The 121,896-nt window shown below is 41.8% G+C and overlaps 2 protein-coding genes across 4 annotated transcripts; both read left to right on the forward strand.

Annotated features, from left to right (window-relative positions):
- The first annotated feature begins 31,302 nt into the window (after positions 1 to 31,302).
- LOC121147578 (serine/threonine kinase receptor associated protein) lies at positions 31,303 to 48,733 on the forward strand. 2 transcript variants are annotated; one of them, XM_040967522.1, is made up of 10 exons: positions 31,303 to 31,692; positions 32,377 to 32,512; positions 36,802 to 36,883; positions 37,686 to 37,758; positions 39,641 to 39,737; positions 41,811 to 41,948; positions 44,301 to 44,437; positions 46,367 to 46,516; positions 46,916 to 46,978; positions 48,182 to 48,733. In XM_040967522.1, the coding sequence occupies exons 1-10, from the start codon at positions 31,581 to 31,583 to the stop codon at positions 48,241 to 48,243; spliced, it is 1,050 nt and encodes a 349-aa protein (XP_040823456.1). In that variant the 5' UTR covers positions 31,303 to 31,580; the 3' UTR covers positions 48,244 to 48,733. The 2 variants fall into 2 exon arrangements, with proteins under 2 accessions (XP_040823456.1, XP_040823447.1); XM_040967513.1 differs by having other exon boundaries at positions 31,305 to 31,692; positions 46,913 to 46,978.
- Positions 48,734 to 50,850: 2,117 nt separating this feature from the next.
- Positions 50,851 to 121,680, forward strand: DERA (deoxyribose-phosphate aldolase). Of its 2 annotated transcripts, none has more exons than XM_040967546.1 (9): positions 50,851 to 50,990; positions 76,167 to 76,264; positions 77,366 to 77,513; positions 78,906 to 79,001; positions 83,527 to 83,661; positions 92,018 to 92,146; positions 115,907 to 116,019; positions 120,672 to 120,821; positions 121,461 to 121,680. In XM_040967546.1, the coding sequence occupies exons 1-9, from the start codon at positions 50,960 to 50,962 to the stop codon at positions 121,515 to 121,517; spliced, it is 957 nt and encodes a 318-aa protein (XP_040823480.1). In that variant the 5' UTR covers positions 50,851 to 50,959; the 3' UTR covers positions 121,518 to 121,680. The 2 variants fall into 2 exon arrangements, with proteins under 2 accessions (XP_040823480.1, XP_040823470.1); XM_040967536.1 differs by lacking the exon at positions 50,851 to 50,990 and adding an exon at positions 51,079 to 51,166.
- Positions 121,681 to 121,896: the final 216 nt, after the last annotated feature.

Here is a 121,896-nt window from a genome sequence, read left to right on the forward strand (position 1 = left end):
TGTTAGAATAGTGGCTAACGTGCTTGCCTTACATATGCTGGGATCCCATATAGGCACCAGTTCGTGTCCTGGCTGCTTCACTTCCCTTCTAGTTCCCTGCTTGTGACCTGGGAAAGCAGTCAAGGACAGCCCAATGCCTTGGGACCTGCACCTGTGTGGGAGACCTGGAAGAAGCTCATAGTTCCTGGCTTCAAATCAGCTCAGTTCTGAGTATTACAGCTACTTGGGGCGTGATGAAAGATCTTCCTCTCTGTCTTCCCTTCTGTCTGTAAATCTCACTTTCCAATAAAAATAAATAAATCTTTTTAAAAAGGAAAAAATATCTGAATTTTAAAAATAGATATTGATTTTATTTTAGACAGTGTGTGAGAAAGAAAGAAGGAGAGGTGGGGGGAATCTTCCATCCACTGGCTCACTTCCCAAATGGCTACAACTGGGGTTGGGACTAACTGAAGCCAGGAGCCTGGGACTTCATGTGGCTTTCCCACATGGATAATAGGGACCCAAGTACATCTTCTGCACTTTTCCAGGCATCTAGAATGGAAGTAGGTAGATATCTGGAATGGGAGCCCAGCACTGCATGTGGTGGCTCAACCAATTGCACTACAATGCCAGCCCCTAAACATATGACTTAAGGTTTGCTACTCTAGATAAAGCTTTGTGTACCTATATAGCAGAGCCTAAGAAGTTAAAGTATTGACCCTGTTGTTAAAGACCATCATATCTGCCATTCTAAGTGTTTAAAGTCTACTTCTTTAAAGTGTTTATGCCTTCTCTGTGTGGTCTGGCATCTTTCCATCCATTTTGTTGTTGAGACTGTTTCTGCCACCTGTCCTACATTAATAATTTATTACTTTCATCTGCTGTGACTTTAAGAACTAGATGAGTTTAAAATAAAGTCATCTACTAAACTGGAATAAGCTTTACTTTAGGAGCTTAAAAGTTATTTATGACATGGTAAATAAGTTTCACTCACATTTGTGGTAATATCTGCTTCCATGATTTACAGATTTTGCTTGCTTGCTAGTAATTCTCAACTGTATCCATTACTTTTGAGATTGTTAACCTCAGAAAATAATTCTAACCTGCTCTAGAAGAGAGAGAAAAATAAATTGGCTCATTTTATAGATGTACTTTCAGGGGCTGACGTATTGCAAAACCATGTCATTCTGATACATGCATTCAATGAAATTATGGGCCATATGAAAATAAGCTAAGATATAGAGCACATTCATTCTTGAACAAAAACATAAACAATGACAATAAATGGCAAAATGTTTATGAAACCTTAAAAATACTTCATAGTGACATTGCTAAATAATCAAATAGTTGTCAATACTTTTCCCTTCTGCTAAGCTTATAAATCCATCTATACTCTGACCTCACACTATGCAGTTAAACTCATTTATTGCTCACAGCATGAGCCCCTACAAAGCTGTACTATATGGAGCCCTTTAGGAATATTGCCCCCACACCACAATTATTAGTCCACACACAAGAAATCTAGGGAGGAATAGAGAACAATGATTGAACATCAACTCCTCAATGCCCATTATTCAAGATGCCAGGAAAAAAGTAGTAACATCTGATAAGACATCAAAATGAAGTGGAAAGAGGCTAAGATGATGCAAGTAACAGATAAAGCAACCACCTTCAGCTCCAGCATCCCACATGGATGGCTGGTTAGTGTCCCAGCTATTCCAGTTTTGATTCAGCTCCTTATTAATTGCGTGGGAAAAGCAGCAGAGGATGGCCCACGTCCTTGGGCTCCTGCACCCACATTGGAGACTCAGATAAAGGTCCTGGCTCCTGGCTTCAGCTGGGCCCAGACCTGGCTATTACAGCTGTCTAGGGTGTGAACCAGCAGATGGTAAGATGATAGAGCTCTTTCTCTCTCCCTTTACCTATGTAACTCTGACTTTCAAATAAATAACTTAATCTTAAAAACACACACACACACACCTCAAGAAAGTACTTAAGAAACCCAATCAGGTGACTGCAACATAAGAAAGCACATCTAGGGCTTCTAACTCAACTCACCCATTCAGCAGATTCAAACAAGTATAGAGATGGCCATGGGATACAAAAAAAAGCCAAATAACCTCTTCTCTGAGGACTTACAATATGCACAATTAGACATAGCCAATAACAATAACTATATGCCATGTTGTAATAGTGCTGTAAGATACCAGGCACTATTTGAACAAAAAAGAGACAGATAATGCCTGATTCTGTGATACAGAATTGGAAGTGGCATCACAGAAACTATCTTTTCTGCCTCTGCTGAACGCCAGATAGCCACAATAGCCAGGGCTGTGCCAGGCCAAAGCCAGGAGCCACAAGCTGCATCCTGATCTCTCATGGGGGTAACAGGGGCCTCAAACATGTAGGTCATCTTCTGCTGGTGTTCCCAGGCCTCAGCAGGAAGCTTGAATGGAAATGGAGCAATCAGAACACATATAGGATGCTGGTGTTGCAGGTAGCAGCGTTACATGCTATATCACAATTGTGGTCCTAGGATAGGTGTACTCCTCTCCTGCATGCACACACACACATTTTCATTACCTTACCTTTTTATTTCAAGACACTTACCACAATCTAAACATCCTACTCAATTATTTACTGTCATCTTGCCTCATATAAATTCTGTGGGCATGGGGAATTTATCATTTCTATTTATTGCTATATCTCCAAATGCTAGACAGAACTAAATGAATGGATGAAAGGATACTTGAGCTGAGTTATGAAAAACACATAGCAGTTTGTCAACAGAAAGGGCAGGGGCACAGAATATTCACAGACACAGGGATAACAAAAGGAGCCAAGGAATCTTTGAAGGAATTTAAAGAGAGAAAGGAAATGAATTGTGTGTGGCACACAGTGGCTTTACATTAAATGCTATGAAGTAAATCAGAAAACAAATAAACAACTGAATTATCAGACTGGTATTTTAGGAAGTGTATGCAGATGGGTTGCTGGAATAGAAGATAGAAGTGGAGACAACTTTGAAGGTTGACTTCTTCTAGAAGGAGTAAAATAATGAAGGTCTGGGCTAAGAATATGGACACTGAGAAGAGAGAGCATATTTGAGAAGCAAATGGAATTGTCAAAATGTGGAAGCAGCAATGAGAAAAGAAAAAGCAGATATGGACGGCTGGACAAGTGCCATCAACTACAAGGTTGGTGAAAGGAGACTACACAAGATCAAGTAATCCATTCCAAGTGCGATGTGTTGGGATCAAAGTTCTCCTGTACCAGGTGGAAACAGTTAAAATGTAGCTGAAAACAGAGACCTCACAGTAATGCTAAGATATGAGATAGACTTAGAATGGCCTGGATCTTCAGAGTGATGTATTGGAACAAGAAGATGAAAGATAAGAACCATTAAAGAGACTGAGGAAATTGCCACACACACACACTCTAAGTGAGAGACAGCTAACAGAATAAGAGAAAATTTACGAGTATGAAGCCCATAGGAACACTTCTACTAATGTGTTATCTTGTTCACTGTGGTGGTCCCAATGTCCTGGCACCTGGTAGACTCACATTTGTGAAACAAAGGAACTAGAAAAAGGAACACAAGGAGGGACAGGTCAAGGGAAACCTGGATGGAAGACACTGGTTGATAGTAGTGCTACAAAGATATCAAGAACAATGTTGGTAGCTAAACATTCAAAATGCATCCTGTAAAAAATTAGAACATGCCAGGCAATGTTTTAAGCAGTTTCTAGGGTATAATTTATTCAATTCTCCCAACCATTTTCTGAGGGATTTTTATTCATTTCTCCACTTTATCAATGAGAAAATGAGGCCCAGAGAGGTGAATTTTTCCCAAGTTATACAAATACCAAGATCCAAATGCCCACACTGGCACACATGCACAAGTGTGATTTGTGAGATTACCGAAGCCAGGGCTGTTCCAGTGGAATGGCATGTCTGAGACCTGGGAAGGTTAAGGAAGTTGAGGAGGTGCCAGGGACAAATGCAGATGCCTAGATGCTTAGCTAAGAGTAGAGAAGGATGGAATAGTGGCTGGGAGGGAACAAAGAAGTACCAGAAGCTGTTCTGAATGTGTCAGCATATGGGCTCAGTAGATTCTGTTTACAATCACACGCCAGAATTGCTAAGGAAAAATGAGGGGGTGGCAACAAAAAAACACATAGGTTCTTTCCAGTTCTGATGCTACTATTCCACAGCTTGCAGAGTCTTACTCAGGCAAGCCAGATGGAAGATTTCACTGGATAAAACTAGTTGGAAAATCATTTACTACACATTTAAAGAGGCCTTTGAATAGAAACTCATGGGCCTGTCTATTCCAATTTCTTTATAATTCATGTGCTTTTAATGCTTCCCCATCATGGTCCATGACATTTGTTGTCCTTAAAAGGAACACGAAGTTTTTTGTTGCTGGATTTGGCCCAATGACACATTTCTACTTTCTTTTCAAAGGTTAGGAAAACAGGAACCGAGGTCATCTGATTAATATTCATTTTCTTCATTGCCTCCTCCCTTTTGTATTCTGCCTCTGCTTCCACAGGGAGAAATATTAACTGCAGCAATTATAAAAAAAAAAAAGCCTTACTATTCCTTTCACAATGTGTCCCAAATGAACATAATCACTAGTGTTGTTTCCTGCAATTCTCACCCCTTAGCTTTAGTCTTAACATGCTATCTTCCAGTTAGGCTAAACTTCCTTTTATCTTTGCCCTCCCATGAGCAATTGCAGTGGTCACGTATCAGCCCAGAAATTACATCACTGTTGCACAAAGCACTTTCTCAGCACGCATCCTTCCATGTAGCATACTCCTACTTCTTTGTGTCTTCCTGCACTTTTCCTACCTCCAGTTGCTCCTTTTCCTATCTGTAAATTTCAGTTTTCAATTATTCCCCCAGTAGCATTGTAAAGTAGCGAGGAATTGATGACAAAAAAAAAATACAAAATTCAATTTTTTAAATCTGGCTTTGAAATGTGTTTTAATGCTCAAAAAAATTTGTATAGACACAGGCTTGGAAAGTCACAACATCTCAAACAAAGTACAGTTGTGCTTGGACGATACATTTCAAGTGGAATTAGAAAGCTATCTAGTTAGCAAATCTTTGCTCCTTGCTTATTTCTATTCTGAGCACTCCTCCATGCAATGGATGAATAGCATTATGTCTTGGACGGATGCAAATCATTGTCACTGAGAGATTCTTATTTTCTTCTCTAAAATAAGGTATCTTTCTGAGTTCCCCAGAGCAAGGTGATAATTAAAGTGTTTCAGGTTCAAAGGCATTCACTGTAAAATTCCCAATGAGCCAGCTTCTGACAAGAATGAGAGTAAACAGAGGTGGTGATGATATCATAAGTGGATCAGGTTACAATGTTAACAAGAAGTTTAAAATAAGATGTGTCTGCTAATATCAATCATTGACTCTGTTCACATTTTCCCTGAAACATGTGAAACCAAACCCCAGTGTGCATAATAGTAGTTATTTTGGCAGGCGTACATAGCAAGCTGAGATGAACAGAGCACAAATAAAGATTCTCAGTCAGGACTACAGCCTATACCATGATAGCGCCTCATTATAAAGAGACCTAAAATATTTTGTCACAGCAGGCAGCTCTTCTCTAGAAATAGCAAAAGCCTAAATGTCTCTGGATCCAACTAATGATCTGCTCCCTTTATCTTTACACGATGTACTGTCGAAACTATAAACTATTTTTAAATGCGCAGCAGTGATCTGAGGAAGTTCTCGGTTCAGTGGAGCAATTTTTTTCAGACAGCCACGATGATTCTAAACCAACTTAATCAGCCAATTCCAAGAAGCGGGCCTTCTGTTTCAGCTTGATAGAAATTATTTGACAATACCTGGTACAACTAAGACAGGTATTGTAAGATCACACTTAAATGTGGAATCTTGAAAACAAAAACAAAGGGGATCTCATAGAGATAAGAGTATAATGGTGATGAGCAGAGGCTGGAAGGGAAGAGGAAACTAAAGGAATGGGAAAGAGTTGATTGCTGGATACTAGGGCATAAATAGAACACGTTCTGGGGTTCTGTTGCATGACAGGATGACTGTGTATAATATTAATATATATTACATATTTTAGCGTAAAAAAGAAAGTTGTTTTGCAACAAAGGAATGTCAAAGGATTGAAGAGATACATGTATATAAGCATGCACTAAACTATCGCATGGTACCCCATAAGTATGTGCAATTTGTGTGTCTATTAAGTGTTTTAAAAACTTTAATGAAAATAGTCTGGAAATAAATCATTGTTTTGTTCTGTTTTTCCCAATGTCATATGTTTTCTTGGGTAAAGCAATGCTGAAAACATTGTTTTTGAACCAAGAAATTGTTTCATTGGAAGTTTCTAAATTCCAGGAAATTGGTTCCATTGAATACAAAAAAATTTAGCTTAAAGCAATAAGTTGGAAAATGAACAATACAATTTCTATTAAAATTGTCTTACTTTTATTACAAATGCTTAAAAAACATAGAATATTTGATTTATGACATCTATTACTTAAATTCATTTAGTTTGAGAATGTGAGGTTCATAAAGGAAAATTGATAAAAGGAAAATTTTTTCCTGTTGACTCTCAGAAGTCCTGCCCAACATCACCAATTAGATTTTAATTAGATTTGATTTTTCTTTATTTGAAAAACGGGGGAAAAAAAGACAAACATCCACACAAATAGATTGTTCATCTGTTGGCTCATACTCTCAAGTGTCTGGAACACTCAGCAATGGGCCAGGCCTCAACCAGGAATGCAGACTCAAACTGAGTGCTTCGTATATGTAACAGGATCCAAGCGCCTGGGTCATAATCTTCTTCCAGGAACATTAGCAGGAAGCTCAGTAGGAAAGGGTGCAACCTGAACTCAACTGGGATGCCACTGTTGGGAGTAGGACTTGAACACAGGCCCTGTGGTGTGGGATATGGGCATCGCAGGGGGCGCCTTTACTATCTCAGCAAATGTTTACCCCCAACTCTAACGTTTTTAGCTGAAGACTTAGAAAAGCAGCTTAGACTTTTAAGTCTTTTCTTTCTTGTTTTATGAAACACAAGATTAAAAGACTATTATAAAATTTTGGCTTTCCTATACTAAAAGGGCTTGGCCATGCTTATATTGCCGAAGTCCACAAGAGTACTGTGGTCCCAAGGTCCTCGAGGAAGTGGTTGTCATTTGTGAAATCTGGATCATATGCAGTACATATAATAAACTTGTGTTTTCCCACCACACTGGAAAACATCTGTTTTGCTAATGGATTTGACTCTACTTGCCAGAATAACTTTCCAGATTTTTTTTAAAGCTCTAAACAACTGCATTCTTTCTAATCTGCCCTGGCTCAAAAATTCTTTTCACTAATAAGGTACATAGGGCTGTAACATAAATGAAAACAGCAATATTTATCTTAACCAAGGCCTTGAATTGGTGCTATTCTAGAGTTTCTCTTTCTTTCTAAAACATACATGCAGGCATGTAAGCCTATAATCTTTTGGAGGGGAATATAGTCCAAATAGAAAATTATTTTACATCTTAGTAACTACTACTACTGGTAGATTCTTTATGTTGTTGAATTATTTACCTAGGGGAATGCTAATCCTGTGGTTATAAAATGGATTGAAAGTATGTCACGGTGGGCCCGGCGGCGTGGCTTAGTGGCTAAAGTCCTCACCTTGAACATGCCAGGATCCCATATGGGCTCCCGTTCTAATCCCGGCAACTCCACTGCCCATCCAGCTCCCTGCCTGTGGCCTGGGAAAGCAGTTGAGGATGGCCCAAAGTCTTTGGGACCCTGCACCCCTGTGGGAGACCTGGAAGAAGTTCCTGGATCCTGGCTTTGGATCAGCATAGCATCGGCCGTTGCTCTCACTTGGGGAGTGAATCATCGGACAGAAGATCTTCCTCTCTGTCTCTCCTCCTCTCTGTAAATCTAACTTTCCAATAAATAAATAAATCTTAAAAAAAAAAACTCTTAAAAACTCGAATCTCAAAATGTCAATTTCACTTATATACGTTGTATTGTTTGATTATCTGCTTATTTGGAGCCGTCAAATATGGCCTTAAGACTAGCTTCACACAATCACAGTAGCTTGTTAGAATGTGCAGGTAAAATGTGCCAATGAACTTTCTTTCATAGTAGCTTACATAGGCATCTTTTTTCTAATAAAATCTTCAATCATTTCTTCATTGTGCAGACATACTGGAGGTCACCTCCACCTGTGTTCCTGTGTCTAGAATTACAAAATTATTGTTTATCCTCCTGTCCCCCCCCAAAAAATAAGAACAACACAAGCAAATTCAAAGGAGGTAAAGTTTTAACTGACCTGGTACTACTTGTATTACCATTTCTCCATCTACGGCTATGCCTAGTCTCCTCAGGTGTAAGCTCTTAGTAACAGGGCTATTTCTTTTGATCTTTCTTCTCTTTCTTTTGTTCTTCATCATTTAGAAAAAAAAAAGATCATTTAATTGATGAGTTCATCAATCTCGTTCTTATTAGAAGTGTACTGAACTTAGTATATGTTAACCAAATAATGCTCAGTGCTAGACCACGTAGATTCTTACCTAATCTCCCTCATTTTTTGGTATGTGCCAAATATGACTCATAGTTCTCTTATTCACCCTTCTTGAATTTCTCTCTGGTTTCTGGGAAAGCATTCCTCCACTCTAGGATCCAAAGACTTGTTCATTGTAAGCGGTACAGTCAGGGCCATATGGTCATGTTGTCAGCCTTAGCCAATGGGCCAAGGGAGTGACCTTGAAGGAATCCAAGAGATGACCTGTTTTCTAAAAAGAAGGGAAATTTCCTCAGAAGCTTGGCAGCTATGGATCTTTCCAAAGAAAGTTTTTAGGTTTCCTTCATTTAGTTAACTTGTAATAGTGCCTAGTCATGCATTTGCTTGAAACTTCCAAATCCAAACTATCCATTCAGTCAATATTTGCAGTTCTCACTACAGCATCATCATTTTGCCTTGGAAACCAGGACATCTGTGGAGCTTGTTGACATGACTAGGTTTTGGAAACCAGCAGTCAAGCTATCACCATGGAAGAAGCCCTTGGCCCCAGCCTGGGACAGTGATTTTAATGCAAAGTCAACCTGAGGACTTGGTAAAATTGCAGCCACTGTGTCAGCCCAGAAGCCTGGAGCCAGGAGCTTCTTCTGGGTCTCCCACATGGATGTAGGGTTCCAAGGCACTGGGCCATATTCCACTGCTTTCCCAGGCTATAAGTAGGAAGCTGGATAGGTAGTGGAGTAGCCAACACAAATTGGCACTCATATGGAATGTTTGTGCTTTGAGGTGGAGGATTAGCCATTTGAGCCAAAGTGCTGGCCTCAACATGAAATCTGTTTCTGTTATACACAAAAATGAAGTGGAATGAAGTAAAACACATTATGGTTAATTCTCTCACTCGAGTCTATACTTAAACAAAAAGTAACTGATTAGTGATATTTATGTGTTGAGAAGCAGAATAGTTTACACCACTCAGTGGACTGTGTACTTTCACATAGTGATGCATAATCTCTTAGGAACACAGGGCGGGTGTTTAGCCTGTAACCGGTTCATTGTGTTTCTCTCAATATGTCACAATCCTGTTTGCATGCGGGCTCCATGCCTGTCTCAATAAATAGTAGTTTATGGGCTAGGCAACATTTTTTTTTCCTGCTAGTTCCTGGTTAGAGGTTGAAGAAAAAGTCTCCTATGCAGATTTTATTTCCTTTAGATATATTCCCAGAAGTGAGATAGCTGGATCATATGGCAGGTCAATTTTCACTTCTTGTAGGACTCTCCATACTGACTTCCATAGTGGTTGTCTCTATTTGGTCTATTGGTCTCTATTTGGTTTATTGGCTCCCTTATTTTGGTTATTTTCGTTTTCCTGCTAATCTTGGAATTGCTTTGCTGCTGTTTTTCTAGCTCCTTAAAACATATAGTTACCTCATTTACTTGTTGCCTTTCTGATTTCTTAACATTAACATTGATTGACATGAGCTTTTCTCTTGATACTGACTTGATTGTGTCCTGTAAGTTTTGATATATTGTGTTGATGTCTGCATTTGTTTCAAGTGATTTTTTCACTTCCTCTTTGATTTCGTCTTTAACCCATTGTTCATTTAGCAGTATATTATTCAATCTCCAAGTATTTTCATGTCCTTTAGGATATTTTGTTCTCTTGGTCTCCAGTTTTACTACTTGATGGTCTGAGAAGATGCATGCCATAATTTCAGGTTTTTTTTTTTAATTTGAGGCTTTTTTGTAGCCCATAACATGGTCAATCCTGGAGAAAGTTCCATGTATTGATGCAAAAAATGTATTCTCTATCTGTAGGATGAAAGATGCTGTAGATATCAATTAAGTCCATTGGCTCTAGTGTCTGGGTGAGTTCTATTGTTTCTTCAGACTGGCCCAATTCTGAGCGTCATGACCATTTGAGGAGTGAACCAGTGCATGGGGATCACTTTCTCTCTGTATCTCTCTGTGTGTCTCATCCCACCTTTGTACTTCTGCATTTCAAATAAATATTAAAAATTTAAAAACATATATGTGAGGAAAAAGTAAAATATAATATTACATGAAATGCTTTCAGGAAGATTTAGCACTTAACATAAACATTAAAGGGTACATTTGATTTGAAGTCAAGACAATGTCAGCTTATGGAATTACAAAGTGTGTTTGTAAGCAAGCAATAGAACTCTTTAGTTGCTTGTAATGATTCCTGTAAGGGATTCATGACATCATGTTTTATCATAGAGGGTAAATTTTTTGTTGTCATGAGAGAACTGGAAAATCAACATAAACAGCAGCCATTTATACAGCTGGGATGTTTTGTCATTTATTCCCTATTGAAGGGACAGAATTTTCTTCTTAGAGTCTTCACACAGAGAAAGGAAGGAACCTTTTAACTAGACAGAATGAAGTGACTTATCATAGTGATTCTAGAGTCCCTGGCACAGTGAATACATTTGCTTTGGAAGTTAGCAGAGTGTCATTTAGTAGAAACAGAGTTCGTCATCAATATACATTCTTCAGAATAAGAAAAAGATAGTACTTTGGTAGAGACATAGTTCTGTCAAGATATTACCTGATAAGCCACATGTGATCTGAAAAAGGCAAACCCGATTTCCATTAATCAGGTGCCTCACCTGATAACCAGGAAGCCCTCAGGTTTAAAAACTAACTTTAAAGTAAAGATGAAATGCCTCATCCCTGCCTCCTGTCTGACAATACAGAATAGAGGTTTCAAACAATTAGTCTGTTTTCTGGTGCAATGAGATATAAGTCTGGATTCTCTACTCCCATGCTTATTCTGCCCCCCCCCCCCATGTTTCCTTGAGATTACCTTACTTGCAGCCTTGAGTATTAAAAAGAGAACATCAAGCCCATTTATTTTAATGTCACTATCAATATTGATCTCAGGGCTATCTACAGAATTGGTTCCCTGTAGGAGGTGCGTACACAGCTTTCAGGAGTTCAGGGAAAATTTACGAGTTCAATTCTTTCTTCAGTTAGAAAGGACACAGACTCCAGATGCACTAAAATAACTGAAAAAAAGTTACTGTCCTGTTTTATGAATGCAAGACAAACTTACTTTTACTAGATGAAGACCTTATAGCTCTGAGAAGTAGATTTCGGATTATAAAAATTTCTTTCCTTCGGGAGCCAGAGGAGCTGGCCTGCGGGGTGGTAGCTCCCAAGCAGCAGGGCTAGGATCTGGTGGCTCGGGCGGCCATGTACTACTCCCGGGAGCGGGGTCCCAGGAGTCAGAGCTTGTGTCTGGAAGAGCTTGTGCCTGGGGAAGCCGCGGGCCACCTGGCGGAGGGGGAAACGCAAGGACTTTTAAGGGTCACAACCCTCAAAACACACTGCACAATGGGGACCCTGGGATGACATCAGGTACTGGGGAGGCTTGCCGTGGTCTTTCCCATTGTATCCTTCCCTCCCCCGATACAGGAAGAGAAAGAAAATGTGTAAACAATGGTCTTGCCCACTTTCCCCTGATCCTTGACCCTGTCCACCTGATCAAGTCTGTAAACATCATCAAAAATAAAATTAAAAATTAAAATAAAATAATTTCTTTCAACTCACTGCAACAGCTCACTGTAGAAAATCAGTTCATGGCTCTGAAAAAAATGTTAAAGTCATAAGCATTTGTAGTATAATATTCAATCATTAGGTTTTCGTAACTAACAAAACTGCTGTATGTTCTAAAACATTGTATAAATAGCTATTGAAAATGCATTCGCTTCTTGTAACTTTAAAGAGGTTATTACAATGGAAAGTACCTATTTACAAACTATCCTTTCTAGTCAGACTTGTAGAAATTAAATTGTGGACTCAACAGTACTTTTTTTAGTGTAGAAATAAGACAAGGTCAAGCATTTTATATACATTGTCAAGCATTTCATTCACTCATATTTTAATTAGATTGGAAATATCCTCTTTTTGCCTCTGATACTCATTTGTGATTGCATGTTAAAATGAGCCACAATTTTTTTTTTAAAAAAAAAGCTGTGAAATATTGAAAGTAGAAAGCTAGGTCCTGTGTTAACCCCTATGGTAGAACATTGATCACCTTTTGTTTTGTTTTCCACTTTATTGAAATGGATTTTTTTAAATCCTCATTATTTGTGAGCTTTTGAACAAAACCAGTACAATGACAACGTTTGCAGTAAATCCTTGGCTACCCTTTCCCTGACATGAGACCTCCATTTTCCTCTCTTTGATGACTTGTGACAGGCTAGGATCACTTCTAAAATCAAGATTTTATTAAAACATTTCCCACCCTTGAATGTCTCCTTCATTGTTCTGTTTTTTCCACCACATAGCCTATCTATAATCCCACTCTGTCCCAAACCTCTCAGCAGTCTGTCCTCCCTCCTTTCAGCTCCGACACCTCTTACACCCTTGTACTCATTTAACTAATTTTGATGCAATTCTATGCCATCTTATATTATGTCTAAAGTGTAAAAGCCTTGTTTCCCTAGCAACAATGTAAGGCACAGAATAGGAAATGAGGCTTATCTCATTTTTGTTGTTTTGTACAGAGCTTGGTGTAGAGCTGAGCATGGAATTTGTGCTACTCAATTTAACTTCATACATACAGGCTGTGAGTTCCCAGGAGGCTGTTCTTCTACCACTGTAAACCATCTATATGAGAGTATAGACATTGATTTTAACCCCCACCATGCACCAGATTTTATTACCCTAAAGAGCAAGACACATATATTTAAAATACAGTAAAGGAAATTTAATAAAGATTCATTTCCCTCAACTGGCTTATTAATAACCTGGAAATCAATGGTGTTGGGAAAAGTATGGTCAGTATTGTGATATTGAAACATAGAATAAACTGCTTCATCGGGCCCCTGGAAAGCAATAAGATGGTTTTAAAGTTGAAAAGACTAGATTGGCTACACCAAATTCCTCACAAAAGAAAGGAGCATAAAGAACATGTAGGTATTTAACCTAGCAATTTTTTTTAAGATTTTTTAAAATTTATTTTTATTACAAAGTCAGATACATGGAGAGGAGGGGAAACAGAAAGGAAGATCTTCCATCCAATGATTCACTCCCCAAGTGAGTGCAAAGCTGCTGTGCCAATCTGAAGCCAGGAGCCAGGAACCTCCTCCAAATCTCCCACACGGGCACAGGATACCAAAGCATTGGACCGTCCTCCACTGCCTTCCCAGGCCACAAGCAGGGAGCTGGATGGGAAGTGGAGCTGCCAGGACTAGAACTGGCGCACATATGGGATCCTGGCATGTTCAAGGTGTGGACTTTAGCCAGTTGGCCACGCCGCCAGGCCCTTAACTACCAATTAAAAACATTCATGTTTCGCATCACCGTCTTCTCACCTAATCAGGCTTGTTTCCTAGCTCTGGTGTCTGACCAGCTTCCTGCCAGTGCAGACACTTAGAGGAAAAGAGTTATGGTTTAAATAATTGGATTTTTGCCATCATGTGAGAGACCTGGAAGGAGTTCCCAGCCTCCAGGGCTGGTCTGGTCCAGCCCTGGTTGCTTTGGCTGTTTGGAATCTGAACCAGTAGATGGATGGGAGCTCTATATCTGTGGTATAAGTCAGCAGAGAACAGCTCTGTTTCTCTCTCTCTTTCTCTTAAATAAATTCTGTCTTAAATTTAAAGAAAAATTTAAAAAATTGAAGTACATAACCTATAGGACATCATGTTGAAATGATGTGAAATGATCCTGTCACAAGTGGGCCAATACATGATTTTACTTATATAAAGCTTCTAAAATAGTCAGAAGCAGAAAATAGTATGATGGTCATCAGAGTCTGAAGGAAGGAGACATGGAGAATTGATGCTCACGGGTATGAAGTTTCAGTTGTGAAGAATAAATAAGTTCTAGAAATTTCCAGTAGAACATTGTATTTATAATTAATACTATAATATTATAGGGGCCGGTGTAATAGTTCAGCTGGCTAATCCTTTATCTGCAAGCACCGGCGTCCTGTGTGAGTACTCGTTCATATCCTGGCTGCACCACTTTCCATGCAGCTGTTTGCTTGTGGCCTGGGAAAAGCAGAGGAAGATGGCTCAGTGCCTTGGGATCCTGCACCCATGTGGGAGACCCAGAAGAGGCTCCTGACTCCTGGCTCCTGGCTTCCTCTTGGCCCGGCTCCAACCATTGCAGCCATTTGAAGGGTGGACCCGTGGATGAAAGACTTTTCTGTCTCTTCTTCTTTCTGTAAATCTGCCTTTCCAATAAGAATAAATGAATCTTTTAAAAAGATATATGGTATTGTATACTTCAGATGATTAAAATACTAGATTTTTTTGTTAAATATGTTCACCACAGAGACACAGACACAAAGCAACTTTTGGAGGTGGAGACCATCTTTTATTTTGTTATCACAGATAGGTGCAGGTGTCCAGACTCATCCAATTGCATGCATTAAGCATGTACAGGTTTTTCATGCCTCAATAGTGACACACACACACACACACACACACCAGAAATCAAAACAGAATACAAATCAACAAACATTTCCAAGACACCTGAGAATTAGAACTGAAAGGTTGAATGTTAGCTTGAATGTTCCTCAAAAGACTATGAGTCAAAAGTTTGGTGCATAACATGATGCCATCAGGAAGTGGTGGAACCACGAGGAGATTAGGCATAGTAAGGCATTGCTAGGTCACTGGGAATGTGCCCTTGGGAACTCATTCTCATGTAACCTCTTGAGTTCTCAAGAGAGGGCTGTTATTCAAGCCTGAGTTTGAGCTCATCATTCTTCTTCCTAGCATGCTCTGGGGTTCTTTCTCTTCACATGCCTCACCAGACACCAAATTAGTGGAGATACCTGACCTTGACCTTGAAACCCAAAACTGTGAACTAAATAAACTTCTTTTTCCTTCTTAAGTGGTTTGCTTCAGGTACTTCATTGCAGAAATGAAAAGTTGGCTAACACAGCATTCAAGTTACTATTCTGATTCTTAAAAGCTGGACATTTAAGATTTTATAAGTTGTGGCTGCTATCATGGTATAGCAGGTTATGCTACAGCTTGGAATGCTGTCACCCCATATAGATTCCAGCCCCAGCCACTGTGTTTCTCATCCAGCTTCCCGCTAACGAGCTGGGGAAGAGAAGGGAAGACGTACAACTAGTTGGGCTCTTGATATCCATTTTGGGAGGCCAGGTTGTGGTTTTTGGCTCCTGATTTTGGCTGGGCCCAGATACACCTGTTGTGACCATTTGGCTAGTGAATCAGCAGATGAAAGTCCTCTCTCTCTCTCTTCCACTCTCTCTCTCTTTGACCTTAAAATAAATCACTTTTAAATGATCTTATATTTTTATTAATCTATATTATTGCTAGGTTTTTTTTGTCTAATTTCCTGGTCTTTTACTTATTAAAGTCCAGGGAGACTGAGATCATGGGAAATGGTTCAACAAATTGTCTCACGACTGACTCACTGTACTTGGCAGCTGTGAATTTGTTTGTCACGTATAGAAGATGATCTCTGTGTTGAGAATTCAAATGCTTAAATTCTGGCCCAAGTATCCTAGATAATTTGAGTCTCAGTTCCAAGGTTTTGGGATGCATTCCAAAGTAAGTGCGTTGTCTGAAATTTAGAAACTCTCCTCTATTTTGAAGCATCTGCTTTTGTGCTTGAAGAATCCATGCATCGTGCTGGTACAATGTGAAATCTGTTCACATGACCCCAGAGGCTTCACATCATTGTGAAAATAAATGATTCTTGTGGATATATATTTTTTTGGCCATTAGTTCTTGGTTTTCAGAAATTATAAGTGCTCTTAGCCATTTCAGGATTCCAGCTATTATGGCTGAAATGTACATTTAAATTTTCTCTGACAGTTCAGAATATTCAGCCACAGGCTGATTGCTGCACCGTTACTACTGACACTTGAGCATTACAGAAAGAGAACTGTAAAGCAGCTACCTATTTCCTCAAGATTCTTCCAAGGTTCATGAACATATATTATTGGAGTCGATATTTAACCTAGATGTTGAGATGCTGTGTCTCTCATCAAAGTTCCTGGGTTGAATTCTAGACTCCAGCTGCTTGACAATGCAGACCTTTGGAAGCAAAGATGGTAACTTAGGTAACTGGATTCCTGGAATCCATGAGGCACACCTAGGCTGCACTTCTGGCTCTTGGCTTCAGATCCAGTCCAACCCCAAATGTTGGTGTGAGCATTTGGGGAAAGAACACTTAAATGAGAGCTCTTCCTATTTGCCTCTTCTACCCTTTTATCTCTCTGTCAAATAAAATTTTAAATGGCTATTATGAGAAAGTTATGCATGGATTGCATTTTGCAAATCAGAATAAATTTATCTTTTCATTGCATTTTATATTAACTTTTTGAAGTACCCTCATGCAGCAGATCAAGCTCTCTTTATCAGTTGGGAAAAAAAGATCATGTGGGGAAGTTTCCTTCACATGTATTTTGAAGAGTAATATTCTGAAAGCTTGGAACAACAACACAACAAAAAGACTGGAAGAGGAAAATGCTTCCTCCTACTATGGCAAGGGTGAACACAAAGCCTGAGCACAACAGTGTCAGTCTCCTGCCTCCACCCCTTTCTCTCTCAATTCTCTAATTATTTTCCACATCAAATTTCTCCTAGTTGCTTTGTGAGTCTCATTATAGTCCCACTTCTCATGGCCTGAACCAGATTTCCTCATCTTTCATGAACCTCACTCTCATGTACTGTGCTTCAGCTATCTCAGAGAGATCCTGGACCCCTGTCTCACAGTCCCAGGAGAGTCACTCACCAACTCTGTTGCTAAGAACTTCCAGATGTTCACTGGGCCCCTCCCCCTTTACTTCACTCTCATTGCTTTGGCTTTGGGACAAGCCCTGCTCGCCTTGGAGACACTGAGGAGCCTCCTCCTAATTGGTCTGCCTACCTCCACTACCACAGTATCTGTGCTCCGCACAGTGCTGGCCAACTTCTGCTCTCCCACATGACCTGAGATGCAAGTCTTATCTTTTCATTTCTTACTGAGTGATTTTTCATTGCACAAAACAAAATCCAAACTCTCTTAAATGACATGAGAGGTCTTTCTGATTTGGCTTCTATTGGCTCAACTAGTTTCTTTCTTAAATTTCTCCATGTACAAGACATACTTCTCACACTTTGATGCTGTTCCCAGCCCACAATATGTCTACTCTCTTGTATGTTGGATCAACCTTGACCTTGCCTTCTCTTCAACTCTGTTTCTTTTCATTCATTGATGTGCAAACAGCTGTCAAGATACAAAACTGCAGAGACATACGGTCTACCCTCAGGAATCCTGTAGTCAGGGATGGGCACTTAGTCTAGGGTTTAAGATGTGCCTAAGTCTGATCATTTGCCTGCTCCTAGCTCCAGCTTCTTGCTCAAGCAAACCATCAAAGGCAAAGAATATGGCCCAGTGACTGGGTTCCAGCCACCAACCTGGAAACCTGTATACAGGTGGAGAAGGATTTGCAACCCCACACACATACACACACAAACTGATGCAGATGTTTGAACCCCAAAAATGTTATATTAAAGGTTAATGGATTAATGTCAATAGATAATAAATTAAGGGTGGAGACTTGATGTAATTGTGATGTCTAATTATATTGTACTCTGTGTTATGAATGTACTACTATATGTAAAATTTATTTCTTAACTATACGTGGTATCTTTTCAGAGGTGGGTATATATGCTGTGTTCCTATATCCCTCATTTGTAAAAATCAATTTGATTTTGTCTTGATTCTACTAATGTATGTTATCTATGCAACATTTCTTATTTTTAACTCATTTCTCACAAAAAAATATGATCAACCCGGACGGATATCTCATGCTTAAATTCATCCTTTCCCATGCATTCTTAAGCACTACAAGCTCAGCTCATCTGCTGCTTCCCAGTTTCTTCCATGCCAGCTTTGCTGACTTCTCTACACATCTTCAAATGCCAGGGTTCCTTGGAGATTTGTCCCTAAGTCTGCTTTTCTTGCAGCTTCCTCTGATTTTAGCTCATCTGTCTCTTGCTTCTATTATCTTGTACCCAAATGTGGGAACTTTATGATAAGGAAGAAAATTCTGTAACATTTCTAAGTGTTAAAATAGTGAAATTCCAATCATATTACAGGTGTAGGAAATGATTGATTTCTTGATATTCGCTGGCTATCACTTTCAGGGACTAAAGAAAGAACTCTCAGTTAATGTTACATTCTGGAAGTCAGGGCAGTGGTGTAGGGAGTGAAACCACTGCCAGGGAATATTGGCTTCCCATTTGGATTCTGGCTGCTACGTTCCTGATCCAGCTCCCTGGGAAAACAGCAGATTGTCACATTCTGTTGTAACTTTCCTATCATTATATCAGATATCTCTTGCTTCATAACAAGCCGTGCCATAACATCAGGGCTGGAAATACCAAATAATGACTTTGCTCAGAAATCTGCAATCTGGGTAAAGCTCATCCCGGGTGGCACTGCTGGAGGCTGGAAGGAAATTCCATCTTCAAGGTAGCTCACTCATACAGTTAGCCAGTACGCTGGCTAACCCCGTATCCTCCACTGGCATTCTGAGCATCTTTGCCTCGTGGTCATCCCAAGACAACAAGCTGATGTGCGTGCCGTGTTTATGATCCACCATTCTATAGAATTCCACTATTTGGGGTATAGGAAAGCATGTGAATAGGAGATGCCGCTACAGTTGCCTTTTTAAAAATCAAAGTCAGCTCCAGGAGCTAAAGCAGCAAGTCTCTCTCTGTAGGTTAATTCTGGATCATCCACATAATCTGACTGACAGCCCATATGCCTCTCCAGTTCTAATCATGCAACTTTCTGTCTCTACCCAGATGTTTAAGGATTGTAGGGAATTTCTTTCATTTCCCTCATTATAATACAAAATCTAATATGTGTCTGAATACAATTATATATTTAGTATGTTTTTTAAAGGAGTTAAATTCCTTTTTTTTTTTAATTTAATGGTCCAATTCCAAAGGGTCCGGGATTCCTCCCCCACCCCACCAAATTTCCACCCCCTGGCTGATTTTTCCTATATGATTACAGTAGTATGGTCCTTCATACGGAGTCCTAATTCCATCAGTCTGCTATCTGTGTCCCAACATTGATGGTACAGACAATGTCAGACCATTGTCTAGATATGATCAACAGTTTCATTGGGAGTCCATCTTTAATTTAGAAGTCGGATACATATTGCATAGTATCTTTATATCTGAATATGATAGTCTCTATTACGCCATCACTATACATTCCCTTAAATGAGAAGCCACAAAACAAAGTCAACAACAGGTATGAAGTTAAAGCAAACAAACAAAATTTACAGTAGCAAGTCAGCCATCATGCAAATTGTAAGATCAATAACCCTTTCCATACTGCTTTTGCTGCATCCCATGTGTTTTGATGTGCTTGATTTAATTTTCTTTTCTGCTAAATAGTTTCTTTTCTCTTGTCAAATTCATCGCTGGCTCATGGATTGCATGGTGGTATCATGTTACCCAAGAGGCTTTTGTGTTTTCTTTTTGTCATCCATGTGTTGGTTACTCAGTGGTGTGTTTTTTCGACTCCATGGTGCTATAGTTAGTATGTTTATATATGAAATATATAAATATGTACATACATATTCCTGCATGTACTCATGTGTTATTGTGGGAGTAACAGTAAGCAGAGACTATGGTACTTAAGAATTCAAGCAAGGAGAGTAATTGGAGGATGAAGTTTCTGAGTTGATCATATTTCATTTGCTTGGAAGTGTTGATTAAAAGTAGATGTTATGGGTCCAGCGCGGTGGCGCAGTGGTTAAGGTCCTTGCCTTGCATGCCCAGGATCCCATATGGGTGCTGGTTCTATCCCGGCAGCCCGCTTCCCATCCAGCTCCCTGCCTGTGGCCTGGGAAAGCAATTGAGGACGGCCCAAAGTCTTTGGGACCCTGCACCCGCGTGGGAGACCCGGAAGAGGCTCCTGGCTTCGGATCGGCATAGCATCGGCCGTTGCGCTCACTTGGGGAGTGAATCATTGGACGGAAGATCTTCCTCTCTGTCTCTCCTCTCTGTATATCCACCTTTCCAACAAAAAAATAAGATAAAATAAATCTTTAAAAAAAAAAGTAGATGTTATATGGATGATGCTATATATTATGAAATATATGCATTATATGTGGTAGGTAATATATTAATGATATAGATAGTAGATTATATATTACTAGGATAAAGATAAAATGAAATGATTTTATATGTGAGGGAAATAATACATAGATTATGAATTTATGTATGTATGTCTGCCTGCTAAAATATTACAGAAATATTTGAGAAATAAATTTTATTCATGATGGCACAATCATACTAATAAGGGAAATCCATGCCCAGTGCAGTATTAAATCAAATGTAAGCACATTAAATGTATTTCATACACACCCCTTACACACACACACACATTCCCATAGCAGTATTTAGGTTAAGTATTTGTTGACAGGCAAATCCATATCCATATTAGTCAGGCCACATGTTATCTCCTCAGAGCCCTCTGCTCATTTTTTAGGGAAAAAAAAGCAAAGCAAACAAATTCTCTCCAACACAGACTTTGAAAAAATTAATCTGACATCAGTGAGCTAGCTGAATAATAATATTATTCAGTTTCTCTCCTTTCTGCTGAGATGGCCAATTTCCAGAAATAGGCCCCAATGTCCTGGAATATGAAGTGTGTGTTCCTCAATTCACTTCTGTTAAAACACAAACGTTAAAAGACTACAAAGAATCACAATCAGTCTCTAAGGAAACCTTGGAATCAACAATCGGGATCACCCTTCCAAAAGGCCGTGTGGCTTTGCCTTTCACTCACAGTTGCAGCAGGCCACCGTGGGAGTCATCTGGCTGGGGCAGAAAATGACAATTAAGTCAACACGGGACCTGCTCCCATCTCCAGGGTCATCAAAGAGAACTGATCTGCAAGACAAAAGACAGAAAAAATATTATTGCGTTATTTCCCTCCAAATATAAATTATGCAAAATATCCCCTTATGTTCCGAAGGAAGCATTTTCCTAAATCTAAAATTCATGTGGTAGGTTCCCAACAAGTGTCTCCTGGCCACAAGCACCTGTCCACGTTGGGGTGCTTTGGCTGCTCTACAAAGCTGAGATTTGTCCATTTGCTCTTCTTTGCTTGATGGTCTAGAGAAGCAGTTGAACACTTTCTGTCTCTATTTATAAATGCACATATTTATTCTGTGATAACACTTTCAGATGGAATAAATAAAATGCTCAAAACAGCAAACTGAGATAAATGCAATCCACTTTATCCTAAACACTTGCACATTCTAAAATTTGATGAGCTATGAGATTCCTCTCCTCGTCCTACGATGTTTTTATTATGTGCATATATTTTGGGAATGATGCTGTAAGTAAGATGAATGTGCTGAGAGTTGATTAGATTATCTACCGTACCTAAAGGATGAAATGAAAAGAGGGCCCGGCGCCATGGCCTAGCAGCTAAAGTCCTCGCCTTGCACGCGCCAGGATCCCATATGGGTGCTGGTTCTAATCCCGGCAGCTCTACTTGCCATCCAGCTCCCTGCTTGTGGCCTGGAAAAGCAGTCGAGGACGGTCTTTGGGACCCTGCACCCATGTGGGATACCCGGAAGAGGTTCCTGGTTCCCGGCTTCGGATCAGCGCAGCACCGGCCGTTGCGCTCACTTGGGGAGTGAATCATCGGATGGAAGATCTTCCTCTCTATCTCTCCTCCTCTCTATATATCTGACCTTGTAATAAAAATAAATAAATCTTTTTAAAAAAACGAAAAGAGAAAGGCACAGCTAATACGATGGTTGTCTTTTCAGGTGCACACCTTATGCGTGTGTTCTGTAGTTGGCTGAACTGAGCTCAAGTTCCAGCTCACCTGTTCACTCTTTCAGGATCGGATGGAAGATTCCCTTTCCTTAACATGGTGGCTGGAATACACAGGCGTTGATGCCAGTGATGTAGACAGAGCTTGATGACTAAGTGCCCTTATTCTTAACGCCGAGCTCTGCCGCCACCTGCACTTTGAAGCCGATCCTCCAAGCCTTCCCCCACGCTTTCAGGAAAGCCACGCTCTGTGTCTCTCTGACTGTAACATTTCATTTACACCCCACGTGCACTGGTCGTGCTGTGAATTTTAGTTGTTACTACACACGTCTCTCTTTGTCCTTGGAGATGCGGTGCCGGGCCATGTCTTCATCATGTTTTCCTGCACGTTCCTGGCCCCAGGTTTACCGACACCACACGGAATTCAGAGGACTGTTGGCTGAGTTAGGGCCACAGGCTCTTTCTTGTGTTTTGAGTCTCATGTCGCATATACCTTTTTTGTTAACCCTAACTAAACCTTGTCCCACCACAACGCATGCCCCCTCCGGTCAGCTCCATCACAGACTCCTGTTTCATTTCTGCCACAGGCCTTTTACATTTGAAAATCATTATTTAAAAACTCTGCTGGGTTTGTTTTTTTTTTAAATCGTGTATCTCCAGACAGAATATCGGAATCCTTGAATCCACAGCCCAGGATGGGAACTATACATTTTAACATTCAGAGGTTTTTGACATTAAAAAAAAAAAGTTTATTCTTTTATTTGATAGGGAGACTTACAGAGAGAGGAAAGGAGAGACAGACTTTCCTTCTGCTGAGACTTGTCTCTAAATGGCCTCCGTCGCTAGGGCTCCGTCAGTCTCCCAGGTGGGGGAGGAACCCAAGGCCTGCCTCTGCTGCTTTCCTAGGTCCGTTAGCAGGGATCTGGATCAGAAGTGGAGCAGCCAGGACTCAAAGCAGTGCCCGTCTGGGATGCCAGCACCACAGCTGGTGGCTTCACGCGTTTGGAACAAATGACAGAAGTGGAAGTGATGTGTGTCCTAGTTCCAAGAAAGAAGAAAGTTTGCACTGAACGATTGGCTTTGGTCATTTGGGGATTATGGATTCACTGTGTGTCTGTCCCCAGCAAAACAGAAGCTCTGTGATATTATAGAGTTATGTGCATTTAGCGACTCTTGTTAAGTATTTTCAAATATATTGCAACTGTGGGTTTCTCTGACCCTTCAGCAGAATCCAAGTACAAGCTGTTAGCCATCGATCTTCTCACTCGAGAAATGTTCTTTGAACGGACTAATAGGAAATCCTGAGAGAAGCAATTTTTGCTTGCTTATGCTTTATCAAGATGCATGTAACATTCACACCTACTAGCAATCAATAACAGGTGGTGTCATTTTAGAGTGAGGAAGCGAGGAAAACAGTTAAAAATCACGCAACAGGGCCCACCACAGTAGCCTAGTAGTTAAAAGTTTTCTCCTTGCACATATCAGGATCCCATATGGGTGCTGGTTCGTGTCCCAGCGACCCTGCTTCCCAACCAGCTCCCTACTTGTGGCCTGGGAAAGTAGTCAAGGACGGCCCAAAACCTTGGGATCCTGCACCGGTGCGGGAGACCCAGAAGCTCTTGGCTTCTGCCATCTGATTGGCTCAGCTCCAGCCATTGCTGCCACTTAAGGAGTGAATTAGTGGACAGAAGATCTTCCTCTCTGTCTCTACTCCTCTCTGTATATCTGGCTTTCCAATAACAAATGAATAAATCTTTCTCAAAGAAAAAATCAAACAACACTCATATTAAACACTGACTTCTAATCTTCTGATTTCAAAATTAAAATTATGCTCTGAAGACTGGGATACTTAGTTCTCTTGACATTGAACCCACGTGTCTTAGCTTGATGCAAATTTGAGGTGTCTCCATCTCGTATTTTCATTCCATTTTTGCCCACTTCTGCACACAGAGCATAAAGAGAAACATTCATCGGCAGTCCACGGGCAGCACGCAGACGCGAGGAGGGCTGCGGGTAAGAGGATTAGACACACAAAGAAGATAATTAACTTGCTAGGGCCGCACAGAATCCTGTCAGCTCGCAGGAATGGCGTTTCGAATTGCTGCTATCCTGAGAAAGACTGAATCAGTCAAACAGGTGTATGTCCAAGCTACAGGGTTCATTTATGGCGGTCCTGTGAAGTTAACCTATATTAAGAAAATATTTAACCCTAGGAGAATAAAAATGTTAAGAAGGGACTCGCCCTTCAGTGCTAGCTGCCACCTAGTTTGGAAACAGAATACAGTGTATGGTTTGTTTTTGTCACTATCTCTGATAACGATCCTCAGTAGCAATAGAACCACAGATACAACTTCATCACGGAAAATGATTACAGAGCTGTCCAACTCACCTGTCTGAGGCGTACATGTTCCTAATGCGCTTTACAGCCGGTGTGTGGGGGAAATACATTAGGAGTGACTTTAAGCCTTTTTCTTTGAGCTTTTAAAGTGCTCCAAAAGTTTTATAAAGCACACGCATTTGGCCATCAGAATAACTGTAAAAATTACGATGTATTTATTAACACCCTGCTTGCATGTGCAGTCATGCCCCTTGAACGTAACACGCAGCCCCTAAACAGTCAGACGTTCGACACGCATCGCACGTGTGCGAAGGCAAGAGGCCCAGCTGACCTGGCAGGAAAGCAGCCCTGGGGCTACCACACTGCGTTCTTTACCGAGCACTGGAAGCGTAATGCCAGGCAGACGTGCCAGCATCCAGCTAACGTGAAGCCTAAAAAAGTACAATCACTTAAAAATCTTTATTTATTTGGAATGGAGAAAGAAGGAGGGTCTGAGATGTAAGACAGGAGTCAGGGAGAGCAAGACAGGAAGCTACCATAGGCAGTTTCACTCCCCAGATGCGCGTGACCCCTGATGCCTCCCTCCCCCAAACCTGGGCTGGGTCTGGCAGAAGCCAGGGGGAAGAAACCCAGTGAAGGTCTCCCACGTGAGTGGCGGGGACTCAGCTGCTCCGAGTCAGCACTGCTGGCTTGGGCTGGTGGGAAGCTGGAATTAGAGGCCGGAGCCAGGATTCAAACCCGGGTACCCTGAGGTGAGAGGCGGGAGTCTCACAGTCAAGGGCAGTGCACTAGCTCCTGAGGAGTCATCCGTGACCAGCAAACAGACTCTGGAAAGAGAGAGAGAGAGAGAGAGAGAGAGAGAGAGAGAGAGAGAGAGAGAGAGAGCAATTTTGGAGAGGAGTACAGATGTCGACCACGCCTATGTATTGTGCATGCAAACGGTGGGAATGGTGAGTCATCATTTGTAAAACCCTCCTGAAGCATCTCCTATGTTCTAAACTCTCAGGTGCCTTCATTAACATCTCCGATGCATTAGTTCACGTGAGATTCAGAGTTGCTCTGATTCAGACAGGCGCCTCCAGGAGTTTCTCACGGAAGACTCCTCCTCTGCCCTCTAACCTTGAGAAAAAAGCATGGTTCAGTTTGACTCCGCCTTGAATGCCTCTTCTTGGGTCTCTGCCAGTGCGCAGTTGATATAAATATGAGGGTACGTGGGCTATCGCTGGTTACACTAATTCCCTTAGCGTGCTGCCCTGCCACCCCTGTAGGAGAGCTGGACTGAGTTCCCAGCGCTTAGCTTTGACCTGGCCCAGTTCTGATGGTTGTAAGCATTTGGGGAATGGAAAATGTAGGGAAGCTATCAGGACATTTGATACATCTATAAAAAAATTGATTTACATTTTAGATTAGAAAAAAACAACATTTCCAGCAGGTGCTGAAATATTTTATGAATGTAAAAACATTGTAAGTTGCTGATTGAAAAACTGAAACATTTTGCAATTTAGGCAAAATCTTCACAAAACTAGTTCAGGATTATAACTGGTGCGATGTGTGAGACAATACTGCCACCTTGTGGCCAAATAGAAAATTTATTATGTGCATGTAAAAAGAGTAAGTTTTTTTCCCCACTATTTTATTAAAAAAGGTTTAATCTTAACTCAGGAATGAAGCAAATTCAGACATAGAGGTATACGTGGTTACAATTTCAAATAAGTAAATAATTTTTCCAGTGAGTTATATTATTTTTCTGCTTAGAGATGCTTGTATACACAATCATCAAAAATATATACACTACAGAAAAGTATAGAGAATAAAAGATCTATATAATTCCACCATCTAGAGACAATCACAGGTACCTTTTAAAATAAATTTCCTTTAGATCTTTTTTTCCATTTGAAAGGCACAGTTACAGGGGAAAAAAGGAAAGATAAAGTGAAAGAGAGAGGAAGAGAGAGATCTTTATCCATTGTTCTATTCCCTGTTATGGCCACAATGATCAGAACCAGTACTCACATGATATGCTGGCACTCAACTTTTTTGTTGTTGTTGTGTTTTGGGGGGTGTTGTTGTTAAAGAAAGAACTTAATGAATGTATTTTAAAACGCTGACTGGCTCTCCGTGGGTAGGACAATAAATGAGACTCAGAAAACAGAAACACACCAAAGAATGTGCAAAAATGAGCACCGGGCTTAAAAAAAAACAACACTGCAGAAGGTATCTGGACAGCAACAGCACTAATATGGGCGCTGGATGGTGAAGTTGCCTCCTTGTTTCCACATTCGATCTTAACCAAAAGGCCAAGAAAAGACAGCCCTTGATCTCTTTCTTCTTCCTCTTTTTTGCATAGTGTCTATTTTTATTCATAATTATTATTTTCCAGGATACGGTTTTGAAACTACCGAGAAAGCCACGGAGACGGATGCTACGCTGCGTGGAATCAGGTGGAAACGCAGTGCGCCTCACACGAAGAGGTGGTAGCGCTGACTCCGGTTGATCACAAGGTGCGGGAAGGTAAGCACCGGGCAGTCCTGATTTCCAAATGGAACACTACATCTTTCAAAGGCATTTACTTCATAAATCTCAGGAGGATCTGGGGAAGACTTCTACTGGTGGCTCCTGCCATTGCTGCTACTGAAAACCCTGCTGGTGGCTCTTCCAGGAACATCCGCCAGAGGGCGTGCTGGAGTTTGCTGCTGCCCCTGCAGCTTTATTCGTGGAACCTGCACTAACCAGATCCAGGCCACCTCCTCAGAGCTGCATCTTCTTGTAGTGATTGATGGCAGAGAGGACCACCAGATGCAACTTCTGGGAGCCTGCCTACGATGGCTCTGTGCGGCACAGACTCTGCACAATGCAGACAAAGCCATCCCATGAAACAACAAGAACGTCCAACTCAGCAGGTCTGGCGCGGTGGAAGTTGGCCAGGGAGATTCTACACATGGGTGGTACCATCTCCTGTGAACTTTTGACTTCCAAGATGATGAAATGTTTCATATTTTATCTAGTGTGTGGTTTGAGGTCAACATCTCATTTCACTTACTTTCAAAAAATATATAATCTGTTTGTCAGCACTATTTGTTGAAATACTTCTTTGCCAATAATCTGTGTAACTTTGACACTTGTTAGATTTCTCTGCAGATGGACTGTTTATTCTGCCTCTTTTTGCTATTTTTGCTTTTATTCCAGGCTATTGCCAAAATGCTTATCATAGCTTTGGAATGTGCTATATATCTAATTAGAGAAGTCTTCTCTGTTGCTACTCTTCTGGGCTAAGCTATTCTTGACCTTTGCTCTTTTACTTAAAGGGAACATGAAAAACCCTATTTAAATAAACAACTGGGGCTTTTGTTTAACATTGTAGTGAGGCCATAAGCCGATTTGGCATTTTATTAATTAACAAAATGTCACACCCATATGGGGTGCTGGTGCTTGGAAGTGGTGGATCATTAGCTAGCTGAGCCAATGTGGTGACCTTGGGTGGAAAAAAAACTTTAAAAAAATTTTATTTTCATAAACTTGAAAAGTAGAGTGACCAAGAGGGAGATTTTCCATCCAGTGGTCCAGTCCCCGAATGACCGCAGCGGTCAGGGCTATGCCACATGGAAGTCAGAAGCCAGGAATTCCACCCGGGGTCCCAAGTGAGTGGCAAGGGGCACGCAGAGTTGGGCCAGGGTCTGCTGCTTTTGCAAGCACATTACCAAGGAGCTGGATCCCAGTGAAGCAGCTAGGAATTGAGCCAGTGTTCCCCTGTGAGGATCCAGCAGGCACGGGTTTCCGGGGTCTCTCTCCTCGCCCGATGGACAGCACCCTCTCCTGACCACTCACCCTACACTGTCTATGTCTTAGTTTTCCTCTCCTGGGACAACTGTCATCTTGGATTGTGACTTCATTTTAATCATTTTTAAAAAACGATATCAAGGTTGTGTTAGACTCTCAGGGAGCACGCTCTGAGTGCTTCAGCTGTGAATTTGGCGTTGGGTACAATTCAGTCGGTAAAAAAAGAAACACCAACTCTTCAAATCCATGAATATGCTCCATAAGGGCATTCCAAGGAGCTTCTGGAACATGGAATTAAGTGGCAAATTTATTTTGATGCAAAAATTACTTAAATCCATCCATGTGAAGAGGAGGGGGCTACACAATTTTGTGGAAAGGACTAAATATGAACTGTGCTTTAACGCCTTCCCGCAGAATATGCTAGAAGGGTGATGCTTATGGACTTCATGAAGGACACCCTTTGTCTTCTGGTCTGCGTAATTCTGATCACTGGAAAGCAGAGAAGGAGGCCTAGGCAGGACTAAATTTCCTATTTTTAAAAAACTATTTTTTTTAAATTGGAAAATCAGATATATAGAAAGGAGGAGAGACAGAGAGGAAGATCTTCCATCTGCTGATTCACTCCCCAAGTGGCCACAACGGCTGGAGCTGAGCCGATCCGAAGACAGGAGCCTGGAGCCTCTTCCGGGTCTCCCACGTGCGGGTGCAGGGTACCAAGGCCATCCTCGACTGCTTTCCCAGGCCACAAGCAGGGAGCTGAATATAAAGTGGGGCCAATAGGATTAGAACCGGCATCCATATGGGATCCCAGTGCATGTAAGGCTAGAACTTGAGCTGTTAGGCTACCGTGCTGGGCCCAATTCTCCTTTTTTTTTTTTTTTTTGTCCATCCCAGGCCTGATGGTGACCGATGGCACTGGTGGACCTTCACCAACTGTTGCGGTGCTGGTTCAGTAGCTTTCTCCAGCTACAGCTCTTTCTGCAAATTCAGGTTAAGATGTTTGCTCCCCTTCGGGAAAGAGCAGCACCATGAGATGTAGGCATTGAGGACAGTTTGACAAAGGGCTCATTTCAGTGTGCCAATTTATCTTCCTCCTGGGAGACATAACTTGTCAGACTCCACTTCCATGAGCTTCGTTAACTGCTGATGCTAATCTCTATGGCACATTTCAGCATTTTATTACAGAAAAGCTTTTATGATACTTTTGGAAAATCTGGCACACTTGCTCAACTCTACAAATAATCAGATTTCAACCGTCTCTCCAACAGTCGTGTGTGTCAGGGATGTCTGAACACCCAGCACTGCTTCTGCAGTCATGCGCATCCCAACCCAGGCTAACTGGGAAGGCTCCTGGGGCACCTTCAGTAGAGTTGTGGTGTTTCTTTTTTCCCTATAGATCCTATCAGGTTCAAGAAATTCCCTTCTGGGGCCAGTACGATGGCTCAAATAGTTGATCCTCTTCCTGAAAGTGCCAGCATCCCATATGAGCACTGGTTTGTGTCTCGGCTGCTCCATTTTCATCTAAGTCTCTGCTTATGGCCTGGGAAAGCAGTGGAGGATTCCTGCACTAACATGGGAGACCTGGAAGAAGCTCCTGGCTCCTGGCTTTGGATCAGCTCAGTTCCAGCTGTTGCAGCCATTTTGAGAGTGACCCTAGTAAATGTAGTAGATCTTTTTGTCGCTCCTCTCTGTAAATTCCAATCAAAATAAATCTTTAAATATTTTTTTCTATTGCTGATCAAGAACGAACACCTATATCAAAAGCCACACATCTCTTTTTCTTTCCATATGGTTATTTATATTCACTGTATTTATGTCTTCTGATATTATAGTGACCTGGAAACACACACAATTGGTCGTGGCCGCAATATTGCACATGTGAACAGGGGTGCATATATGAGACATTCTTTACAAAGGAGATGTTATCATTAGCTAGTGTTACCTGCAGTGAGCAATGAATAAATACTGTCAACTATTTCACTTAGTAGTCTGTTGAGTCTTTTTACTTACTTACCTGCAGCAATAGTGTAGCAATTATTTAACTAGTAAAGGATCCTTTGCTGAACATTGACTAAATGTCACTCAGAGTGTGGCACTCAAGTCAAATGGCAAACTCATAACCCTGGCACTGAACTACTCAGTGGGCCACCTGCTGGAGGATAAAGCCAGCATTTCCATTTATATGTAATTTTACGGAATATCCTAATATTTCTATTTTTGCTTGTTTTATGTGAATGTGTGTAAGTTTCAAATTATCCATCTACTGGCAGCGCAGACTCAAACTTTATCAATGGAAAATATTTTATTAAAAATACTGGGGGCGTGGGCAGAAAAGAACTTGAATGTAAGTGCTTATTGCAGCCACATAGCATTCATTTCTAAAATCCAGCAATAAAGGAAAGCTACACAGCAGAGGGGCTGGCTGCAGATGCTACTTTAAGGGTCTTACTTGGAAACGATCCCGGGGCGAGATAAACCTATGGACGCTTGAAAAAGAAAAATGAAAAAACCAACAAAAACAAAAACAGATTGTGAAAGGTCTCAGCCGGCTTTGGGCCACCCCTGGGAGCGGCTCGGGTTTCTGTGGACGTGTTCACAACATGAACCAATAAGACGACTCCCTGGGGATCCCGAGGACCTGAAGAGGCCCGGCCAGCGCGGCCGGGATGTTAGAACGGGGCACCGACATCACCCGACCCCGGCCCCCGGTCCCCCAGCACCCCTCGCTCCCAGCGCCCAAACGCCGGCATCACGTGAACAAGGTGCAGCGCGCCCGCGCCTGCGCACCCCGACCCTCCGCGCTCCTGCGCAAGGCGACGTCACGTCCGGCGGGACGCCCTGCGTCCTTGGCGTCGTCACTTCCTGCCCGCACCGGGGTGGACGGTGCGGATCGCGGCGGCGTCGGCGGGGCCGGCTGTCCGGTCCTTCCCCCGGGCCCTGCTCTCCTCCCTCCGTCCCTGTCCCGGCCTCGGCAGCCGTCGCAGGCTTTCCGATCTCTCCCTCACCCCTTCCTGACCGCGGTGCCTCATTCCCGTTCCCCGGCCCCCGGCCTCCGTGTGTCGGGGCGAGCGAGGGGGTGCCTTGCGGAGCCGGACAAGACAAGGACGACCCTCCAGCCCAGCCCCGCGACCCCGCCGCCGCCATGGCCATGAGGCAGACGCCGCTCACCTGCTCGGGCCACACGCGGCCCGTGGTGGATCTGGCCTTCAGCGGCATCACGCCTTATGGCTATTTCTTAATCAGCGCTTGCAAAGGTGAGCGGGGCCGATTAGATGGGGTCGGGGCAGGATGAGAAGGGAGTGTGTGTGTGTGGTGTGTGTCGGGGGTCTCCCTGCACCCGGTACCCTGCACCCTGCCCGGGCACCTCCCGAGCGATCGGCGGTGCTGGGGGATGGCAAGGCCCCACCGTGGCCTGGGCGGGCAGAGGAGGAGCGTTGGGGACGGCATCTCTGGAGGTGGCACAGTGCTCACCCTTCCTCCCGCACCCCCCTCCCCGACCCCGGAGAAGCTAGGGTGCACCTGCCAGGACAACAACGCCGAAAGATTTCAGGGAACGGAGAAATGAGGCCAGTTCGAGTCCGAGTCACCGCTTGGTCGTTTTGGCCCCATTTTGTTTCCCCACTCTTCCCCCCCCCCCCCCCCCCCCCCCGCCCCAAGCAGGAACCTCAAGGATAGGTTCAGAAGTTTGTCCAGAGGTAAGCCTCGCTTCTGGATTCTTTGGCTGGAAATGGGTATTCCCACCCATTCACACGAGCTTCCTGAGCTTAAGATATCCGAGTCAGCTCTCCCTGTTACTCTATTTGTGATTGTTTTCATGGTGGCCCCAGGAAGTGTTTGGCCAACAACAAAAACAGTTTTCCACTTTGCCAGTCAGCAGAAACACTCTTTAAGTAACTTGAACTAATAAAAATCCCGTGTGCTTGACAATATTTTTCTAGATGGTAAACCTATGCTACGCCAAGGAGATACCGGAGACTGGATTGGAACATTTTTGGGTCACAAAGGTGCTGTCTGGGGTGCAACGTTGAATAAGGATGCCACCAAAGCAGCCACAGCCGCTGCGGATTTCACAGCGTAAGTGTGTAGCCCAAATCCAGCCGACCTGGGCCCCGCACCGGGGGTTCTGACATAGTGCAACATTTGAGCCTCAGGTCCTCCCGGAGTTCTTATGCAGAACACGTGGTGGTTGATGTCCTCAGGAGTCTGTCACAGACCTGTGTACCCTGTCTTCAGGGTTCTCATGGTGAGGAGACACTCAGGGGACTTACCCCTTCCATCTGGATTGTGACCCGACAGGTACTCCACCTAGGGTGGCGTCTCCTTTACTGACACTGTTGCATCTGCGTTCCTTGAAAACTCCCAGCGTTTTATCTCCTCCTCAGTTTCTGTTAAATTCACTTCAGGTGATTTAAAACTCTTTCTGTTCCAGGTATTCTGTGTTTTCTGAGATTTTTTTTCTTAATAGTTCAAATCATTCTTGATTTTTTTTTGTTTTTAATCGTTGGATCCACGTTTTGGCCTTTCCTGACTACCAGCCCAACGTCCCGTGATTACGGTGTTCCTCTGTGTATCTTGCTTTGACTCAGGATCTTCATTTCCCCTAACACCCCGGTCTCTTCCCACTTGAGAAGCAGGGTTCATCATGTCGCTTCTCCACATGCTGACCCATGTGTCTTTGCCATTCACAGTCATGGGTTTATTTTAAAATAAGTGGAGAGTTTAAAGAAATTCCCACATGTGAGTGATGTGAAGATTGCTGCTTGGTTGCTTCGGGGATGGAGTCCCAGAGTTTTCCTTTGCTAATGTCTGTCTCAGTGTTGAAACTAGTGGGGACAGTGCCAGGTGCTGCCCTGTGTACTTACGCTTTATTAGTCTTAAGAGAGCGATCCTTGAGGTAGGTTTTTTTTTTTTTTTTTTAAGAGTTTTATGCTTAGGAACAATTCTCAAAAATATATTGTCAAGGTTACTATGAACAAATGAAACTGACTTATCTATAGTTGTAGATACATCTATGGCTTGCACTTTTTCAAACTCACATTGTATGTCATTGAATGAATAAATTTTTATATATACTTTAAAAGATGTTTTTGGTTTTATTGAAAAGGAAGATTTACCAGGAAGAAGAGGCAGAGAGCCATCTGCTGGTTCACTCCCCAAATGGCTGCAATGGCCAGAGCTGAGCCCATCCAAAGCCAGGAGCATCTTCTGGCTCTCCCACGTCGCTGCAGGGTCCCAAGACTTTGGGTCATCCTTTGCTGCTTTCCCTGGCCACAAGCAGGGAACTGGGTGGGAAATGGAGTGGCTGTAACAGGAACCAGCACTCACATGGGATTCTGGTGCTTGGGAGAGGAGGAGTAGCCAATCAAGCCATTATGCTACATGAGACTAAATTTGGGGTGCTAAAAGATCAGTAAGAACAAATGTGATAAGCAGATTTCAGAAATTTTGCTATGATCATTAGATCCAAGTTTGTGAAGAGTTAATAGTTAAATGATATTTTGAATGAAATATGATTAAGTTATAAATGGATTACAGTGCTGCTCACAACAGTATGGATATGAGTGTTAAAAAAAAACAGGGTGATAGTCAGACCCACCAGGTACATCAGCAGGAAACTACAATTGGGAGCTGGAATGCAAGCCTTTGGTGTGGAATTGTGGGTAGCCCAAGGTTTGTCTTAAGCACCAGGCTGAGTGCCTGTCTTAAGTGTGTTTTTAGAATTAATTTAAGTCTGTTGTCCTCCAGCCCTAGCAGTGCTCGTTACGTCTCCTCTGGGTTGGTAAAATCGTAACCTTGCTCCACAGAACTCTGCAGCTGTTGGGAAGGAGTCAGGTCTGGATGCAGAGTGTGAACTCTTACATCGTACACTTGCCCAGATTGTGCTGTTAACCTTGGGAAAGAAGGAAAGGAGCACTGTGCAGAGATTTCTGTTTCTATGATGGTTAACTTTGAAACAGTAACAGAGGAGAGTGTGAGAAAATTCATCGCTTCAAATATGTAACCAAATCTTCAGAATAGTCTTCATTTTTGTGCTGAAGCCTGGCATGATTCAGTGGCTAAATCCTTGCATTGCAAGCACTGAGATCCTATGTGGGTGCTGGTTCATGTCCTGGCTGCTCCACTTCCAGCTCCCTGCTTATGTCCTGGAAAAGTGGTAGAGCGTGGCCCAAAGCCTTGGGACCCTTCACCCGTGTGGGAGACCTGAAAGAACCTTTTGGGTATTGGCTTCAGATTGGCTCAGCTCCAGCTGTTGTGACCAGTTGGGGAGTAAACCAACGGATAGAAATTTTTTTCTCTGTAAATTTTCCTTTCCAATAAAAATAAACAAATCTTTAATAAAAACGTGTTTTGAAAGAATTATATGGAAAGATAGGGGGAGAGATCTTCCAACTGCTGATTCACTCCCCAGATGGCTACACCAGCCAGAGTGGGCCCATCCAAAGCCTGGAGCTTTGTCTGCCTCTCTGGCAAGGTTGCAGGTGCGCAAGCACCTGGACCATCTTCTGTTTTCCCAGGCCATTAGCAGAGAGCTGGGTTGGAAGTGGAGCATCTGGGTCATGAACCAGAGTCCCTATAGGATACTGGTCCCATGTGTGGTAGCCTTACCCACCTGTGCCACAAAACTGGCCCTTTAAGGCGTTAAACAATCCTCTTCTCCTATAAAATATTTACCTGGCTTCACATGATCCTTTCCTAGGTTTCTCTACTTTGTTGTCACCGTGCTCATCTTGGAGAGTGAGTGTGTAGATCAGGACTTGGGCCTAGATGTCAGTGGGTGACTCTTAGTGTTGAATACAGTTTATCCCCGTCAGAACTCATGTTGAAGCCTGAATCCCAGTGAAATGTTCTGGAAACCTTCAGGAATAATATGGTCCAGATTGGATGAGCTTTTGTGGGGATCATTCCCTGTGTGGAGACTGGGCTGCTGCACAGCAAGCTTGGCACTTCCCTGGGTCTGTTCTGTGCCCGTGTCGCTTCTTTGCTGTGCTAGGACACAGCACAAGGCCCAGAAGGTGAGCCGGATTTGGCACTTGTAGACTTCCAGACCTGGAGCCAGAATAAACCCCAACCAAAGCTGTGGGTTAGGGCAATAATTAAAGTATATTTCTTGTAAGAGCCAATATAAAGAAATCTGAGTCTTCCTGAATACGAGCTTTAATAAATCTTAGATGGCATTGAGTCCTCTAAGGTACTTAGGCAGTTTTTTCCCCATCTGATAGCTTAATTGTCTTATCAAAGCTTAAATAAGTAAATTAAACTTCCCTTTTGAGACTTGGGGAAGTCTGTTTTCAGCTTATAAAAGGAATAGAGTAGGCAGCATTGACTATTATATGTGAAAAACAGACACATTATACAGAAAGTACGTGCTGCAGGATTAAGTTCTGCCAGTGGGCTTCGCTGTCCTCAGTTGAACCCTGTGGCCAGCTAGTTTATGTCAGCTGCTTGCCTCGAGGTGAAAATAATGCAACAGAAGCATTTGCATTTTGATTTTAAGGCTCAGCCCTCTCTAGGATCTTCCTGGGAGTAATGAACTATGCTCGAGTTGGGACAGCTGTCTAGAGTGTGCTCCGTCAGAATGCTGTGCCTCTGCTTGAGTTTTGTTTCTAGATGCGATGAAACACTGTTCTCTGCCTCGTATTTCTTTGTCATACTGATTTTTTCTTTCAACAGTGAGTAGGGAGTTTCAAAAAAAGTGGAGCATCTGTGGCATGAAGCAGCACCCATATGGGATGCTGGGATCACAAGGGGTGGCTTAGCAATTCCAGCCCCAACTCTACTGTAGTTATCAATACAAATAAATATCACTTCTGTTGAAATTTTGGTGATAGGTAATTTCTTTGCTCTTTTCTTTTCTTTGTAATTTTCTCATTTTTCATTAACCTTTTTTCCTTTACACTTATTTAGGAAATCCTTTGAAGCACTTTTATGAAGTATTTAACTGTAACTTCCCTAATATGCAATGCATAATGAAAAACTGATAGATTTCTTGTGACTTGTAACAAGCTCTTTCATTCTGTAATCTTTTTTAATGATTTTTTAGTATGCATGTGAGTACAGAATAGAGAAAATTGACATCATAAAATCAAATTAGTAGTATACAGTGTCACTAAAAGGGATAGTGTGGCTGTAGGCAAAAGTAAGTGGGTTGGTTGAGTCGTATCAACTGGAAATATTTTATCAAATTAAGTCTAACAGTGGAGGGATGTTAGAAACAAAAGATAATGCATTTGTGTGAAATTTCATATATAATTTTGTTATATAAAAAATTTTGATATCAAAGCTATTGAGTGTGTGTATATATATTACATATACACATATATATATGAGTAGCAGTAGTCACTTCTGTTTGTTTTTACTTTCAGCAAAGTGTGGGATGCTGTTTCAGGAGATGAATTGGTGACCCTGGCACATAAACACATTGTCAAGACTGTGGATTTCACACAGGTATCAGAAAATGAAGTTTGCTTTATTTACTTTTTAAAAAGATTTATTTATTTATTTATTTGAAAGGCAAACTGACAGCTCTTCCCCTTGCTGGTCGACTGTCCAAGTGAGTGGAAGTTCAAGGTCCTCCGTGTGGGTGGCTGGGGCGCAGCAGCATTGTCTGCTGTTCTCCTGGGTGTAGCGGAAGACTGGGTTGGAAGCAGGACAGTTGGGACTCTGAACTGGCACTCCCCATGGGATGCCATGGGATGCCAGCATCACAGATTACAGCTTAACCCACGTGGGCCGCAGTGTCCCCCTGGGACACTGTGTGTGTGTGTGTGTGTGGTTAAGCTGCTATTACAATATTTTATTTTATTGATTGATTTTGGTGGGATGATTTGTGTATATTGGTTCTTATTTGAAGTCACACAAACTTACTTTTGAGTTAGTCCTGTCTGGCGTTAAAGATTTCCCTGAACACTGGTTCTGTTCCTTAAATCAGCAAATACCTAGAAAGCATGAATAGTGTTTCCCAACTGCCTTCTAAGCGAAAAGGTACGTTTGAAATCCCTGCAAAAGGCTGTTTAGGAGGGACAGAGTGAAGGAATTCAGGTGGAAGGTGGTTTAATGTAAACCATTTGGGCTGGGAAGCCTAAGGGGTTGGACAGGCTCAAGAACGGCAGCTGTTGTGCAGTGTTGTCTCAGGAGTCACTGCTGGTGTGTCGCATCTCTTGTTGATGTCTGTTGTGAGCTCTCTGACTTTGTTTGGCATTGAGGAACTTTCAGGTAAATGTTCTTAAATGGGTCATTTGCTTTTCAGGATAGTAATTATTTGTTAACTGGTGGACAGGATAAACTGTTACGCATATATGATTTGAACAAACCTGAAGCAGGTAAGCATAATTATGTATAAGTTTGTAGTTTTATTCCTTTTAATGTAAATGACTTTGATTTAAAAACTAAAATTTGGATAATAGTCAAAAGAAACAAAACTTATTCTGTAGTCCAATTTCAATCACTATTCGTAGTTTTCTTTCCATTTATTTTAAGGCAGATTTATAGAGAGTAGATACAGAGAAGTACCTTCCATCTGCTGGTTTATTTCCCACATGGCTGCAATGGCTGGAGCTGAGCCGATCAAAGCTTGGTCTTTCACTTGAGTACAGGGGCCCATGAACTTAGACCATTTTCTGCTGGTTCCCAGGTCATTAACAGAAGTGGGGCAACCGAAGCACAAGTCGACGTCCATAGGTGGTGCTGGCATCACAGGCAGAGGCTGGGTCCGCGGCATTGGTCTCCAAGATAGGCTTTTGTTCTCTCAAACAGAAATACTTATTTGTGGAGCCCTGTAGTGGTGCAGCAAGCTGATAGGTGCTGATTTGTGTTCTGACTTCTCCAGTCCAGCTTCCTGCTTATGGCCTGGGAAAGGATCGGAGGATGGCCCAAGTTGTTGGGATCCTGTGCTGATGAGGGAGACCGGGCAGAAATGCCTGGCTTCTGACGTCAGCTCAGCTCAGCTCCAGCTCTTGTGGCCATTTGGGGAGTGAACCAGCGGGTGGATGACCTTCCCTCTCTCTCTCCCTATCTGTAAAAGTTAATATTTATATAAAAATAAGTGTAAAGAAAACAGAAGGTGTGTTAATTTGAAATTCAGTGAGATCGAGGGAAGGAGAGAAATCTATTTGCTGGCTCACTTCCCCTGTGGGTACTGAAGCCAGGAGCTCGGAGCTGCATCTTGATGTCCCACACGGTTACTGGGGCCATCTGAAACTGCTTTCCCAGGCACAGTAGTAGCACGCTGGGTTAGAAACAACAGCTCAGTGCTCATGATGTCCTGGTCTATCTGGCGGTGGCTTAGCACACCACACCATACCACGGTGCCAGTCCTTTTTTTGCCCTTAAGATTTGTTTGAGGCCAGCATCAACATCCAGATGGCCGCTGGTTTGTGTTTCAGCTGCTTTACTTCTGATTGAGCTTCCTGCTTATCGCCTGGGAAAGCAGCAGAGGCTCTCAGAGCCCTGGGCTCCGGCACCCACGTGGGAGGCCTGGAGGAAGCTCCTGGCTCTGCTCGGTCCAGCTCCAGCAGTTGTGGCCATTTGGAGAGTGAACCAGCAGATGAAAGATCGGTTGTTTCTTTTTTGTTTTTGGGTTTTTTTGTTTGTTTGTTTGTTTTTTAGGATTTGTTTGCAGAACAGTTATAGAGAGAGGGAAAGAGCTCTAACTGGCTTTTGAAGGTTCTGTGTTGCATCCTAGTTAGTCATTTGGTTTTAAATTTCAATAAGAAAGTTTGGTATATGAATAGGCGTGCACAGTTTTTAAATTTTGGCGACAGGAGCTATCATGTCCTCCATGAATTCCGTGTGGGAGTCACCTCCATTGTTGTTAAATGATTTCCCAGCCATAAGTACGAGTGTAGTTTAAGGTTACCAAGACATAATAAATGGAATTTTGCCTTGCCTGTTATATAGTAGTTGATATATTAAATTTTTCTAACTGGAGCATCTGGGACAGGAACTGGCCCCTCTGTAGGATGCTGGTGCTTAGCCTGTTGTGCCGCTTTGCCAGCCCTGCATTGTTGTTTTTGGATTCTTTGTTGTACAGGTGAATTTGTTGCAATGTTGAACCACTATAGAAAAGCTAAATTAATTTCTTATGGCCTTGGTTTTGAAAAGTTGTAGTCTGACAATAAAAATGCATTTCTTTTTTATTATTACCTAAATTGGCTTGGTTTTAAAAATCCAGTACTAACAAATGTTTTACATTTTTTTCATAAGAACCTAAGGAAATCAGTGGTCACACTTCTGGTATTAAAAAGGCTTTGTGGTGCAGTGAGGATAAACAGATTCTTTCAGCTGATGATAAAACTGTTCGGTAAGTAGGATATGTATATATATATATATAAGATTTATGTATTTTTATTGGAAAGGCAGACATACAGAGAGAGATCTTCTGTATACCAACTCACTCCCCAAGCAGCCGCAACAACCGGAGCTGAGCCGATATGAAGGCAGGAGCCAGAAGCCTCTTCTGGGTCTCCCACGTAGGTGCAGGGTCCCAAGACCTTGGGCCGTCCTTGACTGCTTTCCCAGGCCACACGCAGGGAGCTGGTTGGAAAGTGGAGCAGCCAGGATTAAAACCTGTGCCCATATAGGAGCCTGGTGTGTGTGAGACGAGGACTTTAGCCATTAGGCTACCATGCCAGGCCCAAATCCATCCTTTTTTCCCTCCTCCCCAGGAAGTTCAGCTCTTTATTTCACTGCTCTGTGTAAATTTTTCTATTTCAGTTTTTTTAATTTAATCTCTAATTTTTATTCTCTCCTTTTAATTTAGAGTGTTTCAGATTTTTTGATGTAGACACTGATTGTTCCAAACTTCTTCCTTCCAACCCTGCTTGCTGTATTCTGTAACTTTTGAATATGTTGTATTGCTACCTTCATTATTTCTGGCAATTTTTAACTTTCTCTTATGGTTACTTTTTGTGAGCCGCTGCTCATTTAGGAACATGCTTTTCAGTCATCACATGTCTGTGTATTTTCTGGAATTTTAAAAATTGTTAATTTCCAGCTTCATTCCATATGATCTGAAAAAGAATGAGGATGATTTTAACTTTTTTTTTTTTAATTTGTTGACACTTGTTTGTGGCTTAGCATATGGTTTATCCTTAACGGTGGTCCAGGCACCAGGCACTGATGAAAAGACTGTGTATTCTGCAGCTGTGGGGTGAACTATTCTCCAGATACGAGTTAGATCTGTGTGGCCAATAGTGTGGGTTGGCTGGGTCATGTCTTTATTTTATGTATTTATTTATTTACTTTTTATGTCCAGATGATCTGTCCATTGTTGAAATTGGAGTGTTGAAGCTCCCCATTATGACTGTGTTGCCTCCCTTTAGATCCAGTATCATAGTTTTTTTATATTATATTATATTATGTTATATTTTGAATTTTATGGTACAATTCCATGGGGCCTGGGATTCCTCTCGTCTACCCCCAAGTAGGCTTTGTAAAGTTTGAAAATATTAGCACATAGATGATGTGTGTATATTTTAGATATTTATTTATTTTTTGCTTGAAAAGGAGATTTTATAGAGAGAGAGGAGAGAGGGGTCTCTTCCTTCAGCTGTTTTGCTCTCTGAATGGCCACAATGGCCAAGCTGAACTGATCTGAAGCCAGGAGCCAGAAGTCTCCTGTAGGCCTCCCATGTGGATGTGCCTTCTCAATCCGTAAGCAGGAAGCTGAATTGGACATGAACTAGTGCCTGTATTGGATGCTGACACCATAGGGTGGAGGACTAGCCTGTTGAGCCATGGTGCCATCCCCAGAGCTTATATTTTTATTTTTATTTATTTTGGCTTTGGGGTTTCTTCTTTTTCTTTTTTTTCTTCCTCCCTTTTTTTTACGGGCTTATATATTTTGAATGCCATTTATAACTTCTATAGGTTAAATTATTTGAACTTTAAATTTCACATAGGTCGTGTTTATTTGAAACTGCCAATTTATCATTGCATAGCTAGAGCAGAATTCAGAAGAACTTTAATTAAAACTATTGAAAGCTTTACCAGCAGAGTTTTTAATCTGCATCTATAAGACATGTTAGCTCCAGGCCAGTGAGGAGGGGAGTCGGTGAAGCCACTGAGATTGAATGCCAAATGTGAGCAGACTCGCTCCTGTGTTTTGCTGTGGGAAGGGAAGTGGCTGCCATCAGTCACAAGAGCAGCGTGGAGGTCAGTGTCGGGGCTGAGTAGGTGATATGTGGACTTCAGTCTATGAATGACATAGTTGTGTCAAGTTGTTTGCTGTTAAATAGTTCGGTGCCCATCGCAAGCTCCCAGTTAATCTGAGTTTGTATAGGATAATTCTTTCCTTGGTCTATCTGCAGGTGTAATTAAAACTGAAGCTTTTTTATGTGAATAAGTAACACCATATTGTATTTTCCTTTTGCAGCCTTTGGGATCATGCTACTATGACAGAAGTGAAATCTCTAAATTTTAATATGTCTGTTAGTAGTATGGAGTATATTCCTGAAGGAGAGATCTTGGTTATAACTTATGGACGATCTATTGCTTTTCATAGTGCAGTAAGGTAAGTCCAAGGACACCTTGAGTGATGAGGGTAACAAAATTCAGCAACGTTTAAGTAGTTTTCCTTAAAAGAACCACTGGATTGATGCTGGTAATACTTTTAAAACTACGGTAATCTTTGTTAGGGAAATAGTGATTTTTCTGCCTGTATTCCCAAATATACACAGGCCTCTTTTAAAAAAACAGAATCTGGGCCAGTGTGCAGGCATAAAATCCCATACAGCTGCTGGTTTGTGTCCTGACTCCCTGCTAATGCTCCTGGAAAGCCAATGGAAGATGGCCCAGGCCTCGATCACCCTCACCCATGTAGATGACCCAGGTGAGGCTCTTGGCTCTGGCCTGTCCTGGCCTGGCCCAGCACTGGGACCAAATGAGGAGTGAGCCAGAAGATAGAAAAATCTGTCTGTCTGTAACTGTGCCTTTCAAATAAATAAATATTTTTTCAGAAGAACAAAACCCAGACTTTATGAATAGAAACACAGTAAATGTTCTTGTAGAGAGATTTATTTATTTTTATTGGAAAGGTATACACAGAGAGGGAGACTGCAGTTTGATGTTTTTCACTGCAGTGACATTTGTAGTGCTAAGTTTCACTTAATAGAAGAAAGGGGAAAAAAATAGAAGAAAACTAGCTCACAGCATAAAGGAGAGTATGCGCTCACTAAGAAGTGATGGCGGTAGTGCTGGCCCGGCCAGTCGGACTGTATATTGTTCTCTGCTTGAGGGTGTTGTTCCGGATCCCGTTTTAGTGGTAGAGGTTTGCTGACCTGTTGCATAGCTTTTTTTCTTTTAGCTCAGTTATTTTCTTTTCTTTGTAAGGCAGAACAAGAACACAAGAGAAAGACACAGACATCCTTGGTCTGCTGATTCCTTCCTCAAATACTCAAGATAACCGGAGCTGGGCCAGGCTGATCCTGGGAGTCCATTGTTCAATCTGGATCTCCCACAAGGGTGGCAGGGGCCCAATCATTCAGGCTGTCTCTTAGTGCCTCCTGGAGTGCATTAGCAGGAAGCTGGATTGGCAGTGGGGATGCCAGGGTAGGAAATGGGGCTGACGAGTGGGTTATGGACAGGTAATATAACCCGTGCTTTAACCCTTGCTCCGCAACACGCACTCCCTATTCAGTAACTTAACAATTGAACAAGCAAGTGACAGTTGACCTGAAAAAGGGCCAGTGTCCAAATTGTAATTGATTTTTCCGCTGCCGCTGTTGCCACACATTGATTTTGTTTTTTTATTAAATGACAGTAGTCTTAAATTTTAGTCATTCTTTCATGACCTAATAATACAGCTGCTTTTCACAGGATCCTTTGTATATTTTTCTTGTTGTAGTAACCTGAACCATCACAGTTGACAATAACCTAACTATGTTAGAAGTCACGTGTGCCTGTTGTGGAAAAGTCAAGCAGTGCAGTGAAATAGCAGAGAGCCTCATTTGCAGGATGGCATCACCTGCACAGGTGTGGCTGTCCTCTGAGATGTCTTCCTGCCGAGATGAACTCCAGTTTGGCACGGGAGCCTTCTGAACCTCTCTTTTCCTAATAATACGAAGACTTTTGGTTTATTTATTTGAAAGGTAGAGGGGGGGTTGTGGCAGAGTGATAGAGGTCTCGGCCGCAGCAGCATTGCTGGGCCAGCCTGAAGTTTGCAGCCAGGAGCTCCATCCCGGTCACGCCCAGCAGCAGGCCCCAGTGCTCAGGAGTGCACCAGATGATCTTATCACTGCAGGTGGATTGGCAGGAAGCCGGAGCAGAGCAGCTGGGACTAGCCTGCGTGGCAGTGAAGAAAGCCTTCGCAAGCGGTGGCCTGACCCACTGTGCCGTAGTGCCAGGCCCTGGTTAGTGGGTGTTCTTCCCTTTTTTTTTCCCCATAACGTTACTGTGGTGTTTTTTGTTTGTTTGCTTGGTTTATTAAGATTTATGTTTATTGGAAAGGCACATATACAGAGAGGAGGAGAGACAAAGAGGAAGATCCTCTGTCCTATGATTCACCCCTTAAGTGGCCACAACGGCTGCAGCTGCATTGATCCAAATCCAGGAGCCTTGAGCCTCTTCCGGGTCTCCCACACAGGTACAGGGTTCCAAGGCTTTGGGCCATCTTCTACAGCTTTCCCAGGCCACAGGCAGAGAGCTAGATGGCAAGCAGGGCCACTGGCACAGGAACCAGCCTCCAAATGGTTGCGAGCAAGGCGAGGACTTTAACTGCTAGGCTATTGCACTGTGCCCACTTTACTGTGTTTTAGTATTTACTTGATCCTTGGGTTTCAGAATTTAGAAACTGTTTAGATGTACTTATATCTTCGTGTTACTTATATAGAATATTTGTAAATATTATTTGAATATATTTTTCTAGTTTGGACCCAATTAAATCCTTCGAAGCTCCTGCAACTATCAATTCTGCATCTCTTCATCGTGAGAAAGAATTTCTTGTTGCAGGTGGTGAAGATTTTAAACTTTATAAGTATGATTATAATAGTGGAGAAGAGTTAGGTAAGTTACCCTCCCTTTTCCACTCCACTTTGTCACCTGTTCTAATAATACCTCATTTGTGTACAGACCATGTTGTATGTTTTTCAGCCAACTAAAGCTTGACGCTTACAAGTGAAATTTATTTTTCCATTTTGGATAGGAATTTTTATAGACCTATAAACAAAAACATGCTGAGTTGAAGGTTTTTCTTTTAACTGAAAGGCAGCCGCGTGCTGTTCTCTGGAGTTGGGCAGTCTGACATCACAGTCATGTGTTTAACAGATGCAAGGAAAGCTGTTCTAAGTTTGGGACGGCTGTAATCCCAGCAATCCTCCTCTGCTCTTTTTGCCAGCTTGTAATCCCTAAGATTCTGTAGAGTACAGTGGAGAGGGTGCTGCATAGCATGCTATAGGGATGCCTTTAAGAATCTGAATTGGAAAGTTTTGTTCTTGGAGGCCTTTAAAAAGATTAATTTAAAGGCAGAATTACAGGGAGAGGAGGGGACACTCTGGGTCACTGCAGCCGTCAGGGCTGGGCCCTTCTGGAGCCAAGACCCAAGAGACTGTTTCAGGGTTCCCATGCAAGGGTCCATGACGCGGGCTGTCCTGCACTGCCTTCCCAGGCCATTAGCAGGGAGCTGGATGGGACGTGGAGAGCTGGGCTGTGAGCCAGTGCTCATTCAGCATGTGCACACTGCTGGTGGCTGTTCTCCCTGCAGTCACCACAGCGCCAGCCCAGCAGGGGAAGGTTTGTGACTACTCTTACAGTGGTTCTTAACGTGGAAATGTCTGCGGAAGGATTAACATGAAGCTAGTGTATATCCTAGCTTTACGTTTATCTGATGGAAATTATGGTTCTCAGTATCCAGTTTTTCGACTTGTTTTTGCTTGTAGTTTAGAAAGTGTAAGTTTCATAATTTTTTGGTATGTAAGCTGCAGCTTTTTTGTTCTTCTGCTTCTAGCTGTTTCACTTTACCTCCTAAATAATTAAGCTTGCTAATTTATATCCAAAGAAGAGAATTTTACCTTTTGTTTGGGAAAGCTGGTGGATTTCATTTGTACAAGGAGCTTTGGGAAATGGAGCATGTGGAATCTTTTCAAATTGCTTATGATTCATCCTTTATTGCTTAAATGTCAATGAACTTTAAGAGATTCTTTTCCATTTTCTAACATAGTGGCAATTTTCAGTTTTTAGAATCTTGCAGTCGTGTGTTTCATTGCTTTTCAAGATGAAAGAACTCAGTTATTTGAGAATGGAGGTCATAGTTAGCAAATATTGGACCTTGGACCCAACCATTGTCTTTTTGTATCCCCGTGTTCTGTTACTGTAGCTCTTCTGCTCTCTGGTTGAACAGTGTGGAGCAAGGGCGTTTACCGAGTGAATGAGAATGGTTCCTAAGTAAGGGTGGGACTCATAGAATAGTATTTCTAATCTCCATTGTTTTTACATTGGGTTCTGCAGATTAAAATGTTTAAGGATAAGTGTGATCCTATATCAGTATTTTGTGTGACAAAATGATTATTGGTCTGTAGAAAGCAAGTTAGGAAGGAAATTAGAGGGACCGTGTGTAAAAGAGCTCCATCTGGTGGTCTCTGTGCTTAGAATGAACTTGATTCCCTGGTTAGTGGGTGGTGAGTTTAAGATATGGAAGTTGAGATTTAATGGTTCTGAAGCTCCATTTTTTCTTTGTTTTAAGAGGTTTTGGGACTTTGGTTTCCCTTCTTTTTATCCTTAATGGAGTATGAAGACCCATTTTCTGTTTTAGAGATACATTCTGAAACTATGATGTGTGCTAGATTTGGCACAGGGCGATCCTGGGGAGAATGGTAGGCATCGTGTATGCTTTGTGATGGGGTTTGTTTCTAAATAGGTGAAATTCTTAGCATTTGGCCTTAAGATTTTTGCATCTCTCACATAATACTATTTAATTGCCTTTCTGTTCTTTCTCAGAATCCTACAAAGGACACTTTGGTCCTATTCACTGTGTGAGATTTAGTCCTGATGGAGAGCTTTATGCCAGTGGCTCTGAAGATGGAACACTGAGGCTGTGGCAAACTGTAGTAGGAAAAACATACGGCCTTTGGAAATGTGTGCTTCCTGGTAAGAATTTTCATTCAGTTGTCAGTGCTTTTGTGGTGATTTTCATCACTCATTCTATTTAAATGTTTCTCATTTTTATGAATTTTAAATTATACAGTATGCGTTAAGCAAAGAGAAGTCCATCATTATAAATTGAAAATTGTTCTTTTGTTTACTTAAAATTTTTTGTTGTACAGTCTCTTGTTCCTTAATTCTTTACACCAGCTTATTTGGTGAATAGAATGAATAATGTCTAAATAATCTTTGAGAAAAGATATATACTATTGTAGAATCAGTTATTTAAAAAGGAGTTGTTCCTGTCGTATTTTGTAACTCATTGCTTGCTTATTAAATACTGGAAATGACTTGAGATACTGTGCTTTGCGTTGTCGGTCATCGTTGCTTTTCTTCCCATAGAAGACGACGGTGGAGAGTTGGCCAAGCCCAAGATCAATTTCCCAGAGACAGCGGAAGAGGAGCTAGGTAAACACTGATGTTAGAACTGACCACTGTCACGGTTAATCATGTTATGTTCTCAGTGGAAAAAGAAATGCTAAATCCAAATAGAGAAGTATTTATTGATGGAAGGTTTATATGTTGTATTTACATATTTATAAACTGAAGTTTTAAATTCCTATTGCATAGTAGTAGGCACTGAGGTACAGTGTGAGCATTACCGATGCGGTTACTCTTCCAGAACTTACGAGTCTAACCTGGGGGGCAGTAGGAGGAAGCGTCCAGGAACATTTCAGTGGAGTCCTGAGGAAGAGCAAGAGTGACTGAACAAATGACCCAAGTGTGAGCCAGATGGTGGGGCGTGAAAGGAAACAAACGCTGGGAAGTAGAAGGGGACACTGCAGGAGGAGCTAGCAGAACCTCAGTGTCCGCAGCCTGAGAGCAGGGCCGCAGTGAGCCGCCATCCCTCAGGGCCTCAGCTGCCGGGTTCAAGAGTTTTACACTTAACAGTGAGCATCCTTAGGTTTTAAGAGTAATGATGATTAGTGCGCTGAGGTTTAGCTTTTGAAAGATTATTTGACTGAAAGTATGGAGAAAGAATGGGACTGATGACGAGTAATGATAAGGCCAGATAGATATGATTGTAGTCTCTGGTTTAGAAAAGGGGACCAACCTGAAAACAGGAAAAGGTTTATGACTGGAGAGTCTGTTAGAATTGATTGAATTTGTTAAGTTCATTAGATACACAATGAAAATAAGGGAGGTTAGAGATTGGCATGACTACATGGGTGTGGTGATTGATGGGGAGCTGGGAAGGGGCTTAGCATTTACCAAGAATTTTTCTTCGTTACTCAGCATCTTTTTGTAACAACTTAAAGTTTGATGTTGAATAGCATTAACTGTTGAGGTTTAAATCGATATAGGAAAGAGCCGTCTCTTTTAAACATGATGTTACTCGGGTGTTGATTGGATATCTGAAGTAATTGAAACTTTAGTCCAAAAAGAGGCCTCTTAGGAGTTAGAATGTAGAAGAGGCTACTGGATAAAAAATGTGAGCCTGTTCTTCCTTGGTCTTGCAGTGGTGTGAGTCTAGTTGTTAATGGCATGTGTAGTCGCTCGCTGATCTCCTTCCTCCCCATAGTTGTTACTCTAAAACTCCTCATTGTTTTATGACACGAAAGTGTAGAGTTGCTTATTAAACTGACTGATGTGATATGTTTTTAATTGTAGAAGAAATTACCACAGAGAATTCAGATGCCATCTATTCTTCAACTCCTGAAGTTAAGGCCTGAGCATGAAGCATTTACCACAGATAATAAACAATGTATGGACTATGAAGAGCAAGCAGAAAAAAGTGTCTGCCTTCCAGAGTTACTCTGTTTAGGACAAACACAGCAGTAAATAATGGGGAATACGAATGCTGAAACAAGTAACTTGGTGTTACCTGTGAGTGGAAACTCAAGAGTAGCTGATGGAGGCAGGTGGAGTTATACTCTTATCATACAACAGCCTGTTGTCTTTTTAATGAATATGTGCAAGCCAACATACCATTTCTCTTATTACAATTAGATTTCCTGTAGCTGTTTATGTTATTATGAAAAAGACAAATATATTGGCCTATTTTTCTGACTTTTCCCTTAAAACGAAACGCTTTTGTTTTTTCTTGTTTACTTGTAAAGAGGAGGGAATACAGGATAAAAGTAACTGGTTTGATTTCCTTGTACCTGCTTTGGAACATCTAATTGTTTTTAGTTGTCTAAATAAAATGGCTCTAAAACAAAACAGTGTTTGTTTCTTTGGGGAAAAACTAATATATTTGAGCTTTATAAACAAATAGCTTAAAAGTTGTTGCACATTTTTATGAAGCCATAGCAAGAGACAGTTTGAAGAGTCTAGTAAACATTGCTTTCTCAATTTGAAATTCAGTTACTTATTCTGAGTTTTTGAAATTTGCATGTCTTGTTGGAGCTGCACTTCCTTTTCAAGGTGGGATAAAGAATTTGCACTTGCTTTTTTAATGACTATTTAAATGATGCGTGCAAGTGTTAAGGAGGGAAAAATTAGAAGCTAGGAGGAATAGCACTAAAATCTATCTTTCCCCCAGGAACCTATTAAAATTCTTAGGAAAATGCACTAATTGGAAATCTTCAGTGTTTCAACAAAATTTACTTCACCTCATCTTTTCATTTCTAGTTGTATTCAAAAAGATTTTTTTGTCAGCTTTCTAATAAATTGGATCAACTAAATGTAAACCTGTAATTTATTTTTCTAAATGTGGAGGAGATATTAAGCTAGTGATTTACAGAGATTCCTATTTAATGAGTAATAATTTTGCTAGTTCTTTCTCTGCTGTTTGACCTTGTCAGTGATCTTGGGTAATTTTTCTTAAAAGTAAGATGAGCAGGGCCTGGCACAATATCCTACTGGGAAAATCCTCACCTTGCATGTGCTGCAGTTCTGTGTGGGCACCACTTTGAGTCCCGGCTGCTCCACTTCCCATCCACCTCCCTGCTTGTGTCCTGGGAAAATAGTCAAGGACGGCCCAAAGCCTTGGGACCCTGCACCCGTGTGGGAGACCTGAAAGATGCTCCTGGATTTATTATTTGTATTGGAAAGTCAGATTTATGGAGAGAGAATGAGAGACAGATCTTGCATCTTCAGGTTGGCTCAGTTCTGGCCATTGCAGTCAGTTATTTGTGGAGTGAACCAGCGGATGGAAGATCTGTCTCTCATTCTCTCCATAAATCTGACTTTGCAATACAAATAATAAGATCTATTTAAAAAAATAAAAATAAAAAAATGTCTCCTGAACCATCACGCGCTGCTGCTTTGTGCACAGTAGCAAGTTGGAATTGGGAGCAGAGCCTGGACTCCCAGCCACCATTGCAGTATGGAATATGAGAGACTTAACTGTTGGAGCTAGAAGAAGCTCCTGGTTCCTGGCTTCTGGCTTCGGATTAGCTCAGCTCTAGCAATTGCGGCCCCTTGGGGAGTGAACCATCGGATGGAAGAGCTTCCTCTCTGTCTCCTCCTCTCTGTATATCTGCCTTTTCAATTAAAAACAAACAAACAAACAAAACTATCCCAATAAAATGGGTAGCTCAGCCAAATCGGAAAAGTAGTTTACAGCCACATGCACAGGGAGCCCAGAAGTCAATTACAAATGCCAATCATGAGCATCTTGGCGATAGCACCACTCTTTGCCCCTCCAATTTTAGCGATTAAAAGCCCCAAACCAGAAAGAATCTGCTCCTCTCCTGGTCCAGTCTCTCCTGATGAGCTTTTTAAATTGCCCTGTGCTTTGCCTGCAGGGGGCCCCTTTCCTCCCACAGAACTTTCAGAGTGCTCTAGTATCCCAACTTTCACCTCTGAAGTGAAATTCCTTACTTCCTGAGCAAAAAAGAACTAAGGCAAGCCAGTCACCACCAGTGACCCCTTGCTTCTCCTGCCCCGATCCAGTGCACTGTAGGGTAGGCCCTGGCTTTAGAATTTGAAAACTGCCCTGTTTCCTGTCTAAGTTCCTGTATCAGGGCTCCGGATCCCCACAACATAAGTTAGGGAGCCCTATTCCCATAGAAAAGGACAATTGGCAAGTTAACTGACAAAGACTTCCAGCCCTCTGGTTGATTATCTGAATGTACTCAACGGGAATGGCAGTCCAAAGCCAGGAGCTGGAACTCAATCCCGCGTGGGTGACAGGGACCCAAGCGCTTGGCGCCATCACGGGCCACGGTGCGGGGAGCTGGCGGTCTGGAGCGGAGTCGGGGCTGGGACCCAAGAATTCCTAAATAAGACGTGGGTGCCAGCAGTGCTTTGAGTACAGGAGGAGCTGGGCAGGTGGAAGGTGCCCCAGCCGCAGGGAAGACCTGGCAGTAGCTGGACGGCGGGTTCCCTCGGATTCCCTCGCAGCGCGGGGTGACCGGGGGCGGGGCGAGCGGCGACGCGGGGCGGGCAGGAAAGAGGAAGCGCGTGGCGCCCTCCAGCTGCAGCTCCGGAACGGCCCGCGCCATGTCCGCGCACAACCAGGGCGTTGAGCTGGGTAAGGGCTCCCGCGGGTGGATCGTCCGCTCTCCATCGCGTCCCGCACCGCGGGGGCTAGCGCGGGGCGAGCGGCTGTCCCTGGGCCTGGGGCTCCTGAGGGGATGTCGCCGGGGCGGGAAGCGGTGGCGTCCGATGGGCATTCGCCTCACGCTGGAGGCCGACCCTGGAGTGCAGGTCAGCGCCGCGGGCCTGGGCACTCAAGGCTTGTTTCTGAAAGCCGTTTGCAGAGGAAGAGATTAGAATTACACCCCTTTCCTCTCTTCTTTCTAGCTTGCTGGCTGGAAAACCAAGAGACGAAACCATGCCCAAACAAGCTAAATGGGATAAAAACCTTCCCTTCGTGCCGTGCCTGTGTGATTTCATTTCGCATTCCCATAGATACTTTGACCACAACTGGAACCCGAATTCCTAGGGCTGATCCCCGCCCTTGGTGCATGCATTTTGTTAGCTATCCAGAGCTTGTCAGAAGCACGTGTGGTACTTTGCCATGGTTAATGTTTCTGAGATTAGCTCAAGTATTTACGGGCACGAAAACTTAGTTCAGATTCTTGAAAATGTGGAAATTCGGTATACCAGACAGCAAAACCAAGATGCAGCCGCAGGTGAGCAGCTTGCTCCAGCTTGCCTGGCTCTTGGAATTGTACCTGCAGCTTCTTAGCTGTGTGGCTGTGGTGTTGCTTAACCTCAGAAGGTGGTTGGAGATTCATGGAAAGGAACCATGATACATTTTTGGTGCATTGTGGATATCTAGTAGATGTTAGGTAAATTATAGTGTTCTTGTGTAGAAAGAATTTTGGGAGAAATCACTCTTCTAAAAACAATATTTGAAAGACAGAGACAGAAGAGGGAGAAGTATTTTCCATTCACTGCTTCACTCCCCAGCTGACAGATTCAGGTCCTGCCAGCTGGAGACCAGGAACCTGGAACTCCATCCATGGGGCCCTGGGCCCTTGTGGAAGGGGCTGAGCAGGTGCCTGTCTTCCACTTGTGTTCCTGCAAGCATTAACAGGAGCCCACAGGGTCACCATGCAAACCAGGTTACTTTATTATTATTATTTTCTGTAAAAGTGACTGTTTTCCTTCTCTCTTTAACCAGTAAGACATATTTGGAGTTTCTGTTGCATGGCAAAGAAAGCTGATGTTTCATCCTGCAGTTTCTTCTAGTGTCACTGCTCTCCCGCAGGTGTTGGGACCTTTGATTCTGTCTGTAGATGTGCACTGTTGTTGGAAAGGCCTGTCCTCTAGGGTGCACACATGGCATTGTGGTGATGTACACACACACAAAGAGCCACTTTCACAAAACTGACAAAAAAGGTTTTCCTTCAAGATACACAATTCAATCACTTTTCTCGGGTAAGGTCCAGAAGGTGAGGTTCGACAATCTCAGTTTGCGTGTCCTAGTTGGTGGCAGTGGAGGCAAGTAGAAGACGCCTGGGCAAATGTTGGTCCCAGAGCTGCTGGCTGCTCTGGGGGACCCCTGGCAGGCAGGGCACTAGCGATGGCGTCTGCCGTGTATAGGACCTGCCATGTATCCTTCTCTTTTTCTCCTTTTCAGTGCTTGAGCCAGATCTTGATGGTTTCAGACAATACCTGGTCAGATTAGTTGAAAAGGAGAGTGGATTCTGATAGGGAGAAGGAGTTGTCAACAGAGGAGCTGTTGACTTATTGCAAGAACGGTGGTTTTGGACAAGAGTATGGAAAGGATTGTGCAGATACGTTAGGGTGCTCCATGAGTCCATGAAATTTAACAAGGCACTTTTGGTTATTTTTTTCATAAGCTTGGCTTAGGGAATAGGGTTTGAAGGGCTTGCACATAAGGGGAAATCAGACCCCTTGTAAATACTGTAATAGAAGGGGTCGAACTAGAAGATGGTACAATAGCTAAGAGTTCCATTTGGGGGCCATGTCTCCTATTACAACAGTGTATATAAGGTGGATCAGACAAACATTACAATGGGTAACTAGACGCTTCTTTTTCAAATTCTGGGAATTAAACTGATTGCAGTTTAGGATGCACCCTGGGATAAATTGTGAATGATGGGAGTCAGTTTTCCAATTTTTGGAAGAAAGTAGCCCTACCAAGGCTCAATCTTCCAAAACCTTCCTGGGGAATCCCACCAGAAAGGGAAGACTAAGTTGAAATGGGTGTCTCCTTGGATGGAGGCATCCTGCCCCCTGAATGGGGAGTCAGTGGCACTTCTTTGGCTAGCATGCCCAATGCTTCCTTTAGAAGGAAAAGTCTGACTCGGGGTAGCTGGTCCTGGTTTAGAGGAAAGGGGCACACCCTGGCTGACACTGAATCACACCCAAGCTAAAGTGATGGGATGAATTTAGAACTTTTTCTTACTTGAGGTGGTGGCACATTTACCTGGGCCCCTATGCAAGGACAAGCGCTATGGAAAACTGCACCTTCTTTCCTTTCTGAATATCGTTCAGATTCTCTTGGGTTAGTTTTGTCTTTTAAGATACCCCAAGAGGCACGAGAAAGATGTTGACAGCATGGCACACTTTCAAATGTGATTATCTTTGAACGTATCAGAGAACTGGGGGTGCGGGATGAGGTGACTTCTAATGGTATCCTTGCTCAGTGTCTGTCTGTGTAACTGTAAACGCCTGTGTACAAATAGGCACATTTCAAAGATATCTGAAAGACAGCAGAAAAGAAGTAAGTGAAAACTGATCTCTAATTGGAAGGGAATGGAGAGAATTCTGTGGATTTCTCATGCTGAGTTAATAAGAGATTGCTCAGACATGTCTGCACAGCGCGAGTCCCCAGGGACCGGCGTTCCTGGGGAATGTAAAGACTGTTTTGCTCACTGGATGATGGACTTTTTTGTAATTCATGTGAGAACAGAAAGGGCAGCTTATTTGTTTAAAACCTGGGTGTAGGGATGGGCCTTGTTTCACAGTGGGTTAAACAACTGCTTTGGAGGCCTGCTGCATCCCTGTAACAGTGCCTGGAGTGAAGTCCTCACTCAGTGGCTTCCCACTACTGCCCTCCTTGGGTGCCAGCCGATCATGACTGAGTGCTTGAGTCTGCCTCCTGCATGGGTGACCTGGATGAAATTCCTGGCTCTTCACTGTGATCTGACTCAGTCCCAGCTGTGAGCATTTGGACAGCCAATTAGCAACTAGAAGATATTTAGCCAGCTAGGTATCTAGTCTGCCAACAGCTAGAAGATAGCTCTCTTTCTCTCTCTTTCAAGTATAATAAAATGAAATGAAAAGAAAATCAGCTGTTAGCTAGAGAGCCAAGACCGACCCATGATTGCATTTTCCGTTTAAAAACACTTAAAATCAAGGCCAGTGCTATGGTGCTATGGCATAGTAAGTTAAACTTTTGCCTTTGGCACCAGCATTCCATATAGGCGCCGGTTCGAGTCCCAGCTGCTCCACTTCCAATCCAGCTCCTTGTTTGTGGCCTGGGAAAGCAGTGGAGGATGACCTAAAGCCTTAGGACCCTGCACCCACATGGGAGACCCAGAAGAGCCTCTTGGCTTCTGGCTTTGGGTTGATTCAGTTCTGGCTGTTGTGACCACTTGGGCAGTGAATCATTGGACTGAAGGTCTTCCTCTCTGTATATCTGACTTTCCAATAAAAATAAATAAAAATCTTAAAAAAAAAATAGTGGTTGACGCAGAGCCCAGTTGGATGTGAATCACTATGTTGTGTGCTTTTCTGCATGATCTTGTGCAGACCTCAAACAGGCATATTTTGATTTTTGTCGTGTAGATGAGTAAAAAGGAGTACCGAGTGTTTTAAGTTCTTGCCAAAAGCCAAGACAAGTATGGCCACCTCGACAGAGCAGGGATCCAGACCCAAGTGGTCTGCTGCTGATGCTGTTGCTTACAGTAGCATCCTATCACTGGTGACTTCTTGGGTAATTCCTGTGGTATCTTCTTTTAGTTTTGTAACTATTGTAACCCATGTTAACCACCGCAGTTTTCTCCAGCAGAGTTGCAGTACTATCCTGCAGGGGAATGAGCAGTCTGAACTTGGGTGGAAGGCGAGGGAGTTGGTGTTTCCAAGTGAGGCCTTCCTGTGGTTGTGCCTGTCCCTGTGCCCCTGGCTGTCCCCTGGTGGTGCCCAGGGTATGCTCCTGATCAGAAGGAGTTCTTACTTTGTGTTGGTCTCTTGCATTCCCTCCTCCATGTTTCAGGCTTACCTTAAGTTCGATGGTAGAAAAATCAGTTCTCTCTCTTGACGTTCTTTGAGTAAGTGATTAAGTGGAAATCTTGAAATGTTCCGTAATTCTGTTGATTTGGAATGACTTTGTTTTGCCCTGCGTCTCAGCCTGGGGCTTCTGGGTGTTTCCCAAGAAGCATTGTTGGGATTCCTCCAGATAAAAGGCCTTTGTGGGATCAACATTGTTTTGTTTTTGTTGTTGAGATAAAGGGCTTTAAAGCTTATCTTTGAGTCAGAAAAGTCAATCCCACATACATAAAACTGGAAAGTAAGGGGGCATTTTTAAAAAGAGATGATATGAGGAAGTTTGACTCTAACTCTTAGCTCAGACATTAGGATAAATTAAATAATTGTGGGGCCTGAATTGAGACATAGTGGGTTAAGCTGCCCTTGGTGATGCTGAAATTTTATATTGATGCTGGTCCATTTCCCTGGCTGCTCCACTTCTGATCCAGCTCTTTGCTAATGTTTCTGAGAAAGCAATAGAAGATGGTGCAAGAGCTTGAATCTCTGTCACTCACTTGGGAAACTGATGGAATTCTTAACTCCTGGTTTGGGCCTGGCCTGGTCCTGGCTTTTGTGACCACGGGACAATGTACCAATGTGTAGAAGATTTTTTTTTCTCTCCCTCTTTGTGTAACACTGCCTTTCAAATAAATACATAAAGTTCAAACTTCTTAAGACTTGTAAGCAGAGTTGAGTCGATCCAAAGCTGTGAGCCAGGGGCTTCCTCTGGGTCTCCCACGTGGGTACAGAGGCCCAAGGACTGCTGCTTTCTCAGGCCACAAGCAGGGAGCTGGATGGAAAGTGGAGCAGCTGAGACACAAACTGGCACCACAGGGCAGAAGATCAGCTTGCTGTGCCGCATGCCAGCCTCCAATTTAAAGAATTTTAGATCTCTCCTGAAGATTTTCAGGGGTGGTAATTTGATTTTTTTTTTTTTTTTTTAAGATTTAGTCATTTAGCTTGAAAGAGTTACAGAGAGAGGGGATGATAGTTTAGAGATTATATGTTACCTTTAGGCTGTTTGGTTTTATTTGAAATAATCAGTTATTCAGACTTTCATTGACTTGGGGCATCTTTATGTTGAAGCATGCAGAGCAAACATTTTGTGGACTGTCCCCTGTGTCTCTTTGCTAGTGTTCTTTCAGTTTACATGTAGGTCACACACCTGTAGCAGCATAGCACAGTATGCTTTGCTGTGTTCTCGTTGCATCCTATCGGTAGCACATGATTGGTGTATCTTATTGTTGGTGACATGTTGAGTATGGGTTAAGGTGATAGTTAGCTATTTTCGCCACAAACCCAACAAGTGAGTCCTTTATTCCCGGTGGGGGAGGTAGCTGTAGGGCAGAGGGAAAGTGAGAGCAGAGAGAGACAGAGAGACTGTGAGAGGAGCAGAGGAGAGAGAGAGAGAAAGAGAACAAAGGGGAAAGGCTCCTTGATAGCCTAGAAATGCGTATGGGGAGCTGCAGGTCAGGGTTGGCAGATGTGGCTGCAGGTGGCCACCAGGAATATATGCCTCAGGGCATTGGTGGAACAGGGTTGTCTGGTACGGGGGTCTTGAAGTGCAGAGTTTGACAGAGAGCACAATTCAAACCTAAAGGTCATGAAGCTTACTTAGGCAAGTGGACTTTAAAGGGACCAAGACCTAGGGGATTTACAGTAGCACTGAGTAAGCAGGTATTCAAGGTACTCTAGGTGGCACTCGGTCCTGGATGGAAGGGTCAGGGGTCAGTCTTCCTGGAGCTGTTGGAGTCACTCCTTAGAGTTATGCCTGCTAAGCCTATTCACCACAAAGTTACTCTTTAACCTTGGTAATTAATATGTGTGTTATAAAAAGGAACTTTGAAACTATTTGAATATTTTTTGTTTCATAAATCTTTAATTGACATATGTTTTTGAGATTTCCTGTTTTCCCGTTGGACTATTATTATTATTATTATTTACTTAAATGTTCAGGTTTTTAAAAAATTGCTTAGGATATCCCTTTCAAGCTGGCTTCTCTTTGTTTTTTTTTTTTCTTAAAGATTTATTTATTTTTATTAGAAAGACAGATCAGATAAATTTGTGGGAGGAAGGAATGACAGAGAGAAAGATATTGCATCCACTGGTTCACTTCCCAAATGACTGCAATGGTTGGAGCTGAGCTGATCCAAAGCCAGGAACTAGGAGCTTCTTTCAGGTGTTGCACCAAGGTCCCAAGGCTTTGCGCCAACCTTTACTGCTTTCCCAGGCCATAAGCAGGGAGTTGGATGGGAAGTGGAGCAGCTGGGACATGAGCTGATGCCCGTATAGGATCCTGGTGGTTACGAGGTAAGGATTCAGCCACTGAGCCATCGTCAGGGCTCTGGCTTTCCTTTCTTTTATAACATGGTCCTTGCGTGCCCTGCCCCCGTATTATTGTTTAAAACTATTTCCTCACTTCTAGCTCTACAAGGTGCTTCTGATTTACCTTGTATTTTCTGTGCCCCAGCTGTGGAGTCAGTTTTCCAAGGAGAGCTGTTTTTAGTCAGTAGGGAGATTTAGAAGCCACGATCCGAGGATTTGGTGCGCTCGGGTAAACTGTGAGTTTCTGTATTCAAATGGCAAAGCTGAAACCTGTAGGTCTCACACACACACACACACACACCTTTGTGCCTGTTATCTATCTGTATCTCTCTTCACACTCACATAATTCAATCCCATTGAATTTCTCTACTTTCTCCACTTGCATGTCCTTCCCCTCTGCCTGGGGGGCATCTTGACTTTCTCTGGTTCCGCACCTGTGCTGGACAGCGCCTTCCGTGAGGATGCTTTCCTTCTCCTTGCACCCCACCTCCTGGCTGCAGCCTGCTGCCCTCAGGGCTGTGGGCCTTGGAGTTGGTTCAGGGTCCTGTGCCTGCTGCCTCCCCACGTGGACATCTTGCTGTCTCCGTGTGTGCTTTCCTCTCTCTGTGGCTTCCTGTGTGAAGGTTCCTGCTTGGTTTTCATTGCCCTCTGGGATCCCCTTCGCCTGCTTGCCTTCCGCTCCCCTACTCCCTGCCTGGCTCGTTGGCCTGCCTTGCTTACGCCTTCTTTCTTCCCCATCCCAGGGCTTTAGGGCTGTTGTGCAGGAAGGGAAGGGACAGGGAGCTGTTATTCCTCTCTAGAAAATTCAAAACGTGATGTGGAGTTCCTGCTGCTGGTGGTCCTTGTTGCGTGGTTGCTTATGGCAGCAGGAGCTCCATCCCCAGGTAAGCCACAGCTGCATGCTGCACTTTGGCCTTGAGGTCGCTGTCGGCTAGGGAAGGCCCTCACGGAAATCCTTAGGCGGAGTGTGCAGACTCTGACAGCCGAGTCAGTGGGACTGGGACGAGAAAGCCCAGTTCACAGCGATTCAGGGCAGGCATTCTAACGAAGGATGCTTCAGAGAGGGACTGCCGAGGCACCGAGCAAGCACAGCCTGCCATCATGTTTCATTAAACATGGGAATCCACTTTTCAGATTCCTGGCACTGTCTTCTCATTATAGTAGAATCATTAAGAGTAATATGTTAATGAAGAAAAACTCTTCCTCTGTACGGGAAATACAGAGTCCGTGTAATGATTCTGTACACTTCTAGATTTTAAGTGGGGCATTCTTTTATGAATGCTTTGATTTCGTCTTAATAGTCTGTCGCTTTTTCACTTATAAGCGCAAGCGACAAGGGTGCTTTTTATTACCCTGATACTGTTTTTGATAAATAGGGAAACTATAAAGTAATAATTTGGGTTTGTTGTATAATTAAATAATTAAACATCCTCCACGGTGCCTGCTAAATTAAAAGACTTTTTTGTCTTAATGCATCTAAGCCCTGTGGATTTTAATTATTAGGAAGGAAGACAAACTTCAAGCGCTCATTTAAACTGGGATGCCTCGGCCAGGAAAGAAAAGACTCGTAAATGAGACCGCAGACAGAACCCTGGAGGATGCGATTTAAACATGTCACCAGAAATTGTTTAAGTGGAGAGCTCTGGCCTTTTTAAAGCACTCTCTGTCACTTGAGGATTGGGTCACCTTGAAATGTGTTCATCTTTGAGTTAAAGGCATAAAAAGGCACTTTGAAATGTTTGCGTTAACTTTGGTGTGTGTTGTGCGCGCGTCTGCGGATGTTCCTCTTCTCCGCCCGCCTCCGCCGTAGCAGTCAGTTCCCTGGAAACCAAAGTGGTTGCAAGAGAAGGATAAATGATAAATGTTTAATCTCAGCTCCAGCAAACCATACAGGATTTTTTCTTTTTTTTTTTTTTTGAATGTTGAGACACTCTGGCTGTAACTTCACACTGTCTTTGAATACGCAGGCCTTCCTCCCACAAAGCAATGCTTCAGATAAGAGGAGCTACTGGTAATTGGTTCCCACGAAGGTGCTGCTTGGAGTGGGTGTTTAACGTAGCGGTCATGACACCTGCTCCGCCTCAGAGTGCCCGGGCTTCATTCCTCAGGGCAGGTGCTGTCCTGGCGAGGCAGTGGTCACGGCCGAAGTGGTTGGGTACCTGCTGTTCACGTAGCAGAGTCGGGTTGAGTTTCCGCCTTCTAACTCTGGCTGTGGCACAGCTGCAGCCTTTGGGGAACGCACTGGTAGAGGGAAGCTTGCGCTATCAAATTGGGATGGGGAAGAAAGGTGCCACAGACTTGGTGCCAGGGGTACCGGATTACCTGCTCTTGTACTCCTGATGCAGATCAGTGGAGCATCCTGGCCCCTCAGCTCAAAAGTGTGTGTGTGTGTGTGTGTGTGTGTGTGTGTGCGCGCGCGCGCGCGTGCGTGTTCCCCTTCTTTCCTCAACAAATCCATAAAACTTTTTGGAAATGCAGATTTCTGCCCCCTACAGCGCTTTCAATTGTTTGCCTTTAGGGGAGAAGCCCAGACCCCTGCTATGTCACAAGCTCCCAAGTGGTTTTTGCAAATGCTGCCTATTCTAAACCCTGTAGGAGGCACTCAAAAGACCCAGATTGGTTAGAGAGCCAGAATCTTTTTTTTTTTTCTTTTTAAGCTTTTAAAAAAGATTTTTATTACAAAGTCAGATATACAGAGAAGAGGAGAGATAGAGAGAAATATCCTCTGTCCGATGATTCACTCTCCACGTGAGCGCAACGGCTGGTGCTGTGCCGATCCAAAGCCAGGAGCTCAGAGCCTCTTCTAGGTCTCCCACGCGGGTGCAGGGTCCCAAGGCTTTGGGCCGTCCTCAACTGCTTTCCCAGGCCACAAGCTGGATGGAAGTGGAATTGCCGGGATTAGAACTGGCGCCCATATGGGATCCTGGTGTGTTCAAGGCAAGGGCTTTAGCCGCTAGGCCATGCCGCCGGGCCCACCGTGACATACTTTCAATATATATATATATTGCTAAATTCTGTCCCCTTTGCCTTTTTATTAATATCTACATGTAATTTTTGAAGTTTTTGTTTGTTTTTTTGTTTTTGTTTTTTTTTTTGTTTTTTTTTTTTTGCCAGGCAAATGAGGGGAGGAGCTACCATTCTGAAAAAATATATTGAAATAGAAATATGATGGCATATCAGAAAATTAGGGGAGGCACTTGAGCACATGTGCATGTCCAAAAGTTACACAGTGTCTGAAATGCACCATGACATATTCAGAGGATGTTAGTGACTGATGGAAATATATCATTGGTGTTCCCTGTGGTCAACTCTTTAGCAGATCTCCCACTCGCTGAGGGTGTGCGAGAAAGACTAATTGAGTTAATTTTCTGGGTGAGAAAATGTATTCATTGTTTTGTTGAAGATTATGTATCAAGTTTGCATTGCAGGCTCGGGGAGGAAGGTAGCTCCATCCATGGGACCATGATTGACCATGATTAAAACCGTGGAAAGCAAAAACACAAATAAGGGCCGTGCTGTGGGAAATCTCTTGAGCTAGCCAACAGACTTTTTTGAAGTTTTGTGAACAGTTCTGTAACTGTCTCCAGGAAAAAAAAAAAAAGTCAGCATTTCTATCTGCAGATGAATCGAGTTTGAGTCTGCAGTATCACACCAGTGATGTTGTAACATGGAGAGTAGCGATGCCGCTGTGTGGACTCCAGGAAATCAACATTGATGCTGACAGTGCTCAAGAGAATCTGAAAGAAAGGACAGCCATTGTGGTGCTTGATGACAGTTAGTTTTGCAGGCCAGATTGAAACTAAGCATCTTATAGACGGAATAGAAAGGGAAAAAAAAAATCACTGCTTGGCCTTTGGCTGAGTGTGAATCAGGGAATGTGTACTTGGCCTGTGTATTTCACTGATTGTATTGTGGTTGGGCCAGACATGGTAATTCTGGTGATGTCTGACTGTTAACCCACCTCCCTCTGCTTACACACACACACACACACACACACACACACACACACACACACACACACACACTCACACTCACACACGGCTGCAGGTTCACCTGGGTCACGGAGCGGGCTGTGAGAGGCTTGTGTTCCATGGAACAGCCAGGGAGCATGCCATTGAGTTATTGTCAAATTCAGACGAACTTCTGAGTGGGCACAGCTAATGACTTCTTTGTTCAAAGCGGGATGGTGCTTTCAAGGTTTTCATGACTTGTCACTGAAAGCCCTGGGAAAGCCAGGCGCCTTGTCAAAGCCTGTGCCACAAAAGAACGTCTTCCCGAGGAGAAATTGCCGGCAGATCAGGTGCCTTGGGGGAGCGGTGTTTTGAATCAGCACCCAGCAGGTGGTGATTTCCGCTCTGATGCAGTTCTGAACGGGTATTCCCTAGACAGCCTTGGCAGTCGCGGTGCTCCACACTGCAGCGGGGGTTGGTTTGTTTGTTTTCAGAGGCAATATCAACTCAAGCCCTGTCTGCTTACAGTCGGAGAATTTTCGCACATGTTAGATGCCTGCTATTTAGGGAGCACACCTACATTCTAAGCTCTTTCTGTGCGCGTGTGCTACAATTTATTTAACGTGTATGAAGGCGTTACCGGAGAGTATGAGACTGCGAAGCAGGGAGCCGTAGCTTTTTTCCTGAAAATCAAAGGGTAATAAGATGATATAAGGCATACACAGGCAACCTCAAAACTGTCATGGAAGAATGAAATTTAAAGACAACTTTTATTTTGGTGTCAAAAAAGTGAAACCCACGATAATCATGGGCTTTTTTGACGATAATCATTTTGCATTGAATAGCCTTTTACTCTATGAACTTTTTAAAAGTATCCTCATAGAATATATATGGTAGCTGTACAGTAAGTTTTTTTTTCTCCGCTTTTCTTTCAAACTTATATCACTTCCAATGGAAAGAACTTAAATTTAAAAATTTGAGTAGGTAGTTCTAGATTATCCCAACTTTGTTTTTTTTTTGGCAAATAGATATATGTGTTAAGATGTTCACCCACTTTGTTATGCAAAGCTGCTTTTCTGAAAGGAGGTTGAGCTTGGAGGATACACTGCCTGAGGTTCAGATGCTGATCCTTCCACGTGGGACTTTTGAGTGTTCATACCTAATACACGTGATGAGTCAAAGAGTAGTTGTGAAGATAAACTGGGGTATTGGATATAGAACACTGGCGTGCCACCTGGTGCATGACGAGCCTGGAAAAGAATCTGCCTTCTCCTTACACACAACATCATGGCTGTGATGATCTTTTTATTAAGCTGCACACATCCCAAGCCCACAATCCCTATTGGAATGTCTGGGTTTGAATCCTGGCTATGCTCCTAATTCCATCTTCCTGCAAATGCACATGTTAGGACACAGCAGGGGATGGCTTGTGTCCTTGTGACCCTGGCATCCCTATGGGAGACTCAGGTTGCTTTCTGGGCTCCCTTTGGCCTGGCAGGCATTTGGGCAACGATTCAGCACATGGAAGGTATCTGTCAGTCTTGATCTCTCTCTCTCTGCATTTCAAGTAAGTGATAAAATTTTAAAAAACGAACCATCTGTCGATTGATGGACACACATAAAATAGGACCAGAGGGTTTTGGGGGAAGTTCTGACCTTAAAAGTAAAAAGCAACTGCTTTTGAATAAAGATATTTGTACATGTATTCAATATCTTTATGTTCATTTACGTTTATCCATGTGATAATGTGGTTGAAATGATTATTACCTATCAACCCATGGGAATTTAATATTCCAAGCTATTTTATTGCTAAAATATTTTCCTTGGTTAACATCTTTAAAAATTGAATCAGTAGCCATTCTGTAGAGTGTATGTCATTCAATAAGTTTTGTAAATGGCATCTTATGATTCTTTTAGGTAAATAATCGGGACAGATTCTCTATCAAATACTTGTACCTGAGAACAGCAATTTATTTTGGCCAAAATAGACATTGATTTCAAAATTCAGATAATTCTCAGTTGCAAGATTGTAGTTTTTTCTCACTAGATCCTTTAAAAGGTATTTGTTGAAAAGGTTAGGCATCAGAACTAAAATGAACACACAGAGTTTAAGAATTGAAAGTTGTTCATAACCTCATAAAATATGTTATTCATAATTTACTGTATCTTACTACCTTAGAAGTAAAACTTAAAAGTAATTGTTCCTGGGAGAGGTTTTGCATTACATCCAATTCGTGGTAAAGTGAAATAGATTTTTCCTGAGATGAGATTTAGATGGGATAATGTGTGGGATGAGTAGGTCATTGAACATTAGGTGGTAGTAAGCTTCAGGAAAAATAGGTACTTTTTTGGCCTTTAATTTCCATGAGTACATTTAACCCTTTCCTTTCCCTTCCTAGATTCCCTTCCCGCCCACTGCTTTAGATTGGAGTGAATTTTTTTTTTTTTTATTCTTTTAGGTTAGCTTTATCCTGGAATATACCTGTGGTACTTTCACAGAAGTAATATTTTGTGGTCCTTTCTCCCTATAGACTATCTAACTTGACCGACCTAACACCACATCTAGCAGAGGTAGCCGCTCTCTGTGTGGCTTCTGTTGACTGATGGCATGGATTTGATAAATAATAGTATTTTTAGACATTCGAAAATTTCAATTGAAGAAAAAAAATCCTTGATCAGGTCTTTCCTTGAGAGAGAGAAGTTTCTCATTGAGAGGGAAGAGTTAACTAGCTTCTCTCTGAAGCTCTGGGCTCCCAGAATAATTGATCAAATCTTTTCAGAGAACTGAGAGTTCAATCTTTACCCAACAGGGGGCCAAAGTTATCCAGCTTCTTGATGATTTTCTCTAAGGTCTAATGATTCTTTCTGAACGTCAGGCACATTTAGGGGGTTGGTGAAATTCTCATCAAAGTCTTCCCTGTACAGTAAGTTGAGAGAGTCCACATTTAGAAACCTACCCCAACTGACCGGTTCTTTTATGGTTTATATTCATTAGATCCCGTAGCATGAAAATGGTGATCTTGACAATGAAATGGCAACTTACCAAATTTGTTTGAATTATGAATTTAACTGAAAAGCATGAGACTCATGTTTAAATGGCAGCTTTTCAGAGTAGTATCAGTTGAAGGCTTGTTTGTAAGGATGTGTTAGAGAAGCATGGGTGAACCCAAGCAGATCCCCAAGTTGCTCCATGCATTGCGATCATGATTATACAAATAAGTTTAAAAACCATTGCTGAGACTGCAAAGGCCAAGCGTTAAGCCCTGAAGAGCTTTCCGTCTTCATGCTCTCAAGATGGTGTCCCTTAGCTTTCCAAAATGAAGTCTGGGATACAGTGAGATCTTGAATTTTACTCATTGACTTTCTACTCCTGAAGCTCTTGTAAATCTTCTTTCCTTTTTTTTTCCCTTAAATTTTACTCTTTCCGTTCTCTTGTTTTAACAATAGAATTTCTAGTTAGGTCCATTTTTATTACTATGAATACATACATATTAACCAATGTTTAAGCCATATGGTGTGCTATAATTGCATTAATTTCTTAGAAACTTTTATTTTCCTTGTAATGGTCTCATTTGCTTGACTTTCTATGTGTTTTTTTTTAAATCTAATTAAACTCTTCTTTGTCATGCAACTAGATCAGTTAATTGATCAGTTTCCTATTTTCCTGTGGCTTCCACAGGAAGTGTTTTTATTCTTTAGTCATATTTAATTGATAGCTTTGCTGACTGTGATTTCTGTTTTAAAACTCTTGGGTTTCTCTTGGCAATTTGAAGGCATTCTTCCGTTGTGTTTTAGTTTTCAGCCACTTGGTTCCTGTCGGGAGATAGGATGCTATTCCTCTCCAGACTTCATGATGTGACCGCTTACTTTTCCTTCAGGGTTCTCACTAGTGACATGTGTTGGTGTAGATCAACCCTATGCCCCCTTTATTAATTGCCTTTGCTCTTTCCTCTTCAAGATTCCCTAAGTTATTGGAACTCTTCCCTAATTTATTGGAGTTCTTCTGTCTGTTGATTCACTCCCCCAAATGAACAGAACAGCTGGGGCTGTGCTAGGCTGAAGCCAGGAGCTCCACTGGGGTCTCCCAGCTGGGTGACAGGAACTGAAGTATTTAAGCCATCATTCCTGCTTCCCAAGTGCATCAGCAGAGAGAGGGATTGAAAGTAAAGCATCTGGGACTCAAATCAGTACCTGATATGGGATGCTGGTGTGTTGCAAGCTTGTTTAACTGGGTGCTTTGTAATGTCTACCTTCATTGCTCCATTGGTTTCTTAATTTAATAAGAGCATTGTTTTGATAATAGTCTTGTACCCCAACAACATTTATATCCACATTTTCATTATACAATCAAATAAGTATATGTTCAACGCTAACTTCTTTATTGAATTTATAGTAGCAGTCATGACAGTGCCTGGTGTTTTATCTTGAATACGATAATTTTCCACATATGTGTCTTGGATTTGATATGTTAGATTTCTTGAATGGATCAATATATGAATTAATTTAGCTGATTGCCCTACCTGTCTCTGATTTAAAACTAACATTACTTAGTTGGTTTGAAATTCTCCTATTAGTGGAACCACCCAGGTATCAGTTGCGGCTTTACTTTTAAAGTGTCTGCCGTAATACTTGGATGTAAAAAAGTGAAAATTCCTTAGAATAGTCATTTATCTTAAAAGGAAGTCATGCTTCTATGCTTTATGTAGCTGTATCTTTGAGGAAGTGTTACATTTTTTAGGTACAGGCTTAACACACTTGATCCTGTTCCAAGTAGATATTGCTGCTTCTTAGTGGATTTAGGTCTTGTAGTAAGCAGTATCTCTGGTTCCCAGGGTATATGGCAAATGTGGAAAAAAACATTTTGTTCAAATTACAGATAATCAGCTTTGCTGAGAAATGGAAGTTCCAAGATTTCATTTTTATTAAGCATTTTTGAGGTCATTATTATTGTTTTTCTCAAGATTGAAAAGCTCCACCCAAAGTAAACAGCACTAGGTTTATAGAACATGATAAGTCGTAAGTGTATTTCCTCCACACTGCTTTTCTGCGACAAACCTAGAGTTCCCCATATGAGTGTGTATACATACATGCAAATACATACATATACAAATACATACATATACACCTCACCTATACATGGCTTCATGGAACCAACAATTGAGTCTTGTTGACTTCTTTACCCATCATTACCCACAGCTAGAAAGACACAGCTGTCTCTAGCAACAGATATTCTGAAAGCTCTCAATTCTAGTGAATGCTCTGTGTGCTGGGAGTGTTCATCTCTAGGGAGTAGAAGGGTAGGAAGAAGAGTCAAGATTAGGACACCTGTCCATGTAACCATTTGGACAAGTGAGAATTCAGTTTGCTGCTGTGCCTCTCACGTGCTGCTACCACTGGCGCGTGCGTACTGCAGCATGGCAGAAGCTGAGGCCTATCAAACCCATCCCGATTTATTTCATCTTTGTTGAAAAGTGAATTGTATAAGACATACACTAACCCAGAAGGGACAGGATGTGAAAACTGGGCAATCTTTGAGCAGATTAGGATGAGATCACTCTACTGATCTCAAAAGCTCGGAGACAGACAGTCTGGGGAGGACTGTCCAATTGTACTGTCACTGGAGCACGGAGTGGCTACAGGGAAGGGCAGAGATCAACTTGATTCTTTGTTCTGATTTGTGGATCTACTGCACTGGTTTCTCTAATGATCTCCGATTAGTGAACAGAGGAAGCTCTTGAATTTTGGGCTTTGTGGACTCTATAATTTCTAGAATATAAAGTTTCCTTGACTTTTCACTCTGCAGAGCAAAATGTAATAGCATCAGAGAATGAGTATCTCGTATTTGTTTGGAGCCCGGCTTGAAAGATGAACATACAATGAGCAGCCAGTGTGAGCTGTGAAAGTTTGGACTCTGCTTTATTACCAGGAATGTTGTAGTTCCGACTACAACCTGCTTTTGCTTGAGCTGATTCTGTGTTCTGTCTGTGTGTTATAACCATATTCTGGAAAGTAACATACCTCTCTGACTTTATCTCTCCTGCTTCTTCAGCCAGCCTTGCTCAGGCTTCTCTAGTGCACCTGCTTTGTCTCAGATAGGGTCTTTTCTCTTTGCCTTGTGGATGTTACATGCGCACATCTCTCTGCCTAGAGCACTGTGTGCCTCAACGAGGGCTTCCGTGCTTCCATCTTCATCTCACCTGGGGCTGTGCTCAAATGTTTTCTTCTCAGATACTTGGCCTGCCCATGCTCATCCCAGCATTCCTCATTCCCTTGTATAGCTTTTCATTACAGCCCTTGCATTGAGTAGAGATTTACTTGGGTTTTTAAGTCTCTAATTGGATAGTCCCCTGTGTAGTAAAGACTTTGTTTGGCATTTACCAATGTGTTTGCATGGCCTGTAGCAGTACCTAGCACTGTTCAGGATACCTCTTTCCTATTGGTTGAATAAATGAATAAAATTCATACTTAAGATTGTGTTTCTCAAGCTTCCCAGTTGGGTTCCCTAGTAACTTTCTTTCCTTAACTGTCTTATTTTGAAGCTATTGACTTTGGGTGCTGACCATTGTATACCTTGCAAGCAAGCCTAGCATCATTTGGTCTTGGAATTCTGGGGTCCCTGCAACCTTGAGCATGAGCCAGAAAGGGAGTATGGCCCAAGCAAAGTCTGTCCTGTTGACCCCACTGAGTGCTCACCTATGGGGCACAAATTAGGAGTTGGCTGGGGGAAACATCTGCATTGGCCTTTCTCTTCCGGGTGTAGTGTGGGTACCACAACAGAGTCATAGGCTCATCACAGACCATCATGCTGCTCATATTGTGGTCTTTCCTGTGGGAACAGCAATAGGATGTCCTGATGTCATCTCTGCTGCCTGAGTTTTGGCGTTGGTGTCAGGCTGACTTTGAGAAAGAGCTCAGTGGCGAGGATTGGTCATGGAGAGTTTGCTGTGGTGCAGGTAGTTGCCTGTGCAAATGATGTTTGCTGCTGATGCCCACACGACAGAAAACACCTATCCTGCTGGTCTCCCACTCCAGTCTGCCTCTCTTTCTATGTCTTCTGTATGCTGCCATTGGGCATCTCTTAATTTAAGAATTAAGTATATTTTATTTTTCTTATTAAGCTAATGAGACATATGAGAAAGTAGAAATCCTTTATAAACCTCCTCTGAAAAGAAACGCTTCTGTCAGTTTGGTCCCTTCTGTTAATTTTTTTGTATATATACCAGCAGAGAAATAATTTGTATCTTTTTGTTTTCATAAACACTTTTTATTTTTTTTAAAAAGCCACCTGCTTGGCAGTTTATTTTGCAGGCGACTTTCACTGAGTAATGTGTTGCAATCAATTTTCTACAACAGTATTTACTCAAGTGCCTCATTTATTTCGAAAACTGGATTGTATTCGCTAATGCAAATTTGCTTTACTTTCTTGAATTGGGCATGGATCTTGTGCTGTTTGTGACACTGGTGCCACAAATACCTTTTAATACCAGTATGTGACTCTGTGACTATTCCCTGAACATACTCTGAAAGCTGATTCTTTGATACAAATGCCCCTTGGAAGGTGGGTGTTTAGCACAGGGGTTGAGATGCATGCACCTCCCATCAGAGTACTGAGTTCAGTTCCCAACGTCAGCTTCCTGCCTATGCACATGCTGGGCAGAAAGACAGCTTAAGAGTTTGAACCCCTGCTGCTCAGATGGAGGGCATGGCCAGTTCTAACCTTTTGGGAATTAACTGGTGGATGAGAGCTCTGTGTTTGCCTGTCTCTTTCTGTCTGCCTCTCAAATAAATATATTTTTTGAAAAAAATCTGTAGTTGTGATACAGTTCCATGAGAAGTGACTCCTTACCACTTAGAGTATAAAGGTTTTTTTTTTTTTTAAGATTTATTTGTTTTTATTTGAAAGACAGAACTATGAAGAGAGGAGAGACAGAGAGAGAGAGAAGAGAGATGTCTTCCACCAACTGGTTCAGTCCACAAATGGCTAAAATGGCTAGAGCTAAGCTGATCTGAGGCCAGGAGCCAGGAGCTTCTTCTGGATCTTGCATGTCGGTGCAGGGCCCCAAAGTCTTGAGCCCTCTTCTGTAGCTTTCCCAGGCACATAAGCAGGGAACTGGATCAGAAGTGGAATAGCCTGGACTAGAACTGGCACCCATACAGAATGCTGGCGCTGCAAGCAGAGGCTTAGCATTATCAGCTACAGCACTGGTGCCTGGAGAAAGTCTTAAACCACTACTGTCTAATAGAAATGTGAGACACAAAGTAATATTAAATTTTATGGTATGCATATTATAAAAATAAAAATCATGTGAAAGCATTTTAAATAACTTTTAAGTGTATCATAAATGTCATACTTTTACTGGCTAATCAATATTAAAACATAATAAAGAAACAATTTCACATCCTTTATTTTGTACTAAATCATTGAAATCTGTGTGTTTTGCACTTCAAGCACACCTCGGTTTAGAATATCCGCATTTCCAGTACGGAGATCAGCGTGTGTGGCCAGTGGCTGCTGATTGTTTAGCAGTGTCCTGGGCTCCGTAGCCTTGGTCCTAAGGCCCTTTCAAACCAGCCACAGGCTCATATAAGCAAAATGCTTTTGCTCCTGGCACCCCCTTATTGCACAAATCTGCAGTGCTTCTTTGTTCTGTTTCTTGAAACCTTCCCCATGTGGGGTGAGGCATTTCCGTCCACGGCGCTGTTAGTATTTGTAGGATGTTCAGCAGCGTCTCACCAGCTGTGACAGCTAAAAATTGCTCAAAATGGAAAACCAGTGCTTTAGGGTAAATCACAAATCTCTCTCTTTTTTTTAAAGATTCATTTGTTTTTATTGGAAAGTCACATATACAGAGAGGAGGAGAGACACAGAGAAAGATCTTCCATCTGCTGAATCACACCTCCAGCAGTCGCAACAGCCGGAGCTGCACCAATCTAAAACCAGGAGCCCGGAGCTTCTTCTGGGTCTCCCACATGGGTGCAAGGTCCCAAGGCTTTGGACCGTCCTCGACGGCTTTCCCAGGCCACAGGCAGGGAGTCCAGATGGGATCCTAGCGCATACAAGATGAGGACTTTAGCCGCTAGGCTACTGCGCCAGGCCCTAGGGTCAATCAGCAATCTCTGCTTAACCTCTATGGATTTCCTTAGCCATATTGGATGAGCCTATTGTGTTCTATGCTTCCTCTGAAACCGACTTGTTGCCCATTGGGAAGGCGACTTTCTGTGGTCAGAAGGTTTGAGAAGTGGTTGATTAAAGAACATTACAGATTTTGTATTTGCTGTCTGTTTTTAAATGCTGCAGGACTTTGTCATAGAATTGATTTGTTGATGTGTTCTATACATTGCCAAGAGAAGTTTCCCATCATGGAATGTCTCAAACTAATCTTTTTTCTTAAAAATGTATCATCTTTTGGCTCTGCAGAATCCAACTCTCATCGTGTTGTGATTGGGGGAGTCCTAGGATGTAGACTAGGTTGAAGGCAGAGAAAGATCTTCTCCCTTTATTTTATGCCCCAAAGAGTCTACACAGCATGTGACCTGACTGAATTAAACAACATGTCAATGATGGTGTTACGTGGCCACTGCTGTGGCATCTTGGCCACCAGAATGTTGGCTGTTAAACATGGGAACTGACATTGTTCTTAGTCTAGCATGTGGTTCTGTTGTCTTTGATTCCTGTCTGTTTTCTGAGATTTGTCTTTCAATATCTTCTGAATTTTCTGAAACTTCATGTACTTCTGCTTTGGTTCCAGTCATCAGAGTCAGTTTCTCTTATTTTCAGTGGAAATATTTCTTCCTGATAAAGCCTGTAAAAATCAATTGGGAAGAATGAGTGAAAGCATTGCTTTTTGCCCTTCTTTGCTGGCTTCTATTTGTGCTTTTTGATTCTTCCCAGGTCTTGGGCTTTTCTCCCCAGTTTTCTTCTTAAAGTTTTTTTTTCGAAGTGAGAGCAACCTGCTTTGTGCCGTTGCATTTCTCACGTCATTTAACACATTGCCTGCACTCTGCGATTGTTAAACAGAGAGGTTGTAGAACTTGCACACAGGTGCTCAGATATCAGGGTAGATTTAATTGTACTGAGATGATGTGGCTGCCTAGCTACATAACTACAGAGATGAACAGCTATTGGAATGTTTGAGGGTGCTACCCGAATATTCATGAACTTTCTGGGACTAATTGGGACTGAAATAATTATCCAGAATCCCATACCACTTTGTTTTAGATGCCAGAGTAAATGACTAGGCTGTTTTAATGCTTAGATTAACCTACTGGTGGTAACTGGTGAATAGAGAAAGAATACATTGATAGAAAGAGGCAGTTGATTACTAATGAGCAGCAATAGTGAGGCAATGGTCAGTGTGTTAAAGGATGGATGCAAGTCAAAGTAAAATCTTAAAACATCTTAAAACTTAAAAACTTAAAACGTGAAGTCACCATGAGATGTTGATATATAAAGTAAGGTCTAGGAACGCACAAACTTTGTAATGTGAGCCCAGAGTATCTTCACGTGAGGATTTATACTAAGAGGGTTATGGTCCATTTAACTACGGAAGTGAGACTTCCTGAAAGAGAAGCGTGAGCAGATAGTATATGACATTTGTATAGGATAAACAGATTGAGAAAATGAAAAGTTTGCTTTTAACTGGATGCCAGTGATCAAAGTTGCAGCTTCTCAGGGTATGTAATAAACTCATGATCCACCTGGTATTCAATTGGTAGTCTAAGGTATGGTCTGGTTGATGAATGTATGTGGATGGGAGTTAGAACTCAGGAGCACGGTGCCAGTTGAGAGCTGCTGTCATTCCCATGAGGGGTTTGGGGATGTGGTGATATGCATTGCCAGGATGCTGGTGTCTTGGTTTCTAGAGTATCTGTTAGGCCCCTAAAGTCTGGACTTAACCATTAGAACATTAGGAAAGTTGCTAAGGCTCACTAGGAATATGAATGCTCTAGAGGGTTTAGTCAAGGTTTATCGGATGGGAGGGAGTGGAAAGAGGACTGCTTCCAGACCCCCACCTGGAAAATTTAATTTCTCATTTTCCTCAAATTTTGTATGTAAAAGTTTCTTCTAAGGTATCACAATGTATTTTAATTCATTAAGAACAGAAGCATAATGAAAACACCAACTGTACTTCCTTTGCACGGTTATTGTTTGGTATTGCATGTTTTAGGGTTATAGTGAAGAACGCAGAAAATTGCATAGAAACACAAACTGAAGCGATGAGCTGGAGAGGAGGTTTGCAGAGAAATAAGATGGTCCCCACTGAGATTTGAATGGGACAATAATAAGACATTGTGAGAAAATCATTTGAGCATAAGTTTATAGCTGACAGAGGGCCAGCAAGCCACCAACATGACATCCTAAGAGGAGCAGCGGGATTGTCTTCATTGGAGAGCTTTAAAAGAAGAATGTTACTGCCTTCCAATTACGGCTTCAAGCCTCTTCTCCCTGAAGGCACATGCACTTGAAATCCCTCCCTGTGCCCCGATCCTCGGCAGGAAGAAGATACTGTGATCCTGATGAGACTGTGTGCGTTAGAATCACTCCTACTGGAAAGGAGACACTAAAGGGTACTTGAATGAAAAATTAAAAATTATGAAGGCCATCACAAAGGCCAATCAGTCCTTTCTTTTCCCCAGACCCCATAATAGGAGAACAAGGGTTATTTGACGAAATTAAAGAGTAGTAAATTAAGTGCTAATAAAATGAGATAGTCACTTATATAATTCATTGCCAGGGGAGGTCACAGAGGCGAATCCTGTGGCTTCATTAAATATGGGGCTGGATAGTTTTGTGACCACTAATGATATTTTTAGCAGTCCAGGCTGATACTGTGAGAGAAATAATTCTATCATGTTCTCCAGTAGATGACTTACAGGGACCTCACACAAGTGGTGTCTGAAAAGTGTGAGGGCATGCCCTACAGGTTCTAACCTTTGCTGGGAATTATATGAAAAACTCCTTTTGAGAGAGCGTGTTCTCAAATGTTCCGTTCATGCTTCAGTTCCAGTTCTGTGTGTAGAGAAGCAAAAAGTCTATTTGAATCAGACGTAATTGAGAAAGATGGTGCCCAGAGACAGACTTTGTTTGGCCATTGGAAGCCACTCAGCTTTTTTATTGAATGCTTCCTGTGTGGCAGGTACTTGGTTTGAAATTTGTAAAAATCAGGGAGTATACATATTTAGATACTTTAGTGCTTCCCTATGGATAGGCTGTAAAGTTACATGGAAACACAGACAAGCAGAGTTGTATTTTCAACCTGGAAGGTTCAAGGAAGACTCACAGAGAAGGTGAGACTTGAATTGAGACTTACAGGATGAGTAGGCATTTGCTCTGTGGCCAGAACAAGGAAGGGCATTTTTAGGTATAGAGGTGGAACATGACGTAATTCATCCAGTTAGGATTGCTGAACACAGAGTTAGAGGGACTGAGAGGGAAAAAGTGAACATGGGGGATTTAGTCCTGTGGTGAGAATGCTGCTTAGTACGCTCACATCAGAGTGCCTCGGCTTGATTCCCAGCGCTTAACTCCAGCTTCCTGCTAATGTACACTCTGAGAGGCAGTGGTTATGGCTCAGTTAGCTAAGTTCCTTCCATCCATGTGGGAGTACATATGGCTCAGTTAGTTGAGTTCCTCCGATCCATGTAGAGTCCTGGATTGAAAGCCTGGCTTCCACCTTTGGTCTCTGGCCATTGTGAGCACCTGGGAAATGAACCAGTGGGTGAGAGTTGTCTCGCTGTCTAGCTCCAGATAGACAGATATTAGATAGAAAGCATGTGAAGGAGGGAGGATCCAGATGATGAAGAAGTCCCAGGTCTGCCCAGGACTGCTGTCCAGCAGCAGCAGTACTCACAGATATGGCAGTCCTGGGTGTAGCGAGTAGAGAAGCGGAGGGGTGGAATTTGCCTCTCAATGCCTGCCCATTAAGCAAAAGGCTTCCTTCTTTTGGATCACTGCCAGCAGTGACTTGGTGGTGAGTTTGTAGTTCACCCAGCTCTGAGCTTCACTTGGGTTTATAATGTGCCTGAAAAAGTCTTTACCATGAGCCTAATACTGTTATTGGTCGTCAAAACAAGCACAGCGCACAAAAGAGAACCTCTGATGTTTGAGGGGTGAGGGTGGTTCTTAGATGTCTTAGATGCTAGAATGAATCTAAGTGTGTCTGTCTAGGTCTTTTGCTCTTTGTCCTAGCCTAGAACCAAAGTAATAGCAGTGTTTGGATGGGAAAGAAGAGGCACATTCTATCTGCCTGAGCTTCCATTTCTGCTGTGAAGTTGGCTTCAATAAAGAAGTAGGAACGCATGCAGTGTCTTTGAGGAGAAGAGGCAGATGGACTGAAATGTTAAAAATCTGTTTTGTTAAAAGATTTCAGCTAACAAAATAGAAAAAAAAAAAAGAAACACCAAAACTTGGTTCCTTCTTTGGTGATATTTTCATAAGAATATCCTTACTGATCATTCATAAGCCAACTTGAAAATTCTAGTATAAAATGTTGACACCCTTAGGAGGAACTTAATGGAAATAAGAAAGAAAATATAAACATGATTTTGTTGGTAACCTTTGTGTTAGATGGAGATCGTTACCATTTGTGTTGTTACATAATATGGAGTAAGTGGCAGTGGTTTCTCCCATTGCATTACGGAGTTCTGCAGGTGGGATGGGGTTTCTAAGGCAAAACCTTTCCAACAGTGGTGTTGCAAGCCCTTCTAAGGTGATTCTTCAGACATGTAAAGTTGCTGGAGGGATACAGAAATGAGGTTCATTAGAGAAGGTAAATTGTTACATGTCTACTTTGCTGCGAGGCTAGCCATTACGGGAGGTCAATGGGTAAACTTGAAGATGAATTTTGAAATGTATGTGTACCAGACACTATGTTTGCTGTTGGACATTCAAAGCAGTGAAAGTTGGACTCACAAAATAATACATGCAAGAGTTAGTTTCATCTACAGTAGAGACATACCAAATGCCAGCTCCATCTGGGTCACTGGCATTGTTCCCTCAGTGAAGCGACCTGGTCAGTCGTCCGTCAGGAAGCAATTGGTCAAGCAGGAAAGAAGAGTGGTGCCAGGTAGGAAGAGCATTTCCAAACAGAAACAACTGAGATACATCCTCAAACTTGGAGAGGAATTTTTTTTTTCTTTTCTTTCTCATTACCTGTGTTTTATCACTATTACTATTTCTAATACATTTTGCAAAAATTTTTCCTTTGTAGAAAGAATGGGATGTACCATAGCAGCATCTAGTAGATATTAATCTTGTCAGTAAGGGGGTGTGATGAAGGATTCCTTTCAGCCTGAGCATTAATTCACTTAAGTATTTATTAATCATTTGCTTTCCCAGACTAGACACTCACAAATAAGTCTTCGCTGTCAAAAGTGAGTCACGTGGCATGAGGAACCCATCATTTCCCCCTAGTTGTTAGACACATCTGTGTAATGAATCAATATAGGTCCTGCTCGTTCCAAAGGTACTTATTATACGATGTTTGCCTTTTGATGACTCGGCTCTCTTCAACAAAGTTGTTTATTTTTTGTTTGTACAAAGCACACACATAACAAAAACCAAAATAGAAAACAAGACATAAGCTTAAAAAAGAGCAATTGGGGTTAAACGATACATGTATCTGCCCAAGGGCCATGTAAAAATAGGGCACTCTATTTAATAAAACTTTTAGGCTTATAAATTTGTCAATTTCCCTCCCCCCTTTTAGATCTCAGCTGGATTTCCAAAATCCAGGTGAACCAGCCAGCGGTCCTGAGGCGTGCAGAACAAATCCAGGCTCGCAGGACAGTGAAGAAGGAGTGGCAGGTATGGGTTCCTCATGAGCATTCTGTTCCTGTGTTTCACCACTCAGGGACTCTTTCCCCAAGGCCACAATATTGAATTTCACTCAGGATGCATTGAAACTTAAAAGATTGCAGCTGTCCATGACTTCTTTTAATAATTCATATATGAGGATGATGGGTTGGAGAAAGATAACACATTTATCCAAACAAGTTAAAAATCTTATCGCTCTTGACTGGCAAAACCGCAAATGAATTTGAGGCATCTTTATTCATGAGTGGATTAAATGGCGTATTTCCTCAACACCATTTCTTAGACATGCCTTCTTTGGTTGTCTTTAATTTTAATTTTAAAACCATAATATCTAATCCTGGTATGTCCAGTGGTCAGGTCCTGAGAGTTGACCTTCTTGGATCAGCATGTTTCTCTTAACCATTACTTTTCATAAATCATCTTTCAAAATTGCAAAAGTGATGTTTTCTGGGGACTTGTGGCCAGCCTATTTATCAGCATCCACCAATTAAAGACGTGCCAGGCAGGACTAAAAGGAATTCACAGTTCATTTCACAAGTGTCATTGTGCCTGAGTTCTTTTAAGAGTGACATTTCATGTTTTGCTCATCCTTGGAGGTCCTGTGATTGAAAAAAGAAAACTTATTACAATGAGTTGTGAAAATGGAATATTGTTTTAGAAATTGAAAATAGAAAAGAATTTAGGAACTTCAAAAAAATAATATCTCATCTAGCATCTCAGGGAAGGAAGCAGAACTATAAAATAGAACCTTCTTGTCTCTGAGCTCTCTCACATCGGGAGAGCCATGATGGGCTCCTTTGGATCTGGAGGATCAGTGAGGAGGTGTGGTGTGTAGGGATTTCATTTGGAATATTTGAGGGGGAAATTTTGTTAAACTCTTTCCCCCTTCAGTTTTGGGTAATGTTCATCTTAGTCACTCTTTGAGCAGTGATTATATTATATAACAGAAAGTGCCATATGCCAGTGTTGACAAAGGATATTAGGATCACAAAAGGAAAATGGTTTTCTATTAACTAACAGGATCGGAGATTATGTTTTTTTGTTTTGTATTGTTCTTTAAACATATCTTGTTTTTACTTTGGTTCCGATCAGGCTGCTTGGCTCCTGAAAGCTGTTACCCTTATCGATCTGACCACACTTTCAGGCGATGACACATCTTCCAATGTTGAAAGGCTGTGTTATAAAGCCAGATATCCAATCCGTGAAGATCTCTTAAAAGCCTTAAGTATGCATGATAAAGGTAATGCGCGCTGTCTGATCTGTGTTGTGTTTACCTGTTGGTGATAGTAATTCCTCATGCTAACTGACTTGCAGACAGGATTCAGTGGCTGAAACATGAAACATGTTGATAGCCAATGAAATCCACGATAGAAACTTGTACCTGGTGTCCATGGAGATCACTAGATTCTTCTCTGACCAACAAGGAGAGAGTCTCAGTCTTGTTTCTAGGTCAGTTTCTTCCATTCGTGGATTAAAGAGAGTGGTAGAGTGTTTCTTTGTAGGTCTTTTCAATTCTTCGGTTTGGGAAATTCTGATTCCCTAGCCACATGTGCAAAGGCTGGTCTCATTACTTAATAATCACATCTCATGCATAAAGTATTTTCTGTGAGTAAATGAAATACTTTGGAGAATAAAATGCAAATGGGAAATATTGTATGCTTGCATATTGGGTTCTGTCTTTTGAAAAAAAAGACTGATGCTCAGCTCCTGAGGGTACATGAAAGAAAGGACTTTCTAAAGTTGTCCAAAGTTTGGAACTTTTAACATTTTAGAGATGGAGGAAATCTCTGGGAGTTGATCCCCTTATTTTCTTGATGATGAAACAAAGGCCTGGAAGGCCAACCTCCATGTCCAAGACCATTTACCTTTTCAGTTGCTGAGCTGGGTTTTAAAGACAGATCCCTTTCCACGAAGGAATGGTTTTTTGCACCTCAGTGTCTGTTATCAGCACAAGCAGAGATGTGGAATGAATCCCATGCACATATTCTTTGTGGACTCATTTGTGGACTCCTTAGAGACCTAAACAGTCCGACAGCTTTTGAGACGTGTTGATTATGCATCTATAGAGTTGACTTTAAAAACAACACCTAACATGCACCACTTCCCTGTAATCACTTTGTAGGAGGATATTGCTTTGCTTTATGATGGGTATTTGATTTTCTGTTTTCTTCAATTTTTTTTTTTTAAATTTAAGGGCTTATTCCTTAAAATGAAGCCACTAGTTCAGGGTTTGATTTCTACAAAAGCGAGAGTAGAGTGATTTAAATGTTACTTTGTGAAAATGTTGTATGAATATCACTTAATTTTCCCTTTTTTTTGTCCTTTCTGGTTGGATGCTGTTGCAGACCTGCACTTTATTATCTTTTGGGACATGAAGTATTTGCATTGAGCCATGATTACCAAGTTTATTACTTAGGAAGTTGTAAAAGTGGTATTTACATTAACCTCAAGTGTCAAAATTTTTTGGGGGGCTGTAACTTTGAGAAAATGCTCCATGTAGTTGAGAAGGAAGGGAGTGAACAGTAAAAATCCATTTAAGTTGTTGCATGTTGCAGGGTGAGTGTTCTAAATAACGACTGAGAGCATATCATGGAGTTGAACTTCATCCAAACATCCTCACCTTTCTTCCCAGGCATTACTACTGCGGCTGTCTGCGTGTACCCCGCCCGGGTGAGTGATGCTGTGAAAGCACTGCGGGCTGCGGGCTGCAAGATCCCTGTGGCATCAGGTAGCATCGCTGTGGCTCTTAAACAAGGATTTCTTTTCATTTGGTTTATTTATTTGAGAAGCAGACACACACACACACACACACACACACACACACACACACACACACACACACAGGTGGAAGAGAGAGAGAGAATGCTGCCCTCTATTGATTCAATTCTCAAATGCCCACATAGACAGAGGTTGACCAGAGCAAATCTGGGAGCTAGGAACTCAATCCAGATCTCTAAAGTAGGGGACAGGGATCACAACCTCTTGAGCCAGTACCCACTGCCTCCCCGTGCGCAGGGGAGCAGGGCTCGAATCAGGAATGCTGTTGTAAGTCAATCCAGGCACTGCAATATGAGTTGCTGGCACGCCAACTGACCTCCTCCTTGCTGCGCCACATTTCTGCCCCTGTGGTGACGTTTATTGTTACTTTTCAGTGTTTCTAGTGCCCCTACTCAGAAGCCATGGGGATTTGTGTATAATATGATGTTATATAGTTTAATATAGTTAAGGTTGTATTTGTTCATAATCTTAATATTATTCATTGGTTTATAAATAGTAGATATACAGAATGGTGTTCCCATCCTTTAAGAAATACAGTTCTTTAGGATGGATAGTCAGCATTATGGGGGCCTCATGCAGTAGCCTGGTGGCTAAAGTTCTCATCTTGAACGTGCCAGGGTCCATATGAGCACCGGTTCTAATCCCGGAGGCCCAGCTTCCCATTCAGCTCCCTGCTTGTGGCCTTGGAAGGCAGTAGAAGATGGCCCAAATCTTTGGGACCCTGTGCCCATGTGGGAGACCTGTAAAGAAGCTTCTGGCTTTGAATTGGCTCAGCAGCGACTGTTGTGGCCACTTGGGGAGTGAATCACTGGACAAAATGTCTTCCTCTCTGTCTCTCCTCCTCTCTATATATCTGACTATCCAATAAAAATAATAAATAAGTCTAAAAAATGTCATTATGGGACCAGCATGATGGCTTAGTGGCTAAATCCTTGCCTTGCATATGCCGAGATCCCATATGCCAGTTCGTGTCCTGGCTGCTCCCCTTCCCATCCAGCTCCCTGCTTATGGCCTGGGAAAGCATAGGACAACCCAAAGCCTTGGGACCCTGCACCTGCCTGGGAGACCTAGAGGAAGCTGCTGGCACCTGACTTTGGATCAGCTCAGGTTTGATCATTGCAGCCACTTGGGGAGATGGAGGATCTTTCTCAGTCTCTCCTTCTCTCTGTAAATTTGCCTTTCCAATAAATATAAGTAAGTGTTTTTTTAAGAGTCATTACACAGAATGTAATATTTTACACACACACCTCAATACACGCACATGAGGCTACTTCACAAAGTTCACGGTAAAATGGAATTTAAAAATAAACTTATTTTGGTGCAAAAGCTTTTGGAATCCACTTATATAAGGACCTTCAAAAAGTTCTTGAAAAATGTATGTTGTAAAAGAACAGTGCATGGATTTCAGATTTTTTTTTATACTAAAAGAAAGTTTCAATGCCATTTCACTGTTGTATGTGTTCCTACATTTGTCATGCGTTTATCTGTTCTGTTACTATTCTATTATATTTATATATATCTCTTCTGTTATACTTACATCTATTTGTATTACATTACATATGTAATAAAGAAATAAGGCTTTGAAGGATCTGGAGGAGTTTAGAGTTGATGAACTAGAGAGTCGTTGTTAGGAAAACCAGCATGTGTGAAGGCAGAGAAGTGTGTTTCAGGAACTCAGAGTGGTTTGTAGTTTTTGGCTACACAGGTGGGGCAAAGAAGAGCACCAGGAGATGATGCTGGACAGGTGGATCAGGGTCAGATCTCAGGGAACCCGCTCCATGTCGTGGCATGCGGGCCTTATTCTGTGGATGGTCAAGAAACTGAACAGTGTTAGGCATAAGCTTGGGCTGATTGGCTTCATGGTGTAGTAAGACGGATGAAGGTAGGAGACAAATGAGAAAGGAGTAAAAAGCAGGTAGGAAGACTTAACACTGTCCATGTGGGAAAGGATGAGATCCACACCATAGCAAGAGAGTGTATTGAGGAGTCACTGATATCAGACAGAGTCAGTAGGATGTAGGACAAGACCGAGAAAAACCTTAAAATCTTCACTTCATGAAACACATGGAACTTGAACCAGTGCTTATACCTTATACAGGATGCCAGCATACTAGACAGTGCCGTCGCTTGCCACGCTGGCTCCTCCAGTACTGCTGAAATGGCTGCCCTGCCTCTATTGAGTTGCTTTTAGGCCTTATTAAAAAATCATTTGACTTACTTATGTTGTTCTGCATCTGTGTTATCTACGCTACCTTATTGGCAGAGGTAAGCATCTACTGGTGCCACACTGTTCTCTGCGTTCTTTAAAAGACTGATTTCACTTTCCACGTCAGTTTCATATCTGTGTCTCTCCACGTAAATTTTGTTAGGTACTTATCTATACACATGACCATCTCATGAGAATCTGCTTTAAAACTGTACCTTAGATCATTGTGGTGTTAACTGACATGTTTCTGTGTTGAGTCTTGCAGCCCCCTGTGCATAATATTTGTCTCTGCTTATTTGTATCCCCTTACTTATTTTGCTAGATATTTGTCATTTTTAGCATTTAGAACCTGGACATTTGTTTTTTTTTTTTTTCCATTTTTAATTAGGAGCTAATTTGTGAGGTATCATGTTGTATTGAATTTTTAGTGTCAGTTCGCACGTAATTGTTTTATTGAAGAGGAATACAATTCATTTTTTAGTTTTAAAACTCGTTTGACTGTTGAACACATTAGGTCTGACAGTAGTTTTTGATAGATTCATAAGCCATGTTATTAGCCAATAGGGAAAAACCTGTTTCTTCCTCCTTCCTATTCTGTGTCTCTTTAATTTCCTTTTTCTGTCTTTGCTGAACTGGCTAGAGCTTCAGTACATTGGGAAGGAATATTTGGCTATGTTCTTGAAGTTTGGAAAACATTTATGGTTGACCACTAAGGATAATAGCTGTAAGGACTAGTTCGTTCTATGTTTAATTAGCAAACTTGACTTCTGAATTGCTGGGAGCTGTAGCAGGTGCTTGTGAGTAGTGTTCCTCTTGGAACTGATGTGATCACATGTCTGCGGGCTTTGTGGATATTCATCTACCCTGTATCCCCACAGTAACTTCAATAGGCCATGATAGGAAAACTGTGTGGACTCCACTTGCTACTCTTTTATATTAAAATTTTCTAGCTCTAAAAAAAAACCCTTCTCTCCAGTTGATGTGTCTGTGTGGACAGTTGGATAGATCCATGGATATTAAAATTTGGTTTTAAAAGGTGTTTGGAGTATCCCGGTGCTTTAACTCTTACGATTTGACGACTGTTTATAGTCCTGTGCAATTGTGATCTTTCTCCTGCTTACTTGTTGAACATTCGTGGTGCAGTAAGGCTGTGATTATAAACTAAACAAACTATATTATAGCAAAAAATTAAAGGAAAAAGGAAAGGATGAGGAGGGATTAGGGGTATGAGAGAGGGTGTGGGGGATTTTGATGATCTTAGAATTGTGTCTGTGAAGTATATGAAATCTGTTTTCTTTGTATTAATAAAAAAATTTAACTGAGTCTCTAAAGATAATTAATTCATTCTTACAGATCTATGAAAAGAAACATGGCATACAGAATTGATATGTAGCTTATTTGTGGGAATTCCCCAAGCATTAGGCAGCCATACCTTTAGGGAACTTAATTTTTCATCAGCTTCAGTGCCATCCATTTTTTCCTTTCTGCAAGAGAGAAGTGTGCTTTTTTCTAAGGTTGCACACTCAGGGAATTTCAGAGCATCAAAGAAATACAGAGATTATCTTTAGAAACAGAGGTGGGATGAATGGCATGCATGTAAATAAATATTACATTTTTATTTTTATTCTATTTACACACTGCCCTCCTTGGCCCAGCTCTGCTATATGCCCCAGTTTTACGGTAAACAGGTGCTTTTCCCATCTGCATTCTCTTTCCTTTGTCCGTCAGGCTGGCTGTTTTGAGGTAGACAGTGGGAGAAATAAATATTAGGATCTGGTTGCTATAGCTAAGAGTAAATCCACTGAGTAAATCCAGGCTGGATGCAGACTGATGAGTGAATCATGATAACCAACTTGACTAGGAGCAGGATCAGCATTAACCAGTGTTCATCCTAACAGGGCTGTAGCTATGATTTTATGATTGCCACTGACAATGTATTGTTATTATTGATGGTTACTCAATGTGTGCTCAGGAGTATCTTTGCATCCTGTTCAGAGACTATATTAGTATTTGTCCTAATTCCAGTACATTATGTGATAACATTCTGTTTCTTCACATGTGGTTTGTGGGATATGCATGCTCTCCTTCAGTGTCATTAAACACTGATTTTACATCCGGTAGGGGTGGGAGTCGGGTGGAAAAGGGGTGGAAGGGGAGGTGGGTGTAGGGTGGGGGTAGGCGGGGATCTTTAGTTCTTGTTGAACTACTGACCGATTGAAATTTCTTTTCCTCCATTTACTTTCTTCCTGCCTGCCTGCCTGTCTGCTAGTGGCCACTGGCTTTCCAGCAGGACAGACCCATTTTAAAACACGACTAGAAGAGATCAGATTGGCTGTGGAAGATGGAGCTTCAGAAATCGATGTGGTTATTAACAGGAACCTGGTGCTGACCGGCCAGTGGGAGGGTAAGTATATGTCCTTGCTTGAGAGAGTTGCAGTCCTTGCCTTCACTTGAGTGGTGCGGGGAGCTGCTAGCAGGCAGCATGCTTTGGAGAGGTGGGAGTTAGGAGCAAGCATGGCTGGGATCACCCATCCTTGGGACCCTCCTAACTGTGCACAATGACTGCCTACATGAGCTTTGTAGATCCCTTTGTGTGGTTGGGTGAGTGGTTTATTTCCATTCAGTAGATCCATAAAACTTTTTAAAACACTGATTATACTAGTATGCTTTTCTTTTAGAAAGGAACAATTACTCCTATTCTGTAGTGCTTCATTTCCCAGTACATAAATCACTCCAGAAAATTCTCCCACTTCTTATTTCTTTTTAAAATTATTGGTAGGGGAGAAAGACAGATTGAGTGAGAAAGAGAGAGATTCTCACCCGTTTGTTCACTCCCTAAATGCCTTATTAGACAAAGTTGGGAGTTAGAAACTCAGTCTAGGCCTCCTGCATGGGTGACAAGAACCCAGTCAATTGAACCATCATCTGTTGCCTCTGAGAGCCTGCACTGACTGGCAGCTGAGTCAGGAGCCAGAGATGGGCATCAAACCCTGGCACCCCGGCATGGGATGTGAGCTCCTGACCCGTGTTGCAGACTGGCTAGTCTGCTTCTTTTCCAACTCTCTGGTAACACTCTTGGGAAAGCAACAGAAGATGCCCTTAGTCCATGGGCCCTTGCCACCTCCATGGGAGACTTAGCTAGAATTCTGAGCTCGTGGCTTTGGCCTAGCCCAGGGCTGGCTGGCGTGGACATCTGAGTAGTGAACTGGTGTGTGAAGATTCCACTCTCCGAGTCTCTCTGTCTTTCTTTGTCATTTTGCCTTTTAAATAAATAAATGAACAAACAGAAAAACAAAAAAATAAATTTATCTCAAAAGAATCAAGTAGATTTTGAGGTCACTGATTGTAAGATTCTTTCAAAATAATTACACCAAGTTTAGCTGTAACTTTTTAATAAAATCCCAAGTCAAGCCTAGAATAATTCTAGTATAGAATATGTTTAAATATGTGTATGTCATATACATACTTTATGAATGATGATAAAAGTAAAAGGCATATTTTATTTATTTTTTTAAAGGATGTTTTTATTTTTATTGGAAAGTCAGATATACAGATAGGAGGAGAGACAGACAGGAAGATCTTCCATCTGATGATTCACTCCCCAAGTGGCTGCAACGGCCAGAGCTGCGCCGATTCGAAGCCTGGAGCCTGGAGCCTGTTCTGGGTCTTTCACATTGGGTACAGGGTCCCAAGGCTTTGGGCTATCCTCAACTGCTCTCCTAGGCCACAAGAAGGGAGCTGGATGGAAGGCAGGGCTGCCAGTATTAGAACCAGTATCCTGGCACATGCAAGGTGAGATCATTAACAGCTAGGCTATTGTGCCAGCCCCAAAAAGGCATATTTTAATCAACTATGGAAATTCTCCCTACTTTTTTGTTTTGCTTAAGAGTTCATTTATTTGAACTTTATTTGAAAACAGCAACAAGGAGAGAGAGGCTGAAGTAAAGAGAAACTAACGGCAGGGCTGACTTGGTGGTACGTCAGGTTAATCCTCTGCTTGTGGTGCTGGCATCCCGTATGGGCACTGGTTTGAGTCCCTGTTGCTCCGTTTCTGATACAGCTTCCTGCTGATGTCCTGAGAAGGCAGCCGGGGATGGCCCAAGGCCTTGGACCCATGTACCCACATGGGAGACCTGGATGAAGCTCCTGGCTCCCAGCTTTGGACCAGCTCAGTTCTGGCCTTTGCATCCACTTGCAGGGTGAACTAGATGAGGGATCTTTCGTTCTCTGTGTCTCCCTCTCTTTCCCTATAACTCTTTCAAGTAAAATTAAAAAATATTAAAAGAAAGAAAGTGTCTTGTATTCACTGGTTCATTCTCCAAATGACCAGAAAAGCCAGTGCTGGCCTAGCTAAAGGCAGAAGTTCAAGACATCATTTGGGTCACAGCTAGGACCCAAGAATCTGGGCCATCATCTATCTGCTGCTTTAGAAAGAAGCAAAATTATAATTGGAGGAGGCAAGGCTTAGCCGCAGCACTCTGATAGGGAGTGTAAGTGTCTTAACCACTGAACTAAATGCCCATCTTGCCGGCTGAGGTTCTTGACAGATCGTAAATATCTTGTGTGTACCTCTAATTTGCATTTCTTATTTCCGTTCACTTTTTGCTTCAGCCAATTGCAGTCATACCTTAAGAATAGGTATGTTGCAAATAAATGGCCATCTTTGCATATGTTATTATCTGATTTTATTATCTGATACTATATTATTATCAGATTTCAGTGAAGATTCAAGGTTACCATTAGAGAAAGAAGCCAGCAAGCATTGTATTTAAAAAATCGGGAGAAAGCATAATATTTAAAATAAGTTTTGTAGGATTTCGTTGATGGAACCCGTGCTTCAAGGTTTTGTCACCGAGCAGTTGTAGATACAGAAGTGTCATTCATGTTATAGCATGCTCATGTCTGTAACGCTGCTAATTGGAAAATAAAATATAATAGTGATCAGTTTTGAGGTAATTGGCAATCCCTTAATATGTAAGTAATGGTTGTTTTTAAGAACTGATAATTTCCCCAGTAACAATAGGCATTGTACAGATACAACGCATCTTTGTCCTAGACCATGCTTTTCCATTAACTCTGTTTTTATGGTGTTAATAACCTTTTGACCCCAAACAAATTGAAAACCAACATTTAATACTAGAAACTTGTTTCTAAATAGAAACCTGCCTTGACTTTGGACTTTTTTTCAGTATGCTATTTTGTCTTAATTTTGATTCTCAATTTGATTACATATATTTTTTTTTTCCCCAGCGTCATGCTTTAACATTAGCTGCTTACTGAAATACAAGTACGGAATTTGTGATGGAAATGTCTGCCAGGCTGTTATTATGTTTTCAAATCCAGGGCTCTCTCTCCTCTTGGCACTGTGATTTGTGGGGCACTTGGCAAAGGACAAGAAAAAAAATGACCCTTTTTTTAAGCATAACTGTCCAGAGTGTATCCTAAACATTTCTAATGATCGTAAGGGCCCATGACCTATGCTATGAACTGGCAGTAGCGGCTGCAAGGAAAATAATTTCTCTCTTAGGATTCTCCTTGATGAGTTTAGAATCAGTTTGGGGTGGGTCTTTGATCCGACAGTGAAACGGCCCATTGCGATACCTAGGTTCATCCCTGACTGTGGCTGCTGACCCGAGATTTCTGATTCCTGTTGATGCGCTGCTTGGGAAGCAGTGGGGATGGCTCAAGGAACTGAGATCATTCTATGCCCTACTTGCAAAGGGGACCCAGATTGTGTTCTTGGCTCCTAGCTTTGGCTTGGCTTCTCTTCATGTTGTAGCAGACTTCTACTTCTGTTTCTTGGCCCCCACATAATTTAGGTGCTGGATAACTTAAGCACTGTTGAGTCTACATATTGAGTAGTTAATAACACCCTATTTCTGTGTGTTTCTGTTTGTGTAACCTGGCTCTGAAGTTAGTTTGTATACAGGAGACTTGGTGATTAAGCTTTGCTCTGGTGATTTTTTGCCAGAAGAGGACCAGGAAAGGGCCTACTCTCCTCTTCCTGGGAGGGTTGTGCTCTATGTTGAAGATAACAGCCAAAGGGAGCATCCTTCCCTCCCTGCATCTGTCGGAGTCAGACCCAGAACCAACACACTGAAGTGAGAAGGACTAACTGACAGCAGAGCTTTGCATAGGGCAGACACTAGTTGGAATGTAACAGCCGGGAAAGGGCCAGTCCAAAGCTAGGAACCAGGATCCCTTTCTAAGTCTTTGCATAGGGCAGACACTAGTTGGAATTCTAGGACTACTATTTATTCTTTTCTTTTTTTTTTTTTTCATTTGTTGAAGATGTTTTTATTTTTATTTGAAAGGCAGAGTTAGGAGAGAAAGAGAGAGAGATCTCCCTTCTGCTGATTCACTTCCCAAATGGTTGCAACAGCCAGGAAAGGGCCAGTCCAAAGCTAGGAACCAGGATCCCCTTCTAAGTCTCGCACATAGGTACAGGGCCCCAACAACTTGTGTTCAGGGGCTTAAGAACTTTGGTCTCCTCTGCTGCCTTCCCAGGCCTTTAGCAGGAAGCTGGATCAGAAGAGGAGCCACTGGGACTCGAACTGGCACTCACATGGGTTGGTGATACTGCTGGAGACAGTCTCCTACTCCATGGTGCCGGCCCCAGCTAGATACTCTTGATCAAGTTCTTCTCTGTGTCTCCTGTTCATTTTATGTAACATGGGAATGGTGACGCCTTGGTTATTGGACAACAGTAGGGATTAATGTGAACAATGTATGTTAAATTCATCATTTTTTGGCCCAGATGAAGCCCTCCAAGGCAACTGCTGCTATCCTTTGTTGATTCTTTCCTTTTTTTTTTTTTTGGAGGATAGTGTATTTCATTGCAAAAATATGAATCCTATTTTCATAAAAGCAATCTTCAGGGGTTGGCATTGTGGCAAGAGAGTTAGCCTGCATCTTAGGATGCCTATATTTCATATGCAAGTGCTGATTTAGATCTCCCCTGTTCCACTTCCAGTCCGGCTTCTTACTCCGGTGCCTGAGAAGGCAGCAGAAGATGGCTCAAGTTGGTTCCGTGATATCCAGATAGGAGACCAGGGTGGGGTTCCTGGCTCCTGGCTTCAGCCTGGACCAGGCCTGGCTCTCTTTGCCTTTGGGGGAGTGAATCAATAAATGAAAGATCTGGCTGTTTTCCCCTCTACCTTTGAAATAACTACATCTTTAAAAAAGGACAGAAAGGCCATCTCTAATTTCATAAACGCTCTGTGGGCAGGAATCATATAATCTATAAATGACAGGTTTTCGATTTTCAAGGTTGTTTGTAGTAGACAGATTTTAGAGATACTTATGGCAACGGTATGCTTTTATGGTTTTTCTTTTTATGTTACAATTCTTTATAACTTCGAATAATATTGACAAAAGTGTTATTTCTTATAACTTACTTTACTACCTGTTTTTTCAGCCCGTCTCTGTTTTAGCCTTAAAGATTAATTAGTTACTTTGGTGGATGAAGCTGTTCTTGAACTTTTTGTGACTTTTTTAGTTTAAATGGCTGTTATGCAATTTTATAGTAAGTGTTTTACTGTACATATAATTATCTTAAGAGTTATTTTCAGGCTGTTCTGTTCAGTGTGGAACGTCTCTCTGGTACTCAAAAAATAATTACTGGGATATGTTCCTTAATAGGTTTTTTTTTTTTGGGCGGGGGGGGGAAGTCATATATACACAGGAGGAGAGACAAAGAGGAAGATCTTCCATCTGATGATTCAGTCCCAAGTGGCTGCAACAGCCGAAGTTGAGCTTATCTAAAGCCAGGAGTCTGGAGCTTCTTTCAGGTCTCTCACATAGGGTACAGGGTCCCAAGGCTTTGGGCCGTCCTCGGCTGCTTTCCCAGGCCACAGGCCAGGGAGCTGGATGGGAAAGCAGGACAGCCAGGATTAGAACCGGCACCCATATGGGATCTTGGTGTGTTCAAGGCAAGGACTTCGTGCCGGGCCCAACATTTGTTTTTTTGACTGCCTTTGAATGACATGAAACATAAAAGGAAACCTACCTTATGATTTTTAGACAGGAAACATAGTCTTTAAACACTTGGATTTTTATTGAAAATCCTAATTACACATTCTAATGTCATTTTCCATGTCCAGAGCAGTGTTTTCCAAAATACTTAACAAATTATCAGGTGCTTGAAGGCGAAGGATCTACCTTCCTGTTAGGTGAGAAATAAGATCATTTTAAGTAGAGAAAAATCAGATGTTGTCGATGTAGCTCCCTGCTGATGCAAAGGGACAATATGGAAAACAAAGCCAGTTGTCATCCCGTTCTGATGCCGTTACAGCAGGTGCACGGCTTGGGTCCCAAGATTTTGGGCCACTCTCTGCTGTTTTCCCAGGCTATAAGCAGGGAGCAAGAAGGGAAGTGGAACAACTGGGACGTGAACTTGTGCCCATATGGAATCCTGGCGTATGCAGGATTAGCCATTGAGCCATTGCACTGGGCCCCAAAGCCTTCTTTTAATAGGAGTACTTTAATATTTTATTATGGAAGAAAATCATTAATCGAATCATAAGTTAATGCTGGATTAACAGTCTCAAGATTTTATTTGACTTCTAAAATGTGATTGTCAGGCTGAGATGGAGGGGAGAAAAGAAGAGGGCGTTCCCACCCACTGGGTTACACCCCATATGTGCAGGTGGCAGAGACTGCACCGAGTTGCGTAAAGTTGGGCACCAGGAATTTGATCCAGCTGTCTCATTTGTGTGGCAGAGACCCAGTACTTGAACCATCACTTGTGCATCTCAAGACCTTTACTAGCAGGAAGCTGGTTCAGAAGCTGGAGGCAAGGATTGACCGGGGTGCTTTGAGAAGGGATTGGGGTTTGTTAACTGGAGTGTTAATTGTTGGGCCAAAAGCCCATCCCTTTGAACTTGAAGCTAAGGAATTTTCCTTGTCACTTTTTTTTTTAGGGAATAGTGTTTCTCTTTTTTAAATTCAATGTGATGTACCCTGGGATTCATTTTTTTAGTAAAAAGATATAAATTGTTCTGGTTGCACAATCTCTTGCCCTTTGTAACACAACGTATAATCCTTACACATGTTGTCCTTTTGAATGTGTAGATAAATTAAGCCTCTTCACAGATCAGGTGACATTTTCAGGGTAAGGAGGATGGTATGGCATGCCAGAATGTCTCTAGCACTCACGCTGTTTATTACGAAGATTTTAGAAGTGTTTGATGCTTTCTGTGGGAACCATCTGTTGATGACTAACAGCTGTGAATTTATCATGCACTACACTATTTACCTTCATTTGAATTCAGTTTTAACTTTGGAATTTCAAGTTAAGTTCAGGTTTCTAGGATTGGGAAGGCAAGTTTTGTTCTCTATTTTGTAAATTTTATGGTTTTGACTAAGTTGGAGTCTCATTGTAGTCTTTTTATTTGTACTTTAATGAAATCATGAATTATAGCTCTTTCGTATTAGCATTAAGAACTTAGCATAAAAAGCCTACCCTTGATTATGAGTGTTCCTCCTTGGTTCAGTTGGGTTCATGTACTCTGAGCCAGTCACACCCATGCACGCAGGAAATCGAAAGCTCCATTGCGGTCCTAGCATTATTATTGGTTATCTGAATTTTGAATTTCACAAAATTCATGCAAAAGTAGGATATAAAAAGTTTATATTATTTCAAAACTGGTAGTAATTCACACATAATTGTTTCACAATATATATTTTTCTTTTTTAAAATTTATTTATGTTTTATTGGAAAGTCAGCTATATAGAGAGGAGGAGAGACAGAGGAAGATCTTCCATCCAATGATTCACTCCTCAAGAGACTGCAGCGGCCAGAGCTGCACTGATCCAAAGCCAGGAGCCAGGGGCTTCTCCAGGTTTCTCATGTGGGTCCTCTACTGCTTTCCCAGTTTGCAGCAGAAAGTGGGATGGGAGGCAGGGCCGTTGGGATTAGAACCAGTGCCAATGTAGGATCCTGGCGCGTGGAAGTCAAGGACTTTAACCACTAGGTTACCATGGCGGGCCCATAATGTAAATTTTCAAAGAAATTTCTGGACGCCACTTGCATACAGATTTCAAGAGTTGGCACCAAAATAAAGTTAGGTTTTAATCCTACTTTCCCATGGAATGTTTGACGTTCCTGTGTATTTTAAACTAAGGTGCTTTCTGGTTGTTATGTGGTGGCTCCGAGTTTGGGGTGAATAATGCATAACTGCCTTTCTGAAGCTTTCTATAGATGGTTTCATGCACATTCATGGAACACTACTTGGCCAGGCTCAACACTTAGATATGTTGACATCCACCCTGGCAGAGAGTGGGACAAGCTGTTATGTTTTCTTTATCATTAGCAAAGGTCTCTGTAGAGGTCTACTTTATATTCTGACAAGAGAACCCATGACATGTGGAGGGAAGAATTAATAGGGCTCTTTAGATGAAAAATTGGGTATGATGTTGTACGTAGGGTAAATAATTTTTTTTCCTTATCGGTAACCATCATCTGGAAAAGGTAGAAATTATTTATAACTTGTGTGTCATTATACTATTTTAAAAGCTCACTGACTTTGGACCTCAGGCCAGGGCTAAGCAATTCAATGGTAGCAAGCGTAGCATTCCTTGTCACAGGATGTGAACTGCAGCAGAGTGCTCTAGGCGATATTAAATTGGGGTGATTTTTAGAAAGTGACAAATGTTTTATGTTTCCCAAATATGAAACGGGTTCTACGAGCTCTAAACGGCTGCCAACTTATGTTATCACTTGCCTGCTTTGTAACGGCCTCAATTATTTTCTTCCCTAGCCCTGTATGATGAAATTCGTCAGTTTCGCAAGGCCTGTGGGGAAGCTCATCTCAAAACCATCTTAGCAACAGGAGAACTCGGATCTCTTACTAATGTCTATAAAGCCAGTATGATAGCAATGATGGCAGGTGAGTGTCTTGCATTCAGTTGCTGTTTTATATGGAATTGATGTTTTCAGAAGAAAGAAGTCAGTGAAAACATTTGGTCGTTAGTAAAAGTGCTCACCACTTGAAATGTTGGGTAAGACAGAGTCATTTACACAATGTGACACGATCAAAAAACCCTTGGCCTTCTTCCATGTTTTTGTGTCATTTCCTTGCTGCACTTTCCTTTCAAGGCAGTAGATGGCTCCCTTGTTAGTGAATTGCCTTTTGTGTTGGTTGTTTATTGATCAACCTATGTGAGACATGAATTTCTTTAACTCTGACTTATTAAGCTTCTTTTATTCGGTGTATTTAAGCCTAATTTTTTTTCCCCCTAAGATGTATCCATACTAACTGAGGATAGTTCCTGCCTTTGCTTGTGTCAGTTAAAGAATTAGTATGTCGCCATTGTTTTTTAGTCTTTGAAATGTTGGCTGACGTTTCTTTATTTGCACAAAGAATAAACCTGTCCATTCAGACCAGTGAGTCTCTTTACTCTGCCTACTGTATTTTTCCATTCCAGCCCCATCATCCTCCACGTGGATTTCTTCAACTAGCTTGCCTGTCCTTACTTTTGTCCTCCGTCAATCTGTTCTCTACACTGTTGTGAAACTGGTTTTTTTCAAAATGCTAATTCAGGGATAGGTGATTTGGGTGCAGCTTGGGATGCCTGTATCCCAAATGGGAATGGTCAGGTTCAAGTTCTGGCTTTGCTCCTGATTGCAGCTTCCTGATAATGAACACCCTGGGAAGCAGCAGGTGGTGGCTCGGGTTGTTGGGATTCTGCCATCCCCAGGAGACTCGGATAGTGTCTCTGGTTTCCAGCTGTGGCTTGACCCAATCCTAGTCATCATAGGCATTTGGGGAGCACACCAAGTCTCTGTTTCTATGCCTTCAAATAAAGTGAAAACAAGCAAATATTTAAAACTCTAACTCTGTTATGGCACTGTTTGCTTAAAATCCTCTGTGACTTCCTTTCAAATTTTTCATGAAGCAGAAATTCCTGAGTCCTCCCTAGGACCTTGCCTGTGCTCTGCCATTTCATTTTCCATCCACTTCCTGTATTCCAACCATATAGAATTACTTACAGCTCCCTGCAGAGGGTGCCATTCAACTCTCTTGAGTCTTAGGTCAAGCTGTGTGCCCTGCCTCGAATGTCTCTCGCTCAGATAGTTCCCTTAGGTCTTTAGATTCAGCACAAATGTCAACCTTTTATAGGAATGCCACCCCTAATAACATCCTCTCCCCGGACTTGATTCATTATCTACTCTATGTGCCCTCCATCATCTTATTAAAACCTCTGACATAACTTACCATCCGGTATTACCTACCATTTAATGTTGAATGTCTGGGTGCTCTACTAGGAACTTACACTTCGGTGGAGATACCTGGACTTCTACGGTCTTAACTTTGACCCATCCATTGTCATCACCATCTAGATTTCTACACTTCTGTGTACTTTCTCAGCGCCCTGTCAGACTTAATAGATAATTCCCTGGATCCACGGAAGCATTGGTGGTGCTACTGCTCAGATTATGGCTGCTATTTCAAGAAAATAGCCGCTCTGTTTGTCTCACTCAAAGGACAATCTCTGGATAACCTAAGGAAATACTAAAGAATGGAATACTTTGAATAGTAGTTAGTTAGTGGCGTTTAAAGAAAAAGCTTTATTTCATTATTTGAAAGGCAGAATTAGAAAGAGAGACACACACAGAAAGAGAGAGGGAAATCTTCCATCTTGTGGTTCACTCAGCAAATGACTACAACAGCCAGGGCTGGCCTGGTTCAAAGGAAGGGAGCCAGGAGCTCCATCTGGTTTTCTCATGTAAGTGCCAGATATCCATGCATTGAAGTCTTCATCTACTTCCTCCCAGGGTGGGTAATATCAGGAAGCTGTTTCAGAGATAGAAGCAAGACTTAAACCCAGGTACTCCAGTCTAAAATGTGCTTGAGCCAGGAACTCCACCCACACTTTTACCTGGGTGGCAGTCTTCAAGCATTGGCTCCATTATCTCTTGCCTTCCCAGGCACATTAGAGAGGACTAGATTGGAAATGGAATATTTGGAACTTGAACTGGCATTCTAATATGGGATGCCAATGGCTTAAACCACAGTGTCCGAATGCTAGCCTCAGGCTTCTGGAATTTGACCTGCTTGACCTGGTTGAGCCCTGGGTGTTGTGAACTTTTGGGGGAGTCAGTCAACCAATGGAAAGGGTGTGTGTGTGTGTGTGTGTGTGTGTATGTAAAATGCATAAGAAGCAAATATTTTAAAAATATCAACTTCATTGTGGTGAATTTGCATTCAGTGAAATTAAGCCGTTATGTGTAAAGCATAATGAGCTCTGAGAGTTTTATATGCTTAGAACCACTGTACTGATTAAGAAATAGAACAGTTCCACCATCCTAGAAATAACTTGTGTGTTCTTTTATGGTCATTTCGGCATTTGTCACTTACTATCAAGTGTCAGCTGTTGATTTGAGTTTGTCGCTATTGTTTAGCTTTGCCAGTTTCAGAGCCTCATGCAATCACATAATTGGTACAAAATTCTGCTGATTTTCCTCCCCTTTGTGCAATGTAAATATCAATAATATCTTTGAACCCACTGCCACGTCATAGCAGGGTAATACCTCACCTGCTGCACCAGCATCTGTTTGGGACCTATGCTAGTCGGTGTCCTGGATGCTCCATTCCTGATCCAGCTCCTTGCTTATGACCTGGAAAAGCAGCAGACCACTCAGTTCTTGGGGTCCTACACCCACATGGGAGATGCAGAAGAAGCAGCAGGTTCCTGATTTCAGACCAACTCAGATCTGGTCATTGCAGCCATTTGGGGAGTGAACCAGTGGGTCTCCGATTTCTCTCTCTCTCCTCTCTTCTGCCTTTCAAATAGAAATTAACAAACAAGACAAAACAAAACAAACAAAAAAAATCACTGCATCTTAAGGGGTTTACTGATAAGTATTCCATTGTACTGAATTACTAAATTTATTGGCATTTCCTTATAATAGTCTCTTTTGGCTATGAAATCTGTGTGATTTCTACTCATATCTCATTCTCCATTCATAATTTGATTGTTTTCTTCCTTATTTTTATGGTTATTCCCACCTCCTTTTCCTGGAGAAAGTCTTGCTATTGCTTTGCCAATTTTATTAACTTATTCAAAGAGTCATATTTTTGCTTCTTTTCTTTCATTAGCCGTCATTTAAGGTATTTTCTAGCTCCTATTATAATTTTTCTTGTTGTTTAGAATGCTTTCTGTGTGTGTGTGTGTGAAAATTTATTTATTTTTTTGAAAGGCGGATTTACACAGAGAAGATGAGACAGTGAGGGAAAGATCTTCCGTCCATTGGTTCACTCCTCAAATGGCTGCAATGACTTGAGCTGAGCCAATCTGAAGTCAGGAGCCAGGAGCTTCTTCCGGGTCTCCCATGTGGGTACAGGGTCCCAAGGCTTTGGTCCATCCTGCATTGCTTTCCCAAATCACAGCTGCAGAGTTGGATCTGAAGTGGAACAGCTGTCAACCATATGGGTTGCCAGCACTTGTAGGTGGATAAATTAGCCATTGCACTGGCCGCTAGAAAGTGTTCTGAAGTGTTATTTAGGTTGGGATGGTTATTTTCCAAGAAAGTATTTCCTTCTGGAACTTTGTTAATTTATAATTTAAAAACCGGTTATGCCTAGAGACTATTTATTGAAAGAATCTTTTGGTGCTCTAACTAGTGAGTTACTTTATAGTTTAGTCCATGATATAAATATATGCTTCAAAGTAACTACTTCCTGAACTTAGTATAAATATCCTTTAGGTCAAGTTATTTGATAGTGTTATCCAGATTTTGTTTTGGTCTATTTCTTTTCTTTGTTATGGAGAGGGTAAAGACGAAATATGATGTTGGATTTGCCTACATATTCCTCTGTGTATTTTGGGGATTTGTTATTGTATATGTAATTTTAGGATTGTTGTGTTTGCTGTTCATTTCTCTGAGGTCCGTACTTTTTCTTCTTTTGAGGGTGTATTTTATGTTTGATTGTATTTGTGAAAGGTCTTTTAAAAGTTCTTGGAAAAGGTGCCTTATTAAAAAAATGCACATATGGATTTCAATTTGTTTTGCACCCATGTGAATTTATCTTTTATTTTAATTTCTATTCTTCTAGAACAGCTGATTTAGAGTCCTTGTCTACAAATTTGTACGTGTGAATATCTCAGGGTCTATGTCTTGAGCTGCCAACTTTCCTGGGCCTAAAAATATTTTGCTCAGTGTTACAGTTATTTATGGCAGGAAGGCAATTCTGATATTAGTTACTCTGTTAGATCTGAAATTCATCATTGCTTTATTTTCATATTAATTTAGAATCAAAATCTCAAAGCAAAGTAGTTTGTAGCATATATTCATAATAAGTTATTTTGTAATTTTGACAGCCATTTAGATTAGCAAAGACAATTGTCTGGAGAAAAAAAATAGTTGGGGAGATCTGTGTATGTTGAGTTTTATATGTGGAGGCTTCAAAATATTTATGTAAAAATGGAATTAAAAACAACACCCATGAGCTTTTGAAGCCCCTCATATAACGTTATTAGTAAAAACTCAGTTAACTGGTGTTAGCTATTTGAAGATACAGGCTCGTTTGAAAGGCAAAGAAAAAGAGTCTACCATATGCCTTTTCAAGTTCAAAATGGCCGTAACAACCAGGGTTGCGCCAGATTGAAGGTAGCATTCGGAAGCTCCATCCTGGTCTCCTACATCAGTTGAACAGATGCAAGTCTGAGCTGCCTTCCTAGCAGGAAGTAGGATCTGAAGGGAGGTAGTTGGGTAACCATTTGGGATGCTGATCTGGAAAAACATCAGATTAACCCATGGAGTTGCAATGTTTGCATTAGTAACTTCCTTTTGGTTTAATCTTGAGCAGTTATCTTTCAAATGTTTAAAGGATGAGGAACTCAGCTATAAAGTTAGGAAGGCCTGGTCTCTTATTTTCCCTCGTGCATTTATGACCTTGTGTAAATGAATGAATCTGTTTATCAAATCAAATGAGTAAAGTATGGGAATGCATTAGAAACTATCAGTGAAGTCCTTGGCAAGCTATTTTTTAAAAAATCAGTGTAGTTTTTCACCTCTTCCAACTTTGGTAAGAAGGGAAGCATAATCCAGCATTTTTTCTGGACTGTTACATAATCGACAGTCACTTTTCAAAACCATTTGGTGTAGCTGTACAAGCTATATGAGAGTGAACTGGAGTTCTCTCTATACTGATCCCAGAGCTTACTCTGTCAGCAGACTTACTCTGAATCCAAGATATGAACTTGTTTTATTGGCTTTTGCCTCTGTCTTCCATAAGCCAGTTATAAAAAGAGTCTGATCTACTGACTGTGGCCAAGTTAATTGTGTTTGTGTGGCCCTGCCCAGCTGTGTTTTTCTTTTTTTCCCCTCTCTGGAAGTGTGGTATCCACATCAGCTTTTCAGACATGTAAAACGGCTCCTAACTAGAGATCGAACCAGAAAAAAAAAATTGAATCTGTGTAAAAATATACAATATTATCTATAATACAACAATAACATGAACATGTCCTCTGAGCATTTGCTTTGTGCCAGGGGTTGTTTTAAGTGCCTCTTGCACATTTACAATTAGTCTTCTCAATAACCCTATGCAATAGATACTGTTATATGACAAAACAGGAATGTTGGTTCAAAGGGCATTTATGCTGCTGTTCTGTGTCGCCATTGTTGATATGTATTCCAGATACTTCCTTCTCTGTTGTCATTTCCTCTCTTTGTTAGAGCCTTTCCCATCCCTTTGTCCATTTGTGAAGATAAAAATACAGTTTCCAAATTCTGTCAAACCTCTCCTTGATCATCTAGAGGCAGAATTCATTAGTTGGTCCTACTGTTGTGCTGCTCCTGGGAGGACCTTGTAAGTACCAGTAGCACCTGTCACATGGCATTGCCATCAGCTCTTCTGCTGGTTTGGATGATTTGTAATCCAGTGAGCTTCCCTCAGGCCAAGGACAGCACCATGCTTATCTTTGTTCATCTTAATCACTATCAAGCCTGGTATCAAGTAGTTCCTAGGAAAACATTCTCAAATGCATACATGAATGGAAGAGGAAGAGAAATAAGAGATAAGACAAACCAGGCAAAGTGAAATTTGAGCATTGCGATGCATCTTACCTGATGTGCCATATTCTTGTCGAGTTTGTCCTGTAACAGAGCCAACTTATTTTTTTTAATTGGGCAAAAAACTAGATGATTCATATCTTTGACAGGGGAATTGCATTTCTAAGGCAGTTTTTGGACAGTTCCTGGCAGTGGTGTGACACATTTAAGGTTTGTAAAGATACAGAGGAGATTCTAGAGGCAAAAGAGGTCTCAGGAGGCCTTTTCACTTCCACTTTTTGGCTAAAGTGGACATTCTCTTTCAAGAAAACGTGGTCGTGAGAGAAATAACCAATGAAGCAGGCGGGGTAGGAGTGAGCCCTTCGAAAGCTTAATATAATCTGAGAAGAAGCGAGAGCCGCGTGCTTTCCCTGGAACAATTCAAGAACAGAGTGATAGGAAAAGCAAGACAGGGAAACATACTCTCCCGGAACAGAGGGGGGGAGCGCAGGTCAGTGTACTGCTGAGGGATTTCAGCTCAGCAAACGCACACACTCAGAATCGGGGAAAGTGGCTTTATCTTTCTGTAGCGGTGGGCTGTTCACGTACACACAACAGCTAACCAGCTCTGCTCTGAAGTTATTCTAGACTTTATCTTGGGAAATAATGCAGGCATGATAAATAAGGTTGGAGTGGCGAAGTACTGAAGATGCAATCATAATGTCATCAGGTTTGAATTGCTGATGAAGATCTGTGGGAAGAGTAGGAACACAAAAATACGGGGCCATGCGGACAGCAGACCTTGAAGGAATGCAAAATGAGTTTCGAACTTGGCTGGAATTTTGCATTGTACAGGAAATCAAAAATGCAAAGAGTTGGAGCCAAGGGAGGGAATATGCGAAATCCAACCCAGTAAGATCAAAGCAGTACATAAGAATGAGATGAAGCAGAGAAACTGCAAAGGGAAAGCTTTGGAAGATACAATGAAGGAGGAAGAAGAGTGGGGAACTTGCTGGGAACTGAAACACTAACCACAAAGGGTGATTAATAGCTAATTAACATCTAAAAGTTTTTTTTTTTAAGTTTCAATAGGAATCAAGCAGAGTGACAGTGATTTATTTTTCTAAAGATTGTCACGAGTCACACTGAGTCCTCTCTCTCAGGCTGCAAATCTTTGTATACTCAAGGAGTATTGATCCAGATGGTACACCAGACCCCTGTGGTGTTTCAGTCTCTTTGTGTGTGTGTGTGTGTGTGTTTTCATGGAAGAACATTCAGTTATGAAAAGGAGTGTGGGTATTCAAAGCTCTTCACTGACAAAAGCCAAATAATACAGATATGTGCTGGGATGAGATAAAGGGTTTAGAGGCACACAACTGGCCTTGCGATTGAAGCGCCCACATCTTGTGCTGGAGTGCCTGGATATGACACCTAGCTGCAGCTCCTGGCTACAGCTTCTTGCTAACGCTGATCCTGGGAGGCAGCAGGTAGAGGCTCAAGTGATTGGGGTCCCCCCCACATGGAAGAGGAATGCTGGGCCATGTTCCTGTCTTGGTTTTGGACTGGTCCAGCCTCCGCTGTTGCAGGCATTTCGGGGAGTGGACCAGTGGATGGGACTGCTCTGTTTCTCTCTGCCTCTCAAATCAATAAACAATTTTTTAAAAAAGAGTTGGAGGATGTTCAAAGTGTCAGTCTATATACAGTTTCTTCAACTAGCCTTGGAAATTAAGCCACTTACATATTGGAAGTGAACTTGCTGTCCCATTTCTGGATTAAATCGAAAATCAGATCCCAAGCAGAAGTCTCAGAAAGTGTATTCCTAACCATCCTCATTCCTTGTTGAAAGCAAAATAAAGGGCTCTGCAATGGTGAAATGAAGGTGTCAGCATGGCAGTGTTTCCTCTGCAACCTGTGGAGGACAGGCCTTCCCTGTCTCTTCCACTTCTGGTATTTGTTGGCAAGGCTGGGCATCCCCCAGCTTGTCTGAGCATCATTGTACTGTCTGCCTTTGTTGTCACATAGCCGATTTCATGTGTGTATGTCTTTGTGTTTCTTCTCTTTTGCTTATAAGAAAACCAGTAATATTATGGCCTGCCTCAGTATGACCTTCTCTTAACTAATTACATCTGCGTGACCCCATTTACAAAGAAGGTCACTGCCTGAGCTATTGGGAGTTGGCATTTTGATGGATCTTTATTTTCAGGGAAGGGGCACCATTTGTTTCCTGCTAAGGAGAAATGGGCTTCTTGTTCCGTGGATCTGTTATTTGCTATAAAGACGAGGAAATCAGCAAAAGGTGTTTAGAGTCCCACCAGCAAACTTAGATTCACGTGCGCAAGATTGATTTTCCCCTCTTAGCTATGTCGGATGGTTTTGTGGAGAGGGGAAATCTAGTAGATATTAAATATTTTTATCTGCGAAAAGCATTGGGTAAGGTTCTCAATGGGAGATTAATGGCTAAAATAAAGAATGAGGCATTAGGAGATAAATTTGCTTATGAGCAAGAGACAGAGACTAACAGTAGAAAGAAATACTTTTTAGATTGGAAAGGATGTGACTTACAGCACAAGCTCGGAATCAGTTTTGGGACCTATGGGTTTTTCACTTTATTTTTATTGGACTTTGTAATAAAAATACAGATCTTCAAACAGTACAAGACAGGGTGAGTAATACTACAAGCATCAGTAATCAAAAGTTATTCTCTATCATAAACTAAATGACTGATAATAAATACTGACACCCGACTACACAATGTACTGTAATATTATAAAACGGAGTGAGCGCCTCTCCTGTGTTCTCTCTTCTTCTGCATGGGTGAATATTTCTTTATTTGCTTTAAAGAAATATTTAGAGGTTTACAGGTTTACATTAGGTACCGAGTAAATGAAAAAAAAATGTATATATGTGTGTATTTCTAAAATTTGCATAGATGTGTTAACTGAAGGAAAAAAAATTGGTTGAAGCAAGACAAAGTTTATGCTGCCATCCCCGGAATAAAGAAATAAGGGGCCCTGTGGCTGAGTCGCTCACCAGGCTATGTGATTCAAGAGACTTGAGGAGGGAGGGGGTGTTATTGAAATCATCCACCTGATCTGTAGTCAGTGCTGTAATCGAAGCATGTACAAAAAAAAGTCGCTGCTAGAAGGATGAGAGAACATAGCTGAGGGAGTGCAATGTATTATGGAACTTTTTTTTCCTGAGAAAAAAATGTTAACATGATTCTATGAAAAATCTATAAACGTCACTGATTATGTATATAACGTTTGACTTCCCTGGGACTGGTTAAGTATATGAGAAGCATGCTTCTGCGGTTAGAATTTTTGCCTGCTGTTTCTCATCCTTACACATTCCCCTTCATTTCTCTATGTCTTGTGCCTTGTCAAATAGGCCAGGAGGGCAGCAAATAAACATTCGAATGAATGTCGTAAATGCTTAGAAAACAGAAGCATAAAAGAAGCTTCCATTCTCAGGCTGTCCATTTCACCAGGGAGGAAAGAAGAGATCCAGAAAAGGCCAACTTCACGAGGCATTTGCCTAAGGACAAGAATCTAGAGTTACCAGCACAGCCTAGAACAAAGTCCCACCCCACCTGCACACAGTGGAGACTGGGGCATATAAAGTAGATTTGAAAAAAAAAAAAAAATCCTACAGCCAGAGATTCTGATTTTAATGGACTCTGCATGGGGCCCAGAAATGAGTGCTTTTTAGAGAGTACCTTTTGAAATTTTCCAGGTGCGCTTCTCTGTATGGGCAGACATGAAAATGCTTTTAAATTTAGGGTTCCTGAAATGAAGACAGGGAATTGCTCTTCTCGTGCTTGTAGTTTGGAAATTATTTAAAGAAAAAATTTCAGATTTGGAGAGGGGAGACTACCTTTAGCAAAACCAGGTCTATAGTGAACCAGCCAGTTTTTCTAATAGCTATTCACTTTACAGATTGATTATTTTCAACACAGAGCCCACATTCTAGTCCAAACAAGACGTGCCTTGGTTATGTGGTCTCTGGGCCAGCCTGAGTTCCAACCGTAAATACCTAGGGATGGTTCTTTGCTTTAAGTGACTCATCCAAGAAGCAGTCTGTGGAAGTGTATTCATCAGACAGTGTTCTGTTACTGTAAGGCATTGGAGGATTCAAAGAGAACATGAAGAGAGAAAAAACAAGGATGACAGCCTCTGACCTTTAAAATTGACGCTGTGTCCTAGCATGGTGTGGAAATGAAAAGTAGGTTTCTGATTTATGCTATTGGGAATGCAGGAGGCAAAGGGAAAGCTTTTTTTTTTTTTTTTTTTCTGTAGCACTGCAAGAACACAGCTAACCCTCTGTGGAGTCGCCTGAAGAATACACCAGGTAAATGGCAGGCAGATGGCAGTTTTAGGCACACATGTGGAAGAAGGCATTGGAGAGAGGGGCTCCTTGGCTCTCAGCTGGTGTATGCGAAGTGGGCAGGAAATGGAGGAATGACAAAGGAAGTGGGACAGGAAGCTGGTGAGCAACGTGGAGCTTCATGCCATTTCACCAATCTTGGTTTTCTTTTTTGGAGTTCCAGACTGTTTTCTGCCCAAGGAATGAGTCTTTGCTCCAGTAATCATTCAGTCCCCAGGATTTATGTCAGACTTGGGTGTCAGACTCTGGGGACAAGCATGGCAAAGACACCCTTTCCTCTTGCTATCTTGCGGTCATCAGGCAATATTTGCGGGTGGATTTCACTGTAGGCGTTGTCGACGGGTGGCACAACTGGCAGGTAGGGCCCTTCAGCTGGAGGCAGGGAACCCATGGGGGAGCCCTGACCCTGTCCTTGACTCTGCTGGGAGCTGAACCAAGGTGTGCAGCAGAAGGCAGGGGAGCAGATGGCTGGTATTTTTTTTTAAAAGTCAGATATACAGAGAGAAGAGACAGAGAGGAAGAACTTTCATTCATTGGTTCACTCCCCAAGTGGCAACAATGGCTGGAACTGAGCTGATCCAAAGCCAGGAGTCTGGAGCTTCTTCCAGGTCTCTCACATGGGGTGCAAGGTCCCAAGGCTTTAGACCATCCTCTACCACTTTCCCAGGACACAAGCAGGGAGGTGGATGGAAAGCAGGACCACTGGGATTAGAACCAATGCCCACATGGGAGTTTGGCATGTGCGAGGAGAGGACTTTAGCTGTTGTGATGTTTTGATATACACTTTAGAATGATTACTATGGCCAAACTAGTAAACAAAGAAACATGCCATCTCTTTGCAGATTTTAGTAGTAAGACCACTGAAGAGCCATTCCAAGCAAATATGAAGTTGACAAGTAAAATTAGAGACAAAATAAAAAGCTCTTGGAATTCCCCCCAGAGAGCCTACATAATGCAAGGGGAGCCTCCGCACCAAACACAAGTAAAGCATTCCCTGGAAGCTTCATTCCCCATCAGGCCTTTTCTGTGGTGGCGTGTATAAATATAGCCGCTTCATGCTTCCTAGAGTCCTTAAAAGTATTTTCATTTTTATTTATTTATTAGAGAGGTATAGGGAGAAAAATAGAAAATAGGAGAACTCATATCCAGCCTTGACTAAACAGCAGAGGAGTTGCATCCCTAAGCCAGGAACATAGTGCAAGACTCTCCGGTGAATAATAAAAACTACCATGACGTATCAGTGCTTGTTCCCCAGGTCCCCTGAGCAGAAAGCTTGAGTTAGGTGCCAGGGCAAGCGCTTTGATGTGGCATATGGATGTCTTAATTGACTTCCTCCTCCTGCTTCTTTTTTTTTTTTTTTTAAGAATATATGTGTTTTTATTGGAAATGCAGATTTACAGAGAGAGAGAGAGGCAGAAAGATCTTCCATCCTTGGGTTCTCTCCCAAAATGGCCATAATGGCCAGGGCTGAGCTGATCACGAGCCAGGGGCCCCCTCCAGGTTATTCATGTGGCTACAGGGTCCCGAGGCTTTGGGCCATCCTTCACTACTTTCCCAGGCCACAGGCAGAGAGCTGAAACAGGAAGTGGAGCAGCTGAGACATGAACCGGTGCCCATAGGGGATACTGGTGCTTGCAGGTAGAGGATTAGCCAACTGAGCCATCGTGTCAGCCCCCTTAACCGGCCTGTTCACTGCTTATGCAAATGCTTACCCTAAAAGATGGTTTTCAGAGAACATGGTTCTCAACTTTTATTAATGCATGGAAAAGAGAATTGAAGCTAATGAGGAAAAGAGGCGCTCCGGTATTTTCTGATCTAAGGAGAAGCAAAAGATTGGCCATGTTCTTAGATGCTTATTAGTAATCACTTTAGCTTGTTAAACAGCAGGATCTCCACTAAAAATCAAGAGTGCATTTGCAGATGAATTCACCATTCAGGGACAACAACTTTGTTAATAGGGATTTGGTTCTGCATTGCATTTCTATTTCAGACATTCAGATGGACTGTGTATGTTAAGTTTTTGTAAGAACTGAAGAAAATCTTTGTATAAATGCAGAAACACACGCCTTGGGAGTTTCCAAAGTCAAGGTTGGGACCCACTAATTTATAATGATCATCTGTATGTATGTGCTTCTTAATGCAAGATGTTAGAAAACTTGGTAACTTTAATGGGATTTGTGAACCTTTTTTTAAGATTTAGAATCTGAGAATAATTCAGTAAAGAAGAAACAGAGGAGCTAAGGATGTGGGTCTGTGCCTTACAGAGTTCAAACTGAACTTTTGCTGTTTAGAGGCTTAAATGATTAAGTTTGTTTTCATGCAATCTACTTTAAAACACATTTTTGTTAGCTGGTCGGCACATGGCTTTAGATGGAGTGTGGAATGCTGGGAAGATAGCCTCAGAGTTGAAAAATTTGCTTTACTTTCCTTCAATCAAAATAGGAAGTTTGTGTGTTTGGGACTACCATCTGAAAATGTGATTTTTTTTCCCTCCTAAGATTTATTTATTTATTTGAGAGGTAGAGTGACACACACACACACACAACCACACACACCTAGATTCATTCCCCAAATGACTCTCCTATTCAGCACCGCCAAGCCTAAGCCAGAAGCCAGGAACTCCATCTGAATCTCCCACATGGAGAGATGGCAGAAGTCCAAATACTCAGGCCAACTTTTGCTTTCCGCTGGGCACATTAGCAGGGAGCTGGATCAGAAGCAGGGCAGCTGGGCACAGAGGAGCACTCTGCCATGGGATGCTTGTCTCATTGATGTCAGGTTGACTTGCTATGCCACAATGGCACGTACTAAAACAGATTTCCAAATTGTGTTCTGTCAAACCGTTTTGGTGAAAACCTCTCTGAGACAAAGGGTCTTGAGGTCACACAGCTTCGGGGAACAGTTTGTATGTACGAGTAAGAAATGCTGAGTCTGTTTAGAAAAGTTTACAGAAAGAAAACTTGTGTGTTACTGGTTAAGCCAATTCTATCCAAGTTATTTTAGGAACGGGTAAGTTTTTCCCTGTAGCATTAATATCAAATGGAAGAATGGAGTAAGTGGATACTAAGTAGATTCTGCCGGGTCTTCCTGTAGACATAGAAGATTATGCTCTGTGGGAGTATAAATTTTTAAGCAGACAAGATTACAATGAACACATAACAATAGCAGCATAGCGGCATAAGGAGGCAGGTGTAAGTGGTGCAATTTTAGAAAACTTGCCTTAAACACCACTCTCTCCTCATTCCTGTGGCTCATGTCAGATACTGTTGTTACCTCCTCATATTTTAGTCTAACCTTGTTAACATTTAAATCTATTGGAGGGAAGTAATAGGTCCAGGGCATGTGCATCATTACTAGCTGATAGATGTTAAGCCTCCACATTCGGTGCTAGAGGTACACGCCTGCTTCCACTCTGCTCCAGCTCCCTGCTAGTGCAGACCCTGAGAGGCAGCGGCAATGGCTCCAGTGCTCAAGCGCCTGCCACCCACATATAAGAACTGAACTGAGTTCCAGGCTCCTGGCTTTGGCTCCTCCCAGTCCAGGCCATCATGGACTTTTGGGGAGTGAACAAGTGGATCAAAGGGCCTCCTGCCTCCATTCCCCTCCCTCGCCCCTCTCTTTTTCCCTTTTTTCTCTGTTTTTCCCTTCTCACTTCCTCCCTCTCTCATCTTCCCCTCATCTCCCTTCTGCCTCGCTCCCTCTCCTTTCTTTCTCTCCTTTTTTCCCCTTCTCTCCATCTCTCCACTCCTAAAAGATATATTTTCTTCCTCTGTTTTTGTAGATGTTTGAATGTCATGGCTTTAGTAGGAGGCTGAAATGTCATATAACTGCTCTATTTTTAAATATTGGTCAGATTTCTTTTATAAACCTCTTAAAATAGTGCCTGGCATATGGTAAGAGTTGTATTAGGTGTTTATTAAATAATAAATAATGGAGTAAAACCCCATTTTTAATAAAAAAGGAGGCTGTTGCAGCTGTAGAATCGCTAAAGAATTTATGCTCTGTTTGGATGTTGTTATTTGTTAAAGCTTGCCTAGTACAGAATTCATTTCCGTTTGCTGAGTATTTATTAGGTTCCTGTTATCACAGTGCCAGTTCGGTGAGCGGTGCAGTGACGCTGGATGGGGTGGCGCCCGCCTTCAAGGAGCCTGTAGCTCACTGCAGTGAGAGGGCAGGGAACCTGTGCAGAGAAACCTCTCAACTTGTTCAGACCCAGAGTCTCTGCAGTTAGCTCTTTCTTTAGGGCTTTGATCATAGTTTCTTCCTCCTGTCTATAGCTGCTGATGTTGCTTATGTTATTTACAGAAAAACAAGATTATTGACTTATTTAAAAGTAAGAGTTAATAGAGAAGAGACGGGGAGAGATCTTCCCTCCATCTATTCACTACCTGGATGGCTACAATGACTAAGACTGGGCCACAGCAAACCAGAAACAGGAGCTTCTTCTCCCACATTGGTGGCCCAAACACACGGGCCGTCTTCCACTGCCTTTGCTAGACCACCAGCAGGGAGCTGGATTGGAAGTGGTGTAGTCATACCGTGAACGGTTGCCTTGTGGCATGCCAGCGTCACAGGTGGCAGCTTTACCAACTACGCCACAATGCTGACCTCAAACATGCTGTTACATTTTTTTGTTCATTGATATCGCAGTTTTTTCTTATCTTTCAGTAACCTGTTCAGGCAGATTGGAGCATAGATGGTTTGTCATTTAATCTCCCAGCTGGCTGCTTCTTCAATACAAATGTCCCTTCTCTGTAGCTTCCTATTTTTAGATTTTTCCCAATGATTTTTGACAGGTTCCTCTAGTAATTTTTTATTTTATGCAGTTGCGTGTTGGCTCCTTCTGTCTGGTCTGGCAGTAAGGATGGAGTGAGGATCCGGGGCTGGGTGGGCACAGCCGGTGGTGTCTCAGGGGTCCTAGCAAGCAGAGTGAACTTTGTAGGCTTGATAATCTTGTGTCTGTGGTTACAGGGTATGCCATCTATTCACTGACTCTAGTGAACAGAGTCTGGTTCCACTAGGTTAGTACAGCAATAGTGAGCACTCCAGGGACTACCTCAGGATACAACCACAATGGCTTGAACAAAAAAGTAAAAAAAAAATAATAATTTTCTTATAGAACAGCAAGTCTTGCGCTGCAGGCACTGTCATCACCACAGCTGGTTCGCCACCAGGGCCAAGGTTGGTTCTTCTATGATCCTCATAACATTTCCCTCACTGTCACAAGGTGGCTGCCGCAGCTCCTGTCCTCATTTTCTCAGTTTTCATTTTTCAAAAATGAAAAATGTGTATTAGGAGAAACTATACAGCTTCATGTGAAGTTGGCAAGGTAGTGGATGTGTCCATGAAACAGGTATGGTGGTTAAAATCCACATTGTGAACTAGAAGAGCCTTGGTTCCGGTTCCACTCGTGATCTCAGCGAAAGCTGTTTTTAAATGAGTCCTTTAGTGTCTGTGAGCCCACATGGCAGACCTGGGTTGATTCCCAGCTCCTGACCTTGACCTAGCACAGCTAGGTGTTTATGGGTGGAAACGAGGGCTGGGCAGTCTCTTCATGCCTCTTCCTGTGACTCTCTGCCTTTCAGTTTAATTAAGCCAAAAGATGTGTGACATCCAGGATCCCAGGATCCCAGGTGATCCATGACGCAGGCATGTGCAGTCACCAGTCATGGCTTTGGCTGACCATCCTTCTGCCCGGTTCATAAACTTCTTTCCCTGCTTTGTCCTTGTCACTATTTCTTCGGGAATTTATGAATGATGGCGATAACCTGGTGATCCACAATGTGATGGGACAACATTTTCTGGATGACCGCACCCCTCCCCCAGGATGGTGCTTTTACCCATCCATGAGGTCCTCCAAGCACTGTGCTTTTCTCCTTGGCCAGTATTGACTTCTTTTGTGGAGGAATCGAGGTCTCTTGTGGCAGCTTAATGGAAGAGAATCAAGATAGAAATGAAGGCATGACTTGTTGAAACATAAGGGCAGAATATTAACTTGAAAGTTGTTTGTGAATAGAAGGAAAGTGGCCTCATTGTCTTTGTTAAGAGGTTGGTGAGTGGAGACTGACATAACCCATATGGCCAGAGCCCCGCTTGGTAAATGCTCTCCACTCAGACCCCCTTTCAGGGCCTCCCCCACCCCAGCCCCAATCTGTAATTTGCTAATGGGAAGTGCAAGATTCTCCGGGTACAGTGAAACAATCAGCTAGAGATAAAGTGCCCATAGAAAAATTAACACAACTTCCTTTATGAAAGACAGGTCAGTGAAAAAAGTAACTCTACACACTTATCATCAATTGTTGGGAGGAAAAAAAGATTTATGATGACATTGAGGTATGATAATCTCAAATATGTTCTACATTGTTTTTAAGAGCTTTGTGTTTAAAATTCATAGCACTTTCTAATCCTGATAAAGTAGCCTAATTTTCTGGCTTGCTTTGTTCAGTAAAATGTATTTCTAAATCCATTTTAAGCAGCTATTTTTTTTCAATTTGAGTAATTTTCTCTCAAGTTAATAGATTCCACACAAGCATACCTGACTTTTAATGTTAATATATACTGTATATTCCAAGCTTGCTGCTGACAATGCAAAGCACAATCAAAATGAAATTCAGTTGTTTAAGACATATATCTACCTTGTTATTTTCGTTAAAATGTTTCTTCATTTTACTCTCCTTTACCAAAGTAGAGTGATTCCAAACCATATACTGAAGGGAAAACAATGTGTTAGATACGGTCATGTCATTTGAAGCCAAAGATGACTAAAATCTAACCTATGGATGGGCATATCTGCCCATCAAGGTAAATCCCATTATCAGTTCAGTGGTAGGCCAAAAGGGAGAATGCATTTTGAAGCATTTGACAGCAGTTATTTGATTGACAGATGTTTTTATTTTATCTTGAATCTAAAACACGTTCATATTTTCTCCACATTTTTATACCTGTGTCGTATTGATGGCTGGCATTTTCTTTTGGTCATAGGGTGCTGCTCTAATTGCCATCCATTTGATTTTGTTTTTCTCAGCCTTGCCAGTGACTCTCAGAAAAGCAAAAGGAATGTGATAGGGACAGTTAACGATTTTTTTTTAATGATATGGTCAGATCAAGAAAAATCATATGTAAATTGCATACTTACTTGATGTTTCCAGTTAGGGTAAGAGTTTCATGAGGAAATTTATCTTATGTAATAATCTTGAACAGTACTAGCACATGACAGATCCTCAGCAAATATTAATTGAATGTTGAAGACTTTGGAAAGACAGATGTTGGGTTGAGCACTGAGGTTTGCTTATGTCATGCGTAATCCTGGGCTTTCTAAGTGGCATTTTAGAATGACCCCATTGTGTTTTGAAAACTGAAAATGGTGTAGGTGTATGGCCTAGCGATTAAGTCACCTCTTGGGATGCCCAATATCCCCTAATGAGCCTTCCTGGTCAGTCCTCCTTGGAAGAGGGCAGGGAACGAGGAGAGGTCGTTGCTGAGAAGTGTGACACGCTGAGATCCACAGATTTGAAATACTGACCCTATGGAGATATATGCAAACATCCTGAAAAAAATCAACTCAATAGTAAACATTAGCGAAGACAGAGGACACATTTTCTTTAGGGACTATCAGGCAAGAATGCTGGTTAAATGGCCTTTTAAATACAAAAATTAAATAACTATTATTTTTCCAAATTAAAAACTGGCAAGCATAACTTAGATCAAACAGTTGAAGCCTGCGCTAAAATAGACATTATCTGCATCGACTGATAACTCCTTTCTGGCATTTCTTCAGGTCTTAAGTTCATTTTGAACTGAAGTTCAGCTTTAAAAGTAAAAGAGAACCTCTGGCCTAATAGGTATAACTCAAGGACTCTTGGTTGCACCAAGCAATTCTGCTACATTTCTATGAGTGGTTCACATAATTGTTTAAAATATTCTGCCTTGAACACTACAATTTCCAGGGATTATTAAGTCAGAGTTCCTACCTTGGATTCCATTTGAATCATACTGTTTTGCATTATTTTAAATGGCCACAACTTTATTTTTATTGTAGGGAAGACCATTGTGAGGAATGTGGTTATCATGAGCTAATCTTATCCTTGGGGTATTGGAGATATTTTCTTATCCTAAAATTATGATTGCTTGCTGATTGCCATTCTGTTTGAATATGCCTTGCTGCTTAATTAGGAGGCCATGATTCTTTGCTCATCTGATGGACAGACTCAGGGAAAAGGATTTTTCTAGCTCACTATTTACTTTGAAGGAAAGAATGGGGGAGAGCAGGTGTTTATCATTATTAGTAGTATTATTAATTTCTGATTTTTTTCTTCCTGTCTTTCAAAAGATATGTCTCTTCTTTCTCTCGTGAGTAGCAATTATCCCTGGATCATGTAAGCATATCTTTGTGGAATAATTATCTCCAGAGAGTATTAGCAGCATGTTGATAACCTCCACAGGGGCTTTCTGCTCCCCCTTGGCTCTGGCCAATTCCTCACCCATGACACTGGACCTTCCTATCTCACCCAAATGATTTTCAAACCTACATTGAACCAAAAATACAATATCGAGGACCCTGTCTTAATTTGGGGCTTCCTATTTTTTGTATTCTCTGTTTATTTTTTCAAAAGTGTCTCGTTGCAGACTGCAAGTATAAATTAGTGTCAAAATTACCATACAAAACTCTCTCGCTAACTTTAATCGGTAATTTCTTAGAGAGTGATAGAAAACATGGTGCTAATGACTAATGTGCCCATGAGCTCTTATTATAGGGTTGGCATGAATTCCACTTAATGACAAGCTTTCTCAAGTAGCAGTTGATTTTAAATCCTATTTTTCATTAGTGAAGTATAAAATGTTAATAGCACCTTCCATTGTGCTGTTCTTTTGTAGTGTAGTAGCATACATCTTCCATGTTCACTAGGCTCTCTTTAGGATCTTACTGGTAACTTCCTGTATCATAAATAAGATTTGTTCAAGAAATAAAAATGTATGCTTCCTATTGTTAGCTATATGTTTTTCTAATAATCACATCTGAAGCTTATTATACAGTAATAGCCTTAAGATATTATTTTTTTTAATGTACTACTTTGGTCTTAATACTAGTTTTTAATCTCTCCTTGTTTCTATGAAGTCTGAATGAGATTTTCAAAATTGAATAATAATTTGATCCGTTAATCTTTTGAAGCTAGTAATTTTATTTTCCTCTCTTTGCAGTCTCTGAGGTTCGCAAATGAATAGAGCTTCATTACTGCAGTCTGCATTTAATAACCATTATCCATTATCTTGTAATTAAGACTCCCTGTAACGAATCATGAGGACAATGCAAAAATACATAGTACATTTCTTTAATGAACTGGAAAATGTTCATCTTGTTCTATTTAGTAATGAGTTGCTGAATAGTCATTAAATCCACTGGAGAATAGAGCTAGATGGATTTTGAAGACTGTCTTGAGTTTGTGGTTAATCTATTAGAATTAAAATTTCATCTTCTATTTTTATCAACAGCTGATTAGAAGTCATTCTGTTTGACCAAATTGATTAGAAGACCATATACAAGGGCAGCTGTTGTTTAATGAAAGTTTTTAATGAAACTGTACCATGGAGACTTGTAATTATAGGCCTTAGAAAAGCTTTGAGTAGCTTCAGACCACAAAAAAAGAATAGTGCTAAAGATTTTAAATTAGGAAAATAAAAATATATAATAATGTAAATTTATTAATTTTCATTTCAACTCATCACAGTTGAATAGATTTATCCAATGTGTTACTTTTGACTTGTTCGGGCATTTAATCTCCTATTTAGTGGTTTCGTTGAAATTATGAGCTCTGATGAAGGGACATTTGTGTGCATAGCTATTTTAATGGCGAGGTATTTTCTCATAGGGTGTTTCCCCCAAGCCTGGCAGAAGTGAGCTTGGTTAATATTGGATTTCCCTGAGCTCTGTGGAGAGTCTGGAGCCCTCCAAGGTGTTGGTAATTCAAAGTGTAATGTTTATTTCTCCAAGGTAATTTTGTTTTAGCAGAGGGGCTGGGAAAGCTATATTAAAATGAGAAGGTAAACAAAAGTGCGTGCCTCCCTAGTCTACTGGACAATCCATTGTTCTTATCTACTTTCTGAAATGAACAGTCATGTGCTGTAGGACATTTTGGTCAGTGACAGACAACATGCATGGCAGAGGATCTGTCAGCTCATATGAAACATTAACCAAGATGGGTAACATTCTGGCCCGTGACATGTATCTTAACAAATTTAAAGGAATTTTAATGTGGCATAAGGAGCTAAGCTGCTGTCTGCATCACAGGTAACCCATACGGCACTGGTCCATGGCCTGTCTGATCTACTGCCATCAGGTTCCCTGCTAATACCCTTGGAGCAGCAGCAGAAGATGGGCCAAGTTTTAGGCTCCTGTACACCCATGTGGGAGATCTGGCAGAAGTTCCTGGCCCATTCCATGCCATTTCAGCCAACTAGGGAGTGAACAAGTGGGTGGAAGATCTCTCTCTCTCCCTAAATCTTACTTTCAAATAAATATATAAATGCGCAAAAAAGAAAAAAAAAACCATTCTCAGACTACAGTGGAAGGAAACTAGAAGTCAGTAACAGAATGATAGCTGAAAAATTCCCAGATGTTTAGAAACTAAGTAGTACTCTTCCTAAATTATACATGAATTAATAAAATCACCAGAGAAGTAAAATGATATTTTGGATTAAATTACTTAAGTTATATATGTCAGAGTTAACAGAGGGAGATTGAGCTAGAGACTGCTGACTGACATTTAGAATGTCCTCGATGACTAGGGCTGGCCTGTAGCCAAAGCTAGGTGCTGGAATCCCAGTTCAGGTCTGCCATATGGGTGGCAGGAACCATAGTACTTGGTTCATCATTGCTGCCTCAGGGTCTGTATTGATGGAAAACTGAATTCAAGAGGTGGAGCCAAAAATGCAAATTAATTGTGGGTATCTTAACCACTAGGCTTAGACACCCTTCATTCAGTCTTGATTTGAATTTCCCTAATCAGAGATTCTATTACGATATGTTATGATGACATCACTCTGCCTCATTGCAATGCATCCTTTTTCTTCACAGAAGTTATCTCGTGTGTGTGTGTGTGTGTGTGCGCTGTCTCATTCTAGAAAATCTGCTCACTGGGGCAAGGTCCTTGTTTTGTGTATTGGTCTGCTCTCAACATCTGGAATAGAATCTGGCACACAGCACTCAGCAGATGTCTGTAGATTGCATAATTTTCACTTTTCCCAGTCAACACACACACTCTTAAGACTTCCAGCTCTGATGTATTCAAGTGCTCATGGTATTTGTCGAAATTGTGACTCTACCCCGAATGCTTCATTTAGATGTATGTAATGCTTGACTATGTTCAAACTGCTCTCACGTAGTTAGTCCCTTGGATGCCTTGTGTGATTCTCTGAAGCCAGTAGAAGCTTTGAGGCCCTATATTGCAAATGAGAACAGTAAGCAGATGGAATGTGGAATCTACTATCAGGGCCAGAACTGGACACAGATCTCCTGTCTTCTAACTCAGAAGGAATCATCCAGGACTCCTATTTGATCTCCACATGCATCTAAAATATGCACTTTTGAAAGAAAGGGCTTAATTTTGCATTTTTTTTAAGATTTATTTATTTTCATTGGAAAGGTAAATTTACAGACAGAGAGACAGAGAGGAAGAGCTCCCATCCACGTATTCACTCCCCAAATGGTCTAGTGGCCAGAGCTGAGCCAGTCTGAAACTAGGAGCCTCTTCTAGGTCTTCCAGGAGGGTGCAGCATCCCATGGCTTTGGGCCATCCTCTGCTGCTTTCCCAGGCCATAAACAGGGAGCTGATGACAAATGGAACAGTCAGGATATGAACTGGTGCCCATATAGGATCCTGGTATATGCAGTGGGAGGATTAGCCAATTGAACCATTGCACGGGGCCCTTGTTCTTGTATTTTCCACATGCGTTATGCACAGTGTGTTTAATAAAAAATGACTCTTTGAGCTTCTCTGTTCACAGAATGATTGTAGCTGTTATCTTTTCCGTCTTAAACTAAGTAGGAAAGTTTAGGCCACTTTTTCTTCCCCCTGACTTGTGTCTTCCTTTTTTTTAATCTTATTTCTTTCTTTAATTTTTTTTTAGGTGAAATCTGTGATTTGCTTTATATTTGGTTCCATAGACTTAGAACCATGAATTTTCACACCAACCACCTAGTACTATTTTTATGTTAGGCTCTGGTTCAGTTGCTATTTGGGGTCTGAGAGTCTGCATTTTTAAGATCCCCCTGATGGTACCCAGGCTGCCTGTGAGTGGGCCATGCAAGTGTTTGAGGAGGTGACCACCTGAAAAGTATTTTCTCTACTTGGTTGTTTTCTTGGAAATGCTATAGTTAGTGTACCTTAATCAACCTGATCTAATTTCTGTGGTTGGAATTCTCCATCCTCCATTGTGCTATGTGACTTACTTATTTCAAGCAAGTTACTTTTCTTTGCTTCCATTTCCTCTGAAAATGGAGACCTTTTTATCGCATCACTTCTGCATTGGTTGTAAGGTTTGCCTGAGCTCATGCTTCAGAGCACCTGGATTTCTGAGACACAGTGCATAGCACTCAGTGACTCTTAAGTCATAATGTGCCATCAGTATCTCCTTGTGCTGGAGTTATGCTGTAAAATGACATTAATAAATGGAAGGTGTATTTGAGAGGAGGAGGTTGTTTAAAATATTTACAGAGTATGAGATAGCATGGTGTCATTTATAAAAATCCTTATCTGGTTGGAAGACGCTGTGCCTTCATTTGTGAACAATGTGATAAAAATCAGCTCATGGTGACCCTTTTGGTCTGTTTTCCCAACCCTGCTGTATGCTTTCTGTTGAGCACGAGGAAGTGAGGGAAAAAAAATGAGTAGGTACTCCAGTGTTGTAGTAAAGTGTCATAATAGATGATGTTACCCACAAGGCATAAAATTGTTTTTATTTATCTCAGTTATGCATTAAATAAACCAACTTGATTATTTTAATTGGTGGTGTGGAAATATGGTGGCAGGAATACTAAAAGTCATGGAGAAATATTTTTGGTACTTCATTTAACCCATTTTGTGGTAAGGGGATAGCATGTAGATGGAATATTTTAACGAGAGATTTGAGTTTTGAGTTTTTTACGTATTAATGATAAATAAAGGTATATTCTTTTGGAAAGAAAATTTGTAGGACTCATTCTTCTACTGATTGAGAAGTACAGAAAACAAGTTTTTAAGTATTTAACATGGAATTTTTCTTCCCTTTGTTTTAGGAGCAGATTTTATTAAGACCTCTACTGGGAAAGAAACGGTCAATGCCACCTTCCCGGTAGCGATCGTAATGCTACGGGCCATTAGAGATTTCTTCTGGAAAACTGGAAACAAGGTATATATTATTGCCAGCAAATCTTCCTTGTGAGTAAAGATAATATTATTTATAATCCCAGTTACAGCCACCACGATAACTGTCTTTATATTCAGAAGATGTGAATGAATTGCCTTTATTAAGATAAATGTTTAATTTACCTTTCATTATAAAAGAACACATCTATAGACAAAAAAAAAATGTGCGATGAACAGAAAGTGAGTGTGAGTATGGCAGTAAGTACGTGTGATCAAGATGTAAACTCACGTTATGTCCTTTTATTAGCCGAAGACAATTTTATCACTGACAAGAGATTCCTAAATGGGTTCTTTAACGAACTAATTCTGCCGCAACACAGCAGCGTTCTGGCAAGGCGTTGGCCGGCGAAAACAGGTTAATGCAGAAATTAAACTTCCTTGAGGAATGGAAAGAATTGCAGAGTAACATTTATTGAATGATAAGCTGTGGTGGTGATATGAAAAGTATGCAATATAATGGGAAATAATCTTTTCCTGTCATTATTGAAGGACACACATAAATTGGTTTTTCTGTTGGGAAACCCCCGGTCCAGAAAAACTTATTACTTTTAATAATATGAGGTGAAGAGAAAATTCTCGAGGAGATGAACTTATTAAACAAAATAATGAAATGCTGTGAAACAGCAGGGAAAAGGTAGCTAGACGTTATATAGCTCTTGAATTAAATATCCATTTTGGCGTTTTATGCCAGGTGGATGTGCTCTTTGGAACACTGTTAAGCTAAGGAGGGTAGAGACCAGCTTTTGTCAGCTTTTCGAAAAATAATTCATATTTTTGAAACATATGAAGTTAAGAGGAAAAATGTGTATGAAGTGTATTTTTTTTAAATGAGTTTGGATTTTCCTTTTCACTTCAAGTTGCTTATTTAGCTGCAAATTATCTCAAGGGACTTTTTTTTTCAATCATTGAAGAGCAGGGGTGTGTGTGTGTGTGTGTGTGTGTGTGTGTGTGTGTGTGTGTGTTTGTGTGTGTTTAATGAGACCTTCCCTTCCTGAAAGACATCTTTTAAAGTCAATCTCTTGATTTCTGCCAAATAGAACTCCCCCAACCCCGCCACAAAAGGAGTTTATTTCTTTGCAATGGAAGTGATGGCTTCATATGTGATTGACTGATTTTATTTTGGAAAAAGATACCTTTGTTTTGTAATTTACTTCTTTGCAGGTGAACTGCACTTTCTTCCAGAATTTTCTCCCCAGAAAAGCTCTTAAGTACAAATAGGGTTAAGTGTCTGTTGCAACCTACATAGCCATGCTGACCCAACTTGAGTAATCTCTACTTGATAGTCTTTCTGCAAAGATCCAAGAAGTTGAACAACAATATTTTTTTTGAAGATAAAAAAAAATCTGAGGCTGAGGTTGTGCCATTCACAACACTGGCATTTCATGTCAGAGCACCAGTTTGAGTGCCAGCTTCTCTGCCTCTGATCCAACTCGCTGCTAATCTGCCTGGGAACGCAGCAGAGTAGCAGCCATGTGCTACTCCCATGCAGGGAGACCCTCATGGAGTTTTGGCTGCTGACTTTGCCCTTGTCCAGCCCCTGCCGCTGCAGCCATTGGCCACTGAACCAGTGATGGAAATGATTTCTCTCTCTCTTTCTTTCATCCATTTCCCTCTCTTTCTCTGTCACTGTGCCTTTCTAATAAATAAATCTTTTTAAAACAAATAAAAATAACAAAAACCTGAGCAATGTATAATTGGTCCTTTAGTTGGGGCCACTGCCATTCACTAGAGCATTGGTTCTTGTTCTCAGCAGTATACTGAATTTAGGTGTGAAATATGTTAAAGCTACATCCCTGGGATCTGTGGACTTAGACTGCCTTTGGTTATTTGGGCTTGATCAGTTCCTCTTCCAGGGTTAAAACTTGCCACTCAGACCCAATAATTTTCTGCTGAGTAGCCAACCATGTGCCGTGTTAACGCATGTTAAATGTCAACAGTACAAAAATGAGCAACTTTGTTCCTGGGACTGCTTTCCAACAACCAGCAAAGCATTTCAATTTGAGTTTTCACTGTTGGGTGTCCTGGAACAGGCATGGGGAAGGGACACTTTACAGTCTTTCTTTCTATGTTGATTCTTCCCTTGGCTAATGAAGTCCATCCTGCTTCGTTGGTTTGTTTTTAAAAGGCAAAGAGACAGGTAGAGAAAAGGAGCTTCAAGGTGCCGGTTCACTCCCCACCCTCCTACAATAGCCAAGACTGGTACAGATCAAAGCCAGGAGCTTGGCATCCAATCTTGGTCTCCCTCATGAGTGGCAGGGACTCAGGTATTTGAACCTTCACCTTCTGCCTCTCAGGGTGTATATTAATGGGATGCTAACATCAAAAGCAGAGCTGAAATGGGATGCTGGAATCTGAAGCAGAGTGTTAACTACTGCACACAATGCCTCCCCTTATGGTCGTTTCGTTAAGAAAATGACAGGTGTGTGTCAAATCATGTTCATTTAATCACTGTTAACTTCGAACAAGGAAGGTCAGTGTATGGTTTTGAAAATCTAGCACAGCCTATTAAGTTGTTGACCAGTTGCCTGGGCATCCCTTAGCCTGTAAAGTTTCAACATCACATTGATTTAAGTGGTGTTTTAAAAGTGTGATATCCTGCCTTCTCACACATGATTAGTGTCCCTCCTGAGAAGCAGAGGTTTAATATTTCATTACTGATTTCATTATAGATTTATATTTTCCATTTTCTCTCCCTTAATAAAAAAGGATAAACTTAACGCTAGAACTTCTCTTTGGAAACATTGTCAAATAGACTTGCTGACACAAACTGCACTATGTAGAAACTCTATATGAAGTGCTGCCTAATGGACAAAATGTTCCTGTGATTAACATGTATGCTAATATCAGCTAATTGCTTTTTTGTGGGAGGGAGGGCCTCTTCTCTAGAGATAGCCTCATCTTCTTTATCCACTCCTGCTGCCTTACAGAGGTATAACTTAGGCTCCTGGAGAATAGCAGATATGGTTAGAAGCATGGCATAGCTGCTTGTTTAGGTGTGCGGTATTGTATGACTCGGGCGGAGAAACCCATTAGGAGTCTTTTACTGATACTCCGAGTGAGCTCTGATGTGAGGCCAAACTGGAATGGAGGGAAAGAGGTTAGAGAGGAAGATGTTTGTATGGAAAATGCAGAAATTAAAAGAGGTAGAATTGGCAGGACTCGACTGTTGATTGGGTGTTGTGGCCAGGGAATGGCTGGGTTCAGGTTAACTCTGCAAGTTTCTTACTTGGGTTCGTCATGAAACTATCTGTTGTCTGGCCTCTCTAGAGCCTCTGTAACATCCTGCTAGCCAAATCACTTCTTGCCGTTGCTACCGTTTGGAAGAATAGCTCCGCCACTATGATACATGGGCTGTGGACTGTTACTTCAGCTTCACAATTATACATGCTTTACCATGTTGGGGAGTCAGGTTCCTGAAACAAGTAAATCCGGGTCATGCGGGTTTTACCATGTATGGGCTATATTTTGCCCTTCCTAATGGATCCAGGAACATTACGTATAAACATCACATAGTGGTTGAACTGGGATCCTTGATGGTTATTTGTTAAAGCCTTTGAAGTCTGGAGACCCCTTCTAACACCTGTTCTGTGTTTATATAACTGGTGTGCCTGCTTTTTATAGAACTCCAAGCCCATATAAATTTACAAAATAAAAGTCCCTACACTTAAGTTGATGAAAACAGCCACCAATAGTCTGCTGGATGGTTGCTGCCAGTTTGCTTGGGGTTGAACTCTGCCTCACTGATTCTGTCCTGTTAGTTTAAAAACATGTATATGTCATTTGAGTGCCATGGTAAAGGTTGAGAGGTTACCGTACAGGCTTACTTGTAGAAAAAATTGGACACATGGGCTTTTGTGGTGTGCTTTCCTGTGTATTGATGCCTTTCTTGTTTATCCCAGGTCTGCAGCTCTAGTAGATGGTGAATGTGATTTCCCAATAAGTGAAATGTTAATGAGGGCTAATAACCCTCATTAATGTCTCCTTACAAGGAATGACATTCTTCCCATTATCTTGGGAAAGTTACTTTATAATGTGAATCGGTGTGAGTCAGCATATATCTGGGGCTTAGGCCCCAGGATAAATGATTCACTTTCAGAAGGGGCATTTTGTGGATTTATATCTCCTTCATTCACAGTGTAGGGAGGAATGCCCCCAAGAACAGCCAGAAGCCCAGGAGGGTGTACAGGATCTGGCTCTGTGTCTGCGGCAGCTGTTGGACGCACAGACATCTACACATATCTGCTCCTAGCCACATACACCTGTGCACACTCACCCACACGCAGCAGCACCTAACTGGGTCCCCCAGTTGCTTATGTTGGTTTAGAGACAATAGGGGCTCAGAGCCAGTTACATAATACGCTTGTGGGCAGCTAGCCAAGCAGGTGGAGCTGTTGGTTACCATGACACTGGTGACCATAGAGACACATAGATAAAGGAGCAAGGGTGTAAAGATACAAGAACGTGATAACTTCACCTTCCCAAGTTCATGTCCTCCACAGTCATTGCTTTATACTGTCCTTCTGGACAAAATGAAAAAGACCGAAAATAAAGAGTGAATGAGTACTCTGAACACAGTGCCATCTTTCAATGCAATCCGGTAACAACAAACATTGTTCCCATCACCTGCCCTTTTAGATAGGCTTCAAGCCAGCAGGAGGCATCCGCACTGCCAAGGATTCCATTGCCTGGCTCTCTCTTGTCAAGGAGGAGCTGGGAACTGAGTGGCTGACGCCTGAACTCTTCCGAATAGGTGCCAGTGGTCTGCTTTCTGACATTGAGAGGCAGGTAAGTAATTATCCATTGCCCTGGGCATAAATTGGCAGGTGTTTCTGAGAAAGCAATTGGAAAGGCAGATTGAGAGCTTGAGATGAAAAGTCATTTGGTTTAACTCCTGTGATCCAAACCTTTGCCTCCTTCCACGTGCATCTCCACAGGAAGTAGACTGGGTGGAGAAGCTACTGAAACAACACTTGTGTGATGTCTTACAATGAAAGGTTCATTGAAAGTGTTCATTGTTGAGCCCAGCGTGATGGCTCAGTGGCTAAATCCTCTCCTTGCACACACTGGAATCCCGTATGGGCACTGGTTCATGTCCAAGCTGCTCCAGTGCCCATCCAGCTGCCTGCTTGTGCCCCAGGAAAGCAGTAGAAGATGGCCCAAAGTCTTGGGACCCTGCACCTGCATAGGAGACCTTGAAGAAGCTGCTGGGTTCTGGCTTCCGATTAACTCAGCTCTAGCTGTTATGTCCCTGGGGAGTGAACCAGCGGACAGAAGAGCTTTCTCTCTGTCTCTTCTTCTCTGTGTAAATCTGCCTTTCCAACAAAAATAAATACATTTTTTTAAAAAAGAAAATATTTATTGTTGATATTAACTGATATGTGTAATTGTATGATAATGTTTAACTAAACTCTGCTTTCTTTACAGATTTACCACCATGTGACCGGAAGATATGCTGCTTACCATGATCTTCCCATGTCTTAACTCAGCAACCGGTTCCAGAGATTTCCTTGCAATGATGTTTTAAACAGTTATTTCTGTGTTAGAATTGGCCAAAATTGTTTAACTCAAATTAGGAGAATAGGAAATATCACCCTTTACATTTCCATTGAGCTTAATCCAAAGAATAAAGGACACAACAAATGAATCTACCTGTGGTACTCATTTTTGGCATGTCTGGAATGGTCTTATTGTTGATGTTGTGTGCAATTTCTCCAAAATATTCTGTGTGAGATGCTAATGACAGCTTTCGCAACACCAAATTCTAAAGGCAATGCAAGTCCAGCGCCCGAGAGATGTAGTGCAATCGAGGAGGAAGCACATTCCAGAACTGCAGCAACATCAGGACTCAGGCACTTGGCAT

This window comes from Ochotona curzoniae, unplaced genomic scaffold, assembly GCF_017591425.1.
Source record: "Ochotona curzoniae isolate NIBS_2020 unplaced genomic scaffold, NIBS_Ocur_1.0 contig_1482, whole genome shotgun sequence".
Lineage (NCBI taxonomy): Eukaryota > Metazoa > Chordata > Mammalia > Lagomorpha > Ochotonidae > Ochotona > Ochotona curzoniae.

What these genes read in the sequence shown, in the direction of transcription:
- LOC121147578 (XM_040967513.1), top strand. Translation starts at nt 31,581, where the DNA reads ATGGCCATGAGGCAGACGCCGCTCACCTGCTCGGGCCACACGCGGCCC. An exon ending in AGACTGTGGATTTCACACAG is followed by an intron (nt 36,884 to 37,685) that starts GTATCAGAAAAT and finishes TTTGCTTTTCAG; the next exon opens with GATAGTAATTATTTGTTAAC. An exon ending in GCTTTTCATAGTGCAGTAAG is followed by an intron (nt 41,949 to 44,300) that starts GTAAGTCCAAGG and finishes ATATTTTTCTAG; the next exon opens with TTTGGACCCAATTAAATCCT.
- DERA (XM_040967536.1), top strand. Translation starts at nt 51,094, where the DNA reads ATGTCGCCGGGGCGGGAAGCGGTGGCGTCCGATGGGCATTCGCCTCAC. An exon ending in CAGTGAAGAAGGAGTGGCAG is followed by an intron (nt 76,265 to 77,365) that starts GTATGGGTTCCT and finishes GGTTCCGATCAG; the next exon opens with GCTGCTTGGCTCCTGAAAGC. An exon ending in GCTGACCGGCCAGTGGGAGG is followed by an intron (nt 83,662 to 92,017) that starts GTAAGTATATGT and finishes TTTCTTCCCTAG; the next exon opens with CCCTGTATGATGAAATTCGT.